This window comes from Sus scrofa, chromosome 12 (assembly GCF_054392235.1).
Source record: "Sus scrofa isolate SSC_HxYL_T2T_F1_AM1 chromosome 12, Sscrofa_HxYL_maternal_Yorkshire_Landrace_v2.0, whole genome shotgun sequence".
NCBI classification, from domain to species: Eukaryota; Metazoa; Chordata; class Mammalia; order Artiodactyla; family Suidae; genus Sus; species Sus scrofa.
Window position 1 is genome coordinate 25,256,736 of NC_139394.1, and position 141,955 is coordinate 25,398,690.

Sequence of the window (141,955 nt, forward strand, 5' to 3'; positions counted from 1 at the left end):
ACAATTTGCAAAACCCATTTTATTGCTTTTTTAGATTCCTCCAGTCGAAATGCCACTGTGTGCTGTAATTAAGCTAAGTGACACGCCAGCTGTAAAGACAAGGACTGTGAATGATTACTTTCGGCTCATGTGTTCATCCAGTAGGGGTGGGAGAGGATGCTTGGAACAGCTGCCAGTCTGCCTCCCCTACACTCCCTGCCAGGGTGGAAAGAAAACTGGAGTCTGCAATTGACAATTTAAGGTCAGGGAGAGCTACTCCGCCTGTCTCAGGTGGGCTAGGGTTACCCAATGGGGTGAGCCAGATAAGTGGGCTCCCAAACTTGGCTACGCATCAGGACCCTTTGAGGGAGCTTTCCTCCAGGCCAGAGTGACTAGTTTCGCCTGGAGGTGGTGTGGGGGCGCACATGTCTTTTAAACCTTCCAGAGAGTTCTGAGCCTAGAGAATGTGCCAGCTCCAACACGGCTGCATTTAACGATTTTATCTTCCGGACATCATTTTTGCATTTGGAAATGTTTCCTTCAGTGCTTACCCTTTTAAATTCATCTGGAGGCAGGAACTCCTCCACCTACGTTAGGAAACAGATTCCATGATCGCCACAGCATAGAGGGTCCTCAAAAAATGAAAACTAGAACTACCATATAATCCAGAAATTCCACTTCTGGGTATTTATTCAAAGAAAAGGAAAACACCAAATGTAAAAAGATACATGCACCCCTATGTTTGTTGCAGGATTATTTACAATAGATGAGGAGATAAAACTTTCAGTTGCTTCTGTGGACATTGTAGAGACTGTAGGCTCCTTAACCTGCTGAGCCACCAGGGAACTCCAGCAATTTACTTTATTAATGCACACTTGAGGGGAAGATGCATCATTTCTTCAGGTCCGTGGAAGAAACACCTGCAGGCTGGGTACTCTCATCTCACCTCTGTCTTTGCTGGCACTTTGAGTGGGGCTGGCAAAGGAGGTGGCAGGAGGATGCTTGGGCACTGCGGCGTGAGTGTGCGAGGAGGTCTGGTCTTTACCTGGTGAAGTTAGAACCCAGCTCCTTTACTCAGGGCTCAGCCTTCTCCATCAAGCCCAGCCCTTTGTCTTTTCTCTCTGGAATTGGGGACCAACTGACACAGTCCTGTTGATGCCCCGAGGGCTTTGGACTCCTGGAAAAAGTCTTTCTCTGCAATACTGCTCTCTTCTTCATATTGCTCTATTCCTGGGCGTGAGCTGGATGACAGTGCCATGTGAGGGCCCAGAGCAACGCCACTGGTGGGGCAACTGGAGTATGTCCTGGAGCCGCACCAATAACTCCCAGAAGTCATGGTCCTGCAGGACTGGAAGCTAACCGGGAGGGCACAAAAAGCTAAGGCTGTTAGCCTCTGTGGTGCTTTGGGAGGTAGTCATAAGACCAAGATGTCTAGATGAGGAGATAAAACTTTCAGTTGCTTCTCTGAACATCGTAGAGACTGTTGGAAGAGACAGATCATTTCCTGGGAGTCAGAGGAGGAAAGGAACAAAATGGCAGAGATCCAGTCTGATTCTGGAAAGAAAGACAAAAATTTTTTTCTTAGATTTTCCTTTAAAGTGGCTTCTAGAATATTCGATTCAATTAACTCATCATCACCATGGCCATCTAGCAGGACAGGAGGCTCTCAGGTGATTCACAGTCACAGTCACCAGAAATTCCTTCCCTATAGAGCAGACATCATCCTGCATCCTTGCAGCCCCAAGCACTTGCTATGGAATATTTAAGAGCTGCCAAGCTGGCCGGCCAGAGATAACAAGTGGTAAAGCTTAGAAGCAACACCTGATATTTGTGTGCCCTTGGGGGAGTTACTAAATCTCTCTAAACCTTGGTTTTCCTCACTTGAAAAGGGAGAATAACAACGGATAGGTTCCCTGGAAGATGCAGACAGACCCCACTCCCACACCCCAAACATGGCTGTTCACAGGCTGTGGACACCCTCTCCCAGAATGCAGAGGCTCAAGTTGGGCAGCAAGAAATAATGGCCTGCGGAAAACAACTCCCCGCGTAGAGGAACCGCCTCTGCCCTCTGTCGTGGGACTCGACACCCTGCCCCTCCCTTGACCTTCCCTCCTCCTTCGTCGCTCCTGCCACAAGTTCCCACCATGAACTCCAGACACAGATTCCGCCATAGATCCTTTATAAACCTGGCACCTCCTCACAGACAGAGCTGGTGCCGTCTTGAGCTCAGGCCATGCCCCTCTGATGCCTTCATAAATCTCTTTTGCTTTATGAACTTGGTCTGGCGGTCGTCCTCCCTCGGCAAACCTAACAACAATGGCCCTTGCCACAAAGAGTTGCTTTGAGAATTGGGATTACGTATGCAAAGCCTGTAAAACACCAAAAGCAAGGGTGTCCTGGGCTCAGCACCATCAGTAAAGGACCATCAGCATACCCATCATCATCATCACTGCATCCACTGTTCATTCCGTAAGGTGCCAAGCACCCAACATGAGCAAGCTTTTTTTTTTTTTTTTTTTTTTTTTGTCTTTTCTAGGGCCGCCCCCAAGGCATGTGGAGGTTCTCAGGCTAGGGGTCTCATCGGAGCTGTAGCCGCCAGCCTACACCAGAGCCACAGCAATGCAGGATCCAAGCCCTGTCTGCGACCTACACCACAGCTCCCAGCAATGCCAGATCCTTAACCCACTGAGCAAGGCCAGGGATCGAACCCGCAACCTCAGGGTTCCTAGTCGGATTCGTTAACCACTGCGCCATGATGGGAACTCCCATTAGCACTCTTTTAATCATCCTTCAAATCCTACAAAATGGGCTCTCTATCCCCTAAAACTCAATGATTAGCAGATCTGAAACCCTGGGCTCAGTGGCCCGCCCACTGCGAAAGTGGACCCAGAGGAAGGATGATGAGATTACAGTGACTTAGGGAGAAAAATGGAGGCATTTGTCAGGGCTGGATTCCTGATCCATAGGTCTGGATGGGATCCAACCAAGTGGGTGGCTGAGTGGGAAAGGAAGAACCAGCAGGCTAGTTTATCCAGAGCCCACCACTTGCATGACATGGGGCAAATCATTTAATGTCCCGAAATCTTGATTCTCTTCATCTGTAAACTGAGGATAAAGCAGCAACCTCACAGCAGTGACATGAGACATGATATGTAAACTTGATGTGTGGGAGGTGTTACTATGACGCCTACCAAGAAAGCCCATGCTCCGTAATTGGGACTTCTGTGCTGCTCTTTCCTTCTTTCATTCAACTATTTGTTATGCAGAAATCCTAGTCTCACAGCACATCCAGCTCTATTTGCAAATCAGTGTGTTGACAGGCATTCGGCTGTGCAGAATTAGACTTTCGCCAGTTAGCCTTTGCTGTGGATTAGGTGGGGATTTTTTTGGGGGGGAGGGCCCTCACCCGCGGCATGCGGAAATTCCAGGACCAAACCCAAGCCGCAGTTGTAACCAGAGCCACAGCAGTGATAACGCTGGATCCTTACCCCACTGAGCCACCAGAAAAACCCAGGTGGGGAATTTTTTTTATACATATATTTTTATTTTGAGAATTGCAACAAATTTTAATTTTTATTTATTTATGTATATTTATTTATTTTGCTTTTTAGGGCCGCACCCAAGGCATATGGAGGTTCCCAGGCCATGGGTCGAATCAGAGCTACAGCTGCCAGCCTACACCTCAGTCACAGCAACGTGGGATCCGAGCTGCATCTGCGACCTACACCGTAGCTCACGGCAACGCCAGATCCTTACCCCACTGAGCGAGGCCAGGGATCGAACCCACAACCTCATGGTTCCTAGTCAGATTCATTTCCAATGCGCTATGACGGGAACTCTAGGTGGGGATTTTTAGATGCCCTTATCTGACGGAGAAGCAGAGGAACAGTCTGAGATCTGGTTGACTCCTCATGGTAGTCTAGGAAGCCCTGCTTAGTCTTGGCCTTCTCTGCTCCCTGCAGGAACGCCTTCATGAAAGAGGCATGTCTTATTCCCCCAGCTCTAAATGAAGACTAACATTAAAAACGCTATTTGAAAGAAAGATAGTGTGTCCTTAAGAGCTTGAAGCTTGAGGAGTTCCCGCTGTGGCCCAACGGAATCAATCAGTGGCGTCTTAGGAGCGCTGGGATGCAGGTTCCATCCCCAGCCCCCGAACAGTGGGTTAAGGATCCAGTGTTGCCACAGCTGCGGCTTAGGTGGCAACTTCGGCTGTGACCTGATCCCTGGCCCCAGAACTCCATATACTGTCGCCAAAAAGGAAAAAAAAAAAAAAAAAAAAAAAAAGAACTTGAGGCTTAGGAATCAGAAACATCTGACCCAAATCTTTGCTCTGCCACTTAAGAGCTGCGGTACCTCTTGAATGTTAAGCCTTATGCTCTTTGAACCAGTTTTTTCTCTTCTAAAGTGTACAGTTGTGATTGGAATTAGATTTTAAAAATATATTCAGAGGCGTGCTGGCCTATACAGTATGCTACCAAAAAGGGGTAAATTTTACTGTCATGAATATTCATTAAAAAAAACATGTCTGGGGAGTTCCCGTCATGGCGCAGCCAAACCACAGCAGAGGTCCAGAGCCAAATTCAATGGTCAAGCCCTGAGGCGCTTTTTCTTACCATTCCCTTTTTTTTTCTTTTTACTGTGGCACTGGCGGGCATATGGAAGTCCCAGTCTAGGGATCAAATCGGAGCTGCAGCTGCTGGTCGACACCACAGCAATGCCAGATCCGAGTCACAGCTTTGTGGCAACGCTGGATCTTTAACCCACTGAGCGAGGCCAGGAATTGAACTCGCATCTTCATGGATACGAGTCAGGTTCTTAACCCCCTGAGCCACCAGGGGAACTCCTTTCACACCCTTGATTAGAATGATCTCCTCCCTTTCTCAGTGTGGCTTCTGATCATTATAACTTCCTTTTAAGAGTCACAGCGAAGAAAAGGTTTTATTGTAATCGGCCACATCACCCTCCCTCTTTCTTATAATAGGAGCATAAATAACTTAAAATTGTGGAAAACTATGAACCGAAGATAGTGGGGGTGGGTTTGAGCCCCATTGGGTTTGAGGAGTTTTATTCCTATAACAGGCCCACAGGTCAGGCGTGGCCGGCAGGGGTTCCTTTTCCAGGCCTGGGGCTAAAGGTGGGCCAGTCTTCACTACCCAAGTACTGAGATGCTTCCTCAAAAGACCACTTCCGGAGTTCCTGTCGTGGCACAGTGGTTAACAAATCCGACTAGGAACCATGAGGTTGCGGGTTCGATCCCTGGCCTTGCTCAGTGGGTTAAGGATCTGGCGTTGCTGTGAGCTGTGGTATAGGTTGCAGACGCAGCTCGGATCCCGCGTTGCTGTGGCTCTGGCATAGGCCAGCGGCTACAGCTCCAATTCGACCCTAGCCTGGGAACCTCCATATGCTGCGGGAACAGCCCCAAAAAATGGCAAAAAGAAAAAAAAAAAAAAGACCACTTCCCAATGGGCCCATCCCAAGTCTCTTGTGTCGGGATTTCCAGGGGTGTGGCCTAGGAAACTATAGGCTTGATGAGAGCCCCCAAGTGATCCATATCATCAGGGAAGTTTGGGAAACTCCAGGCCCAGTTTTCCTCTGAGGGTAGTGAGAGGACCATTAGAATCACCAAGTGGAGCTCCTGAAAATGCAGATTCCTGGGGTTCACGCTGTTGCGCAACAGGATTGGTAGCATCTTAGGCGGGTTGGGAGTCGGGTTTGATCCCCAGCCTAGCATTGCCGAAACTGGGGCTTAGGTCGTGACTGCGGCTCTGATCTGATCCCTGGCCCAGAACTCCATGTGCTATGGAATGGCAAAAAAAGAAGAAAAAAATGCAGGCCCCCCGAAGGACCTACTCAACCAGAATTTCTGGAAGCACACCTTAGAATATGCATTTCATTTTATGTTATTTATTTTTGGTCTTTTTGTCTTTTTAGGGCCTCATCTGCGGTATGTGGAGGTTCCCAGGCTAGGGGTCCAACCAGAACTGTAGCCGCCAACCTACACCACAGCCACAGCAACCCAGGATCTGAACCATGTCTGCAGCCTACACCACAGCTCGCGGCAATGCTGGTGATCCTTAACGCACTGAGCGAGGTCAGGGATCAAACCCTTGTCCTCATGGAAGCTAGTCCGGTTCACTAACTGCCGAGCCACAACGGGAACTCGGAATACACATTTTAATGAGCCCTCAGAATGAGCTGTAGAGTTTCCATACCACCTTCCTTCAGAATCGTCAAGGTCTGACAGAGGGCTCCTCTGCAAATCTCTTTGGTCCTTTGACACAGCTTAAGGGTTTTTGTTTCCAGATCTTCTCAGGTGCCACAATCCCATTGTTCTGTCCACTCAGTACACTCCGTTACACGCTCAGCTTTGGGGGCAAGTGACCTGGACCTGGGCCAGGCTGACACCGCACAAAAGGTGTGGAAATCAACCCCTCATAGTTGACACGGTTTTACTTCTGGGACCAGAATCAGTGACTGTCTCAACTTGAGTGGGAAGTAGAAGACAAAGCAGGAATTCCCATCGTGGCTCAGCGGTAATGAACCCGACTAGGATCCATGAGGAGGTCGCTTCGATCTCTGGCCTTGCTCAGTGGGTTAAGGATCCAGCATTGCATTGAGCTGTGGTGTAGGTCGAAGATGCGCTCAGATGCTGCGTTGCTGTGGCTGTGGTGTAGGCCGGCAGCTGTAGCTCCGATTCGACCCCTAGCCTGGGAACTTCCATATGCTACAGGTGCGGCCCTAAAAAGCGAAAAACAACAACAACAACAACAAAAGACAAAGCAAAGTATACTTAAAGCAGTGGGCGCAGATCAGTCACAGTAGAAATATACATTGCAGGGGGGGGTGTTACATTTTGACTGAGGTTAGTCTTGTCTACTTACCTGTATGTCTTTCTCTTTTTTTTTTTTTTTTTTTTTTGCCATTTCTTGGGCCGCTCCCCGCAGCATATGGAGGTTCCCAGGCTAGGGGTCAAATCAGAGCTGTAGCTGCTGGCCTACACCACAGCCACAGCAACACCAGATCCAAGCCACATCTGTGACCTACACCACAGCTCACGGCAACGCCAGATCCTTAACCCACTGAGCAAGGCCAGGGATCGAACCCGCAACCTCAGGGTTCCTAGTCGGATTCGTTAACCACTGAGCCACGACAGGAACTCCAACTTACCTGTATGTCTTTATCCATCTACCTACCAAGCCAACATTCCAGAAATACCTATATAGTGCCTGCCAACTTGCCAGGTGCATTAAGGGAATATGGGTAGGCCTACCTACTTCCCCCTCACATCCTCTTTGACCAGAGATCAGTTCAGTGACTGTGTGCTTCCTGATCCTGTATACACAGGTCTCTCTTGACACCTTTGTGGCTTCTGCAGGGCCTTGGATCCAGTCGGGCTGGAGTGGCAACCACCAGCAGATCTTTCAGAGAAACACCATGGCCGTGAGAATTCTGCAAGAGGAGGAAGGAGGGCACATCCAGCTGCCTCTTCTCGCCAGAGCTTCGGCTGTGGAAGAAGCACTTCCGGGGCAGGGAGGGGTTTTCTGGAAAGGCAAAGTCATTGGCATCGTCAGTCTGTTCTGCTGGACAAATTCCTGGCAAAGCCCATTCCCCACTGGGGTCTCCCACTTAAAGTTGGCTGGAGCCCCTGAATCAGAAGCGGCCATTGTGCCTTTCCTCCAAATCATTTCTCTTCCCTGCTTTCTGTTTGTTTTTTGTTTTTGGCCGCCTCTTGCCATGCAGAAGTTTCCCGGCCAGGGATCGAACCCACGCCACAGCAGCAACCCAAGCCACAGCAGTGACAATGCTGGATCCTTAACCCACTGAGCCACTGGGGAACTCCTCCCTTCTTTTTTTTTTTTCCAACTTAACATCCCCAACTTGTACAGGCTCAGCTGAATGGGCCTCATTTGAATAAGAGCCAGGAAAGATAGAAGAGAGTACTTAGACACAGCATCATATCTTTTATCATTTTTTTGCTTTCCCAGTAAGACTAGATACTCTTTAGGGACAAGGACTGTGTCTCCACCATCAGACTGGGGTCTCCCTGAAGGCAGGGGCTACAGCCCCACCCCACCCCCAGACTGGGCACTCCCCATGATTAGGGCTAGTTCTGTTGGTTACTCCATCCCCTAAGCTCTTGGCACATCCCTGCATAGGCTGGCACTCACGTGACTGGTCACTCAGCACCAGTTTTGGATTAAAGTGAGCTGGGGACAAGGACAGCTTCTCCCTCAACTGAACCTTGGTGAACAGCTCTGACACCGGACGTTGCTTCTTCATGCCACTCTCTAGCAAAGTCCAGCTTGGCTTCAGATTCCCCAAGAAGCTCTGGGATTTTGTAGGCAGAGACTTTTTCGATATTTTTTCCTGGATGAGGTGCCGAGGCCTCTGCTGCTGCTCGCATTTAAAGGGGACCACCCTGTCCACCTCTGAGCTACTGCACTCAGAGCTGGTTGTCACAGTCACGCTCAGCGGAGATTCGGGGGAGTCTGAGACCTGGCTGGTGGATTCGGCGAAGTTTTCTACTGAGGTTGGAGGCTGGAAGAGAAAATGGTCCAAAATGAGATTTTGGCAAGCAAAGAGCTCCTTCCCAGGCCATTCTTTTTTTTTTAATTTCTTTCTTTCTTTCTGTTCCTTTTAGGGCTGCACATCTGGCATGTGGAAGTTCCCAAGCTAGGGGTTGAATAAGAACTGCAGCTTCTGGCCTACAACACAGCCACAGCAATACCAGATACGAGCCGCATCTGCCTATACTGCAGTTTGTGGCAATGCTGGATCCTTAACCCACCGAGGGAGGCCAGGGATGGAATCTGTGTCCTTATGGAAACTAAGTCGGGGTCTTAACCCACTGAGCCACAATGGGAACTCCAGGTCATTCTTTTTTTTTTTTTTTCTGTCTTTTTGCTTTTTCTAGGGCCACACCCATGGCATATGGAGGTTCCCAGGCTAGGGGTGCAATCGGAGCTGTAGCCGCCGGCCTACACCACAGTTCACGGCAATGTCGGATCCTTAACCCACTGAGCAAGGCCAGGGATCGAACCCGCAACTGTATGATTCCTAGTTGGATTCGTTAATCACTGAGCCACGACGGGAACTCCCAGGCCATTCTTTTTTTTTTTTTTTTTTTTTTGTATTTTTTTTTTGTTGTTGTTGTTGTTGCTATTTCTTGGGCCGCTCCCGCGGCATATGGAGGTTCCCAGGCTAGGGGTTGAATTGGAGCTGTAGCCACCGGCCTACACCAGAGCCACAGCAACACGGGATCCGAGCCGCATCTGCAACCTACACCACAGCTCACGGCAACGCCGGATCGTTAACCCACTGAGCAAGGGCAGGGACCGAACCCTCAACCTCATGGTTCCTAGTCAGATTAGTTAACCACTGCGCCACGACGGGAACTCCCAGGCCATTCTTAATTAAAACAACAGCTGAAGAGCTGAATGCATGAGCAGGAAGAAAGATTTTGGTTAGAACAGTTTCCTAACCATGAATTGGTTAAACACTAGAGGATATGCACAGAGCTTCCTCTGGAGGTCTTTAAACACAAGAGAGATTCTAAACACTGGAGACTGATAATCAGAGAAATAGATGTTATTTCACAGCTACTAGGCTGGCAAAATCAGAATGCTGGGTACCAGGGTTAGTGGGATGTGGGGAGGAACAGGGACTCTCCCACTGCTGATGAGGATGTAGGCTGGTCCAGCCATTCTGAAAAAGGTGATTGAATTAAACTAAAACCTGAAAAAAAAAAAAAAAAAAAAAAAGGAGGTAATACAGGCAATACCAGAAAGCAATGAAATAGAAAATGAACAATAGAGAAAATTTTAACAGCCTAAAGTTGTTTGTTTGCTCGTTTGTTTTAATCTTTTTAGGGCTGCACCTGTGACATACAAAAGTACACCACAGCCACAGTGACACCAGATCTGAGCCGCATCTGCTTACACTGCAGCTTGCAGCAAGGCTGGATCCTTAACCCACTGAGCAAGGCCAAGGATCAAACCCGAATCTTCAAGGAGACTAGTTGGGTTCTTAACCCACTGAGTCACAACGGGAACTCCCTAAAATTGGAGTTCCCGTTGTGGCTCAGTGGTTAATGAATCCGACTAGGAACATGAGGTTGTGGGTTCGATCCCTGGCCTTGCTCAGTGGGTTAAGGATCTGGCGTTGCCATGAGCTGTGGTGTAGGTCACAGAGGAGCTTGGATCCGAGTTGCTATGGCTCTGGTGTAGGCCAGTGGCTACAGTTCTGATTCGACCCCTAGCCTGGGAACCTCCATATGCTGCGGGAGTGGCCCTAGAAAAGGCAAAAAGACAAGGAAAAAAAAAAGTTGGTTCTTTAATTAATAAAATGGGTAAGCCCATAGTAAGATCAATATAAACAAAGAGGAAACACAAATTGCTTCTATCATCCATGAAAAAGGGGATGTCACTACAGGTAATGCAGATATCAAAGGGAGAAGAAACTTTCGAATGACCAGAAGAGACAGTGGTTTGGTTCTGGTTCTAGCTAAGAATGATTAAGCATGTTGTATCTGTCTCTCCACTGACTGTTTCACAGCCTGTACAGAATGCATGCATAGAGCAGCTATCTGGCAATTCTGCAAAGTAAGCAATAGCAGGTGATTGAGGAAGATGAGACTTCAAAGTACCAGCAAGTCATCAGGGAGTTTACCCCTGACCTGAACTCAAGGCAACTCAAAATTCAGAAGTGGGTACTAGGGAGTAGACAGGGAAAGCTCTTAGAGAAGCCCTACAGTTGTGGTTCAAGGACCTTTTGTTCTTTTCTTCTCCCCACTCTTGGAGCCCCCATGTCCGTGATGAATCCCTGAGCAGGGAGAGCAACGGAATCAACAGCAGGACGTGGAAGGACTGAAAGCTCCGAGGGAGAGGAATCTTCCTCTCCAAGTGGAGGAGCTGTGGTCCCAAGAGGGAGCTAATACTTTTTTTTTTCTCCGTGACCCCCCTCTACTTGGCCCTGAAGGTGAGTAGTCGTAAGAAGTATGCTTTAGAGAAGGGTAACTAAAGCCCCAGCTTTCCGTGAGGTCTCAAAAAGGGAGGCCAGGGAACCAGAAAGTACCAGGGAGGTTGTAGAGAGGAAGGAACTTGGAAAAGTGACCCCATAAAGTAAATTATGAATTTCCTCTAAGCTGCCCGTATGCAACTCTGACCTCAAACAGATTAGGAAAACTTTGAGAACTGGACTAAGAGATGGATTATCAATGGAAAAAGATCTACCAAGCAAATGCTAATCAAAAGAAAGGTGGAGTAGTTCTAGGAATATCAGACAAGGTAGAGCTCAGAACAAAGAAATTTGGAGTTTCCTGGGTTAAGGAGCTAGTGTTGTCACCCTACGGCTTGGGTTCGATCCCTAGCGCGGGAACTTCTGCATGCCTTGGGTGTGGCCAAAAAAAAAAAGTTAGAGTAAGAGACATCACATAATGGTAAAAGAGGAGTTCCCATTGTGGGGCAGTGGAAACGAATCCAACTAGGAACCTTGAGGTTGAGGGTTCAATCCCTGGCCTCGCTCAGTGGGTTGAGGATCCGGCATTGCCATGAGCTGTGGTGTAGGTTGCAGATGCAGCTTGGATCTGGCGTTGCTGTGGCTGTGGTGTAGGCCAGCAGCTGTAGCTCTGATTGGACCCCTAGCCTGGGAACCTCCACACGCCATGAGTGTAGCCCTAAAAAGACAAAAGACAAAAGACAAAAAAAAAAAAAACACAACACACACACACACACACAACATAATGGTAAAAGAGACAATTTATCATGACATAACAATCCTAGGAGTTCCCATCATGGCTCAGCGGAAACGAATGTGACTAGTATCCATGAGGATGCAGGTTCAATCCCTGGCCTTGCTCAGTGGGTTAAGGATCTGGCATTGCTGTGAGCTGTGGTGTAGGTCGCAGACTCAGCTCAGATCCTGCATTGCTGTGGCTGTGGCTGTGGCTGTGGCTGGTGGCTACAGCTCCGATTGGACCCCTAGCCTGGGAACCTCCATATGCCAAGGGTGTGGTCCTAAAAAGCAAAACAAACACACAAACAAACAAAAAAACCCAAAATCCTAAATGTGTTTGTATCTAATGACAAAGTTTCAAAATACATGAAAAAGCTGCCAGAAGTTAAAGGAGAAATAGACAGGTTCACAATTAGAGTTGGAGATTTCAACATTTCTCTCTCAGTCATCAATATAACAAGTACACAGACAATTAACAAGGATATAGAAGAACTGAACAACATCAACAACCAAATAGATCTAACTGACCTACTACCGAACAGCGACAAAATACATACTCTTTTGGGGGAGTTCCCGTCGTGGCGCAGTGGTTAACGAATCCGACTGGGAACCATGAGGTTGCGGGTTCGGTCCCTGCCCTTGCTCAGTGAGTTAAGGATCTGGCGTTGCCGTGAGCTGTGGTGTAGGTTGCAGACGCGGCTCGGATCCCGCGTTGCTGTGGCTCTGGCGTAGGCCGGTGGCTACAGCTCCGATTCAACCCCTAGCCTGGGAACCTCCATATGCCGCGGGAGCAGCCCAAGAAATAGCAGCAACAACAACAACAACAACAAAAAAATACATACTCTTTTGAAGTGTACATGAAACATTCTCCAAAGGAGACCATAGCCTGGGTCATAACATAGACTATAGCAAGTGCAAAAGAACTGAAATCATACAAGGTGTGTTCTCTGACTGTATGGAATTAAAGTAGAAATCAGTAACAGAATACCAGGAAAATCTCCAAACAACTGAAAATTAAAACAACCCAGTTCTCAACTGTCAAGATACGAAAGCAACCTGAGTGTCCACTGCTTAGAAGAGATGGTGTGTGTGTGTGTGTGTGTGTGTGTGTGTGTGTGTGTGTGTGTGTGTAAGAGAGTACCACTCAGCCATAAAAAAGGAACAAAATTGTGTTCCTGTGTGGCTCAGCAGGTTAAGCATCTGATGTTGTCATGGCAGTGGCTCAGGTTCAATCCCTGGCCTAGGAACTTCCTCAGGCTGCAGGAAAAAAAAAAAAAAAAAAAAAAAAAAAAAAAAAGAACAAAATTTGGAAGCAACATGAAGAGACTTGGCATTATACTAAGTGAAACAAGGTAGGCAGAGAAAGACAAATACTATATAACTTATACATGGAATTTAAAGAATACAACAAACTAGTAAATATAGCAAAAATGAAGGAGACTTGCAGAGATAGAGAACAAACCAGTGGTTACCAGTGGGGAGAGGGAAGAGGGGAGGGGTCACGGAGGGGTAGGAGGGTAAGAAGTACAAACTATTAGCTGTAAAATGAGCTACGAGTACAGAGGATAGACATCAAGATCCTACTGTTCAGCACAGAGAACTTTACTCAATGTCCTATGATAAACTATAATGGAAAAGAATATTTTAAGAGTATGTATAGGGAGTTCCTGTAGTGGCGCAGTGGTTAACAAATCCAACTAGGAACCATGAGGTTGTGGGTTCGATCTCTGGCCTTGCTCAGTGGGTTAAGGATCCGGCATTGCCGTGAGCGGTGGCGTAGGTCGAAGACGTGGCTTGGATCCCGTGTTGCTGTGGCTGTGGTGCAGGCCGGTGGCTCCAGCTCCAATTAGACCCCTAGCCTGGGAACCTCCACATGCTGAAGGAGTGGCCCTAGAAAAGGCAAAAAGACAAAAAAATAAAAGAATATACACACACACACATATATATGTATGTATGTGTAACTGAATATAAGTATGCATGTATGTATAAATGAGTCGCTTTGCTGTTCAGCAGAAATTAACACAGCATCGTAAATCAACTATATTTCAAAAAAAAAAGTAAAATAAGCTACAAGGATATATTGTATAACACGGGGAATATGGCCAATATTTTATAACCAAAACCCAGTTCTTTGGAAAGAATAAACTGATAAACTCCTAGCAACACTTACCAAGAAAAAAAATGAGTGACAGAATAAACAAATTACCAATATCAGGAATGAAAGAGAGGGCATCACTATGAACTCTGCAGTTATGAAAAGGATAATAGAGAAATAACATAAAAAACTTTTCACGTATAAATCTAACAACTCGGATTTTATCTAAGACCAATACCTCAAACACTACAAACCACCAAAACTCACTCAAAATAAATATGTAACTATTAAAAAAATTGAATTTATAGTGTGAAATATTCCAAAAAAGAAATCTCCAGGCCAAGATAATGTCACTGGAGAACTCTAACCGAACGATAATGACAATTCTACACAACCTCTTCCAGAAAATAGAAGGAACACTTCCCAAGTTACCTTATGGCACTAACATTATCCTGATATCAAAGGCAAACAAAAAAAGTAAAAGAAGAAAAAAAAACTATAGATCAACATCTCTTATGAACACAGACATAAAAATCCTCAACAAGGAGTTCCCGCTGTAGCTCATCGGGTTAAGAATCTGATAAGTATCCATTAGGATGCGGGTTCTATCACTGACCTCGCTCAGTGGGTTAAGGGATCTGGCATTGCCACAAGCTGTGCTGTGGGTCAAAGATGCAGCTTGGATCCTGTGTTGCTGTGGCTGTGATGTAGGCTGGGAGGTATAGCACCAATTCAACCCCTAACCTGGGAAATTCCATATGCCACAGGTACAGCCTTAAAAAGAAAAAGAAAAAAAAAAAAATCCTCAGCAAAATATTAGCAAATTGAAGCCAGCAATGTGTAAAAAGAACAATACACCATGGATAAGTGGGGTTTATTCCAGGAATGCAAGACTGGCTCAAGATAAAAAATTAATCAGTGTAGGGAGTTCCCATTGTGGCTCAGTGGTAATGAACCTGACTAGTAACAATGAGGATGTGGTTTCCATCCCTGGTCTTGCTCAGTGGGTTAAGGATACAGTGTTGCCACAAGTTATGGTGTAGGTCTCAGATGGGGCTCAGGTCTGGCGTTGCTGTGGCTGTGGTGCAGGCCGGCAGCTGTAGCTCCAGTTCACCCCTAGCCTGGGAACTCCCATATGCCTCGACTGTGGCCCTAAAAAAGCAAAACAAACAAACAAAATTAATGGGTGTAATTCACTCTATCAGCAAAACTGTATGATTCTATCAGTTAATACCAAAAAAAAGCACTTGACAAAATTCAACATCCATTCATGAATTAAAACAACTCTGGCAAACCAGGAATAGAATTGAACTCCTTCATCCTTCTAAAGGACAGCTAAAAAAAAAACCCTACAGCTATCACCATACTTAATGATACAAGACTGAATATTTCCCCTTTGGGACTGGAAACAGGGCAAGGATATCTACTCTCTCCACTTGTAGTCAACATTGTACTAGAAATCCTAGACAGGCAATAAGGCAAGAAAAAGAAACAGAAGGCATAAAGATTGGAAAGAAAGAAGTGAAACTGTCTTCATTTGAAAATGACATAATTGTTTGCCGAAAATCCTATAGACTCAGCAACAAAAAAATCTTACTAGAATTTTTAAGGCACACGAGCAATTTAATGAGAAAGGAAAGTCTTTCAACAAATAATGTTGTAACTAGATGTCATAGAGAAAAAAAAAAAACATAGTACCCATCACCTAGCATACTCAAAAATTAATTTGAAATGGATCATGGACCTATACACAAAACTAAAACCATAAAGCTTTTAGAAAATACCTAGGAGAATATATTTATGACCAGAAAGTGCATGAAAATTTCTTAAATGCAGAAAGTAATAACCATAAAAGAAAAATTGATAAACTTCATCAAAACTAGGCATTTTCATTCATCAAAAAACACTATTAAGAAAAAGAATAGGCAGGAGTTCCCATCATGGCTCAGCAGATTAAAAACGTGGCTAGAATCCATGAGGTTGCGGTTTGATCCCTGGCCTCCATCAGTGGGTTAAGGAGCTGGCGTTGCCAAGGGCTTCGGCATAGGTCACAGATGGCTCAGATCCTGCATTGCTGTGGTTGTGGCAGTAGATCAGCAGCTGCAGCTCTGATTCAACCCCTAGACTGGGACTTCCATATGCCACAGGTGGGCTTCTCCCACCGCAAAAAAAAAAAGAATAGTCGAATTTCAGAATGTATAAAGACTTCCTGGAGGTCCCATTGTGGCTCAGAGGAGGTGAATCTGACTAGCATCCATGAGAAAGAAGATTTGATCCCTGGCCTCACTCAGTGGGTTAAGGATCAGGCATTGCTGTGAGCTGTAGTGCAGGTTGTAGACACAGCTCTGATCTGGCATTGCTGTGGCTGTGGCATAGGCCAGCACCTATAGCTCCGATTTGACCCCTAGCTTGGGAACTTTCATATGCTGTGGGTGTGGCCATAAACACACACACACACACACACACACAGAATTCCTACAACCCAATAGTAAAAACATAAATAATCCTACATTTTTAAAAGGAGGAAGGCAAAAACTTGAACAGACTTTCCACAAAGAAACATAAATTAATAACTTGATAAAGTGATTAATCATCAGAGAAATGCACATTTTGGGGGGGGTCCTTTTAGGGCCACACCTGAGGCATATGGAGGTTCCCAGGCTAGGGGCCAGATCGGAGCTGCAGCTGCCAGCCTACACCACAGCCACAGCAACACAGGATACGAGTCAAGTCTGGGACCTATAGCACAGCTCACAGCAATGCCGGATCCCTTACCCACTGAGCGAGGCCAAGGATCAAACCCACAACCTCATGGATACTAAGCTGGTATGTTACTGCTGAGCCACAACAGGAACTCCAAGAAACGCACATTTAATCTACAATGAGAAATCACAACATTGCCGTTAAAGTGACTAAAATTTAAAAGACGGGTGACACCAAATGTTGACCAACATGGAACAATTGGCATTTTAATTCACTGTTGGCTGAAATGTCCAAGTGATATGATCGATTTTTTTTTTTTTGGCTGTCCTGTGGCATGTGGAAATCCCAGGCCAGGGATCAGATCTAGGCTGCAGCACAGTGCAGCGCTGGATCCTTTAACCTGCTGTGCCAGGTCGGGACTCAAAACTGCGTCCCTGTGCTGCTGAGACACCACGGATCCCATTGCACCACAGTGGGAATTCTGATATAATCACTTTAAATAAAGACTTCGGAGTTTCTTATAAAATTATAAATAGATCTACCCTTTGACCTAGCAGTGCTTCTCCTAGGTAGTTATCCAAGAGAAATGAAAACTATGTCCACAAAACGACTTATACAGGAATGTTCATAAGAGCTTTAATCACAATAAGCAATAAAAGAATAAAAACTGGGAACAACCCAAATGTCCATCAACAGAAGATTGATAAACAAACTGCAGTATATTTGGATAATGGAAAACAATTCAACAATAAAGAACAAGCTACTGATGTACCCAAAAACATGAGTGAATCACACAGACATAACACGGAGCTAAAGAAGTCAGACTCAAGAGAATATATACTATATTAGTCCATTTGCATACAATTCTAGAATAGACAAAACTCCTCTAAGGTGAGAAAAGTCAGGTCAGGATAGTGCCTTGGGGAGGGACGCAGGGAGCAGGAGGGCGATTGCCTGGCAAGAGGGAACTTTTGGGAAAAGTTCTGGAGTTCCCGTAGGGGCTCAGCGGAAACAAATCCGAACTAGGAACCATGAGGTTTCAGGTTCGATCCCTGGCCTCGCAGTGGGTTAGGGATCCAGCATTGCTGTGGCTCTGGTGTAGGCCAGCAGCTGCAGCTCTGATTGGACCCCTAGCCTGGGAAATTCCATATGCCATGGGGGTGGCCCTAAAAAGCAAAAAAAATAAAATAAAATAATCAGGAAGTTCTATCTCATTATAGAAATATGAATTACACAGGTTTATTTGTCAGCATTGTTCAGTTAATTTTAATGCATGTAAATTTGACCTTAAAAAAAGGAAAAGAAAAAGTGGGGCTCAATAAGAAAAAAAAAATAGGACATAGAATGAGATATATAAATTATATATAATATATAATTTAAACAAATTTTAAACACATGCATTTAAAAAAACAATCCTTTCTTGGAGTTCCCATCATGGCTCAGCAGTTAATGAACTCCACTAGTATCCATGAGGAGGCGGGTTCAATCCCTGGCCTTGCTCAGTGGGTTAAGGATCCAGCACTGCCATGAGTTGTGGTGTAGGTCAAAGATGAGGCTTGGATCTTACGTTGCTGTGGCTGTGGCGAGGGCCAGCCAGCAGCTACAGCTCTGATTCAACTCCTAGCCTGGGAATCTCCATATGCCTCAAGTGTGTCCCTAAAAAGACGACAAAAAAATATATATATACATATATATATATAAAATCCTTTCTTGGAGTTTCCCTGGAGGCGCAGTGGGTTAAAGATTCAGAGTTGTCACTGCAGTGGTCCAGGTTGCTGCTGTGGCGCAGGTTGGATCCCTGGCCCTGATACTTCTGTATGTAGCAGGTGTAGCCAAAAAAATTAAATTAAACTAAATTAAAAATTCCTTCTTTACAAGGGCACATACTAACAAATGATGGTGGATCAGAGACTGGGCAGTGAGCACAGGGATAAAGGGACAAGGAAATAAAACAAGCAAAGGCCTTGGATGAACCAAGTATGATACAACATCCTGAACCAATGGTTTTGATCGGGTCAGTCCTACGCACATGAAATCCAGAAAAAGAAAAAAATTAATTGTTGCTGCCTAATTTTTATTTTTATTTATTTATTTATTTATTTATCTGCCATTTCTTGGGCCGCTCCCGCAGCATATGGAGGTTCTCAGGCTAGGGGTCGAATCGGAGCTGTAGCTGCTGGCCTACGCCAGAGCCACAGCAATGCGGGATCTGAGCCGAGTCTGCGACCTACACCACAGCTCACGGCAACGCCAGATCCTTAACCCACTGAGTGAGGAGGGCAGGGATCAAACCCGAAACTTCATGGTTCCCAGTCAGATTCGTTAACCACTGTGCCACGATGGGAACTCCCCTAATTTTTTAAAAAATCTCTTTAGAGTTAAGTAGTAGTGCTTTAAGTCTTAGGTTAAAGAGAAAAGAATGAGGGTAGTCTTAAGCAGTAGCCATAATATTAAAATAATAGCTACTGTTTACTGACTCCTGGGTTGAACACCACTCAAAGCATTTTTATAGATCCTCTCAGTAATTATCCTCACAGTAATTTAGTGGTAGGTACTATTATGAAAACCCCATTTTTCAGATGGGGAAACTGAGGCTTAGGGAGATTAGTGTGACTAGAAGGAAGTCAACATGTAATAAAAGGAGACTCCCAAATCTAAACAGAGGCAGCCAGATTCCCCAAAGCATACTCTTTACTGTAACTTTCTTATTATTATAATGATTGAAGGGAAAAAAAAGCCCAAATAACAAAATTTACCCTCTTAACCGTTTTTGTCTTTTTAGGGCTGCACCCGAAACATATGGAGGTTCCCAGGCTAAGGGTCTCATCAGAGCTGTAGCCACTGGCCTACACCACAGCCACAGCGACACCAGATCCGAGCTGCATCTGCGACCTACACCTCAGCTCATGGCAACGCTGGATCCTTAACCCAGTGAGTGAGGCCAGGGATCGAACCTGCATCCTCATGGATACGAGTCAGATTCGATTCCACTAAGCCACGACAGGAACTCTAAAATTTACCATCTTAACTGTTTTTAAGCGTACAGTACAATAGCGTTAACTAAATGCACTAGATCTCTAGAACGTTTTTAAAAGTTTTATTGAACGTTTTTAACTTGCAAAATTGAAACTCTATGCTCACTAAACATCCCTTTTTTGCCTCCCCACAGCCCCTGGCAACCACCATTCTACTTTTTGCTTCTAAGAGTTTGACTATTCCAGATATCTCATATAAGTGGAATCATGTGGTATGTGTCTTTCTGTGTGACTGGCTAATTTCACTTTGGAGAAATGTCTGTTTAAGCCTTTGCCCCTTTTTTTTTGTTTGTCTTGCTTTTTAGGGCCCCACTTGCCGCATATGGAGGTTCCCAGGCAAGGGGTCAAATTGGAGCTGCAGCTGCCAGCCTACCCCACAGCCACAGCAACGCAGGATCCAAGCCGCATCTGTGACCTACACCACCTTTCACGAGCCTTTGCCCATTTTTTAATCAAGTTTTTTGTTTGCTTGGTTGTTGTGGGTTGTAAAAGTTCTTTATATAGTCTGGATATTAACCTCTTATAAAAAGACAGGTTGTCTTTTTATTTTGTTGATTGTTCCTATGTATCCTCTTACTTATTTTTGTGTTTGTTGCCTGTGCTTTTGGTGTCATAGCCAAGAAATCATTGCCAAATCCAATGTGACGAAGTTTCAAAATATACTCTCCTAAAGCTGTATATTAAACTATGGGTTACAAACCTACTACTAAGTCATGAAATTAATTTAGTGCATTGTAACTTTTTTTTAATTTTTGTTTTTTGTTGTTGTTTTCGGTCACACCTGCAACATATGGAAGTTCCCAGGCTAGGGACTGAACCAGAGCTGTAGCTGAGGCCTACTCCGCAGCCACAGAAACACTGGATCTGAGCCATATCTGCAACCTATGCCACAGTTCATAGCAACGCCAGATCCTTAACCCACTGAGCCACAACGGGAGCTCCTTAACTGTTTTGTTTTGTTTTGTTTTGTTTTGTTTTGTTTTGTTTTGTTTTGTTTTGTTTGGCCATACTGCAGCTTGATGTGGGATCTCAGTTCCCAGACCAGGGATTGAAACTGAGCCATAAAAGCACTGAGTCCTAACCACTAGACCACCATGAGGGAACTTCTCCTAACTGGTATTTTGTTTTATTTTTGAAGTTTCTCTTATTTATTTACTTTTTCTTTTTATGGAAGTTCCTGAGCTAGGGGCTGAATTGGAGCCGCAGCTGCTGGCCTCCACCACAGCCACATCAATGCCAGATCTGAGCCTCGACTGCGACCTACACCACAGCCCACGGCAATGCCGGATCCTTAACCCACTGAGGGAGGCCAGGGATAGAATACTGCATCCTGGCCAATACTAGCCGGGTTCTTAACCTGCTGAGGCATGACGGGAACTCCTTGTTTTGTTTTTGGCCACACCTGAGGCATGTGGAAGTTCCTGGGCCAGTGACCTGAACCACAGCAGTGACAATGCCAGATCTTTAACCCCGAGCCACACAGGAACCCCTGTAACTGGTATTTTTAGAAGGACAGAATGAGTCACTATATGCAGTATGTCAAAGAAATGTTTTAGGAGCTCTGGTTGTGGTACAGTGGAAACGAATCCGACTAGTAGTATCCGTGAGGATGTGGGTTCAATCCCTAGCCTTGTTCAGTGGGTTGGGGATCCGGCGTTGCTGTGAGCCTGGGGTATAGGCTGACAGCTGTAGCTCTGATTCCACTGCCTAGCCTGGAAACATCCATAGGCCAGGGGAGTGGCCCTAAAAAGCAAAATTAATTAATTAATTAATTAAATTTTTTAAATGTTTTAGAAACTTTCCTCCAGGGTGTGAGTGTGTGTGTGATGGACTGTGAAGTAAAAATGAATTTCTACTATGGGCTATGGTTAGAAATTTGAAAAACATTTCACTACTCTACTGTATTTGGACCAAAAGAAGGCCCAACCATGCTGAAGATTTTCCAGCAGTTACCGCTCTTGGTGGACCTGTGTGTGATGAACCAAAAAACCTGTCATAAAACTGTCGGTATGACATTCGCATGGCAACCCAGTTCCTGCAAAAACAGAAAATCGGCTGTCATATAAATTAATTTTTTCATACTATTTGTTTGGGTTCTGGGCTGTAGTTGCAATAAGAGCTATAAAGACCTTATATCTGGTTTTAGGCTTGTATGTATTTACAAAAATAGTTTAAGGAGTTTCCTGGTGGCCTAGCAGTCAAGGATCTGGCACTGTCACTGCTGTGGCTCAGGTCACTGCTGTGGCATGGGTTCGAGCCCTGGCTGGGGCACTTCCACATGTAGTGGACAAGGCCAAAAAAAATACTAAGATAAAACCAATAAAATAAAAATAATGTGAGTCTACAGTTGGAATCTGAAAGAGCGTTCTTCCCTTCAGAAGGTGTCCATATATCAATGGAGTTTGAGAAACACTGTTTAGGTGGTAAACTGGGTTCAACAATGTCCCCCCAAAAATTCATGTACACCCACAATCTCGGAATGTGACCGTATTTGGAAAGAGGATCTTTGCAGATCTCAAGTTAAAAGAAGTTCATATGGGATTGGAGTAAGCCCTAAATCTAATGACTGGTGTCCTTATCAAGCCATGCGAAGAGACACAGAGAAGCACAAGGAAGAAGTCCATGTGGGAGTTCCCATCATGGCACAGTGGTTAACGAATTCGACTAGGAACCATGAGGTTGCGGGTTTGATCCCTGGCCTTGCTCAGTGGGTTAACGATCCGGCGTTGCCGTGAGCTGTGGTGTAGGTTGCAGACGCGGCTCGGATCCCGCGTTGCTGTGGCTCTGGCGTAGGCCGGCGGCTACAGCTCCGATTCGACCCCTAGCCTGGGAACCTCCATATGCCACTGGAGCGGCCCAAGAAATGGCAAAAAGACAAAAAAAAAAGGAAGTCCATGTGATGACAGAGGTGGAGACTCAAGTTATCCTGCCACAAGCCAAGGAATGCCAAGGGTTTCCAGCAACCACCAGAATCTAGCAAGAGACAAGGAGAGATTCCCCTCTTGAGAGCCTTCAGAAGGAGCATGGTCCTGCCAGCACCTCATTTTCAGATTTCCAGCCTCCAGAACTGGGACAGAAGAATACATTGGTGTGTCAAGCCACCAAGTTTATGGGAATTTGTTACGGCAGTCCTACAGAAACTAAGACAACAGGTGGTATAACAAAAGAGGGGATAGGAGTTCCTATTGTGTCTCAGCAGATGAAGAGCCCAACTAGTATCCATGAGGATGAGGGTTCGATCCCTGGCCTCTCTCAGTGGGTTAAGGATCCGGCATTGCTGCAAGGTGCAGCATAGATAGGTCACAGATGTGACTTGGATCTGGCATTGCTATAGCTGTGGTGTAGACTGACAGCTACAGCTCCAATTCAACCCCTAGCCTGGGAAGTTCCATACGCTGCAGGTGCAGCCCTAAAAATGAAAGAAAGAAAGAGAGAGAGAGGGAGGGAGGGAGGGAGGGAGAGAGGGGGAGAGAGAGAGAGGGAAAGAAAGAGAAAATTTTAAAAAAGAAAGGAAAAAAATAAAAAAGAGGGGATGCATAGGACAGCCTTGCCAGAAGCCCTAAAAGTATAGGTCTATCCTCTAAGAGCTATGCGGTTCCATACGTTGGCCTTCACAAGTGGGGAAATCCAGGCCCCAGGAAAGTTAAGTGGCTTACTCAAAGGGCCACAGTATGTCAGTGGCAGAGAAGGGACCAGAAAGCAAAAGTCCTACTGCTGCCTCCCCAGCTCGGCCCTTTGGTGGGGGGTGGGGGGTAGGGGGGCAGACTGCCCTACTTACCACAGTGCTGGTGACTGCGTTCACTGCAGAGGCGGGATTGGCTTCTTTGATTCTGGAGATGGGTTTCCTGAGCTCTGGCCTGGAGCAGCAGAGAAGGCTGGAACTCATCAAGTCGGGTACTGAGCTGTAAGGCCTTTCAGAGGGAGGCGTACAGGGAGCAGGGCCAGGTTCCTTCTCGGGGGTCCCCTGGTCGAGGCTGCTGTCTGTCTCAGCTTTCTTTGGGTCTCTGACACTTGAGAGCAAGTCAGGTGGGCAGGACACTAATGTCAAGGGCTGGAGGTGCTGGGAGGGAGGAAACCAAACACACAGCCCGTGGGAACCCAGTTCCGTCCACTTCCAGATTCATCTGCACCCAAGGGTGGGTGCAAAGGAGAGGAGGAAAAGAGGAATCAAGGTCTCTCTAAGCAGAGGCTTTAGCCTGGGGTTCAATAGACGTTCATGGGTGGTTCCACAGAGACTCTGAGCCGCTTAAAACTGCAGGTGTTTGGTTTTTTTTGTTTTGTTTTGTTTGTTTGTTTTGTCTTTTTTAGGACCACTCCCTTGGCATATGGAGGTTCCCAGGCTAGGGGCTGAATTGGAGCCACAGCTGCCGGCTACACCACAACCACGGCCACAACGAAGGATCCGAGCCACATCTGCGACCTACATCATAGCTCACGGCCATGCCGGAGGATTCTTAATCCACCGAATGAGGCCAGGGATCGAACCCACATCCTCATGGATGATAGTTGGGTTCGTTAACCACTGAGCCACAACGGGAACTCCAAACCTGTAGTTTTAAAATTGTATCTTTGTATCTTTATGGCAAGAAATTCTAGAGCTTTTATCGGATTCTCAAAGGGCCTATAACCCTAACAAAGATTATTATTATTATTATTATTATTATTATTACTGTCTTTTGTCTTTTTCTAGGGCTGCACCTGCAGCATATGGAGATTCCCAGGCCAGGGGTCCAATTGGCCAGATCCTCAACCCACTGAGCAAGGCCAGGGATGGAACCTGCAACCTCATGGTTTCTAGTCAGATTTGTTTCGGCTGTGCCACAACGGGAACTCCTAAAGTTATGGTTAAAAAAAAGAAACAAAAAAACTTGTTCTATCTCTTCAGGTAAGTCTTGGAGAAAAAGGAGACAGGCTGAAAAGGCAACAATCTTTCTGAGGAGCCAGAAGAGAAAGCTAAGCAGAGAAGGACTGAGCCAGAGATTCAGGTCATAGAACAACCAGACAGCTGGCCCCCAGCCTGAAGGCCGGTCCATGCTTTAAGCAGAGAGCAGGCTGGAAGGACCAGCCATGTCCAGTCACCCCATGCCGGGTTCGGAGGTCCTGCCTCCCAGAAGCTCTTCCCTGTGGTCTGCTGTCTCAGCGGTGCCTCTGCCCTGCTGGAGGGGAGCATCCTGACCCAAACTGGAGTGGGGGACCATGAGCACAGGCAGTCCCCGAGCCCGCCCCCTACACGGGGACGTGCTTAGCCACCAGGAGGACGAAGGACAGGCTGGTGAGAAAGCTCTCCGCCTGGACGGAGGGATCCTCTGAAGGATGCAGGGCTCCTTGTGGCTTCCGGGCTTCCCTCCCTGGGCCCAGCCCTCTGTGCAGCCCCCGTTCCTTCATTGTGTCTGGGCTCTGAGTAGTGGTCTCCTCAGCATCCCCGCCGGCACTGGCCCCAGGCGGGGAAGGGTGCTGGGCATGCGTGCTCCCCTCCCCTCCAGGTTTACTTGTTTGGAGGTCGGGTTGGTGGCGGTCTTGCATTTCTGCCGTGGTTTCTGTGGCCAGCTCCTCACGCCTTTGCCTCGCGCCTGCTCTCCTGCCGATTCCCCCTGCACTTCCACCCTCTTCTCTTTCATTTGGAAGGGTTTCTTCTCCTGTTTAAGTCTCAGCTCCTGGATCAGCTGCCTGCCCAGTGAGGAAAAGAGGGGGTCACGTAGGTTGGGGTGGGCTGGAAATGCAGCCATTCTCCTTGCGGGGGTGTTCTACCTGCCCTCCCCCAGGGTGTCCAGTGTACAAGGGATAGAAGGTCTCAGATCAGAGTTCCCGTCATGGCGCAGAGGAAATGAATCTGACTAGGAACCATGAGGTTGCGGGTTCGATCCCTGGCCTTGCTCAGCGGGTTAAGGATCTGGCATTGCTGTAAGCTGTGGTGTAGGTCACAGACACAACTTGGATCCTGTGTTGCTGTGGCTGTGGCGTAGGCCAGCAGCTACAGCTCTGATTAGACCCCTAGCCTGGGAATCTCCATATGCCTCGGGTGCAGCCCTAAAAAGACAAAAGACAAAAGACAAAAAAAAAAAGAAGAAGATCTCAGATCAGGAGGTGAAGGACAGAATCACCCTCCAGCCATACCGTTCCCAGGCCGACAATAGCATGAGAAATGCACTGTGGGGTACTGCACCGCACTCCACCGCACCCCATCTCTCTCCTCACTTCCCAGTTGGCCAGATCCCAACAACTGGCAGATGCTGGAAAGACAGTCTGGATAGGAGGCTTCCATGGTGGAACCCTGCATGTGCTGGGCCTCTTTGGCCAATAATGTGATGGAAGTAACTCAGTCACATGAGTCTGGAGACAAGGAACCCTTTTCTTTCTTTCTTTCTTTTTTTTTTTTTCCTTGTTTTAGGGCCACTCCCACGCCATATGGCAGTTCCCGGGCTAGGGATCCAATCAGACCTACAGCCATTAGCCTACAGCACAACCATAGCAACACAGGATCCGAGCTGCATCTGCGACCTACACCACAGCTCATGGCAACACCAGGCCCTTAACCCACTAAGCGAGGCCAGGGATCCAACCCCTGTCCTCATGGGTACTAGTCGGGTTCCTTACCAGTGAGCCACGACGGGAACTCCCAAGGATCCCTTTTCTGCTCTGACCTTTCGTTCCAATGACATGGGCTAGTGGGTGGGGATTGAACTGGATTGCATGAGTCCCTTGCAGCCCTTAGATTTGATTCCTGTGTGAATCCAGGAGGCAGCTCTGAAGGGCTGGACATTCTGGAGTGGAGTCGAGGGTGCCTGTCTCAGGGGTGAGTTTCTAGAAACAACCACGTAACTACTTAACAACCCCCCACATCCTACGATTCCTGGTCCTTGTGAGACTAAAGCAACTGCAAGGCTGCCCCAAGGTCACCCAGTAGGTCACGCACAATCCCGTCTTCCCACGAACCCCTGCCTCCCGCACCCCCAGGAGCCTTCCTACCGGGCGTGCACCTCCCGAGCCCTGGAGGCCACGGTGTTCTGGAACAGGGAGTTGTTGTCCTGGAAAAACTTGTCATACTTCCCCGAGTTTGCACTGGGGTAGATCAGGCGGAAGCCTCCGCAGTTTTCCTTTTCATACTTCTCCGTTTTCTCCACACGCACGGCCTGAAAACCCTTGACTTCCTCCATCCTGTTAGGGAGCAGAACCCAGGGCTGCCGTGAGGTTTTCCTGGAACCAAGGTGGGAAGGGCCGTGGCCAGGCTGGAGGTCCTCTAGGGCCAGACGGAGGCCTTGCACCTTGCACGCAACAGTGGTCAGTCAGCATTTCCTAAGCAAAGGCGCGAATGTTCTTGCCCTCCCGGGACAGCCAGCGCCATAAAGCACCAGGAGCTGGTGAGAACGGCCTTTCTGACAGCTCACCAAGTTCTCTCCTGTTGCAAGGAAAGCCCATGTCCCTCTTGGCTTCGTCCTGACAAGGCAGCCTGTCGTCACCTTGCTAGACATGGCCTTCTCTGGAAAATGGCAGCTGAGGTTTGGCTACATTGGGGGGCCTCCTGGATGAGCGGGCTGTGCTTTTCTGAGCTCTGATGATCTCATTCTTCCTCACGGCCCCCCGGGGAGGTGGGAGGTTGGGGAGGGAGGACCGATAAGCCCCTTTGATGGCAGGGAAACCAAGAGCCCCTGAGCCGTCCAGGGCCAAGCCCTGACGAGGAGACGGATTCAGATGAGAGCCCCAGCCCCTCCTCAGCTGACGCTGCCTCCTTGTCCAGGAGCTTAATGGAAGCCATCCATTGGCCTTAATGGAAGCCAATGCCTGGCTCACATCACCTTAATGTGAGCCAGGCGGCACACCCACTTGTGGGGTGACCCATTCCAAGCAATTCCCCTTCCAGAGTCTTGGTCTCCTTAGCTCCCCAAACAGGACCATATCATACCCCGCACTACCCGGTAGCACCCCCCTTACAGGGAAGACGGTGCACACGAAAAGAGCTCTGAGAGGAGTTCCCTGGTAGCTCAGTGGGTTAAGGACCCAGCCTTGTCACTACTGGGGTTCTGGTTATTGCTGTGGTGTGGGTTCGACCCCTGGCCTGAGAACTTGCACATGCTGTGGGTGTGGCCAAAAAAAAAAGAGAGAGAGAGAAAGCTCTGAGAAACACAGTGCCCCCCAAACAGAGATGCTACTGCCCCCGTTCTAGCAGCTCAATCCTGAAGGTTCAGGCAGGGGCCATGGTGGCATCTGAAAAGCGGAAAAGCACCCCCTTGACCAGGCTCCAAGTTTTCCTTCTCACTCTGCAGAGGAAGGCCTCTGTTAAAAGGCAAACGGTCCCCAGCAGGGAACAGGCTCCCACCAACACACTGACAAGGGGAGGAGGGTGGACAAACCTTCCTTCTTGCTTGGTCCTTTTTTAAAACACAGATTTTATTTATTTATTTTTTTCCAGTCACACTCATGGCATGCAGAAGTTCCCGGGCCAGGGATCGAACCTGTGCCACAGCTGTGACCTCAGCCACAATGCCAGATCCTTAACCAGCGAGGCCGCCCAGAAGCTCCTATTTTTTGTATTGCTAATCTGAATCTTCCTAGGATATGAATAGATTTATAGCCATCACTTGTACGAATGTCTATAACGTAATCTCCTATTTTTAGGAAGAAAGGAATATTCACGGTAAAACTATTCAAAACCGCCACATCCTGCAAATACAAGCTAACTTTCCAAACAGGATTATCGCTTTGTTCGAACGGACCCACTGCTATACCTGGTCTCCCGAGAACGACACAGCTGCAGGGACCGCCCCCGTTGTCTCTCCTCCTCCAAGACTTTCTTTTTGTCACAGCTTCTCAGGTTGATCAGGCCCAAAGTGTCGTACAGCAAGGTGTCCTTGACCTCCTTATCCAACCAGGAGTCGGTGGAGAAGCTCGGAGAGTGGTTGACCTGTGAGGGCAAGACGGCAGCTGGGGAGGCTGGCCTGAGTGCAAGCAGGGTGTGGGGCAAGGCGCCCCCTCTAGGGAGCGACCCCCACCTCGCCCCGAGCCCACCTCGGGGGGGGGGCCCCCCGGCTACTGAGATGAGTGGAAGGGAGCGGGAAAGACGGTCTGGACTGGAGCCACGGTGAGGAAAGGAGGAAGCAGAACCCCCCTCTGATCTGACTATCTTTTATTTCAGTCCTGTCTCCCTGAGAAGCACAGGGGAGGGGGTCACCCTGGTTTCCCCTCCTTCCGGTGTCCTTGTGCCCCCTTCCAAGCACTGTGCATCCTGGAGAGCAGATGGACGGGACACTCCCAAGGCGGGGACGTCGGGAGGGGAAACGAGTGCTGCACGAACTGGCTTGAGGGGGAGATGGGTGGGAGGAGGGAGCGGACTCATTCCTGCTCACGGAAGAGTCTATATTGTTCGGAGGCACTAATGGGATATTTGACGATTTCTAGCAGTTTCTGAAGGCACGCTCCCAGTGGCTAATTCTGCTTTTGGGGTAAGGGCTCCAAGCAGCCGTATTCTCCTTCTCACCCACCTTTGGGAACAAGGGCTGGGAGTGGAGGAAAGGCAAGGCCTCAGGAATCTGGTCTATAATCCTGCATCCTCCGCTGAGGGCTGACTGGCAGCTGTCACCATCACCTCTGACTTGTACCTCAGCCCCACCCCCACTCCCCGCCCCCTGTGTGCCCACTGAATAGCCACAGGAGAGGGCTGCTGGCACAGGTCCGATGGGGAAGAGAGGGGGCTACCCAGAAGCTTCTCTTCCTCCTCTTTCCACCACCCCATAGGTCTGGGGGAGACAGGAAACTCACTGAGTGGCTCCCTACCCATTCCCGTGCCCACAGACACCAGACTGTTCTCTGTTAGTGCTTGGAACTGAGTGGTCCAGGCCCCCTGAGACCCAGACCTGGCCTTGCTCAGTGGGTTAAGGATCCGGCGTTGCCGTGAGCCACAATGTAGGTTGCAGACACCGTTTGGATCCTGCATTGCTGTGGCTGTGGTGTAGGCTGGCAATTGCAGCTCTGATTTGACCCCTGGCCTGGGAACCTCCATATGCCGTGGGTGCAGCCCTAAAGGAAAAAAATGCAATGCAAGGCAATGCAATGCAATAAAATAAAATGTAGAGCTGTCTTTAGGATCACTCTGTGCCTGAGATCAGAGCTTCTAAGTCTGCATGGACCTCAAGAAGTCACCAGGAATTCTCTAATTCCCGGCCGTCTACCTCCCTCTGGTGGCCACTTTTCAGCTGAAGCCCCCGGCGGCAAACACTGCGAGAAGGGATGGCTGGAGAAGTGCATTATGAGAGTCTGACATCCTCGCTGAGCCAGGAGGGGGGAGGGGTGGGCCCGACTGGCTGACCCCTGGAACAAGGGGCCAGTTTCACCCCCTCACCCCAACCTCCCTACCTCCAGCAGCCAGGGCTTGAGTTTGTGATCCAGCAAAATGTCAAAGCCCAGGATTTCAAAGCAGGCGCTGTTGAGTGTGTGGTGGGGGAAGCAGGTGTGGTAGTTGTGCTTGATGATGGGGTACGCCGAGATGATGGTCTTGATGATGACGTCATCAATATCCCCCCAGATCCGCTCCACGTTGTAGCCACGGCTCTTCATGTACACGTTGAAGGTGGAGAGCTTCCTGGAAGGAAACCGCAGGCCTTGATGCAGGGCAGCCCACCTCTGGTCATCTGAGGCCACAGCATGCTGGAAACCAGAAATTTCTGGAGAAGAAGGCCCCACATCCAGTGGAGAGGGACACCCAGGAGCCAGGGTGGTGCCAGGGGTGGGTCAGCTCCAAGGACTCTGCCACAAGGCCACAGGGCCACACTCCTCAAGCCTCCATCGTCCTGGAGTGGATGTGGATATAGTGGCATGTAAGTCCTGGCCTGGGCACTTTCACTGTGACCCAGAAAATACCGGTGGGCTGGCTCCGGGATTGGGTCTCCTGGGTGGAAGTCTTCATGGGTGAATAAAAAAATAAGGGTATGGAGTTCCCGTCGTGGCACAGTGGTTAACAAATCCGACTAGGAACCATGAGGTTGCGGGTTCGGTCCCTGGCCTCCCTCAGTGGGTTAAGGATCCAGCATTGCTGTGAGCTGTGGTGTAGGTTGCAGATGCAGCTTGAATCCCTACAGCTCCAATTCGGCCCCTAGCCTGAGAACCTCCATATGCCTTGGGTGCAGCCCTAAAAAGACAAGGAAAGAAAGAAAGAAAGAGAGAGAGAGAGGGAAAGAAAGAAAGAGAGAAAGAGAGAAGGGAAAGGAAGAAAACCCACCCCACATCCTGGTTTTGCTTTGGTGGCAATGGTTTCCCAGCCTTCGGTGTTCCTTAGAAGCATTTACAGAGCCCCCTTTTTGGGGGAGGGCATGCCTGTGGCATGGCGAAGTTCCAGGCCAAGGATCCAACCCACGCCATAGCAGTAACCAGCCAGAACCGCAGCAGCGACAACGCCAGATCCTTAACCCACTGAGCCATGAGAGAACTCCTTAAGGAGCCTTTTAAGACTGCCGATGCCTGGGTTGTCCTCAGCTTTCCGACGGAATTCTGGGGACAGTAATGACACAGAAATTTTGTTTTAGGGCTGCTCGTAGGGAAAAGATAACCCTAGGGTTGCCCAAATAGGGTTACCAACTGTCCCAGGCAAACCAGACAGCCTGATTTTTTTTTTTTTTCTTTTTGCCTTTTTGTCCTTTTGCCTTTTCTGGGGCCACTCCCACAGCATATGGAGATTCCCAGGCTAGGGGTTGAATCGGAGCTGTAGCCACTGGCCTATGCCACAGCCACAGCAACGCGGGATCCAAGCCATGCCTTGCGACCTACACCACAGCTCACGGCAATGCCGAATCCTCAACCCACTGAGCAAGGGCAGGGATCGAACCCGCAACCTCATGGTTCCTAGTCGGATTCGTTAACCACTGAGCCACGACGGGAACTCCCAGACAGTCTGATTTTAGAACTGGAAGTCCCACATCCCAGGAAACCCCTCAGTCAAACCGAGAGGGCTGGTCAGCCTGTCATCTACTCCACGCAGACAGGGCACGAGGAAGCATCTGAGGAAACGCTCCAGTCAGCTCTGAGTCGACCAGTACAGAGACAGGGCTGACGGGTCCAAGAGGCAATGGTGGGGACAGACACCCCCCCCCGGCACACATCTGGGCCCAGAAAGCCAAAGTGCGAAGTGGGAAATATTGGAGGAGGAAATATGAGCGATGCCGGAGGATGAAGAGCAAAGAGAACGAGAAGACGGGAAACATGGCTCACGCAGCCAAGTTCAAAGAGCTCGCCGGACCCAAGTCAACCGATCCCGTGCACAGTGGCTAAAGGGACTGCTGTGCAGGCAAAACTTATGCAATGAGGGGATCCCAGGAAACCACCACCTCTCTCACGGGGCCCTTTGGGGAGTCAGCACACATATGAAACAATCAAAGATGCATTTATCTAAAAACCAATAAATGAGGCCCCTCAGGACAGAGGCCCACCTCTTCCACCTATCTCTGTCGGGGATGGCGTGTTGCACATAAATGAATTTTCCAGCTTCCTTGAAACCAATCCTTTCAAGTGCAGGAAAAAAAAATGTGTTTCATCTGCCTAACTGGGAAATAAATCTTCCCAAAATAGATTATATACTCCTCTACCTTCTTATGAATCATAACGTAACCTCTTCTGGATGACTCAGGCACACCACAGTGAGTACACACTCTTATGCGATTTCATAATGCCCAGTGGTGAGTCCATGCAACCTAACACACCAGCTATGTGCCAGGCACCCTGCAAGATGACAAGGACCCAGTCTCTGCCCCAGAGGCCTGTTGGGTTTCCAGGTTTTTTTTAATCTTCTTCACTCTTCCTACTGAGTTTGCAGCCTGGTGGGGGTTTATTGGGGGTATAGTTGGCCTCAAGGGGAGGGGGGAGTGTGGGGCAGGTGAGGTAGATGGTATGAGAAGCAGAATGGGGAGTTTTTTTGTTTTTTTGGGGTTTTTTTGGCTGTGCCTGTGGCATGGGAAAGGTGGTATTAAAAAAGAGGGGATAGGAGTTCCTGTTGCGACTCAGTGGTAACAAACTTGACTAGTATCTATGGGGACGTGGGTTTGATTCCTGGCCTTGCTCAGTGGATTAAGGATCCAGCATTGCCGTGAGCTGTGGTGTAGGTCACAGATGAAGTTTGGAGCTGGCATTGCTGCGGCTGTTGCGCAGGCCAGCAGCTGAAGTTTGATTGGACCCCTGGCTGGGAATGTCCATATGCCTCAGGTGTGGCCCTAAAAAAAAAAGAAGCAGATTGTCTCAAAAGATAGGGAAGATGGAGTTCCCCAGGGGACTAGCAGGTGAATGATCTGGTGTTGTCACTGCCAAGGCTTGGCGTTGATCCCTGGCCTGGGGATTTCTGTATGTCGTGGATGTGGCCGTCCCCCTAAAAAAAAAAGATGGGGAAGAGGAAGATGAGAAAGACAAAAGCAAATGGGAGGGAGAGATGGTAAGGACCCTGCCCCGCAACATGGGAAGTACCCAGAGGCCAGGGCACCATTTTTTTTTTTTTGTCTTTTTCTTTTTAGGGCCACACCCGCGGCATATAGAGGTTCCCAGGCTAGGAGTCCAATCAGAGCTGTTGCCACCAGCCTATGCCAGAGCCACAGCAATGTGGGATTCAAGCTGCATCTGCAACCTACACCACAGCTCATGGCAATGCCGGATCCTTAACCCACTGAGCAAGGCCAGGGATCAAACCCGAAACCTCAGGGTTCCTGGTCGGATTTGTTTCCACCGTGCCACGACCAGAACTCTTGGGGCACCATTCTAACCCTCAAGGAATTTAAGTATGACTGGGGACACAAGCCAAACATGTGCCCCAAGCAAAGAGCAGTCACAGGCTATGGCTGATATTGACCAAAAGGGTGGGGTAGTCCGGAGATGGAGAAGTTACTGGCGGGATTAGACTCAGATTCCACAGGCTTGTCCTTAGAGATGGAAGCCAATCCTCTGATTGGTGGGGAAACAGAGGCCCACAGAGAAGATGGGTTTCGCCCACACTGCAGTGGTTACATGGCTGGACTGGCACCTAGAACCAGATTAAAGAAGGCGACGTGGAGGAGCTCCCGTCGTGGCTCAGTGGTTAACGAATCCGACTAGGAACCATGAGGTTGCAGGTTTGATCCCTGGCCTCACTCAGTGGGTTAAGGATCCGGTGTTGCCATGAGCTGTGGGGTAGGTCGCAGACATGGCTCGGATCCCGCGCTTCTGTGGCTCTGGCGTAGGCCGGTGGCTACAGCTCTGATTAGACCCCTAGCCTGGGAACCTCCATATGCCGCGGGAGCGGCCCAAGAAACAGCAAAAAAAAAAAAAAAAGGTGACGTGGAGGCTGAGTGGAACAGAAGGTTCTTCAAGGCTATTCTCTCATGTTTTCAGTTGGAGCTGAGCAAAGACAGAGCGGTAGGACTAGGCAAGGCCTGTGTCAGGGATGTGAGCGAGAGTGTCCTGGGAGAATGCCACGGAAGGGATAGCACCGGGGGTGTTGCCTAGTGGTTAAAAGCACAGACTCCGGGGTTCATTCCAGCTTGGTCGCTTCCTAGCTGTGTGGCTTTGAGCAGGCTACTTGACTTCTTTCCCAATACACAGAATCAGGATGATAATAATCATGCTTACTTGGGATTTTTTTGTTAGTTGAGTTTTGTGTTGTGCATTTTAGGGCCATACCTGTGGCACATGGAAGTTCCCAGCTTAGGGGTCAAATCAGAGCTGCAGTGCTGGCCTACACCACAGCCCCAGCGACACCAGATCCCAGCCGCATCCGAGATCTACACCGCAGCTTGCAGCAACACCAGATCCTTAACCCACTGCACATGGTCAGGGATAGAACTCCCATCCTCATGGCTACTAGTCAGGTTCTTAACCCACTGAGCCACAACGGGAACTCCCCCACATTTTTGTTTTTGAAGCACACTCATACATACACGTCACCTCAATAGGTCCTTTGTGCTATATCTGAGGCAGGCCGTGAGAATATGGAGGTACTGAAAGGCTAAGCAGAGGTGCCTGGAGCTGGGGAGAAGAGTGAGAAGCCCACACAGCTGTCAAGGATGGGCTGGAGGAAGGTCTGAGTCTGGGGGAAAGGAGGGGATGGAGGGGTATTTGAAGGAAGAAACTTCCAGACTTAATAACTTGCTGGAAAAGGGAACATCAAAAGTGACACCAAACTCTCCAGAGTTCCCATTGTGGCGCAGTGGTTAACGAAGCCGACTGGGAACCATGAGGACGCAGGTTCGATCCCTGGCCTCACTCAGTGGGTTGAGGATCCGGCGTTGCCGTGAGCGGTGGTGTAGGTCGCAGACGTGGCTCAGATCCCGCGTAGATGTGGCTGTGGTGTAGGCTGGTGACTACAGCTCCGATGAGACCCCTAGCCTGGGAACCTGTATATGCCGCAGGAGCAGCCCTAGAAAAGACAAAAAAAAAAAAAAAAAAAAACCCTCTCCGATCTACGGGTCAGAAGTAGAGGGGGAAGCTTGGACTGCTGGTACGAAGTGAGGAGAAAGAACGCATGATGACATTGGGAGATGTGGGGCTGGAAGCAACAGGAGACCCCGGGTGCAGCTGAGGAGAGCTGGGCCCGAGTGCAGCAGGGAGGGGAGACTGAGAGGGGCAGAGGGTTGAGGCCAGGCTGGTGAGAGAAGTAAGGAGAAGGAAAAGGAAGGAGAGAGGGGGAATTAGGGCAGCAGAACAAGGCTCCAGTCCCTCACCTGAGTCCTGGCACCACACAGCTCCCCCCCAGGACGGCCTGAGCGCCCGCAGCCTGAGGGTGGGGTGTCTGTCCTCAAAAGAGAAGGGAGCTGAGGGCCCTTTGGTTACAGAGCCCATAGACTGACAGTAACCACGAGCACAGTCACAGGTCACCTGCGTTCCGGAATGACCCTATGAGCTCGGCAGGGCAAGGGGTCTCCCTGCCCTCATCCTACAGACCAAGAAATGGAGGCTCAGAGAGGGGAAGGGACTTGCTCAAGCTAACTCAGCCGGCCAGAGTCGGCGCAGGGACTGGAAACCTGGCCTCCCCGAGCACCGCAGTTCAACATGCAATGGGCCCAGCCTGTGCCCGCAGTCCCGGTGGGAGAAGAGGAGGTGGGAGAGCCACGGACAAGAAGGGTGGCCGAGGTCCTCCGCCCAGTCCAACATCTCCACTTCCAGCAGGCCTACCGTAGCCATCTTCTACTTGCTTTCTGTCTGTCTGTTTTGTTGTTGTTGTTGTTGTTTTGTCTTTTTAGGGCTGCTCCCATGACATATGGAGGTTCCCCGGCCTAATCGGAGCTGTAGCCACCAGCCACAGCCACAGCCACAGCAACACGGGATCCGAGCCACGTCTGCGACCTCCACCACAGCTCATGGCAATGCCGGATCCTTAACGCACTGATCGAGGCCAGGGATCGAACCCGCAACCTCATCGTTCCTAGTCGGATTCGTTTCTGCTGCGCCACGACAGAAACTCCACACTTGCTTTTTGGAACTCTGCTCCAGAGGGGGTCATGAAACATCCTGTGCTTCTCTGATGCTCGAAAGCACAACAGATTGCCTGTTTATCAGCCCTTCAAGTCTGATAAAGGACGAAGAGCACACTCCTTGAAATCTGATAGACTGACCTTCTTGTCTAGCTCTATTGTTTCTAGCCTGTGGCCTTGGGCAGCTTATGTGACCTCACAGAGGCCTGGTGTCATCGTCCATAAAATGTAGATGGCACCTAATTCATAGCTGTCCACCTACAAAGGGGAGATTCTAACACCTCTGCCACAGTGTTGCGAAAATTCAGCTAAGAACATGGAGTTCCCCTCATGGCGCAGTGGAAACACACCCGACAAGGAACCGTGAGGTTTCAGGTTCGATCCCTGGCTTCGCTCAGTGGGTTAAGGATCCGGCGTTGCTGTGAGCTATAGTGTAGTTACAGACGTGGCTTGGATCTGGCGTGGCTGTGGTTGTGGCGTAGGCTGGCAGCTGTAGCTCGAATTGGAACCCTAGCCTGGGAACGTATGCCTTGGGTGCAGCCTTAAAAAGCAAAAAAAAAAAAAAAACAGAAAAAAAAACAAACAAAAAAAACAAAAACAAAAAAAATCTGCAGTGAAGAATATGAACACAAAGCATCCACATGGGCCCCAACACACAGCATACAAGCACCAGGTCCTAACCACTAGACCACCAGGGAACTCCTGGGTCCCACCCCTTTTCTTAAAGGTCAAAGAGACAGGATTAGAGGACAACAGGGGTAGAAAAGTCACTTGGGAAGAGACTGCAGTCCTCTCGTTTTCCCCCTTCTTCTGGGGAAACTTCGAGCCAGCCAGCCACACATCATGTCACACCAGTCATGACACATCACTTGAGAATTTCTGTTGGAGCCACACCCCAGGGAAACACAGGCCTGGCCAGTCCCTCCCCAATGGCAGACCGGCGATCAATAAATAATCTGTTGGTTTGGGGAATCAGAAGGGCCAGCTCTAACAAGACTATGTTGTGGTGCGTGTCTGTGTACCCTGCCAGGGAAACAGCTCGTGTTTATCTCTCCTCCTCCCAACCTCCTAGGGTTTATGATGTGGCCTCCTTTTAATGATTAACAGCCAGAGGGCTGAGACTAAGGTGTCTGTTCTGGGTTTCGAGGCAGAGAAATATTTTCTGAGGCCACGGGACCCCAAGATGGCAGCACTGATGGGGACGGACAGGGTCTGGGGAGAATCTGGGAGAGCAGCTCTGAGCCTGGCAGGGGAAGAAAAGAGAAGGGAAGCCGCTCCTTACCTCTTGCTGCCGCAGTGAGCATCTTGAAGGAAATTGGAGCTGTGCTTATTGATGGAATAATTTGTCAGGTGCATGCAGATATCATCCTGGGGAAAGAGACACAAGTTTGTGGGGACAGGAAGGAAAGGTGGCCTCCCACTTAATCTCTGCACCCTTCTGTGGCCCCTGGGGCTTAGAGAGACAGAAAAGAAAGGGGGGCATCGCAGAGCTTACTTTACTGGCAAAACAGAGGAAGTAAGAAGGTGTATCCTACAGCCAATGGGAGCGTAAGAAACTCCCACCTCCTCCTGACATTGGGTGGCATTCTGCCGAGGGGACTTCAGGTGTCCTGGGGGCTGGGGGATGCAGAGGAAGGACCGAGAGCTGGCCCATGTCCTTCCTTGAGCACCTCGGGACGGTAGCTGTGCAGGCAGGCCAACTTGGCCTCTTCCTGGTTCTGTGATCTTGGACCAGTCCCTCATAACTGGACTTTAGTTCCCTCATCTGTAAAATGGAGATGGCAATCCCTGTTTTTTTCTTTTTTTTTTTAAGGGCCGCACCCACGGCATACGGGGGTTCCCAGGCTAAGGGTCAGATTGGCGCTACAGCTGCCGGCCACAGCCACGCCAGATCCGAGCCATGTCTGCAACCTACACCACAGCTCACAGCAATGCTTGATCCTTAACCTGCTGATTGAGGCCAGGGATCGAACCCGCAACCTCATGGTTTCTAGTTGGATTCATTTCTGCTGCACCACAAAGGGAACTCCAATAATCCCTATTTCTGAGGGCTCCTAGGAGGGCCAAATGAAAGAAGGGATACAACCCTTATAGGTAGATGTTCAGCAAACGACAGCCATGTCCAACTGCGCCTGACAATGTCCATTTAACTAGGATTTGTTATCTGCTGAGGGCGGAGGGCAGAGGCGGCGTGCCCCTGAGCTCACCAGGTTGTCAGTGCAGGGGTGGGAGTAAGAGGTGGTGGCGAAGCGTGCCAGGCCTTCATTGTACACAAAAACCCTGAGAGGGTCACAGGATGTCATGAGCACGTAAATCCGTAGGTCAAACTTGAACCCGTCGATGATAAAGGGCTGAGAGGAGAGAGCAGAAGCCACACAGCGTTAGAGGAGAAGCCCAGACTTGAAGTTCATTAGCCCCCTGTCTTGCTTTTGTGGAATTGGTGCCAATGCTGCCCACGTTACAGAGTGCAGGCTGGGCTGGGGCCAGGGAGGGGGAAAGGGGAGTTGGGCTCGGTGACCTGCCATGGGACCTTGGAGAAGTCACTAAAGGACACTGGGCCTCAGATTCCTCATCTGAGGAATGGCAGGAGCAACCCCCTCTAAGAATTCCCCTGGCAGGAGTTCCCGTTGTGGCGCAGTGGTTAACGAATCCGACTAGGAACCATGAGGTTGCAGGTTCGGTCCGTTCCCTTGCTCAGTGGGTTAACAATCCGGCGTTGCCTTGAGCTGTGGTGTAGGTTGCAGACGCGGCTCGGATCCCGCGTTGCTGTGGCTCTGGTGTAGGCCGGTGGCTACAGCTCCGATTCGACCCCTAGCCTGGGAACCTCCATATGCTTCGGGAGCGGCCCAAGAAATAGCAACAACAACAAAAAGACAAAAGACAAAAAAAAAAAAAAAAGAATTCCCCTGGCAATGAGACAAAATAACATTAATTTATTTTTGGCCGTGCCCATTGCATGTAGAAATTCCTGGGCCAGGGATTGAACCTGAGCTGCAGTAGCGACAAAGCTGGATCCTTAACTGACTGAGCCAGCAGAAAACTCCACAAAATAACATCAAAAAGGTCCTTTGAGGAGTTCCCGTCGTGGCTCAGTGGTTAACGAATCCAACTAGGAACCATGAGGTTGTGGGTTTGATCCCTGGCCTTGCTCAGTGGGTTAAGGATCCGGTTTTGCCATGAGCTTTGGTATAGGTTGCAGACGAGGCTCGGATTCCGCGCTGCTGTGGCTCTGGTGTAGACCGGCGGCAACAGCTCTGATTAGACCCCTAGCCTGGGAACCTCCATATGCCACAGGAGTGGCACTAGAAAAGGCAAAAGGACAAAAAAAAAAAAGTCCTTTGATGGGAGTTCCTGTTGTGGTGCAGCAGAAATAAATCCAACTAGTATCTATGAGGATGCCGGTTCAATTTCTGGCCTTGCTCAGTGGGTCGGGAATCTGGTGTTGCTGGGAGCTGTGGTATAGGTCACAGATGTGGCTCAGATCCCGAGTTGTTGGCTGTGGCCATGGCATAGGCTGGCAGCTGTAGCTCGGATTTGACCCCTAGCCTGGGAACCTCCATATGCCTCAGGGTGTGCCCCTAAAAGAAGGAAAAAAAAAAAAAAAAGTCCTGTGATGAAGGCCATGTCACCATCCAGGGCTATGTTACAGTCACGTTTCTGCCAGAGTTCTCCCTGCAATGCTGGCCAGGCCTCCCTTCCATCGAGGGAACCTTCTAGAGGGTTCCCTCCAGCCCTGGAGTAAAGTAAAGCTGGCTGCCATCAACTCTCCAGGGCTACTCCCCTCTCCCAAATGAGGTGGGGCCTCCACAGGCCAAAGGTGCTCTCCCAACTGCCATCTGTCAGAGACCAGGGGCCAGCCTGGCAGGGCCAGCCCAGCTGACAAGGGGGCAAGGCCAAGGGCCCATACACGTGCCCCATCTCTGCTCAAAAGGCTTGGCCCAGCAAAGTCCAAGGCAGAAGACAGGACCAGGCTTTCCCGGCACCCAGCCCACCTCCCCTCATTTCACAATCGGTCCAGGGGAGCTACAGCCTGAGGCTGCTGTGGATGATAAATAAATCATCACGATGAGGAAGTACCTTTGAAATATAGAGTTGACAGATCATATCCTCCCCTGGTTTGATTTCTTTCACTGTCTTGGTGATGAATATACCTCTCCCTTGGCAGCCTGAATCCGGCTTACAGATGTATGTCTTATTTTTTCTTGACCTGCCGTAGTTCTGCAAATCTCCCCAGCTACCAGAGCAGGGAGGGAATGAGATAACACCTTTAGCTGGGGAATCAGGGAAAACAAAGGCCTAGTTCTTTTTTTAAAAAGAAAATAGGGAGTTCCCGTCGTGGCGCAGTGGAAATGAATCTGACTAGGAACCATGAGGTTGCCGGTTCGATCTCTGGCCTCGCTCAGCAGGTTAAGGATCCTGTGTTGCCGTGAGCTGTGGTGTAGGTCGCAGACACAGCTCAGATCTGGCATTGCTGTGGCTCTGGTGTAGGCGGGCAGCTGTAGTTCTGATTTGACCCCTAGGCTGGGAACCTCTATATGCCGTGGGTGTGGACCTAAAAAGCCAAAAAAAAAAAAAAAGAAGAAGAAGTTCCCATTGTGGCTCAGCAGGTTAAGAACCTGATATAGGATTCCTGTGGGTTTGATCTCTAGCCTTGGGTTAAGGATTCAGCAGTGCCGCAAGCTGCGGTATAGGTTACAGATGTGGCTCAGATCCAGCACTGCTGTGGCTGTGGTGTAGGCTGACAGTTGCAGCTCCAATTCAGCCCCTACCCTGGAAACTTCCATATGCCATGGGTGCGGCCCTGAACTGGAAAAAAAAAAAAGTGACAAAAGCCCTGGGATTGACAGACAGATGCCCAGAGGTCTGGTAAGAGGAGAGACAATTGAGCACACACAGCAGAGAGGGGGTGGGCTCTGGAGGGAATTCAGGCCTGGATTTAATCCAGGCAACAGCACTCACAGCTGTGCAGCCCTTGGCAAGGACCTGACCTCTCTAAGCCGCAATTCCATCATCTACACGGTGAGGACAGTGACATGCATCTCATCCACAACATGACACAGGCAAGGCAGGGGCCCTCGCCACACGCCCCATAAGGTGGCCGTGATCCAAGGGGTTCAGCTTTCTGAGTTTGCAGATAGGAGATGTGGTGTCTGAACCTGACCCAAGCTCTGACCAATGATGTGACCTTGAATCAATCCGTCTCTCCCCACCCCCTCCCCCAATACCCACCCCAACTCTGGCCTCCAGCTTTTTCTCTGTAACACCTCCGCTCCAGCTAGAACATGAGAGGGCAGATACTACCTTTGAACATACTCCAAAGAAAGTATTTTCAGAAGAAAGAAACCAACCTCATGGATTATAAATCTCAGTCTCACTATACTACTTGGTTTGCAGTTTAACTCAAAAGGAAACTTCTGATCACAGCAAAATTCCCATAACTGCAATGTTCCTTGGTGGCCATGAAATCTGGACCGCTTGTCACCTTGATGGCAGATACTTCCTTCTAAGCTGCTGCTAAGCCCTGAAAATTGTTCCAGACAAGCCAGGAAAGGCTGGGGACCCTGAGGCTCTTGGTTTGGGAAGCACCGGTTGGAGAAGGGAGAGTAGGGTTCCTGGGGGGCCCTTGCCATGTGAGGATAATTCTGATGGCAATGCTTCTCCACCCCCCAACCTCATCTCAAACACCATTCTATTCCCAGGTCACACGCATGTCATCTCCCATTCTCCTCTTTCTTGGTGGTGTGGTCCAGAGTAGTTAATGTACCAGGAATGGATGTCCAGTTTCCAGACGGACAGAGGGAGACCAGAGATGGGAAAAGGCAGACAGCCATCCACCGTACTGCCATGGGTCAGAGGTCAGGTGTCCCTCCCTGCTCCTCAACTGGGAGCCAACCTTAACCTCATTCCTTCCACAAGGGCTCAAGGGCCTTTCAAATTTAGAAACTGCACTGTGAAAAGGCTGGAACGAGTTCAAAATCAACAGCTTTCAAGGTCAGAACGAATTCTCATCCCACCTGCAGGCACCGGCTCCAAGGCACCCAGCCCCTAAATGTCATCAAATTTTATAGGCAGAGCCTTGTGTTTTCTCAACCTTGGACACACCCTTGATCCCTTTGCTTCCTGCAGAGATCCTTTGGGAAGGGAAAAGTGGCGGGGCGGTCAGGGTGGTGGGGGAGAGAAAGCAGGGGCAGGACGGAAATGTAAACTGGGGGGGGAGGGGCACAAGTGGGCACTCACTCAGCAGGCAGACACCAGGTCCTTGGGAAAAAGTGGAAATCTTTAGGGAACATCTTGAACATGCGGCTCATATTCCTGGCCAGCAAGTCCTTGCGGCAGATTTCGGCCATCCCTGGGAAGTGATTGATTTTCTGCGGGGGAAGCGGGAATGCATGAACAACGGCCCCCCTGGGGGTCCCCAGGAGCTCCCCCGGGGAAAGAGTTCTAAGGGTGGGGCCCCACAGGGGAGACGCCACGCTTCCACTGAGGACCAGCCCTGACCCAGATACCTGGTAACTTTTCATTTCCATCACCCGCTCCAGCGACACTGAGTAGTCAGTCCAGTAGAGGGTCCAGTCGTCGCCTTCCCCTCCCTCTCGAAGGCCATACTGTTGGGCGGCCCTACGCACTGCCACGGAGTTGGAGAAAAGAAGCCCCATCAGCAGGGAAGTGGGAAAGGCTATGTCTCTAGGGGCTCCCAGCCCGCGCATGGAAGACAGTCAGCTGGGCTCCTTGGGGCTGGAAGCCATCTGGCCCCATCTGGAGCCACCATGGCCGAGAAAGGAGCACAGAGAGTTGCAGGCTATTGGAGAACATAGCCTGTGCCCAGTGATTGCCACAGAAAGGTTGTCTTAGGTCAATGTCTCACCCTTGCCAGGAAATAAGCCTCTGGCTTTCCTCCAAACACTCATACTGAATGTTCAGGGAATATAAACTAATCCTTTTTTTTTAGGGCCACACCCGCGACATATGGAAGTTCCCAGGCTAGGGGTCGAATTGGCCTACACCACAGCCACAGCAACGTGGGATCTGGGCCGCATCTGGGACCTACACCACAGCTCATGGCAACGCCAGATCCTTAACCCACTGAGTAAGGCCAGGGCTCGAACCTGAATCCTCATGGATACTAGTTGGGTTTGTTTCCACTGCGCCACAACGGGAATTCCCTAAACTAAGCCTTACCATCAGTCAGACCCAAGCTTAATGAGTCAGATAAACTGACAGAGGAAAAGTATACAATGTCTTTCAAAGCCACATATATGCTGTCACATACTTCTTCCCCGGTTCCTGTCGATACTAATCACTGGCTGCTGACTCCAACACAAACTCAAATGCCTTCAAAGGTATGGAAAGGAAGAGGAGTCTGCAGTGACCAGCAGAGTCAAGACCAGCCGAAAGAACCCAGATTTGGAATGAAAATAACAACGCTCTAATCTGCAGTCAAAGTAGGTCTGTAGGTCACCTGCAGCCCACGGACTGCCAGTTTGTAACTGGTGCTCTAAAAAAGAGCCACTGAGGTGTTCCTGTCGTGGCTCAGTGGAAACGACTCTGACTAGCATCCATGAGGTTGTGGGTTCGATCCCTGGCCTCGCTCCGTGGGTTAAGGATCCAGCGTTGCCGTGAGCTGTGGGATAGGTTGCAGGTGTGGCTCGGATCCCAAGTTGCTGTGGCTGTGGCGCAGGCCAGCGGCTACAGCTCCAATTCAACCCCTAGCCTGGGAAACTCCATATGCTGGCCCTAACCGGCAAAAAAGAGCTACTGATTACAGCCATAGCTCCCTCCTCTGCAATCAGATCCCCACATAACCATAGACAGGAACTGCAGGTGGTTGAAGCACACACCATTGGGGTCAAAACCCGTATTTCCTTGAAATGAGATTCCAATTTCCTCAAATGGTTCATTAAGTTGGGAGACGCCAAGAGCGTCTGCCCCTTTCCATCCTCAGGAATATATGAATGATGCTTCCCAACTCTTTGGGGGAATCCAGTGGGTCCCCCGGTGGATCCCTTAAATGCAGATGCTTACCACTCTCATATCGGCAGCTGGACAGATTGATCACCAATCATCTGGAAAAGAGAAAGGGGAAAGCACCAAGACAGAGACAGACACGCTTGCCAGAACAAGCGACTGCACGCAGAGGCATCCTGTCCCAGATGGGACTGCATGAAACCCAAGTGGCCGCATTAAGCCCGGTTCAAACATCCCTGCTACTGAGGACACACAGCCCAACAGTGGCTGAGTGACGGAAAACAAGGGTTCAGGGTCCTGTTACTCTGTGTACAAGCTAGAAATTCTGTATGGAGAGTTTAGCTGATTTTGCTTGAAGCATCACATTAATATCATCGCCTCAATCTTTTGACTCCAGGGGCCCATCAGGAAGAGAAAGCGAACATCTTTTTGGCCAAAATACTTAACAGTCACCCTCCTCTTACCGCCTCCCCACCCCCGTTAAGGGAAGCTGTGACTTAGAAAGCTGACATCAATCAGTCTGAGTGGTGATTCATCCCGCCTCCCCTGAATGGACCAAGGTATGGCAAAATATTCACCAGGGACTGGAATGCAGACGCTGCAGTCAGATCCTAAGAAGTCAGCGTGGTTCTGTTACATTTAAAATGTACTAACTTCCCAGGACAATAAGTACTTTCTTAAAACAAGGAAATCATCCCCCCCCACATTTTTTTTTAAGGCATTCTAAATGCAAATAGAATAAAGATGAGGACAGGTGTGGTTTTAGATGACACACGCCATTATTTGATTCTGATTTGATTACCAAAAGTGGGTTCCTGGGATTTCCCGTTGTGGTGCAGTGGAAATGAACCCGACTAGGATCCGTGAGAATGCAAGTTCAATCCCTGGCTCCTGGGTTGAGGATCTGGCATTGCCGTGAGCTGTGGTGTGGGTCGCAGACGTGGCTTGAATCTTGTGTTGCTGTGGCTGTGGTGTAGGCTGGCAGCTGTAGCTCCGATCACACCCCTAGCCTGGGAACTTCCATATGCTGGGGGTCCAGCCCCCCCAGAAGCAAAAAAAAAAAGTGGGCTCTTTTTATATGACCCACAAGTGTTGTGATTTTTACTCCACACACGGTTTCTCATTTACCCACTCCTTAGCAGCCCAGGCCCCCTTCCCTTCAGGTCCCTCCTGCTCTTACCAACACAGCTCCCCATTCCCCATCTTTCAATCCTAACCTCTTTTTCTTCCTCTTCTTCTTGCCTTGCTGTGAGGCATTCTGAAGTCCCTTTTGCTCCCCAGTGTTCTCTCTCACAAAAGCCAGGGTGACGATTTCTTTCGAATCTTCTATGGAACTGTCCCTCCTCTCTTCTGAGTCTGTCTCTTCCTCTCCTTCTGAAGGCAGGCACTGGAGCATCTCCCCTGCCTGGGCTGAAGCTCTGGGGAAATACTGGCTCCCCTCTGGAGAGAGGGCAAACAGAGTGGCAGTTACTCGGATCCACCTGCAGGGGGACCCCCTCCCTTGCTCTTGTGGGTGATGGACCAGAGCTCTGAGACCAGACAGCAGGTTGTGGTTTATAAAATGCCACCCCACCTCCAGCTTCCGTGCAAGTTCCAGTGGGGAGCTGATTCCACCTTTTGCCATGACTATGACCTTGGGGACTCGCTCAGCCAACCCTGGCCTCGATGTTTCCCTCCTGGGGTTTTCAGGAGCAAGCTGAGACGCTAGGCATGGCACCGTTTGGTAAACAATCTTATGATTAAAGGGAGTGAGTGTCTGGAGACAGCCTCAGAATCGAGCCCTAGCGAGGCCTCCCTAGCTGAGGGACTCAGTCCCCAAGGGTGCAGATACAGTGCTCTGAGGAAGTCTGTTAACTATTTGGGCGCTGCACCAAACCTCCCACCTGCAACCTGCCGGCCTGTGAGTGAATGCAACTGATGCTCACGAGTGCAGGACTGACTTGCAGCTGACTGAACAAGATTCAAGCCCCGGGTCAGATGCAGCCCTTCAGAGACCTCAGCCACAGAAAAGGCTACCGTGTCTCCCCAGCCACCCAATTCAAAATGAAAGCAAGACCAAATCGTAAAAGGAAATCCAGCAAAATCCTCATTCCCTTCACGCTCATGATGACATCTTTGATGTTGGCTTGAAATTTCAAATGTCAAATTTTTTACATGGTTTTTACCGCCCCTGCTACACTCATCCTTAGGAGTGTGCTTAATCTGCCTTTGGGTACCCAGAACTACCCAGGTCCAATTAATGGATTCGTATCCCCATTCAAATCTAAAGCTTCTATAACTATAAAGCTAATTTCTGGTGCTTTTCCCTCCTCACCTCCCTTCCCAAAATGCTGCCTACCCTCTTTTTTTTTCTTTGTAAGACCACACTGTGGCATATGGAAGTTCTCTGGCTAGGGGTTGAATCAGAGCTGCAGCTGCTGCCTACACCGAAGCTTGCAGCAATGCCGGATCCTTAACCCACTGAGCGAGGCCAGGGATCGAACTTACATCCACATGGACACTGCATCGTGTTCTTAACCCACTGAGCCACAACTGGAACTCAGTTCCTCTTTTTTGATGTCCATAGGCCTCTGGTTATTTACCCTGTTCTTTCTTCACAAACCCTTAGGCTTTTAAAAAAAGATACTAACAATATCTTTATTATAATTTATTATTACTATTGAAATACTATAACATTAAAGAAAGCTCAGAAAAGGGCAGGGTGGGAAAACAGCCATAGCTTTTCCACCTTAACACCACAAATTTGGCCTTCTTGTATATTTCTTAATTCTAAATTTCCAAGCATAATTATTCTTATATAATTGTAACCACAACAGAGAAACAATTTTATATCTGCTTTTTGCCCACTGACTAGCATATCATAACCATCCTTTTGGCTGTGGCAAAGTTTACGTATTTCTAGTTTTTAATGGTTGTGCAATAATAACTCATTGAAGGAACGTGTCTGGATTTAACCAACCATTGCCTTATTACTGGCAATGTAAGTTGCTTCCAATTTTTCTATTATATAAATAGCTCTAAATTGCACATTTTCATGTACAGAAGAGTTTGTGTGTCTTTTATGGCCACACCCATGGCATATGGAAGTTCCCGGTTCAGGGATTGAATCTGAGCCACATCTGCGACCTATGACACAGCTGCAGCCATGTCAGATCCTTTAACCGGGTGCTCCTGACCAGGGACCAAACCCGAGCCTCTGAAGCAACCCAAGCCACTGCAGTCAGGTTCTTAACCCATGTGCCACAGCGGGAACTCCTAGAAGAGCTTTTATTTCTTTAGGAGTATATTCTTAAGATATTTATCCAGAACCAGAATTACTAATGGATATGAAAATTATGAAGCCTCTGATATATTTTTATTATATATTGCCATGTTATTTCCCAGAGGGATTCCAACAATTTTAACCACCACCAGCAACATGCAATTATGGCAAGCTCACCAGAGTCACACAATCTCTTGAGAATCAGCTCCCCCTCTGCACCCAACCTCTAAGACAACTTTTATACTTTATGGCCACTTTTTTTTTTTTTTTTTTTTTGTCTTTTGAGGGCCACACCCGCGGCATATGGAGATTCCTAGGCTAGGGGTCCAATCGGAGCTATAGCTGCCAACCTACACCACAGTTCGCAACCATGCCGGATCCTTAACCCCCTGAGCAAGGCCCGGGATCGAACCTGTATCCTCATGGATACTAGTCAGTCAGGTTCGTTAACCACTGAGCCACGACGGGAACTCCTACAGCCACATTTTTAACATCACTACACCCCTCTTCCACCTGTCACTGCTTTTTTCCTAAACCAAAATTGGGGGGCAAGGAGGTCCTCTCACTTGGAGGCTCCCTACAAATAATTTAATAATAAGCCTTACGTGGGCACCATTCTCTAGGCTTTCCAAAGCATTGTCACATACGCCATCTCGCTGAATCCTCATCACCACCCCCAAGAGGGAGAGCAGAGTTATTAAGTGGCCAAGGCTTGCCACTTGTCTCTCTCGCGCTGAAGGGGGCTGTCCCTTACACCCAAGCCCTCTGTGGTGACACCCGAGCAGGAGAAGAGAGTTGTGCTGGGCGCAATTCTCGGATGAAACCCAGGCCTTGCAGGTCAGTTCTTCTCAGTGAACAGGCACGTTCTTGGCAAAGTTCAAGAGGACGAAGGTACGTGAAATCTTGACCTTGGGCTGCTCCCTTCCTGCCAGGTAAACGGCCAGCTCCCCTCCCCTGGCCTCGGCAACGGCTCCTGTTTACCAGGCCCTCGAGGAGGAGTGGCTCGTTTACCTAAAGGTTAATGTTAACTCGAGGAGAGAAAACCGACCCTGCATCGGGCCTCTGGAGTTACGGGTTGTCTTGGCCCTTTCTTGAATCCTTGCCCAAGTGTGTAAAAACGAGTCATAGCTGCTTATGTTTGTCTGCCTCAAAGAGAAGAACAAAAACCAGTCAAACTCTGTTCCCTCTCGCATGAGCGGGTTTTGGGCACATGAAGCAAGAAAGGGACGGAGCTCACATACCTCCGTGGGAACTGGTTCCGCACAGTATCTTGCCCACCTTCCCCTGTAATCTAGGCTACCTAGGCCACAAGAGCCACTTGGAAGGCTTTGGAGACAGGTGCAAGGTGGCAGACAAAGGTCATTGACACATATGACAATTTTTGCTTTGTCTTTGTCTCCCCCTGGCCCCCCTCCCCATGCTTTCTCTTCTCCCAGTCTTTTTGGTGTTTCATCCCAAGGCTAAATCCTGCTACCTTTTTTTCCAACCCTGAAAGAGAACAGCTCACTCCAAAGCTGCCTACCAAGGAAGAGCTCCCATTGTGGCTCAGCGGTAACGAACCCAACGAGTATCCATGAGGTTGCGGGTTCGATCCCTGGCCTTGTTCAGTGGGTTAAGGAGCTGGCATTGCCGTGAGCTGTGGTGTAGGTCACAGACGCAGCTTGGATCCTGCATTGTTGTGGTTGTGGTGCAGGGCGGCAGCTATAGCTCGGATTGGACCCCTAGCCTGGGAACCTCCATATGCCAAGGGTGTGGCCCTAAAAAGCAAAAAAGAAAAAAAAAAAAGTTACCTGCGAGGGCTTGCATCCTGAATCTATCCTATGGAAATGTGTCTTTGGCCCACAGTGGTGTGTTGTCATAACAATAAAACAGAAGTAGCTGCCAACAACTAGGAAATGTAGATTTCTCATAAAAATCTAGATTTCATTCCTTTTAGAAAAGTAGGTCTCCAGTGCTTCCTGCCAGCGATGAGGCAGAGCTGAGCAGTGGCTCCCTCTTCAGACATTTCCCAGTCTCCCCCCAGTCCCTATCATTCCCTACTGTCTCCGTGATTCAGGAGCCAAGTGACAGCTGCCCTCGTGCTACGATTTTCCTTACAGTGGCCTTAAGAGACAAGGAGGAGTTTCCTGGTGGCTCAGTGGGTTAAAGATCTGGTGTTGTCACTGCTGTGGCTCAGGTCGATCCCTGGCCCCAGAACTTCTGCATGCCACGGGTGTGGCCAAAAAGAGAGAGAGAGAGAGTGAGGGGGAACATTTTCGTATGCCCCAGATCCCTTCTCTCAATGAGGCTCCCCCACAGACATCCTAATTTACTCATTCTCTGCTAACACATCTCTACTTCTCTCCCCAGTCTCAGCAACTGCTCCCTGCTAATCTGGGGGTTCCTACCGAGAGTAGGAACTCTCCTGCCTTAAAAATTTGGTCAAAGCAGTCTTGTAGGCTTAAGGAATCAAAAGAGGTGAGGCCACAAATTCGAAGGACTCAAGGCAAAGGAGAGTACAAAAGAGGGAAGGGAGCTGCTGCTGGCATCCTGAGACAACATACATGGTTTAAGGGCCTCTGCAGTCAGATGTGGATCGAATCTGTACCACAGCTGTAACCAGAGCCACAGTGGTGACAATGCTGGGTCCTTAACCTGCTGAGCCACGAGGGAACTCCCTCAGTCAGAGATGTGGCTTTAAATCACTTGCTAAGAGGGAGCTGTAATGTAGTGGCTAAGAACTCAAGAGTCTGGAGTCTGTGTGCCTGGAATTTTTTTTTTTTTTTTTTTTTTTTTTTTTGCTTTTTAGGGCTGCAGCCTCGGCATATGGAGGTTCCCAGGCTAAGGGTCAAATTGGAGCTACAGCTGCTGACTTACGCCACAGCCACAGCAACACAGGATCCCTCTGCAACCTACACCACAGCTCATGGCAACACTGGATCCCTGACCCACTGAGCGGAGCCAGCGATTGAACCCGCATCTTCTTTGATACTAGTCGGATTCATTTCCCATGGTCATGACTGAAACTCTCATGTCTGCCCGGATTTAAATCCCAGCTCTGCCGCTCCCTCAGGTAATTTATTTAACATATACCATCCCTCTGCCTTAGTTTCCTCATCTGTAGAATGGTTTGCTCCAGCCATGGGAATTACATGAGTTAATCCCTTTGAGTTAATACAACGTGCTTAGAATAGTGCCTGGCACATAATAAGTGCTCACTAAACTGCTATCTATCATTCTCGGCTATGTGGCCCTGGACTGAACTCTCTGATGGAAGGGGCTATGTCTGAATTCTCAGCTCCTTAGCCACAGTGCCTGGCACATAGCAGAGGTGCCAATGCTTCTGGAATGAAAGGACTGGAAAAATGAACAAATGCATGGACGAGTTTCTCCTTTCTAAGGTTCATTTTCCTCATCTATATAATAGAAATGTTGCTGTGAGCACTAAACAAATAACATTTTTAAAAGCACTACCCTGGTGTCCTTTCAAATAGCAGGCACTTGGAACACTTAATTTCACTCACTTATAACAGTAACTACTATTTACAACCTACTTACCAAGTAACAGGTATTAATGATACTAAAGCACTTTATATACACATTGTCTCATCCTGACAATATTGTATCCTAGGTACTGTCTTCCCTCGATTGCCGAGAAGAAGGCTGAAATGTGGAGAGGTTAAGAGGCAGAGCTGGGACTGGAAGCCACGTCTGACCCCACAGCTTGTCTCCTCCACACTCCACCCAGTGCTCCTTCCTGTTGATCACCCATAAGGAATTCAGACTGTAAAAGGAAGCAACTGATTTCCTAGCTCCCAGAAGCAGTCTTGGTGACTTTAGTCCCATAAGTCAGCTGGCCTGGAGCTCCCACTGTGGCGCAATGGGATCGGCAGTGTCTTGGGAGCACTGGGACATGGATTCGATCCCTGGCCTGGCACAGTGGGCTAAAGATGTGGCATTGCTACAGCTGCAGCTTAGGTCGCAGCTGTGGCTCGGATCTGATCCCTGGCCCGGCAGCTCCAATATGCTGAGGGGCAGCCAAAAATGAAAAAAAGAAAAAAGAATCAGCTGATCCCATGTCATTGTTCCTAAATTCTCCGAGGGGCCCGGATCTCCCCAGATTTTACAGAATCTGAGACCAGCTTCATTGTTTCTATTTTGTGTTTATTTTCACCGTTTCCTTCCCTTCTTTTCACACTGTATCAGGGCTCTTATTTGGAGTGTAATGAGAACACTTTTCTAATGGCATTCCTGAATATTACAGTTGGGAGGGCCCTTGGAGAGTGTCTAGTTCAATCTGTTTGCTTTTTAGAGATTTTGAAATCCCCCATCTCAGTTAGCAACTCAAAGCCAGGGAGCAAATCAGCAGAGCCAAAACCAAAGCCCTGGCTTCCTGCCCTTCCACATAGCTTTCCAATATGCCAGGTTAGCGGGCAGGCCGTGTGGACCAAGGGCTTTGCGGAGTTCAAAAAAGAGTGCTATGCTGTGCAAACATAGCAAATACCATCTTCAGTTTTTCTTTTCTTTTTTTTTTTTTTTGTCTTTTTTTTTTTGTCTTTTTGCTATTTCTTGGGCGGCTGCCGTGGCATATGAAGGTTCCCAGGCTAGGGGTCGAATCGGAGCTGTAGCCACCAGCCTACACCAGAGCCACAGCAACGTGGGATCCGAGCCTCGTCTGCAACCTACACCACAGCTCAAGGCAACACCAGATCCCTAACCCACTGAGCAAGGGCAGGGACCGAACCCGCAACCTCATGGTTCCTAGTCGGATTCGTTAACCACTGCGCCTCGACGGGAACTCCTCCCATCTTCAGTTCTTCTTAATGACATAAGATACATTCAGTTCACCTTCCCAAGGAGGAAGTGAAAACACCCTGAGATTTCCTTCCATTTTGGTACAGGATTTGATCTTGGGATCTTCCAAGTCAGAGAGAGGCTGCCCACCAAAGCCTGATTGGACAGCACGAAAATGACCTTTATTGGCCACCAGGGGGAGGGAACGAGCACTGGGATGGCTCCATGCAAAGGAACACACTGCAGGTTATCTGAAGGGACTCATTTCCACTTCTGAAGGACTATACATGTTGACCACTCTTCTTGACCCTAGAAGTGTTGCCGAAGGGTGGGAAATAATTAGCGCTTTCCTTTACAAGGCTGTAAGCAGGAGGAAAGAGTCATTTGGTTAAGCGTTTCACGTTTTAGCCAAGTTTTTTCACCCTGACCTCCTCAGCCTAGACTTCTTTTTCAGCCTGTAGGAATTCATAGGGCCCTGAAGAGTTCTCCTACCTGTGACGTCCTTCTTTCCCCCCAAATAATAGGTTTTCCTGCACTCCTTTTCCCTTTTCATCTTTTGACCCTCATTCCCCTGCATCCTGCGAAGGCTTCCCACACTGATTAGCTCTTGGAAAAGGTCAAAGTGGATGGGGGGGGGGGGCAAGAAAGATGTGGAGGTAAGACCTCTGGATCTTGCTTTCAGCTTTGCATCTTTGAAGATAATAATATTCATCTCATGGAGCAGTTTGAAAGATTAAATGAGTTACTATTTCCAATGCTCCAATAGCAGTGTTTGGTTCAAAAGACTGTAAAATGAAAATACGACGGTGGCATTGATGCACACAGTAAATAACTTATCTAAGGGCCTGGCACATACCAGTGCTTAATAAATACCAGCTCCCTTCCCACCTCATCCCCACGTGTAAGTTACATTTTGCCTAGAGTTCAAACCCCAAAGAACTTTCCTCAGGCCTAGAAGAGCTTTCCTTTAGGAAGGTGAGAAATAACACCTGGAAGTGAAAGAAAAAGAGGCTGGGGGTAGGTTATTTGCAGAGGGCTGTGCTGCCAAGAAAAACAGAAGTGTCTTTCTGTAAGGCGTCTCCAGACCGGGAAGAAAGGTGATCAAGAGAAGGATCCCACGATAGGGGAGGAGGAGGCGGAGAGAGTCGTGTGATTCCCAGGGATCTCTGGTACCTAAGGGACAGCTCCCTGGAGACACCGGGTACGGGAAACTGAGGAAGGCCAGGAAGTGAGGGTGCACTCTACGGGCGACCCAGGTTCGGGAGAAAAGCCAGGACAGAACGGTGTAAGGAGTTGGGAAAAGAAGGGACTGTGTGTGAGAAAGGTCCTGGCGTTGGGGTCTTGAGGATGAGAATAGGGAGCGAGGGTATTTCAGCAGTAAATTGAGTACGAGGCGGGTAAGAAGGTGAGAGACACCAAGACCTGCTGAGAAAAGATGGGCTACAGAGCCGAGGGGGAACAAGGGCAGTGCGGGTGGCTTTTGTCCTAGAACACCAGGGAAGGCAGAGGGGGTAAACCTGGGGAACTGGTCACCGTGGGGGACACGGGGGGCATGTAGAACCTGGTTTTCAATGGGGAGGCACTAGGGGGCCGCAGTCTGGGACCGGCACCGGGCTCTGGGGCGCTCTTACCAGCGATTCCTCTCGCCCCTGCTCTGCCGCCCGTACCGCTGGCAACCACACTTGCGGGTCCCCTCCTCGAAGGATTAAGGAGACACCCTCCCATTGGCTGCCAAACAACCTCTAACCCCAACCCGCGCCCCTCCTAACTTGGGGTCCGCCCGGCCCTCTTATTTGCATATAGGGCTTTCCAGACCTTCGATTGGCCCCTGCGGTAGACTGACACTCCCCCCTCCCGAATCCAATTAACCGCTGGGAGAGGGAAGCGCCCGAGGTCGTCCCGGGAGACGCGGTGGACGCCGCACCGCCTGGCGCACGAGATCCGACTGCTGCTCGCTTTCAGCAGGTCCCCGCCCTCCTCGGCCCGCCTCGCCCCGCCCCGCCCCGGGTCCGCGTCCATCCCGGCCCGCACCGTCGGGCGGCCGTGCGCAGGCGCGGCGGGACATCTGGGCCGTCGCGGATCCGAAGGTCTGGCTCCGGAGCTCCTGCGGCTTATGCCACGCTGAGCTCAAAAAGCTCCCTGCTCTTCCTCTCTCTGCGGAGGGTAAATATCCAAAACCCGTAGCAGGAGGCGCCAAGCGGAGAGATCTCAGGTTGTCTGCATAAACCTCGGACAGCTAGCTTCTTTAGCAGTAGAGTGGGTATCACAAACCTATGATAAACTGCTCAGGTGACATCTTCACAGAGTGTGGGGGATCCTGGCCCCTCCACTGCACTGGCCAATAAGAGAGCGCCACCTAGGGCTCCGGGGTCTTGACTTCTCACACCTTGTCTGTCCTCAAACAGGTGGAGAATAGGAGTCTGACTGGCTTCAGACAATTACGGTTTCATTCTGTTTCCACCTGTCTAAGCCCAGAGCCCTGCCTGCAAAGGCCTGGAAGCCAGTAGAGCTGTTTCTGCCTGGGTTAATTCAGGATTGGTGAAAGATCGAACACAGGGTCGATTTGAAGTGATTTTGAGACACTCCCTTATGGATTGAGCCAAGGATTCTGGTTGCCTATGTCCATCCCTCTTCATTCTCGAAAGCTTTCCAGGTGCTTAACTTGATGACACTAAAATGTGGGTGAAAAAAAGATTGTTAGTTCCAAGATTTATGTAAGACTTGTACCATTACTCTCAACAGAGGATAGATAGCTCTTTTCCAGCTGAGGGGAGACATATAAGGAGCAGAAACAGGGCCTTCTCAGAAAGAGAAGGACTGTAGTTGGAAGGACTAAGCAAAGAGGCAAAATCCACATCTCCGATGTGAAGCTTGTTGGCGTTAGTCCAGGAATGTTTCTTAGAGCATGTAAGCTTTTAGAAAATTCATTGGCAATATTGTGTCCAGTGAATATGCTTAGGACCTCATGCCATGCTCTGTTTGGATATTAAGAAAATGACAGGGGAAGGGACCCCCCCCAAAAAAAAACCATTTAGGGTAGTTTTTAACTTTTTTTTTCTATTTTGTTTATTTTTTATTTCTATTTTTTCTACTTTTTTAATTTTTCCATTATAGTTGGTTTACAGTGTTCTGTGAGGTTTTTTACTTTTTTTTTTTTTTTTCTGTTTTGCCATTTCTTGAGCCGCTCCCGCGGCATATGGAGGTTCCCAGGCTAGGGGTCTAATCGGAGCTGTAGCTGCCGGCCTACGCCAGAGCCACAGCAACACGGGATCTGAGCCACGTCTGCAACCTACACCACAGCTCACAGCAACGCCGGATCCTTAACCCACTGAGCAAGGCCAGGGATCGAACCTGCAACCTCATGGTTCCTAGTCGGATTCGTTAACCACTGCGCCACGACGGGAACTCCGTTTTTTACTTTAAAGTGAAAACATTTGAGCTACGGCAGATGCAGAAAGAAATCTTATCAGAACGTCCCTTATCCAAATAAAGCAGAGGTAACAAGAATCAGCAGTCACAGTCCTGCAAGCCTCCACCCTCCCCACCACCCCCGACTTTACAGGGAGATCTCCAGTCAGGGAGGCACCATCCTTGGATGCATGGACATTCCAAAAAAAAAATTGTGTGAACAAGTCTCATCAGAGCCTTCCATCCTTTGCAGCCCTCACCACCCCCCTTATTAAACTGATGTACAAACCTTAATCCCTAGCTATGGGGGGAGTTACTACTGAGTGCTCCCAAAGGCATAGAAACTTTGTTACCTTTCAGATACGAACTGGTAGAGGAACCTTTTTCCTCTCAACCCAGGGCATTGCTGCTTTACCTGCTGAGCTGCCCAGGCAGGAGGCAAGAGGCAAAGGCATGGCTTAACCCCAAGCTGTCACTGAAAGCCTGCTACATGCTGCTTAAATTCACACTGGAGGGCCCGAAGTGGAACTAGCAGCCCATCTGCTGCTCTTCCAGAAACCTCTCCGCCATCCTGCCCTCTTCCCTCTACCCTCTTCCTTCCAGGTGGCCCTAGGCCATCTTGCCCCTCCCCCATTCAGGGCCTTGGGGGCCCAGGTGACCATCATCAACTGGCCACCCAGCAGATGCTTCCCTCAGACCAACTGTCCCAGCTCCGGTCCCCTCCCCCATCCCGCCTCTGTCTTTCCCCAGTGTCCTACCAATCTGCTCTGCCAAGCTCACGCTTTGGTCTCAGGTCCCTCTGGAGTGATATTGTAATGGAAATGAGGGAGACGATGCAGGAGGGAGCGGCAAAGATTTACAGCTTCCAGAGGGTTTCCATTAAAATCCCTGACAACGGGTTATTTATGAGAGGGTTGGCTGCAGCGGGAGCTAATAGGCCAGAGCCTGGCACTGCTGTCCTTTCAGGGGTGATGACAGGAACAAACACCGGGTGCACAGTAGAGCTGCCCCCACTGGAGAGCAAAGCAGGCTTCGACCCCATCAGGCATCCCCTCCGGGGCCAGGGAATGACAGCTCAGAGATCAGAGAGCATCAGCAATTTGTAGCAGACAAACCAGAAACAGAAAAACCCACAGGGCAGACACTGGAGGGGTTGTCTGAGCCTGGGTGTGAAGGTGGAAGCTGTGTGTTGGAGGATCCTTCTGGTCATCAAAACATGTAAACTATGTCTCCTCCTCTGAGCTCCAAACAGAGACTAGAGCGTGTGAAAAAACACAGGTCTGAAACAGTTTTTTTCCACCGTCTTTTTGTTCCTAAGGCACCCACCTGAATAAATAAGTAGATAGTAAGAAAATAACAAAACCCTCAGAAGCTTATTTGCTCTCCAGTTGATACACACTCTGTTTCTCAGTTTGAGACCCTTTCTTTAAGCAGTTAGTGAAAACAGAGAGAGTCCTGCTTTTGCTCCCCTGAACAAAAGCATGGAAGCCCTTTCTTCTCCTGCCACTCAAAAAAAAGTCTTGGTATATGGAGGGGTGAAGTAGGGAATAGAAATCCTGGAATGGGAGTTCTCATTGTGGCTCAGTGGTAGTGAACCCGACTAGCATCCATGATAACATGGGTTCGACCCCTGGACTTGCTCAGTGGATTAAGGATCCAACATTGCCATGACCTATGGTGTAGGTCGCAGATGTGGCTCAGATCGGGTATTGCTGTGGCTGTGGTGCAGGCCAGCAGCTACAACTCCATTTGGACCCCTAGCCTGGGAACTTCCATATGCCATGGGTGTGGCCCTAGAAAGACAAAAAAAAAAAAAAAAAGAAAAAGAAAAAGAAAGAAAGGAGTTCCCATCGTGGCGCAGGGGTTAACGAATCTGACTAGGGACCATGAGGTTGCAGGTTTGATCCCTGGCCTTGCTCAGTGGGTTAAGGATCCAGCGTTGCCGTGAGCTGTGCTGTAGGTCGAAGTCGTGGCTCGGATCCTGTGTTGCTGTGGCTCTGGTGTAGGCTGGTGGCAACAGCTCTGATTGGACCCCTACCCTGGGAACCTCCATATGCTGTGGGAGCAGCCCTAGAAAAGGCAAAAAGACCAAAAAAAAAAAAGAAATGCTGCAATGCATGGGGCAGCTGTAGAAGCATGTACCATCACAGAATCAGGATTCTTGTTAAATCAGAAGAGATCTTAAAGACTCCCCTGGTATTTCCTGTTTTCAGAAGAGAAAAATGAAGCCTAGCAAAATATGGTGGTTTGGCCAAGGCCTTGCAGTGGGTTCATAGAGCCATTGCTCCTCGCTTCACACACTCTTATTACTGGTATTGATGAAATAGAAAGAGAAATTGTTGCCTAGCACCTCACTTGAGTTCTCTTATTTTGATGTGGATCTGATGGAGCTGAGAGAGCCCGAAGGAATGGGGCTCCTTAGCTAGGGGCTGTGGAGCTTCCAGGTTTCTGCTTTTATCTTGTCCTTTTTCATCTTCCCTCTGCCTTCTGGGGGAAATAGCTTTCCCCGAAAGGAGCTATTCATGGCTGTTTGCAGGGCACCCTTTTCTTGGCATAGGTGATGCTTTGAAACAAGTTCCATAGAGAGTGTCCTACCTATTTAAAAAAGAGAAACAGAAGTTCCCGTCGTGGCGCAGCAGAAACAATCTGACTAGGAACCATGAGGTTGTGGGTTCGATCCCTGGCCTCGCTCAGTGGGTTAAGGAACCAGCGTCACTGTGAGCTGTGGTATAGTTCAAAGACGTGGCTTGGATCTGGTATCGCTGTGGCTCTGGTGTAGGCCGGCAGCAACAGCTTGGATTCAACCCCTAGTCCGGGAACCTCTGTATCCTGCAGGTGCAGCCCTAAAAAAGACAAAAAAAAAAAAAAAAAAAAAAAAAAAAAAAAAAAAAGACAATAAAACAAAATAAAAAATAGAAACAAATTCATGGGTTTCAAAATCTTTTTTTTTTTTTTGTTTTTTTGGGCTTCCCTTGTGGCATACGGAATTTCTCAGGCTAGGGGCCCAATTGGAGCTGCAGCTGCTGACCTAAGCCACAGCCACAGCAACACCAGATCCAGGCCATGTCTGCAACCTACACTGCAGCTCACGGCAGCACCGTATCCTTAACCCATTGAGTGAGGCCAGGGATTGAACCTTCGATGAACTAGTCAGGTTCATTAACACAACGGAAACTCCTTCAAAACCAATCTTATGGTTACCATAGGTGAAACCATTGGGGGGAGGGAAAAATTGGAAGGGTGGGAATAACATACACACTACTGTGTAAAATAGATGATTAATGAGAGCCTACTGTATAGCACAGGAAAATCTTCTTAATAGTCTGTAATAACCTATATGGAAAAAAGAATGGGTATATTTATATGTATACCTGATTCACTTTGCTATACACCTGAAGCTAATAAAACATTGTAAACAACCATACTCCAATAAATCTTAAAAAAGAGAGAAAAGGGAATTCCCATTGTGGCGCTGCAGAAACAAATCCAACTAGTATCCATGAGGATGCAGGTTTGATCCCTGGCGTCACTCAGTGGGTTAAGGATCTGGCATTGCCCTGAGCTGTGGTGCAGGTCCCAGATGTGGCTCAGATCTGGCGTTGCTGTGGCTGTCGCATAGGCCAGCAGCTGTAGCTCTGATTCGACCCTTCGCCCGGGGAACCTCCATATGCTGTGGGGGTGGCCCTAATAAAAGAGAGAGAGAAAAGAAAAAAAAAAATAGGCAATTTTCATGTGCTCACCACATTTCAAATGCCTACATCCTATGTGTAAAATTATCCAACATATGGATGTCAAATATCTTTTAATAGAAATATATTTAATATTCAACTTTAAAAAAAAGTGCTCTGACTACAGGTGAAATAACAGGCATATTACTTGAACACTTTCTGGGTGCAAAACTGTGTGCAAAGCAGTTTGCTGGGTGTCATGGGAGACACACAGACATATGTAGCAATAAATGTACTACATATAGCAAAGGATCCTCTGCCATCTAAATGGTCTTTTTACTTTTCTTCAGAGTGCTTGAAACATCCATTTCCCACTAACACTTATTTTCAGTGGGTCAAACAATATTTCTGTGATCTATGCCGTAGCTTACAGCAACACCGGATCCTTGACCCACTGAGCCAGGCCAGGGATCAAACCCACTGAGCCGTAACAGGAATTCCCAGAGGGCCTTCTTATGTGGAAAATATAAATTTAAGATTCAATTCCCCTTCAATTTCACTGTGCAAGAGCTATTTAAGAATACCTAATAAGGGTCCTCCCATATAGTTTGGAGAGAGACGTTTAAATGATGTCTTTTCCAGGATGTGGAATCCCCTGGTTGCAGGTCATGGAACACATCTGGTCTTTATTGAAAGATTACTGTGTTCAGCTTCAGAAACAAGCTCAGAATATCCTTTTAATAATTTAATTAAACCTTGCAATAATGTATCATAGCAACAAAGAAGCATCTTGGAAGCAGGAAGGATACAAAAAACCTCAGGGGAGTTCCCGTTCTGGCAGGGCGGAAGGCACGGCGGAAGTGAATCCGACTAGTATTCATGAGGATGTGGGTTCAATCCCTGGCCTTGCTCAGTGGGTTAAGGATCTGGTGTTGCTGTGGTTGCAGTGTAGGCCAGCAGCTGCAGCCTGATTTGACAGATTTGACCCCTAGCCTGGGAACTTCCATATGCCATGGGTGCGGCCCTAAAAAAAACCCAAAAAAAGCCAGGACATGGAAACAACCCAAATGTCCATCGACAGATGATTGGATTCGGAAGATGTGGTATATATACACAATGGAATACTACTCAGCCATAAAAAAGAATGACATAATGCCATTTGCAGCAACATAGATGGAACTAGAGAATCTCATACTGAGTGAAATGAGCCAGAAAGACAAAGACAAATACCATATGATATCACTTATAACTGGAATCTAATATCCAGCACAAATGAACATCTCCACAGAAAAGAAAATCATGGACTTGGAGAAAAGACTTGTGGCTGCCTGATGGGAGGGGGAGGGAGTGGGAGGGATTGGGAGCTTGGGCTTATCAGACACAACTTAGAATAGATTTACAAGGAGATCCTGCTGAATAGCATTGAGAACTTTGTCTAGATACTCATGTTGCAACAGAACAAAGGGTGGGGGAAAAATGTAATTGTAATGTATACATGTAAGGATAACCTGACCCCCTTGCTGTACAGTGGGAAAATTAAAAAAAATTATAAAAAAAAAACAAAAAAATCAAAACCTCAGAATCCACAAAAGTATATTCTTTTTTTTTTTTCCTAGGAACAACACACGGTGGTGCATCTTTATTCTATATCTGGTCACAGCAAATCTCACACAGCCCACAAAGGTATATTCTTGAAACCTAATTTTTCTCTCTAAATTATCCTCATTTATCCCAAATACAGTCAAATTAAGACTAATTTGTTTGCAAAATAAGTCTGATTTCAATCAACTTGGTCTGATTATTTACATAAGTGTAGTTGATCATATAAACTCTTAAATTTGGCTTTGCTGGAAATTTTAGAAGACCTCTCAAGTCCAGAAAAGCCTTGCCAAGCACTTGCCATCAGATTCTGCCTGCAATACCTACAGATTTAGATGGATTCCTCTCTTCTTAAGGTCCAAAATATCCTGGAGTTCTTACATGTGTCAGGAAGTAGCCTTTCTTATTCACCTAGAAAGGCCACTGCAAACCTAACAGTTTCCAAGTTCTGGAGGGATCAGGTTGAGGGAAATGAAAAATGCTTCAATTCTGCTTACGAAAGTAAAATTTATGAAATTGCTATTAGCCATAATTAGCTTAAGGGAAAAAGATTAAAAGCCAGTAGTACTTCAGACGAAAAGTCACCAAAATCATAATCATATTTACCAATTAATCAAATCCCATGTAATTGATTTTTGCTCTACTTGAGTCCAGTTTTTCCATTAGTTTGGTTGACCTTGCCTGATGACTGTGAAAGAAATCATTTCAAGAAGTTTATAAGGTTTTTGTTAAGGCTCTTATGATTTGCCCAGTGAAGAGGGTGCCTTGATTTCTGGAGAATGTGCAAAGCATACTCCCAAGTGGAAAATATATTTTCTAACAGTTTCTTTGTCATTGTGAGGACTTCAGCCTTGCATTACAAGAAGGCTTTTTAATCCATCAATCAAAAATGGGATTGGCCAGGGAGCCAGGAAGAGCCAAGCAGCCATATTAGTTTCCCATAGCCCAACTATTTCATTTACAGCTATTGTTTACCGATTTTAATTTTTCTGATTTAGGAGCAGACTGTTGTCATCTTACCAGGAACATAGAATAGCAAAAGTCTGACAATGAAGGGTTCATTTTTGCAAAAGCAGAATAGACTTTATCTGCATGTGCTGTAATCTTTACAGATATTGTTGCCTTGTTAACTAGGGCATTTCTCTAACACTCTGGTTCAGTCCCTTTGGTGTGAGCCTCAATTTTTTCTTTTTTCTTTTTTTTTTTGTTTTTTGTTTTTTGTTTTTTGGGGGCCACACTCATGACATATGGACGTTCCCAGGCTAAGGGTCGAATTAGAGCTGCAGCTGCTCGCCTACACCACGGCCACAGCAACACGAGATCTGAGCCTCGTCTTCGACCTACACGGCAACGCTGGGTCCTTAACCCACTGAGCAGGGCCAGAGATCAAACTTGCATCCTCATGGATACTGCTTGGGTTTGTTACTGCTGAACCACCTCGGGAACTCCATGAGCCTCAATTTTAATGATTGATAACATTTTTAGGTAAGGATATATAAGATTTCCAGGAATTTCACATAATCTCTGGAACATTTATAATATATCTTTATATAGCCGTAACATAAAGAAGGCTTAATGTTACCTTTTTTTTTTTTTTTTTTTTTTTTCCTTTTTGGCCACACCTGTGGCATGTACAAGTTCCCGGGCCAGGTATCAAACCTGCACCACTGCAGCATCCCAAGCCTCAACAGTGACAATGCCAGATCCTTAACCTGCTACACCACAGGGAATTCCTTAATGTTACCTTTTATTTGACAATGCTGCCCGTGTGCTTTGACATGCCAAATAGCCTAACTGGTTTAATATCTTTCTTTCTTTTTTTGTCTTTTTGCCTTTTCAGGAGCTGCTCCCTCAGTATATGGAGGTTCCCAGGCTAGGGGTCTAATTGGAGCTGTAGCCACCGGCCTATACCACAGCCACAGCAACGCAGGATCCGAGCCACGTCTGCAACCTACACCACAGCTCATGGCAACACCGGATCCTTAACCCACTGAGCAAGGCCAGGGATCGAACCTGCAACCTCATGGTTCCTAGTTGGATTCCTTAACCACTGCACCACAACGGGAACTCCTAATATCTTTCTTTAAGACCCTTTAGGACAAAATTACTTTCTTTTTCCTGAAAGACCTCATTTCTATTCCTCACACTTTCTTTTACCAGAAACACACATCTTATTTTCCTTATATACTGAAATGTTTTCCTTACTGTATCTAGTAGCTTTAATCACATATGTATTGTAATATTTAGCCCTTAAAAAACCTTAATCTCTAGTGAAAACCAAGAAGCAAGCTATTATGAACTGTTTGTCAAACCAGGCATTTCCTGATTGGCAAACTTATGAATATATTCCATAGCTTCTAGAAGTATACATTTTCTCTTCCAATAAACCCAACCATCTTCCATTTTTCTCTAGTAAGAAGACAAAGTAGGCAAACTTAGACCTGCTTAGCAATTAGTTTTTTAGTATTTTACTTTAACTGAAAATGATCTTGATATTCAATGAATTCCACTATTTAAATTAATTTAGCAAAACTCTAAACTTTCAAGTTAATACAAATCTGGAGAACCTACTTTTAAGCAGAGGTATTGTAAAACATAATTATTCTTAATGAGTTCACATAAACTTTTATCCCATTTGTTTCTGTTTTATTACTTATGAAAATACCATCATACCAAGTTAATTTTCCCATTGACAAATTTTATAACAGAGATAACATAAGTTTATTGACTTTCAGTAAACCTAGGTACATTAAAACTATTATACTGGAAGTTCTCATTGTGGCTCAGTGGGTTAAGAACCCGACATTGTCTCTGTGAGGATGTGGGTTCTACCCCCAGCCTCACCCAGTATGTTAAGGACCCAGCATTGCAGCTAGCTGGAGTGTAGGTCCCAGATGTAGCTTGCACCCAGTGTTATGGCTGTGGGCTAGGCAGCAGCTACAGCTCCTATTTGACCCCTGGCCCAGGAACTTCTATATGCTGCAGGTGTGACCATTAAAAAAAAAATTTTGTTATACTTAATATGATTACTCTAAAGACATGTATTAATAAAACCAACAACTGGAGACCCCGCCATGGTGCATTGGAAACGAATCCAACTAGGAACCATGAGGTTTCGGGTTTAATCCCTGGCCTTGCTCAGTGGGTTAAGGATCCAGCATTGCTGTGAGCTGGAGTGTAGGTCAAAGACATGGCTCGGATCTGGCTGTGGTACAGGCTGGCAGCTGTAGCTCTGATTGGACCCCTAGCCTGGGAACCTCCATGTGCCCAGGGTGTGGTCCTAATAAGCAAAAATAAATAAATAAATAAATAAATTACAGAAAACCAACAACCTAAACTTGTTTTCTACATTAAAGATGAATCCTAGACAGCCTGTTCAATAAGTGGTGCTGAGAAAACTGGACAGCCACATGTAAAAGAATGAAATTAGAACACTTCCTAAGACCATACACAAAAATAAACTCAAGATGGATTAAAGACCTAGATATAAACCAGATACTATAAAACTCTTAGAGGAAAACATAGGCCAAACACGCTCCGACATAAATGACAGCTACATCTTCTCAGATCCACCTCTTAGAGTAATGACAATAAAAACAAAAACAAACAAATGGGACTTAATTAAACTTAAAAGTTTCTGCACAGCAAAGGAAACCCTAAACAAAACGAAAAGACAACCCACAGAATGGGAGAAAATCTTTGCCAATGAATCAACTGACAAGGGATTAATCTCCAAAATTTATAAACAACTCCTATCGCTCAATTCCAAAAAAACAAACAACTCCATCAAAAAATGGGCAGAAGATCTAAACAGATAATTCTGCAAAGAAGACATATGGATGACCAGAAAACACATGAAAAGATGTTCAGCATCACTCATTATTAGAGAAATGCAAATCAAAACCACCATGAGGTACCACCTTACACCACCCAGAAGGGCCATCATCAAAAAGTCTACAAAATGTGGTGGAGAGCATGTGGAGAAAAAGGAACCCTATGACACTGTTGGTGGGATTGTAAATTGGTGCAATACTGGAAAACAGTGTTTTTTTCCTGTTTTATGGAAATTGGAGATTTCCGCAGAAAACTAAAAATAGAACTACCATTTGATCCAGCAGTTCCATTCCTGGGCATCTATCCAGAGAAAACCATGATTTGGCATGTTCTCCAGTGTTCATTGCAGCACTATTTGCAATAGCCAAGACATGGAAACAACTTAAATGTCCATCAAGAAGATGTGGCACATATACACAATGGAATATTACTCAGCCATTAAAAGGAATGAAATAACGGCATTTTTAGCAACATGGATGGACCTAGAAATTATCATGCTAAGTGAAGTCAGTCAGATAATGAGACACCAACATCAAATGCTATCACTTACATGTGGGATCTAAAAAAAAAGATAAAAGACAAAAAAAAAAAAAAAGAAAAGAAAAGAAATTATGGAGTTCCCGTCATGGCGCAGTGGTTAACAAATCCGACGAGGAACCATGAAGTTGGGGGTTCGATCCCTGACCTCACTCAGTTGGGTTAAGGATCCGGCTTTGCCGTGAGCTGTGGTGTAGGTCGAAGACACGGCTCAGATCTCAAGTTGTTGTGGTTGTGGAGTAGGCTAGCAGCTGTAGCTCAGATTTGACCCCTGGCCTGGGAACTTCCATGTGCACAGGTGTGGCTCTTAAAAAAAAAAAAAAAAAGTCATGGACCATCACTTAATGAAAGGATATCCAGATATCAGGAAAAATTCACCAAAGCATCTGAAGGGTGCCATGAAGCAGAGGTGCCATGGGGGTGGGGCCCTCAAGGGGCTTGGTACCAAGTACCAGTCCAAAGCAAGATCCACATGACCTCAGGTGGGCTTTTCTGATATCCCGCCAACACCCCAAGCATTGTCAATATAAACAATTAATAACCAAACTATAATAGGAGTAGAAAAGAGTTGTATTTGAGCCAAACTGAGAACTTTAGCCTAAAGACCGCCTCTCAGGTAACTCTGAGCAACTGCTCTGGAGAAGCATGGTTTTCAGCAGTTTCATATCTTGTCAGAACAAAGAATATCAAACAAGTCAGGGAGGAGGTCCCATCACGGCTCAGCGGTAACAAACCTGAGGAGTATACATGAGGATTCAGGTTCGATCCCTGGCCTTGATCGGTGGGTCGGGGATCTGATGTTACCACGAGCTGTGGTGTAGGTCACAGACACAGAGCAGATCCCGCCTTGCTGTGGCTCTGGTATAGATCGGCAGCTGCAACTCCCATTTGACCCCTAGCCTCAGAACTTCCATGTGCCAACCAAGGGTGCGGCCCTAAAAAGCAAAAAAAAAAAAAAGAAAGAAAAAAAGAAAAAGAAAAACAAAAGAAACACACCGTTCATGTGAGGCTTACCTGGCTTCTGTTTCTCTTGAAGTTTATAAAACACCATACTTGACCTAATTAACAATCTTCTTCTGCCCGTCGATTACTCAATCTTTGTCTCAAATGTGGGCATATTATAAGTCATCGAATTGCAGTCTCTAGATGGTGACAGACAGTAAACTTCAGCGATAAGATTCCTCTCATTTTCCTTTTGCATAGACTTGAGAGTCCGAAGGCCAGAGTCATTGCTGCTGGGCAAGACTGGGCAGGGATGGCGCTGAGAGCAAATGTGAACGCAGCAGTGGGCACCTTCTCTGAGCCTGTCCCTGCTCCTCCTTCCCAAAGTCCATACCCCTGTCACGTAGATGCTGCCCATCTTCACCAGCTGAGACAGTAATCGCATAGACCTAGGGAAAGTTACATTAAATAAAAATCCCAGAGCTCCCATCATGGCGCAGCAGAAATGAAACCAACTAGGAACCATGAGGTTGAGGGTTCGATCCCTGGCCTCTCTTAGTGGGTTAAGGATTCAGCGTTGCCGTGAGCTGTGGTGTAGATCGCAGACGCGGCTTGGATCTGGTGTTGCTGTGGCTCTGGTGCAGGCTTACAGCAACAGCTCCCATTAGACCCCTAGCCTGGGACGTTCCATATGCCCGGGGGGGGCCTCAAAAAGACAAAAAGACAAAATATTAAAAGATAAAAGTAAAAATAAAAATCCAATTCCCAGTTGTAATAGGCACATTTCAAGGGTTCAGGTGTCAAGTGTGGTTAGTGGCTACTGCGTCAGGCAGTTCAGATAGTGAACGTTTCTGACCTTCCAGAGCATTCTGTGAGACCGCACTGCGGTAGAGGACCACATCCTCCCTCCCTCTCAAATTTCTCTCCCATTCCTTTTTCTGCTCGCCATGCTTATTATTCAGCTATATCAAGGGTCTAACAAAGACTCTCTCTTTGACCAAACTCTACTTAGGCTCCTCTGATCTCTTTTCTTAACTAGGCCTCAACCTTGGCCTTCTGGATCCATCCTTGCCAAGTCCAGTTTTAACAAAAATCTGAAGTCAGTTTAGAGAGACTCCTGCAGCCTTGCTATCTGAGCCATCCCTAGCCTGCTCACAGCAAGAATTATTAAATCAATTTAGCAAGAATTCCCCCTACCCTTGATGTCTCTTCTTAGTAATTTTCCATCTACTGACCCCCGCACTCTGTTTAATGGCTATAAATTTCTACTTGTCCTTAATCGTGTTTGGAATTGAACACACCTCTCTCCCCTGTTGTAATGTTCCCATTGCAATCGTCCTAAATAAAGGCTTCCTTACTGTCTTAACAGACATCAGACTAATGTGGGTTTTTTTTCTTTTTGCCATTGCTTGGGCTGCTCCCGCAGCATATGGAGGTTCCCACGCTAGGGGTCTACTTGGAGCTGTAGCCACAGCAACGTGGCATCCGAGCCTTGTCTGCAACCTACACCACAGCTCACGGCAACGCCAGATCCTTAACCCACTGAGCAAGGCCAGGGATTGAACCCGCCTCCTCATGGATACTAGTGGAGTTCATTAACTGCTGAGCCATGATGGGAACTCCAAATAATGTATTCTTTAACACCTCTTCTTCTTGCCCCTAGGAAAAATTCATTTTGTTCTATCTTAACACCATGTCAGAGCTCCCTTGTGGCTCCACTGGTTAAGGATCTGGTGTTGTCACTGCTGTGGATCTGGTTACTGCTGTGTCTGGGATTCAGTTCCTGGCCCCAAAACTTCCTGGTCTCATGGGCGCAGCCAAAAACAAAAAACAAAACAAAAAAACCCCACAAACAAACAAAAAAAACACCATATCAATTCCTCTTCTAAAGCCAATGTCATGTGCTGTTGCATTCATTTATGCGTTTGTCTTCCCTTATGGATTACTGAACTCTCATGGAAAGTATCATGAGTATAGTGATCAAAAGGCACTTTTACATCAGAATACTGGGTTCAGAGCCTTCTAATGGCACTTGCTAGCTGTGTGAGCTTGGACAAGTGACATTATGTCTCTAAGCCTTAATTTTCTCATCTGTAAAACTGAGAAAATAAAAATGCTTCTCTTGTAAAGATTCAATGAGAAAACTCACTGTGTTAGGCAAAAAGTAACTATCCCATCTTCCAGTCTTTGCCTCCATACCTAGAAGTTAAAGCTAGAAATGGAAGATTTTCTTTGTAGATCTGAATATAAATTCCCATTTCTTCAATATTGTTATGTAGTGTTGTACTTGTAGCATTTCCTTGACACTTCTATTGGAAATAAGTCAGACTAATCTTTTTTTTAATTTCATGCTGTCAAATTTAGCTCTCCAAACTATCAACAAAACACCGTGCTAATAAGACAAAATTGAGTTTATTCTTACTGCAGTGAGGAAGAATACTACCTTGACAGGGGGCCAAGAGGTAGTAGGATAAAGTAGTGGTATATTTATTGAAAATATGAAGATTAATTGGGGGCATGGGGATCTTTCAATGAGGGGGTTAGAACTGGGCAAGGGTCATGATATTTAGGATTGGAGGACATAGCAAAGCAAGGATTCGGAGACCAGGCATTGTAAGAATCTTGGAGTGTACCGAAATGTCAAGTGATGGTTTCTATTGAAGCGCTGATGGCTCTTTTAGGAAGTTCTTAAAATGAACAATGGATTTATTAGCATTTTTAACTTCCAGGCAAGTGTGTTAATAGCTGTCGTTTATGTAGACAGTAAGGTGTGTGTGGAGGAGGTGTCAGTTCTCGGTGCTTTTAAAAAAGCTGATGAGTGAAATGAATGGAAACATATTCAGGATTCTGAAGTTACTTATCCCTGCAGACAGAGTTTAAAAATGGAAGAGTACTATTTTGGTAGCTTAGACGATGACTTGAACTTTCAACAGAAACCCCACTCCCACCCAGGTTTACTCCCGAATTCCCAGCATCCTTTCAGTTGGGTGTCACCAGTCTTGTGAGAAGGCAGAATTAGGAGTTCCCATCGTGGCGCAGTGGTTAACGAATCCGACTAGGAACCATGAGGTTGAGGGTTCGGTCCCTGCCCTTGCTCAGTGGGTTAACGATCCGGCGTTGCCGTGAGCTGTGGTGTAGGTTGCAGACACGGCTCGGATCCCGCGTTGCTGTGGCTCTGGCGTAGGCTGGTGGCTACAGCTCCGATTCAACCCCTAGCCTGGGAACCTCCATATGCCGCGGGAGCGGCCCAAGAAATAGCAACAACAACAACAACAAAAAGACAAAAAAAAAAAAAAAAAAGAAGAAGGCAGAATTAGGAATGCACCTCCTCCTGCCTGAAACCTCAAGTGGCTTTAGGGCATAAGTTCGCTGGTTAGATGGCTTGGAAGAGTTTCCTTCCTGATTAACAGTTGCTGCTCCTTGGAGAAGGGGCACTTCTGAATTTAACCTTCCATAGACAGCATGTGCAGTGTCAAGAAATAATTATTCTGACAATAATGCAGTAAGAGACTTTATTCAGGATTACTGCAATAGGGACATTACAGTAGGGGAGAGAGACTGCACTCAACTCCAAATAAGGATAAGTGGATGGAAAATCACTAAGAAGCGACCTCAAGGATGGCGGATTGTTGCTAAACCGACTTACAGAATTACAGTGCTGAAGGCAGGCCAGGGTTTGATGAGCTATCAAGAGTGGGGAATTTCTTCTAAACTGACTTAGCAGGATTCTTGCTGAGTTTCTTCTTACTCCAATGAGGAAGAGTGAACACTAAAGAATAACTTCTTTTTACAGGTATAATGATGAAACACGAACCTGGGCACCCAGGGGAACTATTGGGTCTCCTTGGGGGCAAGTGGGAGGCATAATTAAATGCCAAAGGGATTCTCATCTATAAGATTCTTGATGAAGTTTTACGTGGAAACAGGAGAAAAATGAAGATGACCTCCCAAAGGTCCTTCAAACGTTTGTAGCTTTCTTGTTCAGGACTGAAAGAAATAAAAGTTAAAAAAAAAAAAAAAAAAAAGAGGTAAGTAAACAGCTCGTTCTAGGGGCAGGAAGAGGCTCCCTGCGATGCGATCGCTGCTCTGGACTGGGGAAAAAGTTAAGAACAGTGGAGCAGCCCGGGGGCCCTGCCAACGGAGCACTACAAGTCCCCAAAAGCACCGCGGTGGGGGCGGAGCTTCCTGACCGTTATGACGTAGTGGGCGTGGTCAGACGGGACAGCTCCTCTCGGCTTTTAGCCCCGCCCCTGTCCCCTTCCCCGCCCTGTTGCTGTTGCGCCGCGGCTGGTTGCTTCCCCCGGTGAGTCCCTGGAGTGAAAGAGGGCAATCAGGGACGGTTGGGGCCTCGCGTTCTCCGACTTTACACTTCCAGCCCTGAGAAAAGGCCCTGGGCGGGTAGAGGTGCTGCCGGTTTCGGTTTTCACCTCCTTCCATCTTTCTAGGGTGACTGTAAGTGGGAGTGGCGTCATGGAGTCCTTGGAGCCCCTCCGTTGCCTTGGAGGGTTGAAGGCAGTTTATCTCCCAAGGAGGGCAAGGTTTCAGGGTCCGGGGCGGGGTGGGCGGCTCATGAGACCGAAGGAACCTTCGGACCGGAGCGAGGGTCTTGACGTCATGACCTCTCTCGCTAGCCGAGCTTGTGCTGGTTCGTTAACCGCATGCTTGACGTCATCGCCTTCTGCTTCGTCGCCGAGGCGGGATCCTGCCCGGTCACTCGAGGCAATTTACTTTCTCTTGAGACCTCATTTTCGCTGTCCTGATCCCTGAAGTCCCCCTTTCCTTCAGTTGAGGCCATCTGTAATTGGAGGAGACGTTCTAGACAGCCGAGAAGAAAGAGCAGCTGGCGTGCGATGACTTGCTTCTTTACCATGGAGTTTTTTCCCATACTTCCTCCCCGCCGCCACCGTCCCCCCCAGTTTAATTTGGGGCCTCATTATGATTTCATATTAAATCCAGGGCATATTAACTTTTTTCCATCACTTGGATTCTTTGCTCCTGGTTGGTGTAAGCCAACAAGTGGCCATGGTTGGAGCTGAGTAGAATAGTACAAATGCTACGTATTATAACATCCCCACTATTGCGAAAACTGCTAAAAACAAAAGACTTAATACAGTAGGTCTTTGTAGATTATGTAGAACACATGATTAAGGAGTATCCAATGACACACTTTCACAGGTAGTTTCAGAGGGCCTCTACCTGAAACTACCTCTTTGCAGACATGATGGCTGTGGAGCACAAAGGACCCTGAGAGAGGTAGTCAGCGGGGGTTATGTAGCACTAACAAGTCGTCTTGTCTTTGGAGTCAAATAGTACCAATAGTTAAAATTTTCTACTGTGCTTTTTATAAATGTACTACCATGCTTCCCCATTTTCTTAGATGAAAAGACAAGCTCTTTCACTTCCTTGGAATCATCATTATATGTAGCTGGAAAGCTTCTTAGAGCTTTTCTAGCCTGATCCACGCATTTTGCTGATGAGGCCTAAAAGGAGGTAGTGTGACTTGGCCAGGATCTCAGAGCTAGTCAGTGGCAGAACTAAGACAGGAACCCAGGTCCCCTGGCTCCTAGCTTAATCCCCTTTCCACTACACTTCAAGCACTGTCACTACCCATGTCACTTCGAGGATTAGCATACTCACTCTTCTCACAGAAAAAAATCTAATAAAATCTCAGTAAAGTGGAATAAAATGGAGATTTAGTACACAGCTTTGAGATCTTCACAGTTACTTCTGGTTACCCAGCACTATTTTTCCATTCTTCCCTAGACCTCTTGTCACAGTGGTATTGTGATTTGTGGTATGAACGCTGCTTAGAAGAAGCTGGGCAACTAATCCAAACAGTTGTCAATGAATTAGATACTAAAAATCTCCTGGGGCTATAAAATTTATGTAAGGCCCTCAGAAAGATTTTAGGTAAGGAGCTAGAATGAACTTGGAAGATTTGGAGTAGAGCCAGTGGCTCTAATGATTTGAGGACCAGTGTGACTGTGTGTCTTTGCTTTTGCTCCCCATCTCATGGGTGTATATCGACATATCCATACTATCTATTGTCAGTGTTGGAGTTCCCATCATAGCTCAGCAGTTAACGAATCTGACTAGCATCCATGAGGGTGCAGGTTCGATCCCTGGCCTTGCTCGGTGGGTTAAAGATCTGGCGTTGCTGTGGCTGTGGTGTAGGCCAACAGCTACAGCTCTGATTCAACCCCTTGCCTGGGAACCTCCATATGCCATGGGTTCAGCCCTAAAAAAAAAAAAAATTGTCAGTGTTCTCTGAAGGGTAGTTCTGTGGAAGCATCTCTTCCAGGGCCAAGGGGAGCAGGATTCAAATCAGTTCACCCATTTTGCTAACTGCTAATAGTTTTAGAAAGTTAAGTAAGCAAAGATGAAGGAATTGGGTTGCATGTGGATTTTGTTTTTACTTATATTTGTTTTTACTGTTCCCAGATGAAGAATTGATTTGCATTTCTCTTTTGGCTTTGGAAGCATTTAATTTCCTTCTGCAAACTAATCCAAAGAGCCATATAATCCAGACGATCTATAGTCTTCATTTCTCTTGGAACATACCCACTGGTATAAAACGCTAATGTTAAGATGTTGGGCATTCTTTATGGTAAAATTTTATGGTTTTTACTAAGTTTATTTCTTCTTTGTGGTTCAGCAGACATGAGGAAAAATCTTTAGGAAAATTGGTGAATTGATTTGGTCGAATCTTGGCATTGTTAGACTCTGAGCCAGGAAGCTTAACATTTTTCAGTTTCTCTGCTAAAAAGCACATCAGTGTGGTTTACAGATTGATTCAAAAAGAGCAGGAGTAGAATCGGCTTTTTGTTCCTCTTCTTCGGGAGAACATGAGAGAATCTATGCCCTCGTGGAACAGGCCTGGGAGTTGTATATTAGACTTGAAAAGCTCATTAGATGAAAATGTGTCCGTTTTTCCTAGAAGCCAGGAGCCAGTTCAATGGGCTCATTTTAAAATACGTTGCTTATTATTGCCTGCTTCCTCTGAGGACCCTAATCATTTTGGAGACTGAGCTGAAAAAAAGTTAACAACTATGTCAGAGTCTAAGTAAAGCACCTCTAAGGGTTTGTGAACTCTTTGCATTAGTTTCCCACACTTAATAGTTTGTCTTTAAAAATCCTTCTTTGTGGAGTTCCCATCGTGGCTCAGTGATTAACGAATCCTACTAGGAACCATGAGGTTGTGGGTTCGTTCCCTGATCTTGCTCAGTGGGTTAAGGATCTGGCGTTGCTGTGAGCTCTGGTGTAGGCTGCCAGCTGCAGCTCCGATGAGACCCCTAGCCTGGGAACCTCCATATGCCACAGGAGCAGCCCTAGAAAAGGCAAAAAGACAAAAATAAATAAATAAATAAATAAAAATTAAAAAATAAAAATCTTTACTTGTTTTCCCTGGTCACTCTCTATGTGACCAGTCTTTGATTTGAGGGTAGGACTGAGGAATTAGGTGGACTGCCATCCCATGATTTCTAGGGAGCCTAATTCATTCCACTGCTTTTTCATGACCCGGTGACTGTCTAGGTCTCTAAATGTAACTTTTGCTCTTTTTGTATTTCCTCTCTCTTTCTTGCCTCTATATTTATTGCCAGAATTAGAAGTGAAGGGTAAAGTTCCAGTTGTGAGGATATGGGTTTGATCCTTGGCCTCGCTCATTGGGTTAGGGACCTGGCATTGCTGCAAGCTGCCACATAGGGTGCAGATGCGGCTGGAATCTGGCATTGCCGGGGCTGTGGCATAGGCCAGCAGCTAGCCCAGGAATTTCCATATGCTGTAGGTGCAGCCTTAAAAAAAAAGAATTGAATGGTAGACAGGATCTTTAGTGGGAAGAGTGGTCAGAGGGGGAAGCTGATTCTTCAATCATTCTAATTTTCCTTCCTCATCCTTCCCACTCCCCCTCCACAGTCATTTCTGGACTGCTTTATCAGAAAGATAATTTCCCAAGGCTTTGGTGGAGCCTGTTTCTCCCAGGGAATTTTATTATCCCTGGGAGGGAGGACAAGGACCTTAAACATTAAGAGATACCTTTCTTCAAGAAAAACTAAATGAGGTATCTCTTCACTGACCTGGTTCAGATTACCATGGTTATGCCGTAGGCTTACCCATGGCTTTTTCTGTCCTCGACTTTACTCAGAAGCAGAGAAGAGAAACCACTGCTGTTCTCCACTCTGACTGCCTCCTCAAACTCTTCCCCAGTTTTGGCAGAGGAGGAGTTCTTTATTTCAAGAATGACTGAGTTTTGAATACCCAGAGTGCCACTGGGTACCCCCTAAGTCCTTCCGGCAAGGGGATGAGATGTCTGAATGGGAAACTTTATGGAGTCTTACATTTTTTTTTTTTTAAACTTTTTTCTTTTTTATCTTTTTAGGGCCACACCCGCAACATATAGAAGTTCCCAGGCCAGCGGTCTAATCAGAGCTACATCTGCCAGCCTACACCACAGCCACAGCCATAGCAATGTGGGATCCGAGCTGCATCTGTGACCTACACCACAGCTCACAGCAACACCGGATCCTTAACCCACTGAGCAAGGCCAGGGATCGAACCCGCCTTCCCATGGATGCTAGTCGGGTACGCTAACTGCTGAGCGGTGACAGGAACTCCTCTTACATTTTTTATTTTATTAAAGTATAGTTGATTTGTCTCTTACATGTTTGATAAGCAAGGAACCAAGACTTGATTTTTCCAGATGGTTAAGTTTTCAGATTAATGAATTGAGATAGATTCCATTGGCTGTACACCCAAGCCTCTGAGCGTAAGCTCCTTTGTGCCATTTTTGTAGTATATGCTGTCCTTTCTTCAGTGTCCTGTTCAGGAGCTAACTTATGGACTGATTGTTTTTCTGATAAAGAAAGAGGGGCTAAGAGTTCCCATTGTAGCTCAGTGGTTAACAAACCCAACTAGCATCCATGAGGATGCGAGTTCGATCCCTGGCCTCGCCAGTGGGTTAAGGATCCAGCATTGCTGTGTGCTGTGGTGTAGGTCACAGACACAGCTCAGATCTGGCGTTGCTGTGGCTGTGGTGTAGGCCGGCGGCTTCAGTTCCTATTGGACCCCTAGCCTGGGAACCTTCATATGCCACAGGTGCGGCCCTAAAAAAGACAAAAGACAAAAAGAAAGAAAGAAAGAAAGAGGGGCTACACCAAGCTCCCCTACCCTTGGCTGGTCTTGCCTTTCAGAGTAGCATACATTTGCAAAATAGCTTGCCGGAGTTTGAGTGTGTGGAAGGTGGGTAATGGAGTGTGAATTGTATGGGTCCTTAAGGAAATCAGATCTGTGCCTTTTGTTTTTTTGGCACCATGCCACTGGAACCAGCTATGCCAGCTGAGCCAGCCATACCAAAAATTGACCTAGCACTTGGAGCTTATCAGCTCCTTACTCTATTTTAGAAAAAAGAAAGCTGAGAAACCGCAGCTTCTCCAAAAGTATCCACCACATAACGAATGGGGCCAAAAATAAGAATTAGCCCTACCGTCATTCACGCCATGGGTTTACCTACAAAGCCTCTTCATTTCACTTTTTGATGAAGGACACGCTGCATATCTTATTCAGTTACTCAGTGAATGCTCAATTAGTGATTATTCTAGGCTGGGCATATTGTGTTTATAGGAGTACTATGAAGGAAAAGAACAGGGAGCAGAGTACTTCGGTTAATTGAGAGACAGGCCCTGAGTCACTCTGAGTGTTATCACCATCCATAGTCAAAGGACAGATGAGGTCAGTTTACACACTCAGATGAATGGTGCTCCAGGCTTAGGACAGAGGGGCTGTGCTGGCCTCAGTGTGACTGCAGACCGTGAGGAAAGATGGGTCTGCAAGCTGAGAAACCTCCCTGCCCATCCTCCCACGGCATCCAGCAGATCGGCCGGCAACAGCGTATCCTGAGGAACAAGTCCTGGCCTAGACCGGAATACGATCCCTTCCTTTCTTAGAAAAAGTGATCTGAGGTTTGAGGTTGAGGATGTGGCCAAACTGTGTCACAAACCAGAAAGCCAATCCATTTCTTAGTTCCGTCGCTCAATCCCAAGAACACATATTTCAGTGCCTCAAAGTTCCCTGTGAAAACACTGACCTCTGGGGAGCTGGAAGAGGAGGGCTGGTTGCTCAGAGTTCAAAATAAAGCCAGGAAATAAGATGGGTGGGGCAGAGCTAGAAGAGTTACTGTGTTCTTTGGTTATTGAACTTTTGATTTTTTTAAGGGGTGTGTGTGTGTGTGTGTGTGTGTGTGTGTGTGTGTGTGTGTGTGTGTGTGTGTTTTTACAATCTCAAAGCATGTTCCCACAGCTGAATTTGCAAGGTACCAGGTAGTGTTTGCATAGGTACAGTTCTTCATCCGTTGCATGGAACTGCAATATTGTTTACATTTCCCAGCAAAAACTCTGGGTTGAAAAAGATGGACTTACTAAATGTTAGGGGGTGAAGTGGGGGTGGAGCATGTAGAAGAGAGGGCATGTCACACTTGAGGGGCAGGAAGTATCAAGTCCCAACAATTCAAAAGACTTTGTTTTTTGTATGTACTGTTTTTACCTCCCAGGTATCTTGATCACATTTTATCTGTACTGTGACCTAGAAAGCTGATATAGAGCTTACTATCCCCGTTTCAGAGATAAGGATCCAAACATGCTTGCTGGGGAGTTCCCTTTGTGGCTCAGCAGTTAACAGTCTCAACTAGGATCCATGAGGATTCGGGTTCGATCCCTGGCCTTGCTCAGTGGGTTGAGGATCCGGCGTTGAGCTGTGGTGTAGGGCGCAGAAGCAGCTCAGATTCTGCATTGCTGTGGCTGTGGTGTAGGCCGGCAGCTGTAGCTCCGATTTGACCCCTAGCCTGGAAACCTCCCTATGCCAAGGGTGTAGCCCTAAAAAGAGGGAAAAAAGCCAACTTGTTTGCTGTCCTCCAAACATGGGCTACGTTTTCCTGTTTCTATGCAGTTACGCATGCTGTTTCATTCATCTGGAATTTCCTCACCCCCAAACCCATATGTCAAAATCCTAATCTTCCTTGAGGGTTTATCAAGGATCTTACTCACTCCTGGAAGCTTTCCATTTTCCTAATCAGTTGCATCTCTCCCTCTCTTGAACCCAAGAGCATTTAGCACTCATTCTATCCATTTGACAGTCAGTTTCTCATCTAACCTCCATATTGGATCCTTTTTGAGAGCAAAGATTGTGCCACAAAAGGAAAAAAAATTAATAATCGGTAACATCTGTTAAACTCTTTCTTTATGCAGACTTTGTGCAAGTAGTTTATTTGGGTTCTCAGCATGCCTTTGGCAGGTCGGGATTTAAGGACTTGAGGATGTACATTGCAGGCATACCTCAATGTGCTTCCAGACCTTGCATTTTTTACCAGTTAAAAGTTTGTAGCAACCTTACCTTGAGCAAGTCAATTGGAGCCATTTTTCTAACTACCTTTGCTCACTTCATGTCTCTGTATCACATTTTGGAATTCTAACAAAATTTCAGACTTTTTAAATTTTTTTTGTCTTTTTGTCTTTTCGTCCTTTTAGAGCCAAACCCGCGGCATATGGAGATTCCCAAGGTAGGGGTCTAATCAGAGCTGTAGCCGCCGGCCTACACCATAGCCACAGCAAGACCAGATCCGAGCCTCGTCTGCAACCTACACCACAGCTCACAGCAACGCCAGATCCTTAACCCACTGAATGAGGCCAGGGATCGAACCCACAACCTCATGGTTCCTAGTCGGATTTGTTAACCACTGAGCCACAATGGGAACCCCTGTTTTTATATTTTTGTATGGTGATCTGTGATCAGTGATCTTTGATGTTGTCATTTTTGACACTTTTAGCAATACATTTTTTTAGACATAATGCTATTATACACTTAATAATGTAAATATAACTATTATATGCACTGGGAAACCGAAAAAATCGTGTGACTCGCCTTATTGAGGTATGCACTTTATCAAGGTGGTCTGGAATGGAACCCGCAATATCTCTGAGTTATGCTTAAATTTCAGTTAATGCTCACAAAAAAATGAATGAGGTAGTTGTTATTAGCCCCACTTTACAGATGAGAAAACATGCACAGAGCCCAGTTAAGTAAATCACCCAAGGACGTATGTTTAATTGGTGGTGAAGCTGGAACGTGAACTCCAACCTTATGATTTCAAAACCTATGCTTATCACCACTGCATGTCAGATAATCTCCTCTCGCCCCTGTCTTTCGTTCTTTTTTTTTTTTTTTTTTTTTTTTTGCTTTTTAGGGTCGCACCACAGCATATGGAGGTTCCCAGGCTAGGGGTCCAATCGGAGCTACAGCTGCCAGCCACAACCACAGCCATAGCCTTGCTGGATCTGAGCCATGTCTGCAACCTACACCACAGCTCACGGCAACGATGGATCCTTAACCCACTGAGCAAGGCCAGGGATGGAACCTGCCTCCTCTTGGATGCTACTCAGATTCATTTTCGCTGAGCCACGTCTTTTCACTGTATTGCGCCTTGATATGTGGAAGGACCGGATAATTATAAGATAAAAGGAATAGAGCAGAGAAGCTGAAATCTAGAGAAACTGAGTCACAGGGCTTGTTTGGATAAAAGAAATCTAGAATCTAGGTCTTCAGTTCTCAGCTGAGGAGCACACTAGCTATTAGGAGAGAATAAGGTGGGGCTGGGGGATGGCAGTGCCTGTGGCGAGGAGGTCGAAGAGAGTCTCAGAAAATCCTCTTAGCAGAGGAAGTTATGAATGCAGAGTGGCTCAAAGTGAAACAGAAAGCAAGTTGTGTGATTGCGGTACTTGTCAGGCTTTGCTCTTCCTGACTTGCCCTGAACGGAATGTTCCCTGGGTGAGAGCCCAGAAATTCCCAGCATTTCAGACAACCCGCATGGAGCCTCATTCTATCTCGTGTCTCATCCCCAGGACCCCCCACCATGGAAGAGACAATTGGAGAGCCTCCCACCTCAGCTGTCTTGCTGGACCACTGTCACTTCTCTCAGGTCATCTTTAACAGTGTGGAGAAGTTCTATGTCCCTGGAGGGGACGTCACATGCTATTACACCCTCACGCAGCATTTCATCCCACGTCGAAAGGACTGGATTGGCATCTTTAGAGTAAGTGGTTAACTTAGTACCAAGTGACTGGGAACTAGAGGTGAATCTTCATCATCTGAGTATGTGACCGTCTCTGTCTGTATGATAAGCATTTTGCATATATGCCTAGCCCGTATTAAAATCCTCAGCTGGAGTTCCCATCATGATGCAGTGGGAAACAAATTCGACCAGGAACCAGGAGGTTGCGGGGTTCGATCCCCAGCCTCACTTAGTGGGTTAAGGATCTGGTGTTGCCGTGAGCTGTGGTGTAGGTCGCAGTCACAGCTCGGATCTGGTGTTGCTGTGGCTGTGGTGTAGGCCGGCAGCTGTAGCTCTGATTGGACCCCTAGCCTGGGAACCTCCATATGCTGCGGGTGCAGCCCTAAAAAGCAAATAAATAAATAAATAAATAAAATCCTAAACTAAGCTCCCTAGCACCTCCCCCTACAGACACATATGCCGTGGGGCTCAAATTTTATTTTCAGTCTTATCTTAATCTATAAGATAGCAAATCATACCATCCCCAAGTTTTATTATACTTTCAAAGACCAAATGTAAATGTTTTTCAAATTATCCAATTTTGAAATACTCATCTATGACTTGACTGGGGTGGGTGGCCCCTTACATAATTTCTGTGAATTTTAATATTACTTTCTTAGGAGAGTGTTTTTATTTAAAAATGAGTATTACCAATCAGGAAAGGAGGTTGAAAAGTTGCCTTATTCAATGTCCTGCATCCAAAGAAATTTGTTCCCGAGTAAGCGTGTCTTGCTTCTCTGTGAAGATTTCTAAGAACAGAAAGTTTATGAGCTCCCTCAGTGGCCTCTTCCAGTGTCTGATCACTCTGCCAGTTCAAGTACAGAAGTGTACTTTTTTAAAAAATTATAGTCAACACTCTCTACCTCCCCTGCTTTCCCCATCTGTGTCCGTCTCTGTCTCTGACATCGCGAGCGCACGCGCGCTCGCACACACACACACACACACACACACACACACACACCCCATAATGACAAATCTTCCTATTTCCAGAGACAGGAGATAAAGGTCAAATTTAAGTAATTTACACTGCTGAGTCCCAGCATCAGTGACCTTTGTTCTGACACCTCCGTATGTCAAGTGCTTGTTTGCCAACACCGTTTGTCCTGAAATCAGACATTCTTCTTGCCTGCACTGTGATGGCACTGGTGCTAATTCACATCCTTCACTGAATTCCTTTTCCTGATTGTTTGCAATGGCAAGCTAAGTGATAGAGGATGGAAGCTGGAGGCGACAAAGCTGGTGTGTAGAGACGGCAATGGTGGACAACCAGAGGGACCCTGACAGGTGTCATGACAGCTCCTGAGACTGCAGGACTGAACCGTTAGACTGAAGGTGTTCTAACACAAAACACTGACACGCCAGAAGTGTTTTCCATTTTGGAAAGAAGATAGTGATTTTTTTTTTCTTCCCCATATGTAGCAAGGCTGTCCAGTAGAACTTTCTATGACCAACACTGTCCAGTAGAACTTTCTGTGATGGAGCTATCCTTTCACTGTCCAGCATAGTAGCCTCTAGCCACATGTGCCATTTTAAGTGGCACTTAAAATGTAGTTGGTGTGTTGTGGCTTAAGGGCTCCAGGGAGTAGCATCCCCATGGGCCTTGTTTACTATAGGGATTGCACCTACACCCAGATGGACATTAGTCCCTAACCTCCTGTGACTCCATTTATGGGAAGAAAAGGACAAAGAAACGGTGAGACTTAGGGGACATTTCTACTCCTAAGACCCTATTGGACAAGGACTGATAGAGGTAATTGAACAAGGCCGGTGAGAGAAAAACCACATCTTTCTGGACCCCACATTGGTGCCCCTCCCCACCTTTAAGGAATAAAAACCACTATAGGACAACAGAGAAGGGGGACTCTTCTCCCCCCTCCCAACAACCCTGGGAGCTATCTGCTTTCCTTTTTTTTTAATTTAATTTAATTTTTTGTCTTTTTGTCTTCTTAAGGCCGCACCCACAGCATATGGAGGTTCTCAGGCTAGGGGTCTAATTGGAGCTGTTGCTGCTGGCCTATGCCACAGCCATAGCAACTCCAGATCCGAGCCACATCTGCGACCTACACCACAGCTCATGGCAACGCCAGATCATTAACCCATTGAGCAAGGCCAGGGATCGAACCCACAACTCATGGTTCGTAGTCGGATTCGTTTCCGCTGCGCCATGATGGGAACTCCTCTGCTTTCCTTTCCTTGATAAAGACATTGCTTGCTTGCAAAACAAACAAACAAACAAACAAAAATGTAGTTAGTGTGACTGAATAACTGGATTTTAAATTTAATTTATCATTATTTTTTTTATTGTCTTACCCTTGGCATATGGACGTTCCCAGGCTGGAGTTGAATCAGAGCTGCAGCTGCCAGCCTGCACCACAGCCACAGCAACATGGGATCTGAGCCACATCTGCAACCTATACCACAGCTCCCGGCAACGCTGGATCCTTAACCCATTGAGCAAGGCCAGGCATCCTCATGGATGCTAGTTGGATTCGTCTCTGCTGCACCACAACGGGAACGCCCATAAATTTTATTTAATTTTAATTAATTTTAATTTAGGGAGCCTTTTGTGGCTAGTGGCTAGCATACTGGTCAATGCAGGTATAAATAGTAAAAAAAAAAAAAAAAAAAGAATGATTCAAAATTCAAAATTACTCATAGGTTTCGAAATATAATCTGTAACTTTTTTTGGCAACACAATTATATTTCCATTTTGCTCAGACTCTAATCCTCAAGCATTTAGCAACTTCCAGTGAGGACTTCACTCTAAACTAAATGAAAATCTTATGCTTTTTAAAAACAAATTGTTTTGGAGTTCCCTGGTGGTGCAGCAAGTTAAGGATCCGACATTGTCACTGCTGTGGCTCTGGCTACTGCTGTGGTGGGGGTTCCATCCTTTACCCAGGAACTTCCATGTGCTTCTGAATAAATAATGAAAACAAATCTTTAAAAGCATTTTAAAAATACATCTATATTTTTATACTTCATGCATTTCAGAGGTATTGCCATACCACAATAAGGAAATTGTGGTTAATCCAAAGAATGGCCTCTGATGTTCATTGTCCAGAAAGCTATTGATTTGAACACCTACCCCAAAGCCTGAAAGAAAATTTGAAGATTGATAGAAACACAGACCTTTTGAGAACAGAACGATGTGTTAGGTCTTTGTGTGTGTGTTTCTGATTTAATCCGTGTTTCTGATTTAATCCTCACCGCACAGTGGCCCCCTGAGGTAGTAGTATTAGGCTTGTTCTCTGATTAACAAAATAATATACTCAAGATAGTGACTTACTCAAGATCTCCCAGCGGTGAAGCAAGTTTGTTTGAATCTCAAATCTCTGCTTTTCTTCCCCTATCCTACGGAATTCCTCTGATGAACAACAGGTGGTAAACTAGAGGATTAAGGACGAACTGTAAAATTTTGTCCTTCTGGAGTTCCTGTCGTGGCTCAGCGGTTAATGAACCCAACTAGTATCCATGATGACGCAGGTTCGATCCCTGGCCTTGCTCAGTGGGTTCAGGATCCCCCATTGCTGTGAGCTGTGGTGTAGGTCATGGATGCGGTTCAAATCTCCCATTGCTGCAGCTGCAGCTCCGATTGGACCCCTAGCCTGGGAACCTCCATATGCCGTGGGTGTGGCCCTAAAAAGACAAAAAAAAAAAAAAAAAAAAAGAATTAAAAAATAAAAACAACCCTTTGTCCTTCTGACCTCACTTCTGAAGTGCTCCCAGTGTTCTCTCAGTGTAGCCTTACTCATACGCCTCCACTCCTCATCTGCCCTGACGCCACTGGTTCCTGGCACCAAGTAGGCATGATGAGATGTTTCTCAGGCACAGTCTTCTCCACATAGTGAAAGCTGCTACCGGGATGACAAAGCCTCAAGTGAGCGGGAGTCAGCTTTTCTTCCTTCAGTGTGTAGTCCTGTGCTCCATACTCTCCCTCCCCCAGGCTCTTCCGCCGTATTTCAAGGTTCCAGGGAGGGGAAATGTCACACCACGAGAGGCAGGCTGGGCCTGGGACTCCTCAGATAGAGGAGCCAAGGACAGAGGTTGCAGGTGGTCAGAAGTTGCTCCCTTGTTCCGGGCAGCAGCACTTCTTAGGCCTTCCCAGATATTTTGGTCACAGTGCGTTAAGAAACTCCAGGATATACAGTGGGAAAATAAAAAAATTATAAAAAAAAAAAAAAAAAGAAAGAAAGAAACTCCAGGATGTGAATGAAGACTTCATAAAATGCCTGCTTCCTGAACCTCCACAGGCTGCCGTGGCTCCGAGATGCTGACAGCAATGGGGTGTGTGTTAATGAGACACTAAAACATGCCCTAGAATGTTCTGAGGCGCCTTCAGCATAGCCTTTTCAACCCTGCTCTGATTCCTTGCTCTCTAAAACTGGCATTTATTTTTAGTTCTTTCCTTTCCCACTGGGCTCAGGCAAGGGTCAAAATCTGGCAATAAATGTAATTTTGCTTCTTAGTTGCTGAGTATTCTCTCCTTGAAGACACAGTTGGCTCCCTGTCTATTCTCCAGTGTGCTCTTTTCTTCCAGATACGGTTTAAGCCATCCTTGACCCCCGCCTCACATTTAACGAGACTGTTTTCCGCTCGGCCAGCTCTCTGCTCTGAGGCGTATTTACAGTATCCTTACATCTTCGGACTGACTGCATTCCATGCCTAGAAGAGGCCTTTCTGACTGCCAGACTGTGGTGGTTTTCTTTATCACCGCCAAGCCCTCATGAAACATCGCTAAGAAAAACACTGAAGGAAGAAAAACGCTATCGGCTGGACTCACTCACCTGGGGCCTCATAATCTAAGCACGTTCTTACCCATCCAACCCAGACACACACGTTATTTTACAAACGCATTTTTTAAATGCAGTGGTGTAACCAGTTCGGTGACAAGACAGAATCAGACACAGGAGAGGACAAAGCAACAGAGTGGGCAGATCAGCGGTGCTTTCTGATTAAGTTCCCAAAAAAAAGAAAAGAAAAGAAAGGAGTTCCCATCAGCTCAGTGGTAACGAACCTGACTAGTATCCATGAGGACGCAGGTTTGATCCCTGGCCTCACTCTGTGGGTTAAGGATCTGGCATTACCGTGAGCTGTGATGTAGGCTCTGATTTGACTCCTAGCCTGGGAACTTCCGTATGTCACAGGTTCCGCCCTAAAAAGCCAAACAAAACAAAACAAAACAAAAAAACCCAAGAACATCATCATAAGAAGATATCGAGATCAAGGTTCACAGTCCCACAACTTTTTTCCCAGGCACTCTCAGTTCTGTGTCTGACTTAGAGATGACATTTTTGGAATTCTTGAGCTGGGCATTGAGTGGCCAGTTTTTGTTTCCTTCTAAGACAAGTAATTTGGACTGTGTGTGTACATACCAATTTTCAGTTGTATACATAGTTATCGTAAGTCGGAAAACAAGATTTGGGAGTTCCCTGGTGGCCTAGTGGATTAAGGACCTGGCATGGTCACTGCTGTGGCGAGGGTTCAGTCCCTGGCCCAGGAACTTCTACATGTCGTGGGTGGGGAAAACAAATCAAAACAGATTTGATCCATGGTTGGTAGATCTTATAATGAACTTCTTGTACTTGCAACCTAACAAATAAAAAATGCAATTTAAGAAGACAGAGCCCAAATAAGGATGGTCCCCAGAGCACTTTCAGATGCTGAACAAGAGCCTCTTGTCATTGCAGGTGGGGTGGAAGACAACCCGTGAGTATTACACCTTCATGTGGGTTACATTGCCCACTGACCTGAACAGTGAAGCAGCCAAACAGCAGGAAGTCCAGTTCAAAGGTGAGAAAAATACTGGATCAAAAGTCTTGAAGGAGTTCCCGTTGTGACTCAGTGGAAATGAATCTGACTAGCATCCATGAGGATGCAGGTTCAATCCCTGCCCTCGTTCAGTGGCATTGCCGTGAGCTGTGTCGTAGGGCAGTAGCTATAGCTCCGATTCGACCCCTAGCCTGGAAACTTCCATATGCTGCAGGTGCAGCCCTAAAAAGCCAAAAAAAAAAAAAGTCTGGAAGACAGCAGCCAAGATAACTTAATTCCCTTGAGCTTGAGCTTTCTGAGGTAGATAAGAGACTTTCAGATTTTTATTTTTTTCTAAATAGACTTTTTTTAATTAAACACTGTGTTCTGTTTTCAGCTTATTACCTGCCCAAGGATGATGAGTATTACCAGTTCTGCTATGTGGATCAGGATGGTGTGGTCCGGGGAGCAAGTATCCCTTTCCAGTTCCGTCCAGAAAATGAGGAGGACATCCTGGTTGTCACCACTCAGGTCTGTAAACATCTCATCTCAATTGCAGTTCCAGGAGAGGGTGGAATTTTAGTCAGTAAGCCTTTATTGAATGTCTAATAGATACCGTTGGGAAATTTTTATACAGTACCCATTCAAACCCACCATTCCTAAGGGAATGCCTTAAGAAAGTTAGCAAGAATTATAACGATAAGTGATTTCTCCTTTTCCTAAAGCTTCTGTAACTTAGTTGGCACTCAGTTATCCCCTTAACTTTTCCGGTTACTTAATTTTTGTCATCTGCACATCTTATCACCTCAGTAAATTTTATAAGCTCCTTTGAGGAGAGACACACCAAAAATTCTTTGTATGTCTCGCAGTTCTGCCCCTGAGCCTGTCATTTGAAAAGTAGATTCAGGAGTTACTGTTGTGGTGCAGTGGAAACGAGTCCAACTAGGAACCATGAGGTTGCGGGTTCAATCCCTGGCCTCGCTCAGTGGGTTAAGGATCCAGTGTTGCCGTGAGCTGTGGTGTAGGTTGCAGATGCGGCTCGGATCTGGCGTTGCTGTGGCCCTGGCGTAGGCTGGTGGCTACACCTCCGATTAGATCCCTAGCCTGGGAACCTCCACATGCCGCAGAAGCAGCCCTGGAAAAGACAGAAAGATAAAAAAAAAAAAAAAAAAAAAAAGACAGAAAGAAAAGTAGATTCATTCACTTACAAGGTTATTTAATTGGACACCTGCTTCTGTCCAGCACTGTGGTAGGCACTCAGGATAAGGTACAGAATCAATTAAAACCCTGTCCTGTCCCAAGTCCAAGCATTTGCAAGCAAAAACTGGAGTTCCTTTCATAGCTCAGCAGAAACAAATCTGACTGGTATCCATGAGGACACAGGTTTGATCCCTGGCCATGATCAGTGGGTTAAGGATACGGCGTTGCCATGAGCTGTGGTATAGGTTGCAGACGCAGCTCAGATCTGGTATTGCTCTGGCTGTGGTGTAGGCTGGCAGCTGTAGCTCCGACTGAATCCCTAGCCTGGGAACCTCCATATTGCCGCAGGGGCAACCCTAAAACAAACAAAACAAAACCCCTGAATTCTTCTGTCATTTCTCCCTTTTAACTTTTTGTGGCCTTCACTTTGTTTATCTTTCTTTCTTGGTGATGGCAGGCTCAGTGCTGCAGATGCACAGACATACCTCTTACCCCCTTCCCTGCATACTGAGGGCTGCTTCCCCTTGGGGTACTGAGTGGGACTCAGCTAGAACCTCACCATCCCAGCCCTTGGGACCTTTCTGCTAGAGGGACTTGAATATCCATCAAGCTATAAAGGGCCAAATATGAGTTTATGGAAACGCTCCTTCGTAGGGTGAGGTGGAAGAGATTGAGCAGCACAACAAGGAGCTGCGCAAAGAGAACAAGGAGCTGAAGGACAGCTGTGTCAGCCTCCAGAAGCAGAACTCAGACCTGCAGGCCGAGCTCCAAAAGAAGCAGGTACGGCTGCCAGTTAAAGGTGAACTTGGAGAACGGAGATCGGAATTGATGGTGCCTCCTATCCAGCACCGTTGTCTGTTTTTCTTGTGATCTGACTCCTTTATGCTACTATCCAGCACAGGTTTTAGTATTTTAGATACTTCCTTTTTATTGTTTACATATTGAAATGATATTTTAGATATATTAGATTAAATACGTATACTATTAGTAAAATTAATTTCATCTGCTTCTTTTTACTTTTTCTAATGTGGCTACTAAAATTTTTTTAATTTTTGTGGCTTAGTTTTAAATTTTGCGGCTCTCATGAATTTATTGGACAGCACTTTTCTAGGAGAAAAGCAACTTTATTTTGTCCCCTGCTGTGTTTGCAGTACCATAATGGAATCTGGTGTGAGATAGACACTCATTAAATATTTGTTAAATGAATTAATGGACAAATATAAGCTCCAGTAGAAGGGAAATTAAGGTAGATGTGCTTTTAATGGGGAAAGAGCATGTTAAGAACATTTAGGAGTTCCTCTCGTGGCTAAGTGGTTAACAAATCTGATTAGGAACCATGAGGTTGCAGGTTCGATCCCTGACCTCGCTCATTGGGTTAAGGATCCCGCATTGCCGTGAGCTGTGGTGAGGTCACAGATGCAGCTCTGATCCGGAGTTGCTTGGTGTAGGCTGGCAGCTATAGCTCCTATTCGACCCCTAGTCTGGGAATCTCCATATGCCTCGGGTTTGACCCTAGAAAAGACAAAGAGACCCAAAAAAAAGAACATTTAAATATGGAAATCCTTTTACTTGGCTATTTTGTTCACTGCTGTGTCCTGCTATCCTGACATACAATAAGTGCTCAACAAATATTTGTTGGCTTCATGAGATGCTAAACACTATCTTAGAAATGTCCATCCCTTTGACGTTTCAACCAACAGGAGGAGCTAGAAACCCTAAAGAGCATCAGTAAGAAGTTGGAAGAGACAATGAAAGAGCAGAAGGACTCTTGGAAGACAGAGCTACTTCAGTAAGTATGATTCTCAGATGGGAAGAACTGCTGTGTTATAAACACCCTTAGGTAGGGTCAGATTTGACTTCTAGGATTTGTTAGAAAACAGTCTTCCTGGAGTTCCTGTCCTGGCTCAGTGGTTAACGAACCTGACTGTATCCATGAGGTTGTGGGTTTGATCCCTGGCCTCACTCATTGGGTTAACCATCTGGCATTGCCATGAGCTGTGGTGTAGGTTGCAGACGAGGCTCGGATCGGGCGTTGCTGCGGCTGTGATGTAGGCCAGCAGCTACAGCTCCGATTCAACCTCGCCTTGGAACCTCCATATGCTGTGGGTGTGCCCCCCCCAAAAAAGAAAAAGAAAACAGTCTTCCCATTATGAAAATGGTAGGTATGATTCTCCCTCTTTGAATGATGAGCTCTTTGCTTCTAGGGTTAGAGAATTAGTATCAGCATGGAAAGGACCAATGACCTGAATTCAAGTATTAACGTTAAGGTTTTGGTGGCTTTTTTTTTTTTTTTGGCTTTTTAGGGCCACACCTGCGGCATATGGAGGTTCCCAGGCTAGGGGTCCAATCAGAGCTACAGCTGCTGGCCTACACCACAGCCACAGCAACATCAGATCCAAGCCGTGTCTGCGACCTACACCACAGCTCACAACAATGCCAGATCCTTAACCCACTGAGCAAGGCCAGGGATTGAACCTGGAACCTCGTGGTTCCTAGTTGGATTCGTTTCTGCTGTGCCATGAGGGAAACTCTATTGAACACTTGCAGTTTAAGGTCAGGAAGCCAAAAGAGGATTGAAGAAGAGACTAGTGGATTTTAAAATAACGCTCTAGGCTTAGGTCCAGGACAGCATTAAATTGTTTAAGGTCTGGAGTTCCCGTCGTGGCGCAGTGGTTAACGAATCCAACTAGGAACCATGAGGTTGCGGGTTCGGTCCCTGCCCTTGCTCAGTGGGTTAAGGATCCGGCGTTGCCGTGAGCTGTGGTGTAGGCTGCAGATGTGGCTCGGATCCCACGTTGCTGTGGCTCTGGCGTAGGCCGGTGGCTACAGCTCCAATTCAACCCCTAGCCTGGGAACCTCCATATGCCGCGGGAGCGGCCCAAGAAATAGCAACAACAACAACAAAAGACAAAATAAATAAATAAATAAATAAATAAATAAATAAATAAATAAATAAATAAATAGTTTAAGGTCTGGAGTTCCTGTTGTGGCTCAAGGGTTAAGGAATCCGACTAGGAACCATGAGGTTGTGGGTTCGATCCCTGGCCTTGCTCAGTGGGTTAAGGTTAAGGATCTGGCGTTGCCATGAGCTGTGGTGTACGTCCCAGACGAGGCTCAGACCCTGCATTGCTGTGGCTGTGGTGTAGGCCGGCGGCAACAGCTCCAATTCGACCCCTAGCCTGGCAACCTCCATATGCCGCAGGAACAGCCCAAAAAATGGCGAAAAGAAAAAAAAAATTGTTTAAGGTCTGGGGGAGCTGATCTGATGTTAGCATATTTTTCACTTAGTCACCTGTATACCTCCACAGACTGAAAGAACAAAGCCAGAAGATGTCCTCAGAGAATGAGAGAATGGGAGTCAGAGTGGATCAGCTTCAGGTAAGTAATGCCAAGCCTTTGCCAAGGTATATTTTCTTAGCCTTGCCACCACTCCACTCTGGTGGCCCAGGGAGACTCAGTTCATTGTAGTAAGTGCCTCTCATAGTGGCCCATTCAGAGCATCAGACTATGGTGTCAAAGAGTGTTTTCCATTCTTGGCCCCCACACCCTTTTGCACTTCTCTCTCTCTCTCTCTCTCTCTCTCTCTTTTTTTTTTTTTTTTTTTTTTGGCTGTGCTCAAGGCATGTGGGAGTTCCCAGGCCGGGGATCAAACCCGAACCATAGCTGTGACCTGAGTCACAGTAGTGGCAGCACTAAATTTTTAACCCACTGAGCCAAGGGAGAACTCCACTTACCTCTTTGAACTACAAAATCTTTTCAAGCAAAAAGCCTGGAATGGGGAGCTCCCATGGTGGTTCAGTGGATCAAGAATCCAGCTAGTATCCCTGAGGATGATCCTGGACTTGATCAGTGGGTAGAGGATCTGGCATTGCTGTGAGCTGAGGCATAAGCCACAGAGGTGGCTCAAATTTGGCGTTGCTGTAGCTGTGGCATAGGCTGGCAGCTGCAGCTCCAGTTGGACCCCTAGCCCAGGAACTTCCATATGTTGCAGCTGCAGCCCTAAAAAGAAATTAATTAATTAATTAATTAAAATTAAAACTCTGGAACATAAAGCAGGTAGCAACAGAATTGCTCTCATATTTCGAAGCCGTGCCATAAAGAAGGGCTTTAAAGGGTGGTTTATCAAATTTTATTCAGTTGAGTCTTAGGTTGGTTGTTTGTTTTGTTTGCTTTTTAGGGCCACACCTGCTGCATATGGAGGTTGCCAGGCTGTGGGTCCAATGGGAGCTACAGCTGCTGGCCTACACCACAGCCACAGCCACGAGGGATCCGAGCCGCGTCTGTGACCTACACCACAGCTCACGGCAACACCAGGTCCTTAACCCACTGAGTGAGGCCAGGGATCAAACCTGAAACCTTATGGTTATTAGTCAGATTCATTTCCAGTGCGCCACAATGGGAACTCCTGAGTCAGATTCTCAGGGTATAGGTAGAGCTGAAGAGTGCAGAAGTTCTGAGAGATATTTGCCAGTTGGGAGTTGCTGGGGAACACACCCTTCTCTGTTCCTGTACATTTATTTTTATTTTTATTTTTTATTTTTTATTTTTATTTTATTTTTTGTCTTTTTGCCATTTCTTGAGCCACTCCCACGGCATATGGAGATTCCCAGGCTAGGGGTCGAATCGGAGCTATAGCCGCCGGCCTACACCAGAGCCACAGCAATGCGGGATCTGAGCCGCATCTGCGACCTACCCCACAGCTCACAGCAACGCCAGATCCTTAGCCCACTGAGCAAGGCCAGGGATCGAACCCACAACCTCATGGTTCCTAGTCGGATTCGTTAACCACTGAGCCATGATGGGAACTCCCTGTTCCTGTACATTTAAAAGCATGGTTCCTATTTAGTTTTCTTTATTTTATGTCTTGGTTATATTCACTGTTTTTGCTTTAGGCCCAGCTATCAACTCAGGAGAAAGAAATGGAGAAGCTTGTTCAGAGAGTTCAAGAGAAGACGGAGCAGGTGGAACAGCTGAAAAAAGAAAATGGGCAACTCTTTCTCAATTTAACTGAACAGGTAGAGTCATGGAAGAAAATAATATTTTTAGGCATTCATAAAAAATATGTATATGTAGCCATTCTATATTGCACATCTGGATATCGCTGGCTCTGGGAAGGGTCTCAGAGGAAGCTATCTGAAGTGAGGTATTTCACGGTTTTTCCCTAATAAGAGAAGACTTGCTTCTCTCTCTGCATTCTACTTGCTCATTAGCTTACCAGGCCCTTCCCCAGTGCACATGCGCACGTGTGTGTGTGCGCGTGTGCATGTGTATGTTTTCCCAGCAGTGGTACTGAAATCTGTTTTCACACAGAGGGCGCACCAGAAGACGCTCGAGCAGACAGTGGAGGAGATGAAGCAGCAGAGAACTACTGCAGCGAAGAAACAACAGGAGTTAACGGCATGTCTGTCTTTGGATGGCTATGTGGGAGGGAGCCTAAAGAAAGGGAGGGATGAGGGATCCTGTCGTGGCGCAGCGGAAATGAATCTGACTAGGAACCATGAGGTTACAGGTTCGATCCCTGGCATCGGCTCAGTGGGTTAAGGATCTGGTGTTGCCATGAGCTGCAGCGTAGGTCACAGACGCAACTCAGATCTGATGTGGCTGTGGCTGTGGCATAGGCCAGCAGCTGTAGCTTGGATTGGACCTGTAGCCTGGGAACCTCCATATGCCACAAGTGCAGCCCTAAAAAAAAAAAAAAAAAAAAAAAAAAAAAAAAAAAAAAAAGGCAAGGAAGGAAGGGATAGGGTCTCTTTCAAGTGACTGAAAGGTTAAATAACACCCATTAGAATAGCACTTACTGCTGGACTTTTTCGTCTCTACTCAAAGGGACAGGGCATCTGCCATTTGCAAACTGTTTAGGAGAGATGGGCATTTCTAATGTGTGATGAAAGATACAGGCATATTGGAAGGTAAACTCCATAACAAGTTGTAGGAAATAGAAGGCTTGGGCTAGGAATCACACAGAACAGTTGCTGCCCCCTTCTTAAAGGAGTATCATGGGGGAATTCTCATTGTGACTCAGTGGGTTAAGAACCTGACATAGTCTCTGTGAGGATGCAGGTTTGAACCCTGGCTTTCCTCGGTGGGTTAAGGATCCCATGTTGCCATAGCTGCAGCATAGGTCACAGATGCAACTTGGATCCAGTGCTGCTATGCCTGTGGTTATGGGCTAGCAGCTACAGCTCCGATCAACCCCTGGCCTGGGAACTTCCACGTGCTGGCCGTAAAAAGAAATAAAAAGGATTATTGTGGGTCGGCCAAATTAATTATTATAAAATGAGCTCTGCAATTATAAAACATTACAGTAGTCAAAATAAATTTTTTTATAATTAATATAATGTTAGCAATTATCATCATTTTAAATTATTCTGAGCTATGTAATATAGAAATGAAAGCCTAATTGACTAATAACTTCCTGTAATATGTTGTTGGAAAAGAGGCCTCTTGGTGATGACACATGCCTAGAAACCCCATTTTCTGAACTCTTGTAAGGACATGAGCAATCCCAAGGTGTGAAGAATATTTAGCTATTGGGAATGTAACTCATTTCATAAATGCATCATTCATTCATTCAATCATTATTCAACCAAGTACTGAGTACGTACTATATTACATAAAATACTGTGTATTTTAGCATGATAGAATAAAGAATAGATCCAACAGTGTTTGAAAATCAGCAACTCACAGGTTAAGAATAGCCCACAGAAATGTTTTCTTTGGCCTAGATGGTGTTTTTTTTTAAACTTGAATTGGTTACCAGCACTTAAACATGGAAATATTTCCCACTTAAAAAAAAATTGTAGGGAGTTCCCGTCGTGGCTCAGCAGTTAACGAAGCCAACAATCATCTATGAGGACGAAGTTTCAATCCCTGACTTTGCTCAGTGGATTAAGGATCCAGCGTTGCTGTGAGCTGTGCTGTAGGTCACAGATTTGGCTCAGATCCCACGTTGCTGTGGCTATGGTGTAGGCCAGCAGCTACAGCCCCGATTTGACCCCTAGCCTGGGAACCTCCATATGCTGGCGGGTGCAGCTCTAAAAAGACAAACAAACAAAAATTGTAGGGAGAGTTCCCGTCCTGGCTCAGGGGCAATGAACCTCACTAGGATTCATGAGGACTCGGGTTCGATCCCTGGCCTCACTCAGTGGGTTCAGGATCCAGTGTTGCGGTGAGCTGTGGTGTTGGTCAAAGATGTGGCTCATATCCTGCATTGCTGTGGCTGTGGCGTAGGCTGGCAGCTACAGCTCCAATTCAACCCCTAGACTGGGAACTTCCATGTGCCACAGATATGGCCCTAAAAAAGCAAAAAATGAAATGAGATAAAATAAAATAAAAATTGTAGGGAGTTCCCTGGTGGTCTAGTGGTTAGGACTCTGCACTTTCACTGCTGCAGCCCAGGTTCAATCCTGGTCTGGGAAGTGAGATCCCACATCAAGCCACTGTACACTGGCCAAAAAAAAAAAAAAATGTATTTCCAGCTTCTCTAAAAATCAGAGGCTCTGACAGCATTTGCGCCAACACTCCCACCAGGTAGCAGTATCTAGAGCTCCCTGTGGCTGCTGCACCCTTTAGATGGGCCACGCGTTCTCCATGTGGCTGCTGTTCTCACTGTTTCTTTGCATTCCTCTCCTTCATTCCATTACTCACCAGGCCCTTGTTGACACTTTTGAGTTTGTGACCTCTGATGCAGCAAAGAAATTACTGTTTTAAATAATCTACAGCCATGCAAAGGTTTGAACCTCCTTGTGGCAAGTATGGGTTTCCTTGGTTTTCATGGGATACTTTTCAAGACCCCGGAGCTCCTCCAGCTGTCTGATAGTACTTCTTTATTCCTCACACATCCCAAAGGCCCCTAACTCTGAAGACTATGTATCTTATGCTTCAGGAGCCTAAGAACAAGAAAATCGCAGTGGAGGAGCAGTTAGTACAAGAGGTGGAACGCCTAAAGGCAAAGGTAGAGGCCGGGAAAGCCTGTTTCTTAGAGAAGTACAAAGAGTGTCAACGGCTCCACAAACAGATCAGGCAACTCAGGGCTGCCGCACGGGTAGGTGACAGAGATGCGGGGCCCAGAAGCAAGGGGTGTGAAGGTTTGTGGTTCCTAGATCAAACCCAGAGATTGTACGCCCTTGTTAAGGGGATTTATCTTTCTGCTATATAGAGGAGGGATGGGAGTTCCCATCGTGTCGAAGTGAAGACCAATCCAACTAGGAACCATGAGGTTGCAGGTTCAAGCCCTGGCCTCAATCAGTGGGTTAAGGACCCAGCATTGCCGTGAGCTGTGGTGTAGGTCGAAGACGCGGCTCAGATCCCGAGTTGCTGTGGCTGTGGCGTAGGCCAGCGGCTATAGCTCCAATTTGACCCCTAGCCTGGGAACCTCCATATGCCGAGGGTTTGGTCCTAAAAAGCAAAAAAAAAAAAAAAAAAAAGAGGAGGGGTGGAGTATGAGGCCAGGAACCACCCTGGAGACCCCCAGCTCAGCCATGGGTCTCAGGGAAGGTTTTTGTAAGCCTTGAGCCAGTTTCTCTGCAGACTCAGAGTCCTTTCTTATTTCTGCCTTTTGAGGAAGTGAAGCAGGACCAGAAGAGCCAGCAGGAGCCACTGGGGATGGGGAGCCAGGAGCCTGCAGTCAGCACTGTCATCGGGTAGCCCCCCCCTCGCATTACTACCTCAGGGTCGGCTAGAAGCGCACAGCAGTTTGGGCACCAGCATTCAAATAAAAGACAACCCACAACTAGTAGGATTAGCTTAAGTGTTTTTGTGAGCTATGCGCTTGTGTATGTACGTAGGTAGGAGACGGGGAATTCCTGAAGCATATGCCTATGAGTTTGGGGTCCATGAAACTGCCGGGTGAACCCATCACACCAGGAAAGCCCAGGACCCCCCGGTCCGGGGGCCTCGTAGCCTTGCATAAACTCTTTCCAGAGTGTCTTCTTCCTCAGTGTAACTTGAGTCCAGATGCCTGTCCTCACACCAGCCTACCTCAGTGCTTCACGCTGCACTGAGTGAGATGTTTATTCAAAACAAAGATGAGGGAGTTCCTGTTGTGGCGCAGTGGTTGACGAATCCGACTAGGAACCCAGAGGTTGTGGGTTCGATCCCTGGCCTCGTTCAGTGGGTTAAGGACCCAGCATTGCCGTGAGCTGTGGTATAGGTCGCAGACGCCGCTCGGATCCCTCGTAGGCTGGCGGCTACAGCTCTGATTAGACCCCTAGCCTGGGAACCTCTATGTGCTGTCGGGGTGGCCCTAGAAAAGAAAAAACAAAAAACAAAAGATGATTGTTTCCATGGTTGGGTGGGGTTAAACAAAGCTCCATTTATCCCTAATTCTGCTAGGTCAGTCTTGAGGTTCCCCCCAAGCTAACTTTTTCTCTCTTTGGGCCCTTACTCCCCGCCGAGCCCCAGAGAAACGGCATCCTGATGCCAGCCCAAGCCTTCGGGCATTTTGTTTAGTGCCATCTGTGTAAGGCAGCCTCCCCTCCATGGTACCATTCCTCCCCAGCCCTGTTCCCTCTCCCCTCCCCAACCCACCCCGCCACTCTGGAAAGCCAGGTCCTCTACCATCTCCTTGTTTGAGCCCCCCTGGGATCCAGGCTACAGTGTGTGATCGTAATCCTATTTTTTTTTTTTTTTTTTTTTGGACAGGACCAGAACTTTGACCTGTCGAAAAAACTGAGTGAGAACAAGATTATATATAGTACTCTGCAGAAAGAGAAAGAGAGAATGGAAAAAGAAAACGATGTAAGTTTGTAGAAGGGGAGAAAACCCCAGGGTTTTCAGGGGAAGGAGCAGGGCGGCCCAGAGACGTGGTGATAAGACAAAAAGTTAAAGAAGGGAGCCCTTTCTGGGACGTTGGAGACAGTTGCTTCCTAAACAAAGAGTCCATTTAATCTGGTTTCCTCATCTACCGCAAAACCCACGCTTCGTTCTATAACTGAAGCTTGTTTGGCCTGGCAGTAGGCAGCTTCTAAGGAACAGCCTTTATGCAGGTCTAACTTATTGTTTTTGCTTTTAACTTCACCGCTATTATAAGCGTTGTCTGCTCCTACATCATTTTTATGCTAGCTCAGGGACCTCTTTCCTTCAGCACAACTCTTTTCTTTTTCTCTACTGCCAAACCCGGAGCAGAAGTGGTGGTCTGTACCAGTGCTGGACCCATGGTAGGCCCCAAACGAATACTCTGCCTTCATTCATTCGTCAGTTCATTCATTCATCCACCCAGTATTTTTCTTCTGCTGAGTGTGAAACACAAGTTATTATTGATCGAGCGAGGCTGACGGCAGCAAATAAAAAGGTTGACCTCCGCGTCGTTCTCAGGCCCTTGCTAGCGTCACAGAGTCCGTATCCATGCATTTCAGCTACTCCTCTGATCTGCATCTCCAGCCGTTGTCCATCTCTGTCCTCTCCATCACCCTCTGGACTGTGCCTCCAAGTGATCATTTCTACTTTGGACTGTGTCACGTATGCCAGTGTGTTTCAGTTCTGCAGAGGGACTTCGAGATCTTTTTCTGGCCCTGTCATTCTCATGCTCTTGATTTAGTTAAGTGGACCTTGACCTTGAAATAGTCTGATGACGTGGCGGGGGGGGGCAGAAGAGGGAGAGGAAGAGTACGCACAACTTGCAACAGCAACCAAAAAATCTGATATTTGGAAGCTTAAGAATTATAATAAAGCCATCTTAAGATGTTACAAGGAGGGAGTTCCCTGGTGGTCTAGTGATTAGGAGTCAGTGCTTTCACCATTGCAGCCTGGTTTCAGTCCCTGGTCTGGGAACTGAGATCCTACATCAAGTTGCTGTACACCATGACAAACAAAAAGAAAAAGAAAGAAGATGTTAAGGGGAAGTTTACTGATTTCTCTTTCTTCTCAGAACTTTAAATGTTGTCTCTCCCCTCTGTAGCTTGTTCTCTTTCATTCTCTCTCAAATTTCCTCCCTCCCTTGCTTCCTCTCTCTCACTCTCTGTTGGCATATCCATTTGATGGGATACAACATGAAGAAGGGGAATGTTATCAGATGAATATTCACATTGTGTAGGAAATTGTTCTAGGAAGGACACTAATATTCTGCTCTCAATAATGTACAACAGTTTCGATCTTCATATAGCTCCTGCCACTCTCACATATCCACACAACCTTTGTAACCCCCTTCACTTGCTGTGCATTTAAGGATGTTAAGTTTCTTTTTGCATTAATTCTAAACAAAATTCAATGTATATTTAAATTCAGATATTAAGAACGCAGACCTCTGGACTATTGGGGCTGCTGCTTCTCCTTTTGAAGAATTGTGGTTTACCGCTTCTTGGGCTTCTCCAGTGCCACGTTGTGAATTGGGAACTGTCTGTAATGGGCATCCCCGGTCAGTCCTGGTGGCCATTCTTTGTTGTTGTCTTTCAACATGTCTCTGTAAATACTCCATCCCTAGCTTTTGAAGAGGGAGAACAGCAGACTGCTGAGTTACATGGGTCTGGATCATGACTCTCTGCCGTATCAAGCACCTACTTCAAATCCAGGAGGTGCAAGACGAAGCCCAGGACTCGTCTATGGAAACCCATATTCTGGTAAGACGACTTTGCCTTTTGAGCTGGACGGCCCCTGCCTGCATCCCTTTCCCCCACTACATTTTTTTTATCTGAGATGCTAATTAAGACCAGCCTCATTGTTAAGACTTGCTGGGCAGAAGCTGAGTATCCAACAGAAAGATTGCCAGGCAAGAAGTGTTAATTGAGAAATAAATCTGAATCTAGAAGACGCAAATCAGATCATTCGCCTAGAGGCAGCAGACACAAATTGAGTCCCGTGGCTATATTCCAAATATATAAATCAGAGAAATGTCTCTGTGTAGAAGATATACACATCTAAAGCCGAGAAAGCTAATTAAGATTTTGAAATGGAAGCATGAGAGGCAGGCTCTGCTGCCCAGGCTGGGCTGGAAGGCAGCCACCCTGATGGCCTGTGCCCCACAGGCCAGGTGGTTTGGAGGACAGGAAATGGGGGGTGACAACCAGCATTGTCATTCAAAGACCCAGGGTCAAATGTCCCTGCCAAACAGGGAACTCCCCTCCTTTTTTGTCTCCCAGAGCAGTATGAAACATCATTTGTTTTGGGGGGACAGTTTAAAGCAACCACGTTCTCTTAACAGTCACAATCAGATCTTTGCAACAGGCAGGGGTACAAGTTTATTTTTCCTTAAAAATATTTTTAAAGCCTTTCATTTGAAAAATAATGGTTTGCCTGGATTTGGTCTTAAAAGCTATTCTCAGATTATTTCCTTGTTAAATTGTTACTGTTTTCATTAAAATCTCATTTTCTCCACACTGAAAATAGGTTTATTGTTTTTTTCTGATTACATAAGGGCCACTGAAAATGCCACCTCATTATTTTTTCCTCTTTTCTTTCTATTACTGACCTAGATCCCCTCTATGGAAACAAATGGCATATACGAGCGATTAAAGAATCAGAAGGGGGCATTCCCTTTGTGGCTCAGTGATTAACAAACCTGACTAGGATCCATGGGGGTGTGGGTTCAATTCCTGGCCTCTTTCAGTGGGTTAAGGATCCGGCGTTGCTGTCATCTGTGGTGTAGGTCAAAGATGCAGCTTGGATCCCACGTTACTGTGTCTGTGGTGTGGGCCAGCAGCTGTAGCTCCAATTCCACCCTTAGCCTGGGAATTTCCATATGCCTCAGGCATGGACCTAAAAAGCAAAAAAAAAAAAAAAGAAAGAAAAAAATCAGAAGGGGAACAATAATTAGGGTCACAGAAAATAGCTGCTAGAACACAATTAGAGAATGCATTCTGTGGATGGTATTTTTTTCATCGAAATCTTTTCTGTTACCCCCAGGTATCCAAGAAAGTTCTGCTCCCAGCCTGGTAAGTATTTGATTCAGGAGATTATTGCCCACATCAGATCTTTGAGAAAATTGCCCTTCCTGCTCCATCCTATTCCATCCATTGTGGGAACTCCAGAAGTCAGCTGGATCAGTTGGGTCGGTGCTGAGAGCTGAGTGAGACTGTGGGGGTGGGGAGAAGAAAGCACAGTCCATGCATCAGCTTTCTGCTCAAGATCTCCACCTGAGAGTTGAGTTTGGTAGCAGGACTGGGGAGGAGATATGAACCAGGCAGGTAGCCAAACAAGGTATGCGCCTTGCAGGCAATACTCTGTCCTTTCAGGCCTGGAGATAGAGGAAGCTCCAGTGAGTATCTCCAAGTGTAAATTTGTTGCTTCATCCTCTATTTCTTGATCACCTACCTTCTCCAAGCATTATGCTAGGTGCTGGGGATACAGTAGAAAATCAGACACGGTCTCTGCCGCATGTAGCGTACATTTGGACTGACCTCTCTGCTTTTCCTCCCAGCTCTCCATCAAGAAATGCCCCACCTGCAAATCAGACTTTGGTGATGACATTTTTAATCACACCTTGGAGCAGGATGTGCAGAGCCCTTCTTTGAATTGTCCAATTTGTGACAAGTACTTCCCAGCAAAAGAGAAGCAGATCTTTGAAGACCACGTGTTCTGCCACACTCTATAAGTGTCCCAGCCTTTAGGATCTATACTGTTCATGGATTGTATAGAGTAGAACCTTTAGCTTCTATTATGAGTTATGACCCAAGATTCTGCCTAACCTGAATTATTAAGGATTTACTTAGTCCTGCTGCCCTGTAGGTGGAATCATGTTGATTAGCTGAAGCATAGTGTTAAGGGCTCTAACCTCCATCCTTGTGGGTTACTACCTTTGAAACCATGAAGCTCACTACCTTTTAAATCACAAAGCTCTGGCTATGTCAGCCTCGCGCCTAAAGTGCCCATTCTTCCGAGGGTCTCCAGGATAAGAGCCCTGGCGTGGAGCTGACTCGGCTCTTCACACCAGACCTAGCTTGAGTACTAAGTGAGTAGTTTTCCAAGTTGTCCCACTGTCACCCAAGGTCAGGCTCTGAGTGTGTTTGGACTCAGTCCTCAGTCCCAATCCTGGGACTGAGGTTGAGAATTTCTTCTCCTCAGGCCTCTTCCTCCAATTGATTGCATTAGACTAACCAAAAATAGCATGGCAGGGAACTCAGATAGCTAGTATGGGTACCAGAGGTTTCTCATCTTGATTTCACAGCTCTCAGCAGAAGTGTCTTATTTCTGAACCATGGACATGAAATATTATTTCAGTCACAGAAAGTCTTCTTTCTCTCTGGATACCTCTGCTTGGCATTTTCTACTCAAGTATTTCCTGTGCACATAACTTTTATTGTAAATCCTTTCTTAATGGTTAGTAGGACTTGTTAGAAACTGTATGGGTTTGTAAGTTTCTGAGCAGGTGAGTTTGAATATGGGTAAGTCAGAATAATGGAACTATTAATTGCTTTAATATTAAAAATAAACTAGTCCTAATTTACTTCAGGGATTTTGGTAATTTAAAATAAACCTTGAGTTTATGGGTATTTTTTTTTTTTTAATTTTTAAGCTTCTGGGGAAAGTATAGTCGAAAGTATTGTGGGAATGAGAGACCCTACCAGTGATTTCTCTTCCCCTGTCTTAACTAGTCAGCAAGAATGTCCTGGTCGTTATCTTGGGGTGGAAAGAGGGGTGACGATGATGACGAAGAAGTTCCTGGGGCCACAGATCAAACCCACACCACGGCAGTGACAACTGCTGAGTTCTTAACTGCTAGGCCACCACAAAACCCCACTTTCTATACATTTCGAAAGGGCACCTTTTGTGAACTAAATTCAGTTCAGTTCCTTCCATCTCATTTCCTAATTGAACTGTAAGAAAGTCATTCCATTTTCTCCACCACAGTGACTGAACCAATGAAAATGACTCCCAGGTAGTCCAACCAGCTATAGAGAAAAGTCACAATGAGAGGCTTTTTTTTTTTTTTTTTTTAATCGGAGCTGTAGCCTCCAGCCTACGCCAGAGCCACAGCAACGCGGGATCCTAGCTGCACCTGCAACCTGCACCACAGCTCACGGCAATGCCGGATCGTTAACCCACTGAGCAAGGGCAGGGACCAAACCCGCAACCTCATGGTTCCTAGTCGGATTCGTTAACCACTGTGCCACAACAGGAACTCCCCGAAATGAGAGACTATTAAAGAAACTTTTGACTGATGAGACACACGATATCGTGAATGTGTTTGAGCCAACTCCAGCTCTCTATTCCTTCTGGGGTTTTCCCTGACATGACTAGAGTTAGCCCGAGCCCGGCTGTGTTGTCCTATCCCAGCGCCTCACCTTAATTTCCCCTTGGATAAAATGAAGATGAAACTCTCCTCCTCCTCCATTTCACTGAGATGTCTCTTGCACCCAAAAGCCTTTGCCCCTGAAGAATCAGATGTGACATGAAGACAAGCTCTAGACTAGAGATATGATGGGGAGACGGCAAGGCAGTTTTTCTGGCGGATGCCCATCCTCCCTGCAGCATCTCCGTGCTCCCCAGATAGTTCCAACGAAGAACTGCAGTTTCATTTATTTTGTACTAGTCAGCTCTTAATTAAGCACATGAATGGAAAGGAGCAGTGGTGCACATAATCCGAATCAGTGAATACCATTTTCTGGTGAATTACCCACCCCTTTGCCCCTGCTGCCCCGAGGGTTACTGCGATTATCAGCAGCAGCAGGAGCCCTTCCACAGGCTTGGTGAAAAAACAGTTGAGGTGTTAATGATCCTTTTTGCTGGATGTAAAACAAAGCATCTTTAACCACTGTTCATTATCCCCAGCTGCTCTTACCAAGGCTTTGAAGGGGAAATTATGCTGCAGGCAGCTACTAGTGGTAAAGGAAACAGTCATTCTTATATAATCTAGTCGTCGCCCCAGCCTTTCCCCTCCATGCCCGTTGGCACCCACAGATTTTAAAGCCGTAAAATGCCTGCCAGAAATAGGTTGTGGGAGCCAAAAGGTATCTATATCTGAACTAGATGTTAGAATCTTTGTACTTAGTATGGCAACAAGTTTTCCTTCCTAAGTCATTTCTTCTTTTCTAATATTAAAATGTTTTTGCATTACCTCAGCACCCTTACTTGCTAAGGAGTAGGAAAAAAGTCACCCTGGCACACACACATGAAGATGAAAGCGTGGTAAAGGAAAGCTGACCCAAAATCAAAGAAGGGGGAGTTGGCAAGAGATTGGATAAACCTCAGGCCCGAAGAACACCTGTAGCTTCAGCCCTTTTCCCCCTCAGCTTGCTGGAAATTGGGGTGAAATGGAACTGCCTAGATGTTTAAGTATCCTTCTCCCGTAATTCAAGTGATTTTCTACAATGGCTGCGGATTGCACTGAGCTAAGCATTCTCTAACCTGGTCTCCTAGCAACAAATGTTAATGAGATGATAGGCTGTGGCTAAACGATGCAGTCCATTACCTAGGGAGAAAAGCAAAATGGACTCAACATAGAGATCAAAACGGAAGAGATATGAACATAATTCCCCTGAGTTAACCAACAGTGGGCCACAGCTCAGGGAAGTTACACTGACCCCAGTGCTCTCCTATAAATATTAAAATAATGTCTTTACATGTATACAGTGCTTTATAGTCTAGAATGTATTTCATATATTCCATGTGTCCTTTCAGTAATCCTTTGAAACAGACAGCTATTAACTCCCATTTTTATAGATGAATAAGTTGAAATGTAGAAAAATAATTTGCTACAAGTGGAAACGGTCCAAATGGCCATCAGTTGGTGAATGGCTAAATACAGTATAGCCACACGATGGGATATTATTTGGCAATAAAAAGGAATGAAGTACTGATAATAAGTCATATAACATGGAGGAACATTGAAAACATACTAAGTGAGGAGTTCCTCTTGTGTCTCAGCAGAAATGAGTCTGACTAGCATCCATGAGAAACGTAGGTTCGATCCCTGGACTTGCTTAGTGGGTTAAGGATCCAGCGTTGCCATGAGCTGTGGTGTAGGTCACAGACGCGGCTCAGATCTGGCGTTGCTGTGGCTGTGGTGTAGGCCAGCGGCTTCAGCTCCGATTCGACCCCTAGCCTGGGAACCTCCACATGCCACGGGAGAGGCCCAAGAAATGGCAAAAAGGCAAAAAGGCAAAAAAAAAAAAAAAAAAAGCGTGCTTTGGAAAAGGCTGAGAGAAGTGACAGAACAAAATGGGGAAGGTATCCTGAGGGTCTCTATAAAGAAGGGTGGAGAGGCAGCTCCAGAATGCAAAGAACTTTTAAGCCAAAGTACGAGCCTTTAAGAAGGCAGTTTCTGTCCTGAAAGACGCGACAATCTAGTGGAATCACATCTAACAAGCGCGTGTGAGCTTTAACGGGAGGGACGGTGGTGGTCCTAAGGATATAGGGGCATGTCAGAGCCCCAGGCTTCAAGACCCCCAGCCCTCCGGGCTGGAGGGAGAGGTGATGACACAGAGCGGCATCCCCTGCTATCTCCTACCCTGCTCCTCTGCCTCTGCGTCTAAGCTGCTTTTTCACGACAGGCTGACCCCCTGCCTCCCAGCCCACATGATATAATCTGGTTGCTGCCAATAGCTCTGAGGTTTTTGTTTTGTTTTGTTTTGTTTTGTCTTTTTAGGGCCACATTCTGCGGCATATGGAGGTTCCCAGGCTAGAGGTCGAATTGGAGCTGTAGCCACTGGCCTACACCGTAGCTCATGGCAACACCAGATCCTTAACCTACTGAGCGAGGCCAGGGATCAAACTTATGTTCTCTTGGATCCTAGTCAGATTTGTTTCCACTGAGTCACAACAGGAACTCCAGCTCTGAGTTTTCAAGCTACTCTACTCCAAAAAAAAAAAAAAAAAAAAAAAAAAAAAATGGGCATCTTTTTTTTTTTCCCTGTCTTTTTTTAGGGCCGCACCTGCAGCATATGGAGGTTGCCAAGCTAGGGGTCCAATCGGAGCTGTAGCCACTGGCCACAGCCAGAGCCACACCAGATCTGAGTCATATTTGTGACCTACACCACAGCTCACAGCAACGCTGATCCTTAACCCACTGAGTGAGGCCAGGGATCGAACCTGCGTCCTCATGGATGATAGTCAGATTCCTAAACCACTGAACCACGATGGGAACTCCAGCTTTGAGTTTTTTTTTTTTTTTTTTTTTTGTCTTTTTTTTTTTTTTTTTTTTTTTTGTCTTTTGTCTTTTTGTTGTTGTTGCTGTTGTTGTTGTTGCTATTTCTTGGGCCGCTCCCGCGGCATATGGAGGTTCCCAGGCTAGGGGTTGAATCGGAGCTGTAGCCACCAGCCTACGCCAGAGCCACAGCAACGCGGGATCCGAGCCGCGTCTGCAACCTACACCACAGCTCACGGCAACGCCAGATCGTTAACCCACTGAGCAAGGGCAGGGACCGAACCCGCAACCTCATGGTTCCTAGTCGGATTCGCTAACCACTGCGCCACAACGGGAACTCCCAGCTTTGAGTTTTTAAGCTACTCAAAAAAAAAAAAAAAAAAATTTGGTTTTTGAAAGGATGGGAATCTCAGTCCAACCCTAGATTCCCTGAGGGAGGCACTCGCTGGCCCTGCTAGAGTGAAGCAGTGCCCACCCCTGTTCAATGTGGCCAGAGGGCATGGTTACCCTGCACCAACAAGGCTACTGTAAGTCACTTTGAGGATGGGGAGCACTGACTGTGGGAAGAAGAAGATTCCAGAGAGGACAGTGTAAGCTGAGTGTATAACAGAAAATTGCAATAATATATAACAACTGCTGCAAGTGGATTCGAATCCGATGTTAAAAGATGAGTGGCTCTTAGGTGGAGAAAATTGGGGATGATGCCATAAAAAGGCACAGGATAGAATACTACCCAGTGACAAAAAGGAACAAACCTGGGAGTTTGGTTGTGCCTCAGTGGTAACAGCCCCCCCCCCCCCAGTATCCATGAGGGTGCAGGTTCGATCCCTGGCCTTGCTCAGTGGGTTAAGGATCCAGCATTGTACTGTTCCTTACCGCTGCACAGGAATCTATAATTGCCTCAAAACTAAGGTTATTTTCTTAAAAAGCAGGTGTTCCAACGAGCACATCACGATGAAATTGCAACGATTTGTGAGATGAGAGCACACTGTGCATGATGGGACAGACAGAGTGAGAAAACAGGCTGGAAAGAAGGTTAAAAGCAGCCTGGGAGGGGCTGGTATACCAAATGGAGGAAGACTCTTGGTGCCATTAAAAGCAACAGAGGGCTTTTGAGATCTCTGGATAGGGGAGATCTATTTCGAGATCTATAAGAATATCTATCACATTCTAGAATGATCCCTGTGGTTATAGGTAGTGAAAACACTGTGGAGAATGCCCTGAGTGTAAGAATGGTGATCAGGGGAAGCCTGGAGGAAGGGAGACCCCTGCCATGGTTCAAGAGATTGCAGTGAGGGGAGCGCCCAATGCGGTGCAGTGGGCTAAGAATCTGACTGCAGCAGTTCAGGTCGATGTGGAATTGAGGGTTCCATCCCGGAAAGGGATCCAGCATTGCCACAGCTGTGGCATCGGTCGCAACCATGGCTCAGTTTCAGTCCCTGGCCTGGGAATTTCCATATGCCATGGATCCAGCCATACAAAAAAGAGAGAGAGATGGCAGAATGGACCTAGACCAGATAGTGGAGATGAACAAGGGAGGAAAAGCCAGAGCTATTTTGCACTTGAAATCAACAGGATTTTTGTGATCAATTAGACACCAAAGAATGAGATTATATCAATTTCCGTAATAACACTAACTGGGAATCCTAGAGTAGCAGAAAATTATTCTTTCATCGAGGGGCTCTTAGAAGTTCAAAACTGCAGTTCCCATCTTGGCTCAGTGGAAACCAATCTGACTAGCATCCATGAGGACGCAGGTTCAATCCCTGGCCTCACTCAGTGGGTTAAAGATCCAGCAGTGCCATGAGCTGTGGTGTAGCTCACAGGTGCAGCTCGGATCTGGCTGGCGGCTGCAGCTCCAATTAGACCGTTAGCCTGGGAATCTCCATGTGCCGCGTGTGCGGCCCTAAAAAGACAAATAAATAAATTTTTAAAAATTAAAAAAAAGAAGTTCAAAACCAAAGTATTGGCAGGGCCAGCCTCCCTCTCGAGGCTGTAGGGATCAGTTTGTTCTTTGAATAGCTGTTAGCATCCTTGACTTGTGGCATCACGCCTGTCTCTGCCATGGTCACAGTGCCTCCTGAGTGTGTCTGCTCTCTGTGTCTCTTCAGGACACTCTTTATTAGATGTAGGGCCCACTTAGATAATCCAAGATAAGCTCCTGTCAAAATCTTCATCGTATCTTTCCTCTTATAAGGCAGCACTCTTTACTCATGTAAGCTAATGATTTTAAGTCATGGCCATCTTTGTTCAACCTGCTACAGGGAGGTAGGAAGAACAGATGGTTCCTAGGATTCTGACCCAGGCCACCAAGACAGAGGATACAGAAGGAAGAGTTGCTCTCAGGAAGGGAATTTTTTTATTTTATTTTATTCTATTTTTGCTTTTTAGGGCTGCACCCACCGCATAGGGAGATTCCCAGTCCAGAGGTCAAATCAGAGCCACGGCTGCCAGCCTATGCCACAGCCACAGCAATGCAGGATCTGAGCCACACCTACACCACTGCTCATGGCAACACCGGATCCTTAACCCACTGAGCAAGGCCAGGGATCAAACCTGCAACCTCATGGTTACTAGTCGGATTTGCTTCCGCTGTGCCACAAAGGGAACTCCACAGGGAAGGAATTTAAGTTTTAAGTTTGTGGAATCCAAGGGACTTGTAGGAATAGTCAATAGGCGATTGGAGAAGTGTTTCCACAAGAAGACAGGTTGGAGCCGCAGGCTGTTATTGACATAGGGCAGTGGAGCTGCAGCCATGGGAGTGAGTGGGCCCACCTAGAGTGTCAGTTGAGGACAGACCCTGTAAACACCAACTTTAGGGATTAGGCAGCCATCCAGGAAGGGAAGGAAAGCTGCCGCCTGAAAAGCCAAGCAGGAAGGCAGCTTCAGAAAGCAAGTTTAGGAGTTCCCTAGAGGCCTCGTGGTTAAGGATAAAGCATTGTCACTGCCATGGCTCAGGTAGGTCACTGTTAGGGTTCGTGTTCAATCCCTGGGCCCAGGAACGTCCAGATGCCAGGGGCAAGGCCAAAAAACAAAATATGCGTTCAATAGTGTTAATTAAATATTAGCCGAGTAGGGCTGGAAAGAAATCTTTGATTTCAGAAAATTGACATGCAGATACACTTGTTTCCTCTCTTTTAAAAGCAAATCTTTGCTCATTAAAGAACATCTGAAATGCATGAAGTAGAAGCAAACAATCACTATTAACATTTCCATCCAGGAGTTCCCGTCGTGGCGTAGTGGTTAACGAATCCAACTAGGAACCATGAGGTTGCGGGTTCGGTCCCTGCCCTTGCTCAGTGGGTTAAGGATCCGGCGTTGCCGTGAGCTGTGGTGTAGGTTGCAGATGCGGCTCGGATCCCACGTTGCTGTGGCTCTGGCGTAGGCCGGCGGCTACAGCTCCGATTCGACCCCTAGCCTGGGAACCCCCATATGCCGCGGGATCAGCCCTAGAAATGGCAAAAAGACAAAAAAAAAAAAAAAAAAAATTTCCATCCAGGGAATTTTCCTTGTGGCTCAGCAGGTTAAGAATCCAAAAAACCTAACTAGTATCCATGAGGACGCAGATTTGATCCCTGGCCTTGCTCAGTGGGTTAAGGGTCTGGCATTGCCAGGAGCTGTGGTGTAGGTCACAGACATGACTCTGATCTCATGTTGCTGTGGCTGTGGTGTAGACTGGCAGCTGCAGCTCCGATTCAACCCCTAACCTGATAACTTCCATATGCTGCAGGTGCAGCCCTAAAAAGCAAATAATAATAATAATAAATTAAAATAATTTTAAAACTCCATCCAGTTTCTTCTGTGCATAGGTAAGTTTAAAATAAAAAGTTTAATTATCTATATATGTGTGCAAAGCTGCCTGCTTTGACCTTGAATTAAGCATCCTTCTCTAAATCTTCCCCAGAGAATCCATCCCCAGTAGGGAGACTGAATTCTGGGCCTTGGTGCTGTTCCTTCAGTGCAAGCCTGCGGTGGGGGCACAGGGAGCTCCCGACCCGGGGCGTCTTCCTGCACCTCTTTCCACGGAAGCTGCTGCACTGGTTGGGCCTGGACAAACATCAGGCCATTTTCCCCGGGTCAACATTTCACATCTGTTGTCAGAGGCTAGTCCATCCCACAACATCTGCTCCCTGGGATGTTTCGCTCTGCCCTGAGAAGAGTCCCTCTGCAAGCCCCCCAGGGCTGAGGTGCTTTCTCCACCTCACTGCTCCCTGCTGTTTGTCCTCTTTAAAACCTCTAGCCTTTGCCTGAGGCAAGAATCTCTCTCAAATTGCAAGGAGAAGCCCCCTCCATCTGGAGGACTTCCCTGATTGCTAACACACAGGTGCCTGGTACAGGCTGGTGGCTTCATGGTGAATTCGATGGTCCCTGCCTACTCTTCGGCCGGCACAGTCTAGTCTCCGCGGGTCCCCTCTGTGCTTTTCTAATGAAATGGTCCCTCTTTCAGGGGTCCGCCAGCATCTGCCATGGGCCCAGAATGCGTTCAGAACAAATGTCCAGCTTGCCACACTGTGCTTCCTGAACTGCTGCTTCCTGCTGGTGGCCTGTGGGAGTCCTGGGGTCACACCTATATTTGAACAGCATCTCCAAACAGAGAAGAGAAAACTGGGCTAAAATGTGACAAAATATGCTGCATGGAGTAACTAGAAAGTCTTTCCAGTATTTGTGTTTTGCTCCCCACCTCTGGCTGGAAAAGGCATTTTCCAACTGTATTTCTTTTTTTTTCTATTTTTAAAAATTTCTTTTTTTCATCAGCTGCACCAGTGGCATATGAAGTTCCTGGGCTTGGGGTCAAATCAGAGCTGCAGCTGAGGGCTATACCACAGCCACAGAACACAGGGATTGGAACCACATCAGCAACCTACACCGCAGCTTGCAGCGATGCTAACTGCTTAACTCACTGAGCGAGGCCAGGGATTGAACCTGCATCCTCATGGGGACAGCACTGGATCCTTAACCCTCTGAGCCACAACGGGAACTCCCAATTGCTTTTCTTTTGATTGATGCCTGGCTTGTTCCTCTAATAAGCTCCCAAGAACTGGGACCGACTCTGTTCTCTGTTCTTGCCCCTCGGTGCAAATCTCTGACCTTGGGAGTCATCACTTGCTACATTAAATCCAACACATACTGAGTGTTTACTATCGGGAAGTGCTATTATCATCCTCTTTCAGAGAAGAGGGAGCCAGAGTTCCCATTATGGCGCAGCAGTAGTGAACCTGACTAGTATCCATGAGGATGAAGGTTCGATCCCTTGCCTTGCTCAGTGGGTTAAGGGTCCAGCATTGCCGTGGGCTGTGGAGTAGGTCAAAGACGAGGCTCAGATCTGGCATTGCTGTGGCTGTGGTGGAGGCCAGCAGCTGCAGCTCCTGTGTGACACCCTAGCCTGGGAACCTCCACATGCCACGGGTGCAGCCCTATAAAGCAAAAAAAAAAAAAAAAAAAAAAAAAGAAGAAAGGAAGAAAGAAAAGGGATCCAAGAACGAGGACTTCATGAGGGCTGCACAGCCACAGGAGGCCACGCCGGACTGAGGTGTAGCCTTGTAACACTGAATCCTGCTGGGGGGTGCGGGGGAGGGATGGGTGTGGTGGGTAAGGCCAACTTCCTCTCACCCAGCCATTCTGTCCTCTCCTGCAATAAAGTTCACAATCCAGGAAATTCCCTGCAAGTGACAATGACTCCGAAGCTTTCCCGAAGATAAGAACTGCAGGGCCAAGGTCTGCCTTACCACTTGCCATGCCCTCGGCTGACACGCTTTGTTTGTCAGTAGCCAGGCTTGCCTGCCACTTCAAGTGAGGACAAATCCTCCTAAAGAGGCCCTGGTGACCACCAGGCCCAGATCCAGGCCCATCGCCCATTATCAGGGACCCATCCCTGCCACCCCACCCAACCCTCTTACTTTCCTTTCTAACCCTCTCTTCCTTCCGGGAGTTTTCACAGCTCGGCTCTCACTCAGCCAAGGAGAAGCAACTCTTTTTTTGTGTGCTTTTTAGGGCTGCACCGGCAGCACATGGAGGTTCCCAGGCTAGGGGTCCAATCGGAGCTACAGCTGCCAGCCTGCACCTCAGCCACAGCCATGCCTGATCTGAGCCTCGTCTGCAACCTACACTACTGCTCATGGCAACGCCGGATCCTTAACTCACTGAGCGAGGCCAGAGATCGGACCCACAACCTCATGGTTCCAAGTCGGATTTGTTTCCGCTGTGCCACAACGGGGACTCTGAGAAGCAATTCTTAATGTTATCAGTAGGGAGACTTAGGTAGGGGCTCAGGAGAAATTTCCTCAGGTCCAGGAAACAGCTTAAGTGGGCATCTTGGCAATGCAGGCGCTCCATCTCCTGGTTGTAAACCCAGATGGTGCCAAACAGAGCCTCTGTTTATCAGTTGTCATGGAGTCAGGAAGCCACACAGACCCGCCCATCACCAGGGCATTTCCAGGCCCTGCCTCCAGAAAAGGCCGCTCCTGGGTTGAAATCCACTCTTGGAAAGACATTGAGAAGGAACTTTTACAACTTACAATTCATGGCCTTTGTTGTTAGGAAATTCTTTCTATAGAATTCTAAAATTCAGTCCCTTTTAAAACGTCTAATTCAGGGAGTTCCCTTCGTGGCTCAATGATTACCGAACCTGACTAGGATCCATGAGGATGCAGGTTCAATCCCTGGCCTTGTTCAGTGGGTTAAGGATCCAGCATTGTCATGAGCTGTGGAGTAGGTCACGGACAAGGCTCAGATCTGGCCTTGCTGTGGCTGTGGTGTAAGGCCAGTGGCTACAGCTCCAATTTGACCCCTAGCCTGGGAACCTCCATATGCCGTGGGTTCAGTCCTAAAAAGACACACAAATAAATTTTTTAAAAAATTGAATGTCTAATTCATCCTGAACCACAGAACTGTTTTTGTTGTCCCCCATCTGCTATACAATATCTGTTTTTAATTTGAATAAAACAAATGAATAAAATAATGGGCATCAAATGTTTGTATGGTAAGCATTGTGTTAAGCACTTTGTGCTTGGTCATTTTAATTCCCACAAGAAGCCACTAGTCATTACTATATGAACAGTTAATGATTAAAGTATCATTAATATAGCCATTCAGCAGATGGGACACCAAGACTTAGGTTGAGTAAATTACCCAACATCGTAGAATAACAGAGAAGGATTGGAATTCAGGGAGTCCAATTTCAGGGCCCATGTGCTTGATTAATTATGAATGCTCTGGAATTCCCATCATGGTGCAGCGGAAATGAATCCGACTCGGAACCACGAGGTTGCGGGTTCGATCCCTGGCCTCACTCAGTGAGTTAAGGATCCGGCGTTGCCATGAGCCAAAGTGCAGGTTGCAGACGCGGCTTGGATCTGGCATTGCTGTGGCTCTGGCGTAGGTCACAGCTGTAGCTCCAATTCGACCCCTAGCCTGGGAACCTCCATGGGCCTCGGGTGCAACCCTAAAAAGACAAAAAAAAAAAAAAAAATTATGAATGCTCTGCTCAATGGTAACAAACCCAACTAGTGTTCATGAGGGTGCAGTTCTGATCCCTGGCCCTGCTCAGTGGGTTAAAGAGCAGCATTGTTGTGAGCTTTGGCATAGGTTGCAGACAAGGCTTGGATCCCGTGTAGCTATGTCTATGGTGCAGGCCGGCAGCTGCAGCTCCAATTTGACCCCCTAGCCTGGGAACTTCCATATGCCGTGAGTTGGGCCCTAAAAAGAAAAATATATATACATTAATGCTCTGCATCTCCCTACAGTTTTTCTTTGTCCAAATAGGAACCTTCCACCTCTGCACACCTGTCTGTGTTATTTCCTCTTGTGTCAGGCAACCCAGCAATGGTCCCAAAGACCCTGAATAGATTCACATTAGGGACCAGAGCCATGGAAGCTTTCCTTCCTGTGGCCTAATTCAATCTCTGATCATGTCTACACCAGTCTTTCTCCCTGTACAGCCCTGTCTTGCTAATATCCTTCTCAACAAAGTGGTTCCTGACTCTACCTGGAGGACTGTGTTAGCCATTCAGGAAAGCTCTCACAGACCAGTGGCCTTGGTCACAGGGGAAAAGAAACCCCTATTTGCAAAGCAGCCGTATTTGGTCATCAAAAACCACTTCAACAAAATGCCTTGGAGTTCCTGTAGTGGCTCAGCGGTAGTGAAACTGACTAGTATCCATGAGGACATGGGTTCGACCCCTGGTCTCACTCAGTGGGTTAAGGATCTGCCGTTGTCGTGAGCTACGGTGTAGGTGGCAGACGTGGCTCAAATCCCACGTTGCTGTGGCTGTGGCTCTGGCTGTAGCATAAGTGGGCAGGTGCAGATCTGATTCAACCCCTAGCCTGAGAACTTCCATATGCCACAGATGTGGCCTAAAAAGACTGGGGGGAAAAAAAAAAAAAAAAAGCACCTTAAGGAAAAGAGATTTGGAGAGGCATTATGTTCTCAGTAGTCTTGACAGGAACCCAGCATTGACTTCCTCCTGAGGAAGCAGCGGAGAAGAACACTGGGGAGTTCCCTGGTAGCTCAGCTGGCGAAGGATCCAGTGTTGTCACTGCTCTGGTTACTGCTATGGCACAGGTTCGACCCCTGGCCCAGGAACTTCTGCATGCCACAGGTTCAACCAAAAAGAAAAAAGAAAAAACACTGGGAGCATCTCCTGTGGCTGGGTTCTCCTTCCTGTCCCATCTTCCTCACACCCACAGACCATCCGGCCATGCTTCCCTCACGTTCTCTACCCACTGAGCCTGTCACTGTCCCAGCCCCATACCTTGTGCCCCATATTTTTCTTTTTAGGGCCCAACTCACTGCATATGGAAGTTCCCAGGCTAGGGGTCAAATTGGAGCTGCAACTGCCGTCCTGCACCATAGACACAGCTACACGGGATCCAAGCCTGTCACTGTCCCAGCGCCATACCTTGTGCCCCAGCAGAGTCAGCAGGCTGGTGGGAAATAGCCCAGACTCTGGAACCAGATGGCCTGGCGGCAACCTTAGGCAAATTACTTCGTCTCTCTTGGGCTTAGGCTTCCCATTTTGTGAATGGCAGTAATAATTAAATCCTCTACATCAGCTAAAGGAATTAAAATGCCCATAGAATTTGGAACAGGGTCTAACACATTGGTTGTAAGCACTCAATAAATGTTCCACCTTGCCCCTTAATTCATAACCCCTGTAAGATTGGGCAGGCTACTTTGATTTGGGGGGGAGTTTCTTTTTTTCTTTTTTAGGGCCTCACCTGCAACATATGGAAGTTCCCAGGCTAGGGGTCCAATTTGAGCTGCAGCGGCTGGCCTACACCGCAGATCACAGCAACGCCGGATCCTTAACCCACTGAGTGAGACCAGGGATAAAACCCACGCCCTCATGGATCCTAGCCAGATTCATTACCGCTGAGCCACAGTGGAAACTCCTAGGCATGCCATTTTGAAAAGTCTCTACCATCTTACTGTGAGATTAAGAAAGATGGTAGTTGGAGTTCCCATCGTGGCTCAGTGATTAACGAATCTGACTAGGAACCATGAGGTTGCGGGTGCGATCCCTGGCTTCGCTCTGTGGGTTAAGGATCTGGCATTGCCGTGAGCTGTGGTGTAGGTTGCAGACTCGGCTCGGATCCCACGTTGCTGTGGCTCTGGTGTAGGCCGGCGGCTACAGCTCCAATTAGACCCCCAGCCTGGGAACCTTCATATGCCACGGGAGCAGCGCAAGAAATGGCAAAAAGACAAGAAAGAAAGAAAGAAAGAAAGAAAGAAAGAAAGAAAGAAAGAAAGAAAGAAAGAAAGAAAGAAAGAAAGAAAGAAAGAAAGAAAGAAAGAAAAGAAAGATGGTGGTTGAGGTCAGCCTTTGTTTCTGACCAGTACCTTGGTGGTCTTGGCTCCAGAGCCCTAAGCAGGAAGCAGGGCAGCAGATGTGGGGGTGGGGGACCTGCAGCCTCAGACTTAGTGGCAGCTGAGCTAAGGAGCAGCACCCTGAGCCCTCTGGTGGGGAGTCTGGGTTCCACATAACACTGGATTCAGGCTTACTCCCTCCCAGGGCCCTTTCAAGGGCATCAAGGACCCTTGACATTTGGGAGTGCCCACATCATGACAACACCAGTAAGATGCACTCATATCCCACATGGAATGCAATTTATACATCAACTGTGCACACGTGGGGTTGCAGCTAACTGGTTGATATTTTTGCCTTAGAGCCACTCTTCAAAATAGGAGTTTTCATTTTGCGATTTTCTTTGTTCGTTTTCGAAACCAATAACTTTTTTCCATCCTTTAACCGTAGTTCCAGCCCTAAGCCTGTGTCAAAGGGATGAGTTGGCAGTGCTTCTAGTACCTGGTTAGAGTCCCAGGTTTCAGGGCTTGTCAACTCCAGAGCCCATCTGGACCACCCCACCCTATCTATCGATCCACTTATCTGTTATCTATGCATCATCGATATATCATCTATCTATCTATCAATCAATCTATCTATCCATCATCATCTAAGAGGCCTCAGGCAGAATAAAAGCAACTGGGCAGAGGCTAGAGAAGCCGCGTGTGGTGTGAGACTGCCCTCTAGAGGTTGCTCCTGGAAGGTGCAGGTAGGGAGCCTCTTCTATGAGACTGAAATCAACCCCACCACTCACTCACTGGCGTATATTGAGTGCTTACTTGTACCAAGCATCCCGCCCCAAATACTGTCTGGGAACAAACAGTAATACCAAGGAATAAAATTCATCCCTGTCATCTGAGAGGTCCCCAATTTGTAGTGGTGACTACAAACACACAATTACAATTCCGTGCAATGCCTACTGTCATGGGAGCACTAAGGGAATGTGAATAAGTCTGGGACAGTAGGGAAAGGCTGGGGAGGTGACATTTAACCTGGGCCTTGAAAGATGGGGAAGAGTTGGCCAGGCAACATGAGGGAGAAAAGACATTCTGGGCAGAAGGAACCCCATGAGCAAAGGCAATGCAGTGTTCGAGGATGGGTTTGTTGAGGATTAGGAAGAGGGGAGGTGCAGCTGGAGAATGCACAGTTTGGAACCGTGCAACAAGATCCTTCTGGAGAGGCAGGTGGGACCAGATGGTGAGGAAGCTCCCATTCAAGAAATAGGGACAGGGAGTTCCCGGCATGGATCAACAGAAATGAATCTGACTAGCATCCATGAGGATGCAGGTTTGATCCCTGGCTTTGCTCAGTGGGTTAAGGATTCAGTGTTGACATGAACTGTGGTGTAGGTCACAGATGAGGCCGGGATCTGGAGTTGCTGTGCCTGTGGTGTAGGCCAGAGGTATAGCTCTGAGTTGACCCATAGCCTGGGAACTTTAAGCTGCAGGTGTGACCCTGAAAAGACAAAAAAAAAAGAAAAAGGAAAGAAAAAAAGAAAGGAAGGAAGGAAGAGAGAGAGAGAGAGAGAGAGAGAGAAAGAAAGAAAGAAAGAAAGAAAGAAAGAAAGAAAGAAAGAAAGAAAGAAAGAAAGAAAGAAAGAGGGTAAGCCATAGAGTTCGGCCAGATTTTCAACTAAAACGGCATAAAGCGAAGAAGTGATCAGCTTTGGACACATCTTGCTAATGCGATGCACAAAATAAACTGAGAGAGATAAAGCACAGTTCAAAGCTGTGGTGGCTCTGGAGTTTCCATCGTGGTGCGGCGGAAGCGAATCTGACTAGGAACCATGAGGTTTCCGGTTTGATCCCTGGCCTCGCTCAATGGGTTAAGGATCCTGTGTTGCCGTGAGCTGTGGTGTAGGTGCTGCAGTGCTGTGGCTCTGGCATAGGCCAGGGCTGCAGCTCTTATTCGACCCCTAGCCTGGGAACCTCCATATGCAGTGAGTGCAGCTCTAAAAAAGCAAAGTGGAAAAAAAAAAAAAGGTACGGTGGCTTGATGCTGAGATGCTGAATATAGTTCCAGGGGAAGGAGCCTGGTGTGCTACTCTCTCTGCTCTGAGTCCATACGGCTCCTGAAACAGCTCACTGCAAATGTAGAGCACTATTTTCATTTTTCAACTTTTCATTAAAACAAAAATCCTCTTTGGATTTCTTTTGGTTAGCAAAAACAGGTAGAAATGTAGGTCTCCTGTAAAGGTTTATGGTGTAAAGTGAACATTTGAGAAGCATGAGATACCTAGACACTATTTTGTACCTTCTTTTTTTCACTTAATGATACAATCTGACCATGACTCTATGCCAGTCCTGTTCCTTTTTATAGCTGCATAGTACTCCACCACGTGGATGTACTAGAATTTCTTTAGTCAATCTCCTATGCTTGGGCATTTGTGTCTCCTACTCTATTATTACAAATAATACTGAAAATTCTGGTGTATATGGGTTTTCTTTCATATTGTTGAAGGATTATATTCTGGGTCAATTCTAGAAGTGGGATTGCCAGATCAAAGGGTCAACGGCTATTTTGTTAGATAGATAGTGCCAGATCTTTCTCCATAGGGGTTACACCATTTTGTACTCCCACTAGCTAAAGGAAAACTGTTCACATCATCATAGCTTCTGGGAGTTCCCATAGTGGCTTATAGTGGATTCTGTTTCTTGCATCGAGAGTCCCAGATGACACAGAAGGGAGAACCCAGAGGAGGGTTCATATCACAAAACTTGAGAGATGCTGTGAACGCTAAGGAGTTGGGCCAAGTTCAGGGTGAGGGGAGGGGTGAGAGAAGGAATAGGTGACCACAGAAAGCGAAGCTGGGAGTTCCCTTTGCATCTCAGTGCTTAACGAACCCGATGAGTATCCCTGAGGATGCAGGTTCCATCCCTGGCCTCGCTCAGTGGGTTAAGGATCTGGAGTTGCCCTGTGCTGAGGTGTAGGTTGCAGACACGGCTCGGATCTGGCATTGCTGTAGCTGTGGTGTAGGCTGGCAACCGTAGCTCCATTTGGTCCTCCAGCCTGGGAACCTCCATATGCTGCAGGCACGGCCCTAAAAACCAAGAAAAAAAAAAAAAAGAAAGAGAAAAAGGGAAGCTGACAGCCCTTGCTATATGGTAGTAAAATGGTCAGTTAAGCTCTTCCCTGGTTCCTTGTATTTTTTCTTTTGTAGTTTTTTTTTTTTTTGAAGCATATTTAATTACAATGTTGCATCAGTTTCAAGTGTACAGCAAAGTGATTCAGTTACATATTATACATATATATATTATATATATATATATATATATATTTTCTTTTTCAGATTCTTTTCCATTATGTTATTACAAGATATTGAGTATAGTTCCCTGTGTGCTACAGTGGCCTCATTGTTCTTTTTTTTTTCGCCTTTTCTAGGGCTGCTCCTGCAGCATATGGAGGTTCCCAGGCTAGGGGTCGAATCGGAGCTGTAGCTGCCAGCCTGTGCCACAGCCACAGCAATGCGGGATCCGAGCTGGGTCTGCGACCTACACACCACAGCTCACGGCAATGCCGGATCCTTCACCCACTGAACAAGGCCAGGGATTGAACCCGCAACCTCATGGTTCCTAGTCGGATTCGTTAACCACTGCACCACGACGGGAACTCCTGTTCACCTATTTTATACAGAGTAGTGTGTATATGTTAATCCCAAACTCCTAAGATATCCCCCCAACCCTTCCCTGGTGTCCTTTTGTGTTCAGTCCTTATGCCACTGAGTTTAAGGCTTCAGATGACTTTATAGCAAAACCAAATGTGTTGGCCATCGCTTGTGGACTTCGGCAAGGTGCAGAGACAAGCTGTTATCCAGCAATGGCCCAGTTGACAAAAGACAGTGAAAGCCAGGGCGACTTGAGATGATTGCAGTCAAGATCAAGAATTAGCCTTGAATCCTGCTGAAATGCTGTGTCAGAGTCTCTGATTCTCGGAGTTCCCGTCGTGGCTCAGTGGTTAATGAATCCGACTAGGAACCATGAGGTTGTGGGTTTGATCCCTGGCCTCGCTCTGTGGGTTAAGTGTCCGACGTTGCCGTGAGCTGTGGTGTAGGTTGCAGATGCGGCTCGGATCCACATTGCTGTGGCTCTGGTGTAGGCCAGGGACACCAGCTCCGATTCGACCCCCAGCCTGGGAACCTCCATATGCCACGGGAGCAGCCCTAGAAAAGGCAAAAAAAAAAAAAGATTCTCTGATTCTCTATATTCTCCACCCCCAGGAATGAAGTTACAGCATTGTTTAGAAAACTGTAAGATCTTAGCTGGTGGAATGAAGGTGTTGATTGACTCATTCAACGGGTATTTGTTGAGCACCCAACTCGGGGCCAGGTACTGTTCTAAGCACAGTGAACAGAATAGGCAAGATCCCTGCCCTCGAGGAGCTCATGTGGGAGGGAGAAAAATGATATATACTAACTATAACAAGTCTAAAGTCTGTTCCACAGTGGGAACAAATCCAACCAGTATCCATGAGGAAGTGGGTTTGATCTCCCTGGCCTCAATCAGTGGGTCAGGAATCTGGCCCTTGGAGTGAGCTGTGGTGTAGGTCACAGATGCAGCTCGGTTCCCACGTTGCTGTGGCTGTGGCTGTGGCTGGCAGCTGCAGCTCTAATTCGACCCCTAGCCTGGGAACTTCCATATGCCCCCAGTGCAGCTCTAAAAAAAAGAAAAAAAGCCAAAAAAAATTTTTGTTTCAACAATCAGTATAAAACAGTACGTTAGAAGGTGAGAGTACTACGGGAGAAATAACACAGCAGGGTAAGAAATCTGGAGAGCGTAGGGAAGTGGTGGTTGCAGTTTTAAATAGTGTTCAGGGCAAGCCTCGTTGAAAAGCAAGATTTGAGTGGAGACATGAAAGAAACTAGGGGAGTTCCCATCGTCGCTCAGCAGTTAATGAACCCGACTAGCATTCATGAGGACGAGGGTTCGATCCCTGGCTTCTCGAGGTTGGTTAAGGATCCTGTATGGCTGTGACTGTGGTGTAGGCTGGCAGCTACAGCTCCTATTGGACCCCTAGCCTGGGAACCTCCATATGCCACGGGAGCGGCCCTAAAATACAAAAAAAAAAAAAAAAAAAAAAAAAAAAGCCTAAGAACTAATGGGACTGGAGCAGGGCGTGAGGTGGGGAGAGTTGTAGGACAGGTCAGACAGGCAATGGGGGACCAAGTGAGATGGTGGTTAAGGACTTTGGCTTTTACCAAAAGCAACGGGAAGCCATTGCAGGATTTTGAGCAAAGGAGGGACATACAGGACTTATATCTTAAAAGGATCTCTCTGGCTGCTGGGTTAGTTGAAGATAGATGATAAAAGCAGGGCAGGAGTTCTCTTGCGGTGCAGCAGATTAAGAATCCAGCTTTGCCACTGCGCCAGCTCCAGATCTCTGCTGTGGCACAGGTTCAATCCCTGTCCCTGGATCTTCCACATGCCATGGGTGTGGCTAAAAGAAAAAAAGAAAAAAAAAAGTTAAAAAAAAAAAAAAAAACAGAGCAGGTGTTAGGAGGTCTCCTGCTGTAACCCACTTGGGAGAATGAAAAGGGTGAGCCATAGCCCTGGAGACGTGAAGAAGTCGTCAGATCCTGGGTGGATTTTGAAAGCAAAGCCAGCATGGTTTCCTGAGGTTGAATAGGGTGCAAGAGAAAACAGCTTCGTCAAGGGGAAAAAAAAAAAAAAAAAAAAAAAAAAAAAAAAAAGCAAAGTGATAAAACAAACCTCAGATCTCTCCAAACCATCTTCCTTTGAGCCCCCTCTGCTGGACAAATGTGAAATTGCCTCCCGTGTGAAAAGACCCCGATGGTGGTGGAATGCAAGGTTGCAAGGTTCCCTTCCAAGGCAGAATAGAGGAGAAAGGCTCCCCCTCAGACACCTCCACCCCCATCACTCACCATCCATACCCTGAGGCTGAAGCCCTTAACTGGAGAGGAACTGGTATAAATGAGCAGAACCACCTAGGGTAACCCAGCTCTGAACCTTTTCCAGGCCTTGAAATTATCCAAGAAAGATTACTAGTTTGGACTTTTTAGCAGAGACCTCTCAAATGAAATGCTGAGGTCACCAAAACTTTATGGGAACCAGAAAAAAGAAAAATGTGATGCTGGAATTCCCACAGTGGCATAGTGGGTTAAGAATCTGACTGCTGCAAGTTCCCATCATGGCTCATGGGAAACCAATCTGACTAGTATCCATGGGGATACAGGTTCGATCCCTGGCCTTGCTCAGTGGGTTAAGGATCCAGCGTTGCTGTGACCTGTGGTGTAGGTTGCAGACATGGCTTGGATCTGGCATTGCTGTGGCTGTGGCGTAGGCTAGTAGCTACAGTTCCAATTTGGCCTCTAGCCTGGGAACCTCCATATGCAGTGTTGCGGCCCTAAAAAGACCAAAAAAAAAAAAAATAGATTGTACTATTTGACCTTTTTCTAAAAATCCTAGGAGAGATCGGACTTTTCCAGTGGAAGAATTTGATGCAAAGATCCTTAGACTGAATGTCTAAATTATAGACAAAATGGAATGCAATCAACTTTTTGCCCAAAAGGTCTTGGTCCTGCTTCTGCATAAATGACCCAAGTGTTCATGAATCTGTCCTGATCCTTGCACCATCCAAGACCTTTGCTATATAGAAAGAAACGCAAGTGAGCTGTATCTATCCAAGGTGGGGCTGTGTCGATTGTTTAGTCCATAAATAACAGGAATGACGTGGAGCCACATGGAACTAAGATTGAGTCTGAACCAGAGGATTAGATAGACATCACTGGGAGATAGGAATAGCTGTCTCATGATGTCGCCTCTGGCTACTAGTTGAATATGGATGATTTTAACTTTAGGAAGAAGGTGAGGGGTGGTTGTCCTTGAAGTGGCTGGGTCATGCTTAGAGGGTCATCTTGGGCTGTATTGGGAGGAAGGCGTGGGGCAGGAGACTAGAACGTAGTGGTGACCTTTTGAGGTACCTGCTTGGCTAAGGAGTCTTCACTTCCCCTTCTCCAGATACCGCCCCTCAGTTCTTATTTGTTTGCTTTGTTTTTTTTTTTGCTTTTTAGGACTATACCTGCAGCCTATGGAAGATCCCAGGCTAGGGGTCCAATCGGAGCTGCAGCTGCCAACCTACACCACAGCCACAGCAATGCGGGATCCAAGCCCCGTCTGCAATCTTCATCACAGCTCACGGCAACACCGGATCCTTCACCCACTGAGCAAGGGCAGGGATTGAACCCACATCCTCATGGATCCTAGTTGGGTTTTTAACGGGCTGAGCTGCAACGGGAACTCCCTGCCCCTCAGGTCTTGGAATGGACTCCAGCAGTCTCATTCAAAAGGGTGTTTTCATGTCTGAACGCATGTTTTGATTTCTTATTTAATTACATTGTGGTCAGAGAATGTGGTCTGTGTAATATTGATTCTTCGGGTGATTCTTTTATTGAAGCTTGTTTTGTTACTTAATAACTGTACCGTGTATGCTTGAAAAGAATGTGCACTCTGAGTGCTAAGGGCAGAGTTCTATATAAGTTCACTAAATGAAGGAAGTTAATTGTGTCTTTCAAATCTTCTGTATCCTGGTTCATTATTGGTCTGCAGATCCATCAGTTACCGACAGAGATGTATTATCTCTCACCATGGTGGTGCATTTCTGAATTTCCCCTTATAATTCTGTCACTGTTCACTTTATAGGCATGTTATTAGATACATACATTTTAGAATTGAATATTTTATCCTCTTTTCGGTAATAATGCTTTTTGCTTTAAACGATATTTTGTCTGGCATTCACTTATAGTTATCTAAGGCCAGCTCCTCTTAGCTGTTTAAGAGCATTGCTTCAGGGAGTTCCCGTCGTGGTGCAGCAGAAACCAATCCAACTAGGAACCATGAGGATGTGGGTTCGATCCCTGGCCTCTCTCGGTGGGTGAAGGATCCGGCGTTGCTGTGAGCTGTGGGGTAGGTTGCAGATGAGGCTTGGATCTGGCATTGCTATGGCTGTGGTATAAGCCTGCAGCTACAGCTCTGATTGACTCCTAGCCTGGGAGCCTCCATATGCTGAGGTTGCAGCCCTCAAACGACAGAAAAATTTTAAAAGGGGGGGGGATTGCTTTGGAAAACCTCCATTCTCTCCCTTTTAACATCAGGTTTTTCCATCTTTATTGCTTCATTCCAATCAGCATAAAATCATGCCGCTATTTTTCTATTTTATTTATTTATTTTTGGTTGCACTAGAGCCATACAGAAGTTCTGGGGACAGAGACCAAACCTGGACCACAGCAGTGACAATGCTGGATCCTTAACAATTAGGCCACCAGGAAACTCCTATTCTTTCCTTTTTTTCTTTTTTTCTTTTTTCTTTTTTTTTTTTTTTTTGCCTTTTCTAGGGCCTATTTTTTTCTATTTTAAAGAAAATTCAGGAGTTCCTGTCGTGGCGCAGTGGTTAACGAATCCGACTAGGAACCATGAGGTTGCAGGTTCGATCCCTGGCCTTGCTCAGTGGGTTAAGGATCCAGCGTTGCCGTGAGCTGTGGTGTAGGTTGCAGATGCGGCTCGGATCTGGCGTTGCTGTGGCTCTGGTGTAGCTTGGCAGCTGTAGCTCCGATTCGACCCCTAGCCTGGGAACCTCCATATGCCTCGGGAGCAGCCCTAGAAAAGGCAAAAAGACAAAAAAAAAAAAAGAAAATTCAAGCAATCTGGATGGATTTAGAGATTATCATACTAAGTAAAACAAAGACAAATATATGATATCATTCATGTGGAATCTAATTTGATACAAAAGAACTTATTTGTAACAGAAATAAACTCACAGATTTCTAAATCAAACTTTCAGTTACCAAAAGGGAAACCGTGGCGGGGAGGGATAAATTAGAGGGATGGAATTAACATGTCCACCCTGCTGTATATAAAGTAGATAACTAACAAGGACCTGCGTATGGCAGAGGGAAATCTACTCAATATTGTGTAAGAACCTATATGGAAAAAAGAATGGATATATAAATCTAGCTAGCTAGCTAGCTACATAGATAGCTCTATACAGATGTAGCTATATATAGATCTCTCTCTCTCTCTCTCTCTATATATATATATATATATATATATATATCTGATTCATTTTCCTGTCACCTGAAACTAATAAAACATTCTAAGTCAACTATGTTCCAAAAAAAAATTTTTTTTTGCTTTTTAGGGCCACACTTGCGGCATATGGAGGTTCCCAGGCTAGGGGTCTATTTGCAGGTGACATGATGTTGTATCTCCTTCCTTTCTGATGCGGAGGTCTTTTATTTCTTTTTCATGTCTAATTTCTGTACATTGGCTAGACTTTCCAATACAATGCTGAACAGAAGCAGTAAAAGCAGAAATCTTTGTCTTGTTCCTGATCTCAGAGGGAAAGCATCCAGTCTTGAGCTAGTGAGGATAATGTCAGCAGAGTTCCCGTTATGGCGCAGCGGAAACAAATCTGACTAGGAACCATGGGGTCGTGGGTTTGATCCTTGGCCTCGCTCAATGGGTTAAGGATCTGGTGTTGCTGTGAGCTGTGGTGTAGGTTGCAGACGTGGCTTGGATCCTGCATGGCTGTGGTCGTGGCGTACACCAGAGGCTTCAGCTCCAATTAGACCCCCAGCCTGGGAAAATCCATATGCTGCAGGTGCAGCCCTAAACAAACAAACAAACAAACAAACAAAAAAAAGGATGATGTTAGCTGGGAGGGTTTTTTGGTTTTGCGTGTGTATGTTTGGTTTTCTGGGGGTTTTGTGTGTGTGTGTGTGTGTTTTGTCTTTTTGCCTTTTTCTGGGGCCGCTCCCGTGGCATATGGAGGTTCCCAGGCTAGGGGCCTAATCGGAGCTGTAGCCGCCGACCTACGCCAGAGCCACAGCAACGTGGGATCCGAGCCGCGTCTGCAACCTACACCACAGCTAACGGCAACGCCGGATCATTAATCCACTGAGCAAAGGCAGGGACCGAACCCGCAACCTCATGGTTCCTAGTCAGATTCGTTAGCCACTGAGCCACGATGGGAACTCCTTTTTTTTTTTTTTTTTTTTTTTTTTTTTCCGTCTGTCCCCACAGCAAACAGAAGTTCCTGGGCCATTGATGGAACCCATGCCACAGCAGGGAACTCCTATGAACTTTTAGTAGATAGCCTTTATCAAGTTGAGGAAGTTCCTTTCTATTCCCAGTTTACTAAATATGTTTTATCATGAAAGGATGTTGGATTTTGTCAAATGCTTTTTCTGCATCTACTGAGATGGTCACCTGCGGGCTTTGTTCTTTATTCTATTACTATGATGTATTGCATTAATTGGTTTTGTATATTAAACCAATCTTACATTCCTGGAATAAATCCCATTTAGTCATAGCATATAATCCTTTTCATATGTTGACACGTTTAGTTTGATAGTATTTTGTCGAAGCCCTTGCATGCTCGTTCATGAAAGATATCAGGCTGGGAGTTCTCGTTGTGGCTCAGTGGGTTAAGAACCTGATTAGCATCCATGAGGATTTGGGTTCCACCCATGGCCCCGATCAGTGAGTGAAGGATCCGGCGTTGCCGTGAGCTGTGGTATAGGTCGCAGATGTGGCTTGGGATCCCAAGTGGCTGTGGCTGTGGCGTAGACTGGCAGCTGTAGCTCTGATTAGACCCCTCGACTGGGAACCTCCATATGCCATGGGTGAGGCCTTAAAAAGCAAAAAAAAAAAAAAAAATTGCATGTTTACTGCTCTAATTTTATGTTCTCTCTTTGTTTTGGGGTCACTAAAGGCTCTCCCTACTTTCTTGTGAGCTCAGCTATGCATTTAAAAGCTAGTGTTTATCACTATGAATTGTCTCTCCTTAACCTCCCCCTAAAAAATTTTCCTATGGAGTTCCTGTGGCACAGCGGAAACAAATCCAACCAGGAACCCGGAGGTTGCGGGTTTGATCCCTGGCCTCGCTCAGTGGGTTAAGGATCTGGCACTGCTGTGAGCTGTGGTGCAGGTGGCAGAGGCGGCTTGGATCTGACGTTGCTGTGCTGTGGTGCAGGCCGGCAGCTCCAGCTCCGATGGGACCCCTAGCCTGGGAACCTCCATATGCCGTGGGTGTGGCCCTAAAAAAAAAAAAAGAAGCAGAACTTTCCTTTCATGTTTGTTACTATTGTTATTACAGAATATATCATGTGGGTCATTTGACAGAGGAGGTATTTCTTCAGATTGTGGGAAATTGACAATTTGGATATAATATAGAATACATTTTCTTTTAGATGTCAAAAACAAGGCTATGCATTTTAAAATATACACGTTATACTGTATGTAACATTTTTAGGTGAGGTGGCAAGACGATTTTCAGGATACTTAGTCTGGCCATATTGCCAGAAATGGAACGTGGCTGTCATTTTTGCTGTCCCCCGGCCATAACTGATTGGTCTAAGACTGACTACGCCAACTCCCCTGGGTTTCTATACATGTTCACTCCGCCTGGGATATCTTTATCCATTCTCACACTCTCTCTCTCGATATCTAGCCAACATATGTTTATCCTCAAAAACTCAGCCCAGAATTTTTTTTTCCACAAAGTTCTTCCTTGGTTTTCTCCAGATGGAGTTAGTCCCTGCCTTCTTTGTATTTTGCACGTAGTTTTCTTATGATGCTCATTACAATAAGAGTTTTCAGCATTTATTTACCTATTTATTTTCTTGTTAATTCTGAGTTCCCTTAGTGTGGAAGCTGGTTTGATTCATCTACGTACTCCCAGCACCAAGGGCAGTGCTTGGGGCTGTTAAGTGCTCAGAAATATTTGTTGAACGGAATTCCTGAAGGAATCGTGAGGCACTGAGCTTGAAGAAAAAGAGAAGCTCTGAGATAAGACTCTGGATGGAAGAGGTGGGTTTTGAAGAGTCAGAGATGCCTTTGGAAAGAGGGACCTTATCCCTAAGTTTGTCCCGTGCTACCTTCATCAAAAGCTTTTATGCCTATTCAGGAATCCTCTCAGCGTTCCCACAGAAGTTTCTGGGCTTCCTCCAAGCCAGCTGGTACCACTACCAAGATGTCAGGTCTGGATTTGAGGTTCCCTAACGACCTTCCACTTTTCACAGCCTCTCCTGGTTTACCAGGGCTTTTTACTTCAATAATTAAAGGAGCACCTCTACACGTACTATTCATTCATGACAATTCTGTTGGAAAAGAGGTATCTCCCTTTTATATATGACAACAGAGCCTCAGAGAGGCTAAGAACCTTGCCCAAATCACACAGCAGTGACAGTGCCAGGATTTGAATTCTGATTATTTAACTCTGAAATGCACATTCTAGGGAGTTCCTATTGTGGCACGGTGGAAACGAATCCGACTAGGAACCATGAGGTTGCAGGTTCGATTCCTGGTCTTGCTCAGTGGGTTAAAGATCCAGTGTTGCCGTGAGCTGTGGTGTAGGTTGCAGATGCAGCTTAGATCTGGCATTGCTGTGGCTGTGGTGTAGGCCGGCAGCTGTAGCTCCAATTCAACACCTAGCCTGGGACCCTCCACATGTGTTGGGTGCAGCCCTAAAAAGCAAACAAAATAAAAATTAAAATAAAATTCACATTCTAAACATGGCACTGACTGCAAGCTGTGTATAGAGCTATAGGACAAACCTGTATGTGAAAAAAAAAAAAGAATACCTGTAGACAAAGTTAGAGATTTCCACATGAAAATAAACTTGTCTTAGAGGAGTAACAGAAGGGAATATCCACCAAACACCAATCTATCCGTGGCAATTATTTAATTTCATATTTCTATCAGGTAAGTAGCATTAACTCTGTTTTACAAGTTTCCCAGTTTTAGGGAGGCTCAAGAGCTAATAGTTAAATGCTTTGGACCCAGACCCACCTAGGTTCAAATATTGACTTTACCTCTTACTAAATATGCCAAACTGGAAAAAAAAAAAGTTCTGTAATATGAGATAATCTGTCTTCTTCTTTTTTGTCTTTTTATGGCATATGGATGTTCCGCGGTAAAGGGTGGAATTGGAGTGCTCACTTCAGCAGCATATATACTGAAAAAAAAAAAAAAAGGATGGAATTGGAGCTGTAGCTGCTGGCCTACAGCACAGCAACACAGGATCCAAGCTGTATCTATAACCTACACAACAGCTCACGGAAACACCTGATCCTTAACCCACTGAGCAAGGCCAGGGATCAAACCTGAGTCCTCCTGGATACCAGTTGGGTTTGTTACTGCTGAGCCATGACAGGAACTCCCAATGTCTTTTTCCTCTTCTTCTTCTTCTTTTTTTTTTTTTTTTTTTTTTTTTTTTTTTGGTTTTTAGGGCTGCACCCGGGGCATATGGAAGTTCTCAGACTAGGGGTCAAATTGGAGCCACAGCTGCCAGACTACACCACAGCCACAGCAACGCAGGATCCAAGCCAAGTCTGTGACCTACACAACAGCTCACAGCAATGCCGGATTCCTGACCCACTGAGAGAGGCCAGGGATCGAACCTGTATCCTCATGTATACTAACTAGTCAGATTTGTTTCTACTGCACCACAAAGGGAACTCCTCTTTTTCTTCTTTTTAAGGCCGCACCTATGGCATATGTGCCAGGGGTCAAATCAGAGCCACAGGTGCCAGCCTATAGCACAGCCACAGCAACACTGAATCTGAGGCGCACCTGCAACCTAGGCTGTAGCTTTCAGCAATGCGGAACCCGTAACTTGCTGATCAAGGCCAGGGATCAAACCTGCATCCTCATGGACACTATGTTGGGTTCTTAACCCCCTGAGCCACAGTGGCAACTCCATCATGGGGTAATTTTCAAAATGAGGAGAATACCACTCAAAGGGAGTTCCTGCTGTGGCACAGTGGGTTAAGAATACAGCTGCAGTGGCTAGGGTCACTATGGAGGCTCCAGATGGATCCCCAGCCCCAGCACAGTGGGTTAAAAGAATCCGGTGTTGCCTCAGCTGCAGCAGCTCAGATTCAACCCCTGGCCTGAGAATTTCCATATGCCAGGGTGTGGCCATTAAAAAAAAAAATACCACTTAAAAGGGTGTCATAGGGATTAAATAGTATAAAGGTGAATGCTCCTAACCCAACACTTGCCATGTGGTGAGGTCTCAGTAAATGGTAGTTTATTACACTAGAGCCCGAAGAGATTTGGTAATTTGCTCAGAGATACACATATCTAGTTATACAGTAGAGCCATGAAAGGAACTCAAGTCTGTATGGATTTCAAAACCCCACACTCTTTCTGTTATACCATTGCTGCAAGCTATCCTAAGTCTCAAACTAAAACTATTTTTTTCTGGGAGTTCCCCTCATGGCTCAGCGGTAACGAACCCGACTCGTATCCATCGACACAGGTTCGATCCCTGGCCTCACTCAGTGGGTTAAGGATCCCTGTCCTTGCGCAGTGCATGGCTGTGGCTTGTGGGGAGGGCCAGCATCTGCAGCTCACTTCGACCCCTAGCCTGGGAACTTCCATATGCCAAGGGTGCAGCCCTAAAAAGACAAAAATAAATAAATAAACCTTATTTCACCATCCAGAACTAGGTCTCGTTTTATTTTTTAAATCTTTTTGCCATATTTTTTCACAGTGCTATACAGTGCTGCATTTAAATCTTGCACATTCGTCTTACATCATGAAACTGTTCTCGATACAAAACATCAAACCAGAAACTTGGTTTTCCTGGCCTTACCTCAATTTCTGCTGCTGCCTCCTGTTCCTGGCAACTGCCTGCAGGGAGGATCCATGGGTAAGGCATACAGTAGGGCTAGGCACGAGCCATCCTGATGCGACTTTGGTTCTGAGAGCCCAGAGGAGGACTTGGGTGAGGGGAGTAGCAAGGATGGGATTGAGACTTGGTCTTCTGTGAACCCACCCTGCTCACCTCAGAGTAGCACCAAGCAGGAACCATGGCTACAACAAAACTATGCAACATCTGGGCAGCTCAGAATATCTCCAAGATTATCATCACATCACAGAATCATATCCAACTCACCGCTAACAATCTTTTTCTTATTGTTAAATCTTCCTCACTTTTTTTTTCTTAATTTTTTACTTTTTTTAGGGCCTCAGCGGAGGCATGTGCAAGTTCCCAGGCTAGGGGTGAATCGGAGCTGCAGCTGCCAGCCTACGCCACAGCCACAGCATCTCAGGATCCAAGCCTCATCCGCAACCTACACCATAGCTCATGGCAATGCCGGATTCGTAACCCACTGAGCGAGGCCAGGGATTGAACCCGAGTCCTCATGGATACTAGTCAGATTCTTACTGCTGAGCCATAACGGGAACACCCATCCTAGGAATTCTTTTCTTTTTTTTTTCTTTTCTTTTTTTTGCTTTTTATGGCCACACGCAAGGCCTATGGAGGTTCCCAGGCTAAGGGTCCAGTCAGAGCTACAGCTGCCGGCCATAGTCACAGCCACAGGAACACAGGATCCAAGCCACATCTTCAACCTACACCACAGCTCACAGCAACACCAGATCCTTAACCCACTGAGCGAGGCCCAGGATCAAACCTGCAACCTCATGGTTCCTAGTCGGATTCATTTCAGCTGGGCCACTACGGGAACTCCCCTACCTGTTTCCAATTTCTATAAATTCTGATGTATATCCTTCGAAGAGATTATTTTCATTTCTGATTTTTTTTTCTTCAAGATAGATTTCTGTGAGTGATATTCCTGGATCAAAGAGGACAGAGAGGTAGTTCCCATCATGGTGGGATTAGAGCCCTAGCCTGGGAACAGAGAGTTTAAATTCCTTTAAACTGTGTCAAAAAGGATGTTTGTTTGTTTGTTTTGTCTGTTTACGGCTGCACCTGTGGTGTACGGAGGTTTCCAAGCTAGAGGTCTACACAACAACCATAGCAACTCAGGATCCGAGCCTCATCTGCCAATCTACACCACAGCTCACGGCAATGCTGATCCTTATCCCGCTAAGTGAGGCTAGGGATCGAACTCATGTCCTCATGGATGCTAGTCAGGTTTGTTAACTGCTGAGCCACGACGGGAACTCAAAGAGGATGTCTTTTAACAATCAACACAACATCATAGATCAACTATACTTCAATACAATTTAATTTTTTTTAAAAAACCACAAAAAACAAAGCCTTTCAACAAACATTGCCAAATTGCTTTCAAGAAAGGTTCTAGGGTGGTTCCTGTTGTGGCACTGCAGATTAAGACCCCAACACAGTGTTGGTGAGAGTCCAGGGTTGCCACAAACTGCACCCTAGGTCGCAGATGCAGCCCAGATCTGGGGTTGCTTGTGGGTGCTGTGGGCCTGTAGCTGCAGTTCCAATTCAACCCTTTGCCCAAGATCTTCCATATGCAACAGGTGTGGCCAAAAAAAAAAAAAAAAAAAGGAAAAGAAAAGAAAAGAAAGGTTCTAGGCGGTGGCAATGTCACTGCTCAGGCTCAGGCTGAATTCCTGGCCTGGTAATTTCTGCATGCCTGCAGCCCCCTGCCTGCCTCCCCCCAAAAAAGTGCCTGGCTCATATTAATTTTAAAAAACTCTACTCTTTTGGTAAGAAATGCTGCATTTAAAGTTATGTTTCTTTGACTAGCTTAGTTGCACATTCTTTCCCTCAATTTACATTTTTTTAGTTCCAACTCTTTCCTCCTATCTCTATCAGATTGCTTTTGCAATACAAATATACTTAAAAACAACAACCCAGTGGTTGCTACTGCATGACTGCTCAACACTGGCAAAAGCCCACAAAGGCGAGCTCGAACGTTAGCAAAGAACCTAGGCGACAGCTGGCCCTTATGTTTCATGGCGGAAACATGCCTTCCACAAATCACTAGGCGAAAATTACTGCAAAGGCGTTGGCTCTCCCAGTCTGGGGAGGAACGTCTCGCGGGATCTCAGTCGCCCTTGGAACCTCTGACGCGACTACAAGACCCAACATGCAACGCGCCTCCAGGCCCTCGTTCTCGAATGAAGGCTAAGGTCCAAGGTCATGTGTCTGTCTGCGTAAGGCGTCCGGTCATCTCTCCCACGCCTTTTTCTGCAGCTTTCCACCTTGGCCGCCATTTTGTGCGGGAGGCAATGGAACCTGAGTCCAGCGACTCTATGGTCCGCAATTCAGAGATCGTCCAATCGGAAGCCAGACCTTGAAGGAAAACCCCGCCTCTACCCGCAGGGAGGCGGGAACTGCCACGAAGCTCCTGTGGAGAGAGAGGAAGGCGCTACAGGAAACCAATGAGAAGGGAGGAATCTAAGATGTTAGCCAATGAGGGTGCGAGAGGATTGCGGCCAATGAGAGTAGGGGGACCCCCGGACACGTGGGTGGGGGCGCTGAGCGCTGAGTCCTACAGCTAAAGCCGGGAGGTGAGTCAGTCACCTTGAGCCGGGCGAGCGCTGTGTTCCAAGCCGGGGCAGCGGGGCAGTGAGTGCAGGTGACTTGGGGCCGAAAGCCAGCACTTGGCAGGGCTGTGGCCGGGTTGTGTGGAGGGGCATTTGCCCCTAGGGCCGGGAAAGGCGACGAGCCTCTATAGCCTTAACAATTAATGTTAATTACCAACCGTAATGGGTAACTTCCCTGGTTTAAGCGGACTGTGGACAGCTGTGTAAAATTAGGCAGACTCTGAACGGCATCTGCCCAGCTTTAACGTCCAGTCTTCCCCGGAGACCATCCTCTTGGGATAGCATTTCCCTCCTGGGCTGGGCCTCCTTCCTGTACTTCCGATTTCCATGACCTTCCTTTGCAGACCTGTCGCGCTGAAAGTGGTGGACCGGGAATTCGCCCAGTCCTTCTGACCTCTAATGTTCTCCTCAGCTGGTGCACCATTCGAGGAAGAGCGTGGTCCAGGGAGGACGGGCGGGGTGAAGGGGACGACCGAAGGTCGCCACTATAAGCAAACCACCAGGGTGCCAGTGGATTTTTTCTTTTTTCTCTGCAGACAGAAAAAATGCAAACCACCGGGGCGCTACTCATTTCTCCTGCTCTGGTAAGCTTGTGGCTCCGGGGTGCCCTGTAACGCCAGGTAGAGCCATCAGCGTTTAATGAATGAACTGAGAGGAGCTTGGCATCCTGCTGTTGTTGCCCCTTTAGGGAAGCTGTAGGATGTGATGCAGTTAACCTTTGATTATTTGGGCCTGTAAACCAAATTGTCTTGGCTTTGGAATGTGGTCAGAATCTGGATCTGACCTTTTTACTCCTTGTCTGACTTATAGCTAGACAGCCCACTGAAGCAGTGATTCTCAGCTTTGGCTGTACATTGGAATGGGGTAGCTTTTAAATAGTCTAACGCCCAGACTACCCCCCGTGGGGTGGAATCTATACATTTGTTTTGTTCTGTTTTTTGGAACTCCCGAGATGATGTGAATGTTAAGCCATGTTTGAGAACGGCTACGTTGTATTTGTTGAAATTTTTAAGAAAACTGTTGCAGGAGTCTTTGCTTAGGTGACTGTTTCAGGAGCCTTACCAGGCTCACTGGCCCACTCCATTCAGGGTGTGTAACCGTGATTGCATTTTTAGCAAAGTAAGATTTTCCTCTTTTGATTCATTTGGTGATCTGGGTACAAACCCTTCCTGTGCTTGGTTTGATACTAGTGTGCGGTGTTTTGCGTGTGTTTGTTTTTGGGTTTTTTTGGTCCCTTCTGAGATACTGATTAAGTGCTGTGCCCACAGAAGTGAACCTCCTTACCTGGGAAGGTAAATGGGAAGGTTGCCACTGCTGATGACACCCTGGTCTCAGGACAGCCCTCTCTGGTTGAGAGAGGAATACATTAATTGGCCTTGATATATATTGAACTTGTTTTGTAATATTTGTAGTCATTTGACAGAAGCTCAGCAATTAGGGTTTTTTGTTTTATTTTCTTGCCTGATTTGGAGGAATGTGTCTTTTTGATTTTATAGCTCCGCTCTTGTACCAGGGGCCTGATCAGGCCTGTGTCTGCCTCCTTCCTGAGTAGGCCAGAAATCCCATCTGAACAGGTAAAGGAGAATGGGCCCTCTTGAGAAGTTCCTCAGACTGGGTTCCATTAAGTTAGTTGAATTGCCTTTAGGCCAAAGCGAGAGGGGAGTCATAGAATCTGTGGTGTCTGAATAGTTCTAAGTACCCCAAGGTGAACATGGTGGGTTTCCCTAACCCACAGGAGTTCCCTTGTCCTGTCTGGAAGGGGACCCGAAGAGTAACTCCCAAACTCTGCATTCTGAGCATTCTCTACTTGCTCAGCAGTTTGCCAACAAGTTCAGAGCTCTTGTGGGCGGGGTGAGGGGTGGAGACAGCCACCAGTCCTCAAGCCTCACCCTCTCCCTTTCTCTCCCCGTCCTGCTAGCCGCCCTGCAGCAGTGTCCCACTCCAGGTGGCCAGGCGGGAGTTCCAGACCAGTGTTGTCTCCCGGGACATTGACACAGCGGCCAAGTTTATTGGTGCTGGGGCCGCCACAGTTGGTGTGGCTGGTTCCGGGGCTGGCATTGGAACAGTGTTTGGCAGCTTGATCATTGGCTATGCCAGGTAAGTTTCGGGGTGGCCTGGAGCATCTCCTCCTATAAAAATTCTACCCTATTTGGAGGCAGCCTCAGCACGAGATCGTAGCTTCGAGTTGATTTCCTCTACCTCCTGTTTTCTCAGAATTTAAGTTTGTTGCCAGCCCAGCTCCCTTAAACTTACCGTGTTGGTACTCTGCTTGCCCGTCCGATCCCCAGGATACTTGCAAGCCAGGCCCCCCTCCCAGTTTCCGCACTCCCCATTCACCTAAGCACCACCCCTTCCTTTCCCTGGGCTGGCATCGGTCTCTGTCCCCGGCAGGAACCCATCTCTGAAGCAGCAGCTCTTCTCCTATGCCATTCTGGGCTTTGCCCTGTCTGAGGCCATGGGGCTCTTCTGTTTGATGGTCGCCTTCCTTATCCTCTTCGCCATGTGAGGCTTCGTGGAGGTCACCTACCCGTCCCTGCTGCTTCGACTCCAAGGCCATGCCCGGTGCTGGAGTGTGCTGAGCTTGACCATTAAACACAACGTTTCTCTAAACCCGTCTGCCTGCGCCTCTGTCCTTTGCCCTGGGGGAGAGCCTTCCTGGAAAGGAGGGACGAAGGAAGTGGGCTTGGGCCACCCTGGGTGATGAGGAACTCTTCAGTGCTGAGAAGGAGCACTCTCACGGCTATAAGAACATCTCCTGCGGGGAGCGTGGGTTTGTCTTATGATAATGGGTGCTTCTTCCCTCTTCACATTTAGTAATAATATGTAGCGGTTTTGAGGGCCTCGATTTGCACCAAGCTCTGTGCCAAGTGCTCTACGTTTGTCATCTCCTCAACTCTGTATAAATGCAGTGATTTTTGCAAATGAGGGCACCCAGGCGCTTAGGGAAGCAAAATAACTTGTCCAGCCTCACAGAGCAGCTGGTAAGTGGCTGACCTGGGGACTCCGCCCTCAGGCCAGCCTAAACCTTTTACTTGCCGTGATGTCCCATCTATATTCATTTTGGCCCCACAATTAAGGTGATACAGATAGGGAAACTTGGTCCCAAAGAAGTTGTGTGGCACGTTAGAGATGAAGGTGGGCCTCCGTCTGCCTCCGCTTGTAAGTTTCAATTTCACTCTCAATTAGCCTTTCTTAGAGTGCCTCAGTGTTTTGGATTTAGCCAATGAGGGACAGAGTCTATGCTCTGGAAGAAATTACAGTCTTAGCTTTGCCAGGGTGGGTGTTCGGGCAAGTGAACCAGCTAACGAATTGCTTAGAGAACTTCTCAGCCTCTTTCTGTGGCCCCAGTCTAGGCCCAGCAGGTGCTTCCCACTTGCCTGAAGTGGGACTGATAACCCAGGTAAGAGAAAGTTGAGAGTTTCCTGGTGGCCTAGCGGTCATAAGGACTCAACGTTGTCCCTGATGTGGCCCGGGAATTTCATGCTGTGGGTGTGGCCCCAAAAAATCAAATTAGATGGTTTCAAAATGAATAATAACTTATAAATGGGACCCATTTTTTGAGAAGCTGATACCTCAGGTTACTGCAAAACTGAAAATGTGAAACTAAAAACATCCCTAATAAGTATTAATACTTTCCAGCTGAAGGACAGCTAGTAAAGAGGGTTAAAACACCAAAAAAATACTAGTCAATAAGAACGGATTCAAGGGAGTTCCTGTTGTGTGCAGTGGAAAAAATCGGACTAGTATTCAGGAGGATGCAGGTTTAATCCCTGGCCTTACTCAGTGGATTAAGGATCTGGCTTTGCCTTGAGCTGTGGTGTAGGCGGTAGACATGGCTTGGATCCCAAGTGGCTGTGGCTGTGGCTATGGCTGTGGCACAGGGTGGCAGCTGCAGCTCTGATTTGACTCCTAGCCTGGAACTTCCAAATGTCTCAAGTGTGATCCTAAAAAAAAAAAGAAAAGAAAAAAAAAAGAATGAAGTTCCTGTTGTGGCTCAGATGTAATGAACCCAGCTAGCATCCGTGAAGACTCAGGTTCGATCTCTGACCTGGCTCAGTGGGTTGAGGATCCAGCGTTGCTGTGAGCTCTGGTGTAGATTGCAGGCGTGGCTCAGATCCCACATTACTCTAGCTGTGGCATAAGCCTTCAGCTGTAGCTCTCATTTGACCCCTAGCCTGGGAACTTCCATGTGCTGCAGGTGCAGCCCTAAAAGTCAAGAAAAAAATAAGAAGACTGGGTTCGATTTACATGCAATTTGAGGACAGGTATGCAGGTATTAATTGTTGCACATCCTCCTAGGAGTTTCAGGAAATGCTAAAAAATCAACAGAGTGGAAATTACACTGAACAATGCCAGACATTATTGAATATGTGGGTACAGAAGCTAAGTGCTGTAGAAGAGGAAAAGCAAGGAGGCCAGCGTCCATTGCACTAGTGCCAGCTAACATTTGAGCGCTTGGACATGGAACACGGTAATAAGTGTTTTCAGTGAATGACTTCCAGCCTCCCTGTGAAGTAAGTCATTGTGTAGGTGTGGAAAAAGGCTCAGAGAGGCGAGGAATCCTGTGACTGTCATACAGCTGGTTAGTAAAGCTGGGATTCAGACTCTAGAACCTGTGGGGGTTTTTGGGGGGGGTTTTTGTCTTTTTGCCTTTTCTAGGGCCACTCCCACAGCATATGGAGGTTCCCTAGGCTAGGGCTCTCATCGGAGCTGGAGCCACCAGCCTATGCCAGAGCCACAGCAACGCCGGATCCGAGCTGCATCTTCGACCTGCACTGCAGCTCACAGCAACGCTGAATCCTCAACCCACTGAGTGAGGCCAGGGATCGAACCTGCAACCTCATGGTTCCTAACCGGATTCATTAACCATTGAGCCACGACAGGACCTCCAACAGTTGTTTCTTAAACCATTCTCATGATTTCAAGAGCAAGGTCAGGGATCGAACCCAAAACCTCATGTTCCTCGTTGGATTCGTTAACCACTGAGCCATGATGGGAACTCCCCTAGAACTTGTGTTCTAATCACTGCGCTAACTCGTCTTAAATTTCAGTGATGAGTATGAAGCTATGTATGTATGGCATGCTCAAGGTCACACAGCAGGCCAATGGTTTAATTTAAATCAAGTCCACCTGACATTGAAGAATCAGAGTCTTCTACCACAGCATGACTTCTCCTTGACACATTTGTGGCCAGATAATTCGTTGTTGTGGGGGGCTATCCCATGCATTGTATGACATTTCTCAGTATCCCTGGTCTCTACCCACTAGACATCAGTAGCAACCTCCCCTCCCTCCATGTGGCAACCAATTGCCAAATGTCAGATATTGACAAATGTCTCTAGTTGGAGAGCAAAATCACTCCCTGTTGAGAACTATTGTCTACCAATAATTATTATTGATTACAATTAGTAATATGCTTGTTCTCTTAGCTTCTTTAACTCTCTCAAGATTGCCCACAGCAACCCAGTGATAGAACGGAAGCAGAGCCCAGGAATCTCAGAGCCAGAAAGAATCAGTTTGAATTGGCAGCCGAGGTATCACCAAGGGAGCAGTGAATTAACTGGTAATGCTGTTATGCAAATGGAATGCAGTAACCTTCTGGGATGTCAGGCTGGCATCCTTGCCAGGTCACTACCCTCTGGTGGTAATCAAGCAGTGGCCCCTAGGGCAGATGGTTGCCTTTTGCTTCCTATGATGTTCCAAGAGATGGTAAGAGTTAAATATCCCTTCATCATAGGCTCCAAAGGCTGGACTTAAATCCAAATTAGCAAGGTAGGGAATGGGGTTGGTGGGCCCTACAGAGTCAATGGAAAATGCATTCGTATCCTCAACCAGGCAGTTAGTCCATTACTGTTGAGGTTCTTTAAAGGTTTAGGGCCCATGGGCGGGGTCATTTTGCTTAGCGCAAAGTATTTGAGTGGATACAGAGGTGCACTGTTTTCATTATATTCTCATAAGGGTAATGACCAAAAAACAAGTAGTAACCACTGCCTTGAGAGTTCAGCATGGTGGCAAAGAACATGGACTTGGGAGTTAGAAGGGAATGCAAAGCTCAGCCCTGCCCCTTCCTAACTGGGAAGTTAATTATTTCTCCTGAGCCATGATTTCCTCATCTCTAAAAGGAGGGTGAGGAGTTCCCTGGCGGCTCAGTGGGTTAAGGATCTGGCATTGTCACTACTGTGGCATGGGTTTGATCCCTGGCCCAGGAACTTCCAAATATGCAGGTGTGGCCAAAAAAAAAGATCATATGTATAATACATCCATGCACGGTATTAGTGAAATGTATGTAATGTAAAGATGTATTAATGAGATAAAACATAATACATGTATTATTTTTTTTGGCCACACCCTCAGCATATGGAAGTTCCCAGGCCAGGGATCAAATCGCACCACAGTAGTGACCCGAGCTGCTACAGTGATGACACAGAATCCCTAACCCACTGCACCATAGAGAACTCCTTAAATTTTTAAATATAGCAATTATTACTTAGAAGCATCAAAAAATCCAGTCCAAGTTTTGATTTTTCCATTTAGTCCCCAGTTTAAGACCTGGGTAGGAACCCTTCATCTGTTCCCGGCACTGAGCCCAAGACAAAAGGCTAGGCCCTGGAGGGGAAGGAATGCTCCAGAAGGCAGTGGGACATAGGATCTTGGGGAAAGGAAGAAGGATCTTCACAGTATCTTTTTAGAGAGGGAAGGGGCACATCAGTGACCTGAACTCCAGGATGCTTGCTGGCCTCTGTCCTGGGAGAGAGTGCTTGCCACGTTGCCATGAGCAAAGTGCTACCAAACTTGGATGCTCAATGCGGGGCAGTCTAGTATGCTGGGGAGGAGAGAGTGGCTTGGATCCAAGTTCCTGTAGGACGATTGCTCAGTTGTGTCATCCATCCCCAGAAGGCACACTCTTTCCCTCTGGCCAAGCCACCAGGGAAAAGCAGCCAGGTGTTACCTTGAAAAAGTCAGCGAGCCCTGGACTAAATGCCAGCTCATAGTTCTTCTAGCCTCTTCCTGGTCCTTCCTTTTCCCAGTTTAGAGACCTCCTGGAGTTCCCTTGGGGAGTCAGTGAGCTGATCCTTTAACCAGCTGCAACCCTTCAGGCCTTGAGTTGAAGATTCTTTGTACAAGCTTGACCAGCCCTTTGGAAAGAAAGTAGCTATTTCTGAGGAAGAGGAAGTGAAATCTTAAAGATGCATGGCCAGTAGAAAGGCAACTGACTGCCATATCTTCATTTCCATTCTGTTCACCATTTCTGCAAAACTCACTGAATGTCGGGTCTTGGAGATACAAGACAGGTGATCGATGCTTACTGCCCTAGAAGATACCATATGTAGTAGCTGGACAGCTGAGTAACCAACCATTAGACTAAAAAGTAGTACGTGCTATAATAAAGGTATGAATTACTTCAGAGGATGGAGTCATTAAAATGACTAATTAATAATAATCATATGCCTGGAGGTATTAAGACTTTGCAGAGAAAGTAATATTATAGCCAGCCCTGAAGAGAGTAAGAATGAAAAGAGTTAAGAATTGGGAGTTCCCATCGTGGCGCAGTGGTTAACGAATCCGACTGGGAACCATGAGATTGCGGGTTCGGTCCCTGCCCTAGCTCAGTGGGTTAACGATCCGGCGTTGCCATGAGCTGTGGTATAGGCTGCAGACGCAGCTTGGATCCCACGTTGCTGTGGCTCTGGCGTAGGCTGGTGGCTACGGCTCCGATTCGACCCCTAGCCTGGGAACCTCCATATGCCGAGGGAGCGGCCCAAGAAATAGTAAAAAAAGACAAAAAAAAAAAAAAGAATTGGAGTTCCCGTTGTGGTGCAGTGGTTAACAAATCCAGCTAGGAACCATAAGCTTGCGGGTTCAGTCCCTGGCCTTGCTCAGTGGGTTAAGGATCTGGTATTGCTGTGAGCTAGGTTGCAGACACAGCTCAGATCCCACGTTGCTGTGGCTCTGGCGTAGGCCAGGGGCTACAGCTCCAATTAGACTCCTAGCCTGGGAACCTCCATATGCTGAGGGAGTGGCCCTAGAAAAAGGCAAAAGACAAAAAAAAAAAAAAAAAAAAAAAAGTTAATAATTGTTGAACACTTAGTCTGGCCAGGTACTGTGCACATCATTACATGATCTCGTGTGTGTGTGTGTGTGTGTCTGTGTCTGTCTGTCTTTTTAGGGCCACACACGCGGCATATAGAAGTTCCCAGGTCAGGGGTTGAATTGGAGCTGCAGCCGCCAGCCCACTTCACAGCCACAGCAACGCCAGATCCTTAACCCATTGACCAAGGCCAGGGATCGAACCCTCGTCCTCATGGTTACCAGTCAGATTTGTCTCCGCTGAGCCACGACGGGAACACCCGCATTATCTCTTCTTTATAGCCACTACTATTTTACCAATATTACTGTTGAGGAACAGAGGTTCAGGGAGTTTAGATAACTAGGATTTCCCCTAATAAAGGGAAAGAGTATTCCAGGTAGAGAAAATAGGAGCACAGGCCTGGAGTAGAGAAGATATATGCGCAAGTGAGGTGCTATTTGGACAGTACTTGCCACTTTGCGAAACACATCTAGAAATGCTGCACTTAATCCTCAGAAAAACCCTGACAGGTGGTTATTATCTGCATTCTTTGGATGCAGAAATGGGCCCAAAGGGTATCTGCAGAGTGGTACAGATCAAAGGGTCTTCTGGATCTAAGGTAAGTGTTTTCTGTTTGTTGTCCCATCACTAAGGGACCTTGTATTTGAAAGCAATTGTCCGGTAGTAGGGAGGGGACCCACTGAGGAATCCTCTCACCCTATGGGTCATCTTTAGGCCTCTGCCATCTGTAGCCATACAAAAGCTATAGTCATGTTTTTCTTTGTGTGAGGTTACCCAGCAAGTTGACTTTGACCATCTTACTAAGTAAATGACATTTCAGTCAAATTCTGGAATCCTTAAAAAATGAATGAACTAGGAGTTCCCGTCGTGGCGCAGAGGTTAACGAATCTGACTAGGAACCATGAGATTTCGGGTTCGATCCCTACCCTTGCTCAGCGGGTTAAGGATCCGGCGTTGCCGTGAGCTGTGGTGTAGGTTGCAGACATGGCTCCGATCCTGCATTGTTGTGGCTCTGGTGTAGGCTGGCAGCTACAGCTCCAATTGGACCCCTAGCCTGGGAACCTCCATATGCCGCGGGAGCGGCCCCCCCCCCCAAAAAAAGAATGAAATATATAGTTTGGACAGGCAATGAGGCACAGTACATTTAAACAGTACAAGTGTGTATATGTTTATATATACAGGCAGACATACCCTCTGGCCCATCTTGTCTGCAACCAACCCATCAAGAGACAACTACCATTAGTTTCTTTGCATCTTCTTTCAGAGATATTTGAGCCTCTTGATTATGGAGTGGTAAAACTCTGTACCAGCAAAATATGAAATCTGTATCCAACATTGTACTGATTGATTTTGCTTCATGTTATGTACCGACACTGTGCCAGGCCCTGTGCTAGATTCATAGATAACATATGACCTAGAGCCCCAGGAAAGGGGGAGGGGGGAGCAACAGGTACCAAAGGCCGGTAATCCGAACAAGGTAAAATGTGCTAAGTGTGGGAGAGGTTCAAGCTGTGTGTGACACTATCACACGGCGGTCAGAACATTTTCTCTGGAGACAGATTTGGCTCGCTCTCACCATGACCCACGGAAATGACAACCTCTGTATTCCTCTCTCCATCTGTCAGAATGGACTAATAATAGTACTTCATAGGGTTGTTTAAAGGAATAAATAAGACAAAGCATACAGAGCAGTTGGCACATATTGGGCACTCAAGAAAGGTTAACTAGGGAGTTCGCATTGTGTCACAACGGAAACAAATCCTGCTAGTATCCACAAGGATGCAGGTTTGATCCCTGATCTCGCTCCGCGGGTCAGGGATCTGGTGCTGCCATGAGCTGTGTGCAGGTTGCAGATGCAACTCGGATCTGACATTGCTGTGGCTGTGGTGTAAACCAGCAGCTGCAGCTCCAATTCCACCCCTAGCCTGGGAACCTCCCTGTGCCAGGGGTGTGGCTCAAAAGCAACAACAACAACAAAAAGATTAACTTAAAAAACGGTATTTTAGCTCTCAATAAATGCTGGCCATTATCATTCAACTCCACAATCCCTTGTTGGAAAATTCACAAAGATGTGTAAACACTTCTTTATTTTAAATAAACAAACTTGGTGGCAAAATATAATCTAAAGTGAGGCTATTCGTCAGACGTATTATGAATAGTCATTATCCAAATTAGGATGAATACTCATGCGCTTTGCTGCAGAAATATCCGCAGGTTTGGTTACTGAGTGCTGCCCCTCCAAGTCCTGGTGGGAGTGGTGTGTTAGATTATGATCCTGTACTCTTGCTAGGGAGAAAAAAGAAAGATTTTTTTTTTTTTTTAATGGAGGGCTTGTTTTTCTTAGTCCATAGTGTTCTTTTTCATGTTATACATTTCAGTGAAGTCCTGAGGAGTCTTCCCAGGATTTAAACTTGATTCCTGCATATTCAAGGACTTGTGTGAAGAAATACTGAGCTTGGAGGCCTGATTTTCTTCTTTTTACCAAGCTTCTCTAGGTCTGTTTCATTATCTCTATGGCAACGCCTAGCAACAGTGCCTGGCATTTAGCAGGCCCTTCATAAATATATACTGGATAGACTCTAAAACGAGGTAGTTTTCCAGTCGTAGGTTCTGAGTCCTTCTTTCCTCCCGGTCCTGTTGCAGGCAGGGGGCAATGGCAGCCTGCCCTCCGTGGGTAAGGGTGCAGGAAGGATAAATCAGAGACTTTCAGACAGGAAGCGAATCAACTCCT

The 141,955-nt window shown here is 46.9% G+C and overlaps 3 protein-coding genes and 1 non-coding gene across 8 annotated transcripts; 3 read left to right on the forward strand and 1 right to left on the reverse strand.

Annotated features, from left to right (window-relative positions):
* Nucleotides 1-7,098: 7,098 nt before the first annotated feature.
* On the reverse strand, nucleotides 7,099-53,682 carry TTLL6 (tubulin tyrosine ligase like 6). Its single transcript, XM_084984695.1, is given in 16 exon segments — nucleotides 7,099-7,289; nucleotides 7,291-7,520; nucleotides 8,148-8,517; nucleotides 23,324-23,605; nucleotides 25,035-25,212; nucleotides 26,512-26,700; nucleotides 28,269-28,444; nucleotides 29,893-30,118; nucleotides 37,240-37,325; nucleotides 38,165-38,308; nucleotides 40,035-40,191; nucleotides 42,195-42,325; nucleotides 42,464-42,582; nucleotides 43,980-44,020; nucleotides 45,140-45,362; nucleotides 53,589-53,682. Coding segments are annotated over 16 exon segments (2,793 nt in total). The 3' UTR covers nucleotides 7,099-7,142.
* Nucleotides 53,683-70,209: 16,527 nt separating this feature from the next.
* CALCOCO2 (calcium binding and coiled-coil domain 2) lies at nucleotides 70,210-100,369 on the forward strand. 2 transcript variants are annotated; one of them, XM_084984733.1, is made up of 14 exons: nucleotides 70,210-70,248; nucleotides 78,833-79,023; nucleotides 84,732-84,834; nucleotides 85,190-85,323; nucleotides 86,647-86,772; nucleotides 87,693-87,781; nucleotides 89,301-89,370; nucleotides 90,885-91,007; nucleotides 91,303-91,389; nucleotides 93,878-94,036; nucleotides 95,635-95,730; nucleotides 97,412-97,547; nucleotides 98,830-98,858; nucleotides 99,344-100,369. In XM_084984733.1, the coding sequence occupies exons 2-14, from the start codon at nucleotides 78,844-78,846 to the stop codon at nucleotides 99,515-99,517; spliced, it is 1,506 nt and encodes a 501-aa protein (XP_084840859.1). In that variant the 5' UTR covers nucleotides 70,210-70,248; nucleotides 78,833-78,843; the 3' UTR covers nucleotides 99,518-100,369. The 2 variants fall into 2 exon arrangements, with proteins under 2 accessions (XP_084840859.1, XP_003131600.1); XM_003131552.5 differs by lacking the exon at nucleotides 93,878-94,036.
* Nucleotides 100,370-128,342: 27,973 nt separating this feature from the next.
* On the forward strand, nucleotides 128,343-128,577 carry LOC146398147 (small nucleolar RNA U89). Its single transcript, XR_014822150.1, has one exon. It is a non-coding gene; the product is annotated as a small nucleolar RNA U89 (small nucleolar RNA).
* Nucleotides 128,578-130,780: 2,203 nt separating this feature from the next.
* ATP5MC1 (ATP synthase membrane subunit c locus 1) lies at nucleotides 130,781-133,745 on the forward strand. Of its 4 annotated transcripts, none has more exons than XM_084982991.1 (5): nucleotides 130,781-131,007; nucleotides 131,672-131,719; nucleotides 132,632-132,709; nucleotides 133,054-133,232; nucleotides 133,527-133,745. In XM_084982991.1, the coding sequence occupies exons 1-5, from the start codon at nucleotides 131,002-131,004 to the stop codon at nucleotides 133,639-133,641; spliced, it is 426 nt and encodes a 141-aa protein (XP_084839117.1). In that variant the 5' UTR covers nucleotides 130,781-131,001; the 3' UTR covers nucleotides 133,642-133,745.
* The last annotated feature ends 8,210 nt before the right edge of the window (nucleotides 133,746-141,955 follow it).

What these genes read in the sequence shown, in the direction of transcription:
- CALCOCO2 (XM_084984733.1), top strand. Translation starts at nt 78,844, where the DNA reads ATGGAAGAGACAATTGGAGAGCCTCCCACCTCAGCTGTCTTGCTGGAC. An exon ending in TGGAAGACAGAGCTACTTCA is followed by an intron (nt 87,782 to 89,300) that starts GTAAGTATGATT and finishes ATACCTCCACAG; the next exon opens with ACTGAAAGAACAAAGCCAGA. An exon ending in GAATGGAAAAAGAAAACGAT is followed by an intron (nt 95,731 to 97,411) that starts GTAAGTTTGTAG and finishes CTCCATCCCTAG; the next exon opens with CTTTTGAAGAGGGAGAACAG.
- ATP5MC1 (XM_084982991.1), top strand. An exon ending in TACTCATTTCTCCTGCTCTG is followed by an intron (nt 131,720 to 132,631) that starts GTAAGCTTGTGG and finishes TTGATTTTATAG; the next exon opens with CTCCGCTCTTGTACCAGGGG. An exon ending in TTGATCATTGGCTATGCCAG is followed by an intron (nt 133,233 to 133,526) that starts GTAAGTTTCGGG and finishes TGTCCCCGGCAG; the next exon opens with GAACCCATCTCTGAAGCAGC.